The sequence below is a fragment of the Schistocerca americana genome, chromosome 5 (assembly GCF_021461395.2).
Source record: "Schistocerca americana isolate TAMUIC-IGC-003095 chromosome 5, iqSchAmer2.1, whole genome shotgun sequence".
NCBI lineage: Eukaryota > Metazoa > Arthropoda > Insecta > Orthoptera > Acrididae > Schistocerca > Schistocerca americana.
Genome location: NC_060123.1, coordinates 519,762,474 through 519,906,652, shown reverse-complemented (window position 1 = coordinate 519,906,652; position 144,179 = coordinate 519,762,474). Strand labels below are relative to the sequence as shown.

The 144,179-nt window shown below is 40.7% G+C and overlaps 1 protein-coding gene across 2 annotated transcripts; it reads right to left on the bottom strand.

The window, feature by feature from the left end:
- Positions 1-44,192: 44,192 nt before the first annotated feature.
- Positions 44,193-134,723, bottom strand: LOC124615875 (H/ACA ribonucleoprotein complex subunit 4). Of its 2 annotated transcripts, XM_047144041.1 has the most exons (13): positions 134,599-134,723; positions 133,975-134,117; positions 133,601-133,817; positions 117,230-117,345; positions 113,732-113,867; positions 101,230-101,343; positions 100,931-101,091; positions 89,675-89,795; positions 89,472-89,590; positions 86,276-86,379; positions 64,579-64,654; positions 56,739-56,912; positions 44,193-44,455 (listed from the first exon to the last, which is right to left on the bottom strand). In XM_047144041.1, exons 1-13 carry the CDS (start codon positions 134,609-134,611, stop codon positions 44,381-44,383), a joined length of 1,569 nt encoding a protein of 522 aa, XP_046999997.1. In that variant the 5' UTR covers positions 134,612-134,723; the 3' UTR covers positions 44,193-44,380. The 2 variants fall into 2 exon arrangements, with proteins under 2 accessions (XP_046999997.1, XP_046999996.1); XM_047144040.1 differs by lacking the exon at positions 134,599-134,723 and having other exon boundaries at positions 133,975-134,142.
- Positions 134,724-144,179: the final 9,456 nt, after the last annotated feature.

Genomic DNA, 144,179 nt, shown 5'->3' with positions numbered 1-144,179 from the left:
TCAACCTCCTGACCCCACCGACATCCCGCACCCCTACCTTCTACCTTCTTCCTAAAATCCACAAACCCAATCATCCCGGCCGCCCCATTGTAGCTGGTTACCAAGCCCCCACAGAACATATCTCTGCCTACGTAGATCAACACCTTCAACCCATTACATGCAGTCTCCCATCCTTCATCAAAGACACCAACCACTTCCTTGAACGCCTGGAATCCTTACCCAATCTGTCACCCCCAGAAACCATCCTTCTAACCATTGATGCCACGTCCTTATACACAAATATTCCGCACGTCCAGGGCCTCCCTGCGATGGAGCATTTCCTTTCACGCCGAACACCTGCCACCCTACCTAAAACCTCTTTCCTCATTACCTTAGCCAGCTTCATCCTGACCCACAACTTCTTCACTTTTGAAGGCCAGACATACCAACAATTAAAGGGAACAGCCATGGGTACCAGGATGGCCCCCTCGTACGCCAACCTATTCATGGGTCGCTTAGAGGAAGCCTTCTTGGTTACCCAAGTCTGCCAACCCAAAGTGTGGTACAAATTTATTGATGACATCTTCATGATCTGGACTCACAGTGAAGAAGAACTCCAGAATTTCCTCTCCAACCTCAACTCCTTTGGTTCCATCAGATTCACCTGGTCCTACTCCAAATCCCATGCCACTTTCCTTGACGTTGACCTCCACCTGTCCAATGGCCAACTTCACACGTCCGTCCACATCAAACCCACCAACAAGCAACAGTACCTCCATTATGACAGCTGCCACCCATTCCACATCAAACGGTCCCTTCCCTACAGCCTAGGTCTTCGTGGCAAACGAATCTGCTCCAGTCCGGAATCCCTGAATCATTACACCAACAACCTGACAACAGCTTTCGCATCCCGCAACTACCCTCCCGACCTGGTACAGAAGCAAATAACCAGAGCCATTTCCTCATCCCCTCAAACCCAGAATCCCCCACAGAAGAACCACAAAAGTGCCCCACTTGTGACAGGATACTTTCCCGGACTGGACCAGACTCTGAATGTGGCTCTCCAGCAGGGATACGACTTCCTCAAATCCTGCCCTGAAATGAGATCCATCCTTCATGAAATCCTCCCCACTCCGCCAAGAGTGTCTTTCCGCCGCCCACCTAACCTTCGTAACCTGTTAGTTCATCCCTATGAAATCCCCAAACCACCTTCCCTACCCTCTGGCTCCTACCCTTGTAACCGCCCCCGATGCAAAACCTGTCCCATGCACCCTCCCACCACCACCTACTCCAGTCCTGTAACCCGGAAGGTGTACACGATCTAAGGCAGAGCCACGTGTGAAAGCACCCACGTGATTTACCAACTGACCTGCCTACACTGTGATGCATTCTATGTGGGAATGACCAGCAACAAACTGTCCATTCGCATGAATGGACACAGGCAGACAGTGTTTGTTGGTAATGAGGATCACCCTGTGGCTAAACATGCCTTGGTGCACAGCCAACACATCCTGGCACAGTGTTACACCGTCCGGGTTATCTGGATACTTCCCACCAACACCAACCTATCCGAACTCCGGAGATGGGAACTTGCCCTTCAGTATATCCTCTCTTCTCATCATCTGCCAGGCCTCAATCTCCGCTAATTTCAAGTTGCCACCACTCACACCTCACCTGTCTTTCAACAACTTCTTTGCCTCTACACTTCTGCCTCAACTGACATCTCTGCCCAAACTCTTTGTCTTTTAAATATGTCTGCTTGTGTCTGTGTGTGTGGATGGATGTGTGCATGAGTGCGAGTGTATGCCTGTCCTTTTTTCCCCCTAAGGTGGGTCTTTCCGCTCCCGGGATTGGAATGACTCCTTGCCCTCTCCCTTGGGACCCACTTCCTTTCGTCTTCCCCTCTCCTTCCCTCTTTCCTGGTGGGGCGGCGGTTTGTTGCGAAAGCTTGAATTTTGTGTGTATGTTTGTGTTTGTTTGTGTGTCTATCAACCTGCCAGTGCTTTCGTTCGGTGAGTCGCCTCATCTTTGTTTTTATATATAATTTTTCCCACGTGGAATGTTTCCCTCTATTATATATATGCAGGTCGATAGACACACAAACAAACACAAACATACACACGAAATTCAAGCTTTCGCAACAAACTGTTGCCTCATCAGGAAAGAGGGAAGGAGAGGGAAAGACGAAAGGATGTGGGTTTTAAAGGAGAGGGTAAGGAGTCATTCCAATCCCGGGAGCAGAAAGACTTACCTCAGGGGGGAAAAAGGACAGGTATACACTTGCACACACACACACACATATCCATCCGCACATACACAGACACAAGCAGACATTTGTAAATGTCATATATTATCTCTGTTGCAATCATTTCACAGCTTTTTATATATATATATTGGCATGACTACCAACTAGGTGTCTACCAGGATGAATGGCCACTGTTAAACTGTGGCCAAGAGCTAAGTGGGCCACCCTTTGGCACAACATGCAACTGAACATAACATGCTTGATTTCAGTGGCTGCTTCACAACCAGGGCCATCTGGATCCTCCCCTAAATCCCCAGATTTTCTGAACTGCGCAGGTGGGAGTTACCCTTATAACAAATTCTCTGCTCCTGAAATTATGCTGGCCTCAATCTATGATAACCAACTGTCCTCCCCTCCCCCCCCCCCCCACCCCACCCTACAATTTCCTCACCCTCTGTCCTATAACATCGTCACAGTTCATATCTCCTCAACCTCACTGTGCACCACTCTCTGCCAGTGCACCTACCAGTCTTTTCCCCTCTCTGCTCCTCTCCTGTTTCACTGCATGGACAAGGAAGATGGGCTGCTGAACTGACAAAAAGGCAGTAGTAGCACGAAGGCTACCTAGTTGTCAAACTTGGCAACATAAGTGTAAGTTACAGTGGGCCTGTTATTTTGTTATTTTGCCTGGTTTGTTAAATAATGTTCTAGGTTAATGTAGTCTGTAATGTGTTAATGAATTGCTCAGATTTTGAAAAGGGATTATATTGTATGCTGTCTTCGCCGAGCCAGGAAGAGCTACCTGTTAATTGACAAAAGGCTAACTAGTTAACCTATTTCTTGCTTCACCTGCTAAGGAATCGTTTAATTTAAAAGAAAAAAAGGGTTGTAAGGTTGTCAGTTTTTCTGAGCCAGCTATTGGCAGAGGCTAATAATGACTAATTGTCAACTTTATTATTACCATTTCTGAAAACTAAGGGATACTTTCATTTTGGCTTTTAATTTTAAAATGGGAAAAGTTTGCCGTGAGGATGGCCAAGGTGCTGCATGAGGCTGCTTGAATTAACATCTTTCAATATTACCACTGTTTGTATGTCCTAGTATAGTGTAGTGGCCCAGAATAGGTAGGGACGTTATGAATTGTTAATAAATGGGAGTGACGGTTTATTTCCTTAAAGAATGAAATGTGCTGTAGTAATACCCAGTTGTGAAAGTGGAGATAAGCATGTGATCTCTAAATTATACAACCACTCCCCTTGTTACTGTAAATGTTTCTCTACTATGAAAGCATTATATGAACTCACATACTCAGTTTTGTGGAACTCAACCATGAAAATTGTCCTACCGTCATTCTCTAAGACCTTGTCATGGCTTTAAAAACCAGGGGTACTAAAATGTTATGTTGTTAAATACACTTTCCTTACCTAAATATTTCAGTGACATAAAACATAGGGTTACATTAACATATGATAAAATAGGACTAAACCAAAATTTGTAGTGGTGATGTTCTAAATATAGCATTTCACAAGGTTCAGTACTTAACCCATTCATGTTCTTGATGTACATAAATTATTTGCCACAGATGATTTCGCCTTGCACCCACCATCTGCTGCCTCTAAAAACCCAGTAAAAGACAGTATCATGCAGCATGAAAACTGATACTTGCAGCCATCCTTATGTGCCAGATGCTGAGGAGGCTGGAGTAGGAGGAGCAGTGTGTGGTGGCGGCGGGCATGAAGCAATTCTGACAGCGATGATCTGTCTCGTATGTGCGAATGATATGAGACGAGGAACAGTTGTAAATCTTGATCCCTGGTGTGTGCGGAGTGAAGTTAAGCCATCTGCTGCATGAAGGTTCTGGCAAAATGTTCCATTTGCTGTTCAACTGTGGATAGAATGGTGCACTAGTTAGATTCTGTATGCCATTGCATTCACAGAATGTTTCAAATTCATTTGATGTGAACTGAGGGCCATTGTCTGACACTATGACTTCAGGTAACATTTCAAGGCAAAAAATCAATGAAAACACCTGGATTGTGCTATGTGATGTTGTCAAGTTCATTGGCACAGTAAAAGAAACTTGCTATATGAGTCAGCCACAATCAATCAATGGGCGTTCCATAAAGGTCCCACAAAGTCTACGTGCACATGTTGCCATGGTGAATGTGACTTAGGCCAAGCAAAGAATTTTTTTGCTGGAGCAGACTGATTTTCCACACTGTGATGTCATCTGTTCTATTTGGGCGTCCATACCCTGCCAAGTACAATGTCAACATGCTAACTGTTGTACGAACAATACTCCAGTGTCCTTGGTAAGTAACTGCAATACTTTGTTTTGCTAAGCTTTAGGGATCAACACATTTGAATGTCCACTGTCATTTTGAAAAACAATTATACCTTTCTGTACAACAAGGCCATGCCAATGTGCAAAGCATTGTCACACTACAGAGTTCTTGATGCTACGCAAGGAATGAGGCCAAGATGTGCAAATGTAGGTGAGCAAAATGTTCAAATCTGTATCAGCTCCCTTGGCCTGTGCAATTTTCCTATAGTCCAGCAGAAAAAACTGACGCATCAATATGACAACAAGATGCAGCAGAAGAGTTAAAGTCTGTATCAGGACCAATTGGAAGACGTGAAAGTGCATCTGCATTACCATGTTGAGATGTCAGACGATGCACAATCCTGTACTAGTATTGAGACAACAACAGAGTCCATCATTGCAGTTTTTGGGCATTTTGTACAGGAACTGATTTTGTTAGATGAAACAAGGACAGCAAAGGTTTGTGATCCATTACTAAGTAGAATTTTCTGCTATACAAATAGTGGTGAAATTTGGTGACACCATACACAACAGCCAAAGTCTCTTTTTCAATTTGTGAATAGGTACACTCAACTTTGGACAACAGTTTTTATGCAAAAAGAATAGGTCTGTCTTTACTATCAATTCTGTGTGAAAGCACTGCACTGATTCCATAAGAGGAAATGTCAGCTTGCAATACAACTGGTTTGTCAGGATCAAAGTGAACTAAGCATCAATCACTGAGCAATGCATCTCTAATTTTTGATAAGCTACTTGGCATTCATCTGCCCAAATGAAGGAGACATTCTTACAATGCAAGCAATGCAATGGTGGTGCAATTTGTGTAGTATTCTGTATGAACTGAATATAGTAGTTTATTTTCCCCAAAACTGATTGCAATTCTATGATATTGCAAGGAACTGGCCAGTCTCGTAATGCTAACAGATGCGACTGAAGAAGATGTACACCTTGACTGTTTATGACATGATCAAGATACTGCAACTCCGATTTTTAAAAAATCACATTTCTCCAGCCTACAGTACTGCATCAGATAACACACAAAACAAAGCACATAAATTTGCAGCCTGTTCTTCATGTGTATGACCTGCTACCACAGTGTCATCCAAACAGTTTGAACAGTTTGGCACTTGAGCAGTCAGCTGTCCCAAATACCGTTGGAAAATGGAAGGTATAGAAGCACTGCCAAAAGGCAAATGCAAATATTTAAACAAGCCCAAATGAGTATTTATGACACACACTTTTTGAGATTCTTCACCATGCGGTGTTTGAAGATACCCATCACACAAATCAATGTTTGGACAGTAGTGCCCAGTGCCTGATTTGTCCATAAGATCCTCTGGGTATGGCAATGGATAAGTATCAATTACAGTTTGTGGGTTGACTGTAGACTTAAAGTCAACACAGAGGTGAATGCGACCTGAAGATTTGGGGAGCAGAAACAGTGGACTTGCCCACTGACTAGCTGATATGAGCACAAATTGGAGACACCATACACAACAGCCAAAGTCTCTTTTTCAGTTTGTGACTAGTAACACTCAGCTTTGGATGACACTTTTGATGTGAAGGGAATAGGTCTTTCCTTACCACCAATTCTGTGTGAAAGCACTGCACTGATTCCGTAAGAGGAAATGTCAACTTGCAATACAACTCCGTTATCTTTCAATTCTTTAAGTTCAGCTGCGACTTTGTCCTGTAAAGCAATTGGAACAGTTCTGGCCCAGAAAAATTTCAGCTGAGCATTGTCTTTTAGAGTAATATGGGCAACAAAATTTTTAGCTCTGCCTAAACCTTCAGGAAAGAGTTCTGGGAATTCTTTTAGCAAGCTGACTTTTGCATTGAATGCAGACACTGACAACACATTGTCCTGAATGTTAAAGCCAAACAAATCAAAGAATCAAGACCAAATATATTCTCACACTCATGTGATTGTAGCACTGTAAAAGTCACTGTTCACATGTGCGAGCGATACATGGCAGGCAAAGTGCATGTTCCGAGAACAGGAATGTTTCATCCATTATAAGCCATCAGTTGCATGCTAGTTTTAGACAGGCGTGGGGAGCCTAACAGTTCATACGTTTGACGATTTAGCAATGTGACAGAGGCACACGTGTCCAACTGAAATTTCGCAAGTTTCCCACAAATAAGTAAATGAACAAAAAGTTTGTTTGAGTGACATATCACTGTAGAAACTGCACACTTGCTAGTTTAGCTAATGGGCCATTTCAGACTGCGAATATACTGCCTATATTTTTGTGAGTGGACAAAATTCTTATGTTTATTCCATTGCAAACATATGGATTGCATATGTCCTTTCCTACAACAAGCGTAACACTGAGCTTGTCACGAGGGGCAGTCTTGGCGTTTGTGCCATGAGTAACACCCAGGGCAATACTTCACTCTGTTTGCCAGTGTAGCCACCTGTTTAGCAAATGGCTTACACAGCGTAGAAGATTGTTCACTTGACAGGGCTAGCGCACACTGCCAGTACAGAATGGCGCTATCGTGAACAAGGTACTCAACCCGACAAATAGATGGCTGCTCAGATGTGTGAGCCGACAAGGCACCAGAATCGTTCTGATCTAGCATTTCCAGTACCTGCTCAAATGATGGATCAGATTGTTTCAAAATTTGTTCTCTGAGTTTGACATCAGGCACATTTTACACGTCTGCATCACGCAACATAATATCTGAATATAAAGCATGACAGGCAAATTTGAATTTACATTTCCTCATCATACCCTGCAAATCTGTTACCCACTCATGATAAGTTTGTTCTGACCGTTTTTTGCAATTGAAGAATACCCAGCTGCTACCACATTCACTTGTTGGTCATAATACTTTGTTAGGGACTGTACAACTTGGTCGCATGACAATTCACTTTGAGTGGCGTTAGGATATAACTTCTGGTAGGTCTGAACACTGCATTTCCTTCTATTGATAAGAGATAGGGAAGTTTTACAGTACTTGGAACATTGAGGATGATGAGAAGGGATTCAAACAGGGACAACCACTTAAGCCAGTCTTCTTCTTGTTCACGAAACTTTCGAAAAGGTGGTATAGCAGCTGTAATAGGTGGTGCCTGTTCCACCAGGCGCGCAGTGTTGGTGAGCAGCTGCTGCACCGTGTTGAGCAGTGCTGATATTTGCTGCATCTAATGGTTGCAGCTGTGGTGCCTGAGTAGGGGGCAGGACAGGTGAGAGAGTCATGCTGGAAGACATAAATGTAACAAAAAGACAAAAATATGTACAAAGAGATTTTCTGCAATGCCCACTTGAAAACACTGATTAGCAAAAATGATAAGAAACTTTTAAATCAAAGCAATAAGTAAAGACAAGAGAGAATTAAGGTGCCTGCGAAAAAATTTTCGTGGCATTCAGCACTGGGTTCGGAGGAGACTCGTCGCCAGTTGTTGAGTCCTGCCCACTCATCTCGTATAGGGTGCCTAAGGGATGCTGTGTTCTCAGAATGCTATACAAAAATTCAAGCTAATAACATTAGTAGTTTTATTTCAATAAAGCAGATTGACAATATTTAACTTGTATTTACAAAGGTATCTCAAACGATGGGCTATATGCTATAAATTCAGAGTCCTTGGCTATATGCAATGTTCCTGCAAGTTGACATACATCACTAATACTGCTCCGTGAATACTGTCCACTAATGTCTACTAATGTTCTTATACTGAGTTGATCTGAGCGCCTGAGGCTGACAGGAGCGGTGCTTATATTCACTTCAGCTTGAGCGCGCTCCTGTTGTGGCACGGTCCCAATCTGCGCACCGTTCGCCGATTTCGTTTCACCACCTTCTCCGGTCTGGCATCCTTCTTCTTCATTCCAGCACTTGTGGTTATGCCAGAACAGTGTGTCTTGGCCTTGAGGCCAGAACAAGAAGATATCAATGAACCTGAATCAGACCAGGGGTTTTGGGAGGCTAGGAAGGTTTCCTCTAGATGGCTCATAAACAAGTTGGCATAGGAGCATTTCCATGTGGATGCCCATGTGGGTGTCCATGGCTGTGCCACAGCTCTGTATGATTTAAACAAAAAAAATAATTTTCATGTAGCCATTGCCTCCTCATCTAGAGCTCAGATTTGGATTATGTTCTCTGGAGCAAAGGTATACAAAAAGAAAAGCAGAAATCAAAAATACCTAACAATTCAAAAGCAATTTAAAAAAAATATAAACATGTTTGGCCACTCCTACACATTATCTGATAATGTATCTGATAATGTAGCTTCAACAACACTTGTTAGCTACATGGTAAGTAGCATTGTTCATCGTTTAGTGATGCAACCCAGTTTGGTCAGAAAATTGTAAGTCCTTAACAAAACGTAGTGGAAGTAGCATGGAAATGCAATAGGGCACACTACATCAGCCGCCATGAGCTGCTAGCCACCTGTGTGGTTACATGTGAGTGACAATAACAGACATGCCAGTGGATTTCACAGATAGGATAGCTGAGCTCAGCAGTAAATGGTGCTACACAATAACCATGTGGGAAATGGGAAGCTGTCAGCACACCAGGGTAAGTCTGTTGTTACAGTAACATGACTAGGTACCTGGCTTTAATGAAGGAAATGGGCATCAGAGGCATATAATTAAGTGTAGACACTGGGCAGAGAGATGAATGGGCTCCTCCAGCTGCAGCCATTGGTTTGAGACTGGCCTGTGCCTGCCACATACAGTACTTGGTGTCACAACCCATCAATCTGCCGTTCATGTCTGCTACCACTAACGTTAGTTCCAGTGGGACTTGGCACCACAGTGCTAGATGGCTGCCAACTTCTGTCCAAGAGCAGTTGTTTGTACCTCGCACACAGGAGACTCCACATGCCATCAGCATGGCCACATGAGAAGCACAACATGGCATACTGCTGATGCCAAGGGTCATGGCTTACAGTGGCTGCCAGACTCAGCGGCATGAGGTGCCAGCTCAGTAGCACCAAGTGGAAGCTGCCATTCATCAACCCCAGCCAGGGTCAATGAGGAGAGGCATGCCTGCCTCACTACACAACATATTGAGATCAATAAAAGTTCTTTGTAAATTTTAAAAGTGTTTGCACTGGGCCCCCTGCCACTGTCCCTACCTCTCTGACACTGCAGAATGGTGCCAGGAGAGCCGAAGTCACTGCAGTCGACAGCAGAGGGATGCTATCCCACAGTGCATCATCCAAGCCACAGCCTGCGGTATCATTGACAGGGTGAGTGAGAGTATTTTTGTTCTTGTGTGATGGTGGTGATAGTTATGGGGTCGAAGTTCAGAGGAGCCAGCTGACTTATCACAGTTTAAGGCGAATTCTAGAGATGAGTGTTTGGGGCCCATGCGTTGTACTCAGTGACCGAGTACTCTACCCCCGTAGGCTAATAGAGTACTCAGCGACTAACTGTTCTGTCTAATTAGTTTTGTTGTTTCTTTTTGTTTGTTTGAGTTGTGGAAATGAATAAGGTTGAGGAAGAGGCAAAGTCAGAGACACAAGGTGTTGCCAGTGAGGAGGTTTTGCGATCATTAGTGAATAAGATAGCCCATTTAAGAGCAGATAATGTAGTTGTAAATAATTTATTGGCTGAGAAGGAACAGAATTGTTGAGGTCTCAGGTTCTAGGGATGGATCAAGCTATTGCTAACCTTGTTTCTCTCTTCTCTATCAGGGTATCTGATTACGTGATAGTGTTTGTGGAAGATCTCAAGCAACTGGCTAACTTAGGAAGTTGGTCGGATAAGCGGTTACTGCAGATTGTAAGGTTATGCTTGATGGAGGAAGCAAAGTTGTTCATAAGGTGCATAGATGCATTATGCGAAGACTTTTGATCAACTGAGACAGAACAATGGTAGAGAAAGCAGAATAGTGCGCATTTTTTTCGTAAGCAGCTGGGTATTGTTTCCAGAAGACATGATGAGGCATCAGAGGATAATGCAGATGGGATTAGGAAGTTGGATGTTCAAACTTATGAATTAGCACAAAATGATAAGGTGAACAAGATGGTGCTGCAGGAGGCCGAGTAGGGCACTTGCTTTCCAGGCAGATTTGACTCCAGAGATGTTTAAGAGGGTGAGTACAGGGGTGCTTAAGTAGGTAGCATTAGCATATGAAAAAATTGATAGATCAACACAGGTGAGGGATTAGAGGCATGTATTCATTGATTGTGAAGTATTTTAATTGTGGATAAACATGAAATATGCAGAGGCAAGGCTACCAACCACAAAGGAGTGATGGATTTAATTGAGCTGGCCAACAATTTAATGGGAATGGGAATGGTATTGGGGAAGATGTAGGTCACTGACAAACATATAGGGGTGGTAATAGAGGTCGTCCAGGGGGAAGGAATGGTCCATTAAACTTAGGAAGAAACACCAAGGCCACAAACAGAAGTAGGCAGTTAAAATAAATTCAGCAAGAACGAATATAGAGGTGGAATGTGCCATAATAGATGTGATAGTTGGTAGGAAATATAGCTTTATTGGACACAGGGGAGCATGTGTCAGTCACCTCAAGATAGTTAGTGGGTAACAGGCATTAAGACCCACCACGTTATAATTTGAGAGGGGTAAAGGGTATTGATGCACAACCATTAGGGTCAGTAGTAATGAGTTTTTTGTTCAAGGCAACCAAGTTTAACCAGTGTGTGAAAGTGATGTCTCATGTAAATAAGGGCTATAGCATGATTCTAGGGTCGAACTTCCTGCTTCCAAATCATGCCATAATTGATTTTTGACAATGTGTAGAGGAACCTAGTGGGAAGACATTCTGGCTAGGGTAAACTGTTATCAATGCTAATCTGCCATGAGGAACAATCCAGTTAAACCATGAGCAACAACATTAAGGATTGATTCACATGACTGTGTTTTAGGAGGTACGACAAAGTCACTGTGGGTGACTGTGGAGCCTGAATTACCAGTTGATATTTTATATATAATAGAACCACTGGAGGGCAGTGAGATATTGGATGCAGCACTTTCTTTGGTGAAACATAGTGTTGTATGTGTATAAGAGAGGGACGGAGGCAAAGTAGTATCTGTAAACGTGGATAATTTTGGAGCCAATGTAGTTAAGTTATTAAATAAAACATTATTGGTTGCATTAGAGATTCTGAATGAGGAAGATTGCCACACAGGTGATGCTGGATATGAGGGGCACAAGATGCTGCTAGGACTGCACTTTATGAGAAACTGAACCATTCAAAGGGCACAGTGAGGGCACAGATGGAGGACCTGTTGCTAGAATTTCAGTATTTGTTTTTCCTGCAATGGCCTTTCTCAGCTATGACAGTAACAGAACACAGGATTCCAACAGGAAATGAAGCACTGGTGTTTCAGAGGCTGTACAGAGTTCCACAATTGCTGCAACTAGCTTTGCAGGAATTTAGAAATCAACAGTTTGCTGATGGAATTACAGAAGAGAGTACAGGGTTATTACAAATGAATGAAGCGATTTCACAGCTCTACAATAACTTTATTATTTGAGATACTTTCACAGTGCTTTGCACACACATACAAAAACTCAAAAAGTTTTTTTAGGCATTCACAAATGTTCGATATGTGCCCCTTTAGTGATTCGGCAGACATCAAGCCGATAATCAAGTTCCTCCCACACTCGGCGCAGCATGTCCCCATCAATGAGTTCGAAAGCATCGTTGATGCGAGCTCACAGTTCTGGCACGTTTCTTGGTAGAGGAGATTTAAACACTGAATCTTTCACGTAACCCAACAGAAAGAAATCGCACGGGGTTAAGTCGGGAGAGCGTGGAGGCCATGACATGAATTGCTGATCATGATCTCCACCACGACCGATCCATCGGTTTTCCAATCTCCTGTTTAAGAAATGCCGAACATCATGATGGAAGTGCGGTGGAGCACCATCCTGTTGAAAGATGAAGTCAGCGCTGTCGGTCTCCAGTTGTGGCATGAGCCAATTTTCCGCGGGCTACCCGTGAAACTTGCCCACACGCGTTCAACCATTTCTTCGCTCACTGCAGGCCGACCCGTTGATTTCCCCTTACAGAGGCATCCAGAAGCTTTAAACTGCGCATACCATCACTGAATGGAGTTAGCAGTTGGTGGATCTTTGTAAACTTCGTCCTGAAGTGTCGTTGCACTGTTATGACAGACTGATGTGAGTGCATTTCAAGCACGACATACGCTTTCTCGGCTCCTGTCGCCATTTTGGCTCACTGCGCTCTCGAGCGCTCTGACTGCAGAAACCTGAAGTGCAGCTTCAGCCGAACAAAACTTTATGAGTTTTTCTACGTATCTGTAGTGTGTCGTGACCATATGTCAATGAATGGAGCTACAGTGAATTTATGAAATCGCTTCAATCATTTGTAATAGCCCTGTATTAGTCCAAGGGGGCAAGAGTTATGACTGTGTCAAAGAAGTCTGTAGAATGCTCAAAGAAGTATTGGGTTTGTTGTGATTACCACCATTTGAACAGTAAGATTATGACAAATGCCTACTCAGTTCAAACATCACAGAGATGATAGATACCCTAGAGCAAATCCAGAACTTCTCAGTAATGGACTTAAGGAGTGGATACCATCAGTTACAAGTTACTCTGTTTACTCTGATAGATAGACCATAAATGGTACTGAGCACCTTTGGGACACTATCAATATGTAAGGGTGCTCTCTGGGTTGAAGAATGCACTGGCAACATTCCAACTGTTGCTGGATGGAGTGATGAAGGGACTCAAATCATGTCAATGTCTTGTATATCTTGATGACATATTTTTCTTTTCAAGAGATATGCAAGAACGAAGACAATGTCTGAGGGAAGTGTGAAAAAGTTAAGACCAGCTCATTTGACACTCTAGAACTAAACTGAATTCCGCCTGAACAGGCTATGAAGGGCCGATGGTACCAACTGGCTGCTGTGTCATCCTCAGCATACAGTCATCACTGGATACAGATAAGAAGGGAGCTTTTGGTCAGCATACCACTCTCCTGGCCATATGTCAGCTCACGAGATCAGAGCTGCTACTTCTCAACCAAGTAGCTCCTCATTTTGCCTCACAAGGCCTGAGAGCATCCTGCTTTCCAACAGCACTCAGCAGACTGCATGGTCACCCATCTAAGTGCTATTCCAGTCTGACAGTGCTTAACTTTGGTGAGTTGACGGGAACCAGTCTTACCACTGAAGCAAGGCTGTGGGCAATTTGAAACTTAGTATGGACAAATGTCACTTTGTGCATGATGGGGTTAACTATGTGAATCACATCATTTAGTAAGGATGGCATGAAGACTGATCTGACATTAATACAGCAAGAGCAAGAATTTCAGGTACCACAAACAACTAAGGAATTACAATCTTAACTCGCTCTCACAAATTATTATAGAAAATTCATGAAGGGGTTTGTATATATTGCCAGGCCACAAACCCAGTTGATGAAGCAGGGGGGTTAAGTTTGTATAGTGAGAATACTGCCATGAAGTATTTTTCGCATTTAAGAAACTGTTGACATTGAGTCTGGTTTTGTGTTTCCAGATTTTCAGGAGTTCTTATTATCATGTGATGCATCAAGTCAAGTTCTGGGGAGTGTTTTGAGCCAAGGGATTGATGGTCAAGAATATCCCATTACCTATGCATCAAGACAGTTGAACATGGCAAAGAAGAATTACTCTTCAATAGAGAGGGAAATGTTTAGCTTGACATATGGAGTGATGTGCTTCTGGTGCTACCTGTACATAAGGAAGTTCAAGACATCAACAGACCACACTGCTCCTAAGTGGTTAACTAAGTACGAAGGACCCATACAGTAAATTAGCAAGGTCAGCATTAAAACTCAGTGAATTTTAGTGTTGTACAAAGTAATCCATAAACCAGGAAACCAGCTTGGAAACATGGACAGGTTAAGCAGAAAAACAATGGTAATATAAGCACTAGGTCACAACCTTGTGGAATGGGAAGTAGTGCAGAATGCTGACAAAGAGTATAAGCAGTTTGGCAAGCAACATTGGTTTAGTGGTATGACAGAGTATTATATAGAGAGATAAAATTGGGACCATGAGAGGTGGTGCAGGCCAAGCTGAAACTAGAAGTGTTATGTGACATGCATGATCATATTTTATCAAGCCATGGCAAATGTCGTGTGATACATCAGAAAGTGACATAAAAGTATTGGTGGAAAGGTAGGAAAGAATATGTCAATCGATGCATCAGGAATTGTGTGGATTGTGCACAGTGAGTGGATTCAAGACAGAAACAGGTACTGTTACAGAAGCTGCCAGAAGCAATGAAACAGTTCGTTTTGTGGTGGTGGATGTGTTAAGCATTCAACCAAATACCAGCAGGTAATCATTTGGAGCTAGACATAATAGACCTTTTTTTTCTTTCATTACATCAAGACGGTGCCCATTCCAAACTGGCAGACAGTCATGGTCACCCAAGCATTCATGAAAGACACATGAAGTTTGTGTTGTCAGAGTTGATGGCCAAAGACTGGAGGACAAACTTAACGCTAGACCTGATGAAAGAGTTTCCTGGGAAACTAGCCTGGACCATTCTCAATTTGCATGACAGCAGCTGAGGAGTGGCAGATCATTGCAGAGCAACTGTTGCAGCATGTGGAACAGAACCAGGATGGTAGACTTCAAGTAATTATGACCTTGAGTGTCACAGTTCATAGCACCATTGTGACTGCTGTTTTGCTCTGCCTGGCTCGAACACATTGGAAATGTTGAAGGTCAACACAGAACCAATATAAGTTCCTGCAGACTTGATACTCTGAGCAAGAGATAAAAGATTTATGGAGTCTGGGTTTAACACAGGAATTTTTGTAGCTGTTAAGAACAGCTGACTTCATGTTGGGTATTAGGTTTATGGAATAAGGGTACAAATAATTAAAGTAAAGAATCAGGCTGGGATAACATCTGAGTGACCAGGTCTTCTCCATAGGGGTGGGCAGTGTAGTGCCACAACCTATTCATTGGTCATAGGATTATTAGTCTTTAACAAAAGTGACGAGATGGAACATGTAAGTGTCATAGAGCATTGCATTATCAGCCACAGTCAGTAGCTGCCAGTGTGCTAACATGTGGGCCGCAACAACAAACATGCCAGTGGGTTGTGCAGTGGTAAATGACACTGCACACCAAAGCAAGTCTCTTGTTATGGTAATGTGACTAGCCAATCGGTTTTAATAGAACAAATGGGTACTGGAGGCCTATAAGTAAGTCTGGCTTTTAAGGCAAGGATCGCTCATCTTTGCTGGAAGCCAGCAGAATCACTACCGCAACAGAGCTAAGTGACTGAGCTCTTCCAGCTGTAGCCATGGGTTCAAGATCAGGCTTCGTCTGCCAGCTACACTAAATCCTTCACAGATTTTGTGTTACCACCCTGACCATCTGCTGTTCTTGCCTGCTGCCACCAACACTGAGTTCCTAGTGTGGGACTTGGTGCCACAGCCCCAGTCACCGGCTGAATTCTGTCCAAGGGCAATGGGTTGTACCCTGCCCACAACAGACTCCATACACCATCACTGAATCTGCATGCAGTGGCCAGGGGCCATCTCCCGTGTGATATGCCACCGCAGCACAGCACAACAGTGCACTGACGTCAACGGTCATGGTCTACAGAGGCTGCTGGCCTGAGCAGCATGAGGTACCAGCTCAGTTGCCTCAGGTGGAAGCTGCTGCCCTTTCATGAGCCCCAGTGGGAGTCAAAGAGAGTTATGCCTGCTTCACTTGACAACGTATCAAGATCAACAAAAGTTCTTTGTAACTGTCAGCAAGGTTTGTACAAGGCCCTAAGGCCTGTCACTACCACACACTCATCCCCCAGTGTGCCCAGCATGCTACAGAAAGGTGTAATTCTTCAACTATAAACCTTCACAATAAGCAATAGTGTATTGTTAACAAGCCTCATTTATTACATTTGCAGGTAACTATTTTGTATGCAACATACCAATGTATTCAAGTATATGCTAATCTACCAATAAAATATGATAAACATCAACTGCTTAATACAACAAGAGGTTGTAGTTTACTCCAGAGTAGCGGATTTCCTGCCAATTTACAAGATTACATTTGGCTGGCATAGCCACAAATTGTGAGAAGCATAGTAATAGTTTATTGTAGTGTACAAAGTAAGTTCCTAAGAGTAACTTCTCTTTTATTGATATATTGCTTGACTTGTTTTATATCCCTGAAGGATGTGCATCTACATAGAATTTCCAGATTATGATGAATGCATGCAAAGCACTCGGAACTGAGTGTTTTGGTTAACATATCTGAGTGATGATGCCACCTCAGTTTCTCATCCATCTGGAGAACAAGCATTTTTATATGTGGAATTGTACTTATTGTATGTCCATTGATCTCTATTACCGGTATGTGTTGGCTGTGCACCAGTGGTAAGTCGGTTTCTATATTCACCTAGTTTAGTGTGGTATAAATGAGTTTCAGCCCTTTGTCAGTATGCTTCTATCATTCGTAAACATCAGATTTTGAAGAGTGTTCCAATGTCTGTGGCAAATAATTTATGTACGTCAAGAACATGAATGGGTTAGGTACTGAACCTTGTGGAATGCTATATTTAGAACATCTCCACTACAAATTTTGGTTTAGTCCTATTGTGTCATTTGTTAATATAACCTTATGTTTCCTGTCATCAAAATATTTAGATAAGGAAAGTGTATTTAACAACATAACATTTTAGTATCCCTGGTGGAATTTTACAAACTACACTTTCAAAGCTATGACAAGGTCTTAGAGAATGACAGGGCGGTAATTTTCATGGTTATTCTACAAAACTGAGTATGTGAGTCCATATAATGCTTTCTCAGTAGAGAAACCTTTACAGTAACAAGGGAAGTGGTTGTATAATTTCGAGATCACATGCTTATCTCCACTTTCACAACTGGGTATTACTACAGCACATTTCATTCTTTACGGAAATACACCATCACTTCCATTTATTAACAATGCGTAACATCCCAAACTATTATCGCCCACTACACATCAGGATGGATAAGAGAAATGGTGAGGGAGAGGGTAGATTTACACCAGGGCATACATACAGTGGTAGTAGTGGAAGATGTTTTTTTGAGCAGCCTTATACAGCACCTTGGCCATCCTCACAGCCATGCTCTGTGTTTGCAAATGCAGCTAACCACAGAATGTGCAGATGCCCCAATCCACTAGTGATGTCCGATGTCATGCATCGTGGGTGGCAGTTACTGCAATTCTGAGCAGTCCACCAGCAGATGACACCACGTGTGCTGCTAGCAGTGAAAAACATGTATGGCCTGTCCAGTTATTCTGGAGTCTTGCTGCCTACACACCCTCCCTCTTACTCACGGTCCCCATTTCATGGGTTTGGGTACAGTAGCAGACGCCAGATTCTGTTGCACAGCAGCAGTATCAACCCCCCTCCCCCCAAATCAGGGATCAAGGAAGCACACACCTCCTTCCCCTCCTTCCCCGTAGCCTGATTGTAGCCAGCTTGCAGCCCATCGGCCAAAGTATCTCAGAGTGTGGAAGCTGACCACACACTAGCTCCCCGCATCAGTGCAGTTTTCCAAGTCCTGCAGACACTATGCCACAGACAGTCTCTAGAACTCAATGAGTCAGTCAGCAGGCAGGTAGTTAGGTGATCTTCAAGCATGGGTTGTGATTTCTCTGAAACTCGAAAGCCCATTGTTCTCTCCAGTTCAGGAGCAGACAGAATGGCAACTGAATTCTTGAGCCCATAAGCTCAATTATTTATGACCTTACGGCTATACTTTTGACATACTCCTACTGGACAGGGATGAGAAGTTTGCTTCTCATTACTTGTCCTGTCAGCTTTTCCTAGCTCTGCCTGAGCACAGGTTGCTAGGCCCAGTTAAATTTGCAATGTGCAAGTTTCTTGATAGCATGCAAGGCTTGAGTTACAATACATTACTTCACTCTTAGTCACAGCTTTTCAGCCTATCCATACGCTCGACCACTGGCCAGTGTCACAAACTCACATCTACCTGGTGTGCTTAGCCATAATGTCAACAATACCATCCAGTGGCTTACTTGATTAGCACACTGGCTGGACTGGCCTCCACTGCCTAGCTGCAGTAGATATAAAACTTACAAAATTCGTAATTTACATGCCAAACTTTTCTGAGCCACAGCAAAGGTAACTTGAGAGACATAATCAAATCGGCATAAGATTTCAGTACTTTCATTGAAACAGTGTCGTAGCCAAAATATTTCCTGCTTTTCAGTGAATGAATGATATTTGTAGTCTTGCTAACAGGATAGGTGATCTGGCAAAACTGACATCTGCTGATGGAAGTAGATAATGCCTGTCTAAGTAAATCTAACAAATCTGCTCCTGTTTGTCCATTTCTCCTTGTTTTTGTTTTGTTTTTTTTTTGGTTTTTTTTTTCATACATTTTTTAATATTATTTTTTGCTGGAAACAATACAACCATCCAGGTACTATTAGGAAGAATAATTGAATTTAGTGGACAATTATTTAGATCCATCATTGTCTGCCTTGCTTCTACAGTCAACTGGCACTTTTATATTACCAGATTTATTTGTTTCATTCATAAGTGTGTTCCAAAACTACCTTTGTCTTATTTTTGGAATTTAAAATCTTTTTCCATTGTGCTTGATTGTTGCTATTTTGCTGAAATGGTGAAGAATTGTGCATACTGCTTGTAGAGCACATTTAAGTCTTTGTTACAGCTAGTCTTCTGCACTAAATAAATCTCTCTCCCAGGCACAAGAGATGCACAGGGGCACTTTCTCTCAGCTTGCTCTGTAATTGTCCTTAATATATTGTCGCACAAAACTCAATTCATTGTGTTCTAAGAATACTTTTGAAATAATTAAATTTACCATCTACTATGTCTCCTTGATGAACTGCTTCCCATTGCCTGTCCATAAATTCTCTCTCAATAGTAGATAAGAGTGGGAATTGTCAGATACCATATTGATTTTTGAAGTTTAACCTAATTAGGAGGTATTACTTTTTCTTTAAATTAACTTTGAAGGTCATGCATATTTTGTAAAGGATATTAGGCCATTCACACAATAAGTAATTGCCGTATAAATTGCCAGGACAAAATAGAAAGAGTACCAGAGAAGATAATGTCAGATACAAATATCATCCTCACATATGAAGTGCAAATGTGCACTTAAATTGTATTCATATCATAAATAAGTATTTACAATAATTTCTCTCAGTTTCTAACAGAAATAACACACAAGTTGTTGATTCTATGTATCTGCACAATCAGCATGGTACTAGTCTTCACAGATAGTACATTGCACCCACTGCTCAACTTCTACATTGTCAAAGAATTTTCCTAAGCAATATGCACTTGTTGCCTTTTGAGTTTGCTTGTCAGCATTATGGACATTAGATGACAAACTGCTGCTCACATTTATAGTTTTTTGATTTGTTTAGTGGTATTTTTGGGTATCTATTGTGAGTTCCCTTACTATCGGAATCCTCCAATTGCTGCTTGTAAGGGGACCATGTAATTAAAGCTGCTGAGTTTTTGGGTCTGCTGCGTCTGAATGCTGTATTTTTCAAATTAGGAACTGGTGATATTTCTTCAGGAGTGACATAACTTTTTGAAGTTGATGAAACTCCACTGGACTGTATTCAGAAGAATATGGTTGTTACAAGAAAACTGAGCTGACTGATGAATGGAACCAGATGTAGAGATATTCAAATTACCTGTTTTTTAGGGAGTGGTGGATAGTGGCATAGAGCCATTGCTGTTAAATGTTGTGGATGCAGGATCAGAATTTACAATTGAAGTGCTTCATGCAGTGAGCTGTAAAACTGGGATACTTTCTTCCTCTCCTTAAGCCACATCAAAATCAAAATCCTGCTAAATTATTGTTTACTGGTAACCTCATTGCCTTGAGTGCATTAAGAGCTATTGGAACTGCCTGAACCTTTAAATATGTTCTATCAAATGCCTCAGAAACCTCATAATATGTTACTACATGTTTATTTTGCAATTGTCAGTTCCTGATTTCCTCACTGGAGTAATGTCTTAAAAAATGGCCCATGAAGGTTCCACCAAGGGGTTGGAGCTTGTGATTAGTATTAATTTAGTTTTATTTATTTAGTCCTTCAAACCCTACATGTATAGAATATTATAAACATATTGGACACAGTTAGGTAAGAGGTGATAGGCAAATAATATTGAGATGATATTCCCAAGCTCTGTTGATCAGAAGAAGATTTCTTGTATGACTGAAGTGGCCATCCAAGATGGGAACTGGATCTACCTCCGAACATTTTGTAGTGGAAACAAAATGATCAAACAAGTCCAAGAAAGTTTTTTCCCTGAAATACCATAAGAGGAGGAATAAATGTTCCACTTGGACTCATTGACACTACAATCATAATTACGGAGCCCCTCTAAGCAGAAATCATTGACTGTATTTGTCTTTTATCTTTCAAAGCAAGGATTCTGGGCAGTTTGCTCTCGACTACAGGGCGCCCTTTTCATCCAAGTTAAATAAACATGACAGAGGGTAGTTTTGGGCTTCTAATGCTTCTTCATAGAGGTCAAAGAATTTCCCCACTCTTTCTCTATTGAAGCTCTTGACACTAGCAACAGATGTACCAGACAGAGTATGCAGCAATAAGTTCTGATTATGTCTCTGCATGAAACATCTGAACCAGTCTTTACCTGTGACTTTTTTCTCAATGGAAAATGAATTGGGAATATTATTCAGTCCACCACCTGATACATCATTCCTCGTGCAACCACAATATTTCTTCTCCACCATTAGCAAATATTCATCCATTTTTTTCTTCAATTTCATCTGGTAATATTGGTTTACATACAGGTTTAGACTTCACAGCTTCAGTGAGCTCAGAGTTCAATCATATATTATCAAAGAACATTGACCAAGGTGCATTGAATCTCTTGGAAGCTGCAAGATAGCCCATTCTTTTTTCCTGGACTGCAATATGATATTTATCATATTATAAGAAATCCACATTTTCAGGGTGCAATTTCTTTTTTTATTTGGATTCAGGCATCTACAAATATTGCAAGAAGAAATAATTTGTTGCCTTCAAATTTTTGAATGATTAAGCATATTTAATAATTAAGTAAATACTTTTATTTTGAAGACCCCTTTGAGCAAGACTTTTATATATTGTTACACTGTGAAATAAATTTTGTTACTTATTTTATCAATTATGTACAGTTTATTAAGGATTTATAGCAATATATGAAATTTGATTAGTTAAATTGATTGAAATAAACATGGATAAAAATGTTGTGAATCTCATTATTCATGGGTTTGAGCTAGCTTTTAAAAGCCATGCCATATTGAAATGCAGCAGCTAATGTTGGATACTATCCATCATTGCAGTAGGCTACTATCCGAGGTTAGCCAACTCCTCACAAACAGAATAACAAGCCATCTACCTGAAATACATGGTCTGCACCATTTCTACAGTTAGGGGATTAAGAAGCCCCATTCATGGTCTATCAAACAGTGCATTTTATTTTAGGTGATAACTTGTAACCAAAAATCATTTTACTTACCCTTCAAAGATTGTTACTTGCAAAGAAATAGAAAATACACTTTTCACACATAATGAAGTACTCAACAGTAATGGCTGCCCTTGCATATGTTTGCCTAGGTGTAGAGAACATAATTCATTACTCTCACACCAGGTGGCATCACTGGATGGACAATATACCAGCCATCAGGCAATATAAGATCTATCCAACAGTACCCCCCTTACTCTATGACTGGGACAGCATTTATGATTCTGAGGAATTGTACTTTTTCCTTTTTAGCTAAATTTGATTGTTGAGGATCTGTTATTGCTGCCATTTGACTGCCTTCGCCAGACAAACCTTTTATTTTGTGGTTCAGATTTATTTCATGAAAGACAGTTGACTTTATGAGGGACATTCAATAGGTATAGCATTACATTTTTTCTCAGCCAAATTTGTTTGCAAGAAATGTAGAATTTGTTGTGGGACATAGTGGAATAATCCCTCTTCAGCCACTACAGTTTCATGAAGTTCCACTAGGTGGTCGCACTATACATAGCCTTCAAAATGGCACCTGTAATGGAGGAGCATTCTTAGGTGAAAGCTGTCATTGAGTTTCTTTTGGTGGGAAACCAGAGCATTACAGATACTCCTAGATTCTTGCAGAATGTCTACAGATACCTGGCAGTGAACGAAAGCACAGTAAGTCGACAACTGGATGTCTGTTCGTAGTGCTGACACACTCATCTACCAGCTCACAAAACTTCAGAGGACTGTTCTTCCTCATCCACCCTACAGCCCAGATCTCGCACCTTCTGACTTCCATCTGTTTGGCCCAATGAAGGATGCAATCCATAGGAAGCAGTGTGGGGATGATAGGAATGATATTAATGAAACAAGACATTGACTCTGAAATCAACCAGTAGAGTGGCACCAGATGGACATACAGACCCTCCCAGTAAGGCTATTGCGTTGAATGGATATTATGTTGAAAAACAGGGTTTTGTAACCAAAAGAGTGGGGAATAATATAATGAATCATGAATGAAACCAATCTGCTTTCAGAAAAATGTGTTCCATTATTTACTGAATGCCCCTTACTGGAAATAATAATCAATCACTGTTGCTCTATGTCAACCTATTCTTGTTGGAAATGTTGCTTTGGGAAGCAAAACAAATCTGAGCATCAGTACACCATATGCTCTTGGTTAGTATCAAAGATAAAACTGATAGTGAAATCACCTCGTACAATTTCTCAGTTATTTCTTCCAAGTGTTACTGATACTCTCAAACTGCCTGATAAAATAAAAAATTCCTTTGGGGGAATCATACCCTGACAGAACCAGAATCTTGTATGTTTCCAAGTCTATTACCAAACCAAAAGTTCCAAAAATCTATCCAATGCAGTAACCTACTAATTTTGGTCCTTGCCCTGGGAATTTCACTTTTTTTGAATGTAACCACTACTCCTTTATTTATATTATGACTGCCGTAATGAATTTGTATCCAACTAGGTGCATATGTTTGAATTTCTGTGACTTTCAAATTATGTTGCATTGCCTGTAACATACCTGGAGAAATATTTTTAGATTTTTCAGTCTCCTGTAATAAGACAGAAAGTTCATTTTCCTTACTAAAGAAACTCATCATGTTTTGAAGAAAATTTTCAGAACTGTTTTGAACTTAACCCTTTGTGTAGGCCAAGCTACCACTTATTTTCACCCAAATTTCTGATACCGTGTGTCTATAGATAGTTGAGACTTGTTGTTTGATAACATTAAATCTTCATAAATACCTTGATAAAATATTGGAAATCACAAGGATTGGGAGACAGTGCTCATGCTACACTAAAACCTTTCAAAAATTAGTGGTTCATATAAATGAAATGAAATGAAATGAAATGAAATGAGCGAATGGCATTGTTAGCCAGGAGGTCCTGTTTGGGGAAGTCCGGCAGCCAAGTGCAAGTCTTACTCAGCTTGATGCCACATTGGGCAACTTGCGCACTGGTGATGAGGATGACATAATGATGAGGACAACACAACACGCAGTCCCAAGTGGAGAAAATCTCCAACCCAGCCGGGAATCAAATGTGGGCCCGCTTGCATGGGAAGCGAGCATGTTACCATCCAGCTAAGCTGTCAGACTGTGGTTCACATAATCTCACACCAGAAGCATTCAGTCATTTACTATGCTACATCTGGTGCAATTGTGTTGGACCAACACATCAGTTCATATTCATGTGTAATTGCCTCTTCCTACGGGCTAGCTCTTGAAGCTCTGCATTTACAAGTTTGACAGACCATTTTACCAAGTGATGGTCATATTGCACAATGAATGACTCAAATTCCACATTAGTATGTGGAGCATTCTCAGTAACGTGTCTGATATCATCCTCAAAAATGTATTATCCATTTCAAAAAGACTGACACTTGACTTTGAGTTCATATTCAGGGTACGTCACATGACGAACTGTGTGTTGTACCTTGCCAGAACTGTGATAATGTCTATATTTTAGTGTATGGATATTACATTTCAGTTGAAAAGGGGGTGACTTATATGGTAATATTAAACAGAAGGCATACTTTTTCAAATATTTTTTGGCCAATGTCAGCTCAAGTGTCACGGAAGCCTGACTGAAAGTAGGAGAAAAATCTTCCTTCCATTGTTTAAATATAGAACCCTTTTCCACTTGCAGATGGATTTCCATTGTTCTTTTACTAGTGTTTCATTGTTATAATGATAATACAAGATGCTGAAATTGAGCTTAAGGTTGAAGCTGTTGTGGTGGAGAGAGCACAGGTGTAAAGCTTGAAATTTTGACAGTTACATCATATGTTATTACCAATGAATAATTCCCCATCTGTCAGTTATAAGACTGTAGAGCAGTTGAGTTAGTAGTTGCAATCTATGTGAGGCTGTGGCAGAGCATAGTTGTCGTACCAGCATGTTGCCCCAGTTGTAACACGCAGTAAGCACCTATTCACTAGTGAAAAATGGCAACTTCGTAATTGCATTCCAATACAGCATTGCCACAATCAGTTGTTGTTGCCAGTGAAGGGCAATAAAATGGGAAATTGCAAGTGAGCACTTGACAAACAAGTAGCTCTCAATAAATGAACAATGCACATTTTAACTGTAAATGAAAGTCAATTAGCTTGAATAAATTTTGCAGGGAATTTTTGAATGCAACAAAATGTACCTTAATCAATGTCACTGATGGCTGAGGTCTCACTACTGCTTGCATTGTCAATGGTTTTATTGCTGTTTTTAAGACCATTGGCTTTCTGTGCATTCTTTTTTCAAGTTTGTGCTCTTAACTCACTGACACTTTGGAGAACTTTTTCCAGAGTGGAGGGACGCAATTGTAAAGTATCATTTCTCTCAAAATTTTTGTTCTTCTTTGTTACCTTATTCTTAAGAAAGGCCCAAATAAGTTCAATGGTGTTGAATACACACTGTTACAGGCAACAACACAATTTTAATTTCCTTGTCCATTGCACAATAAACTTTCTGAAAGATAGTCTTGTGGTCTGAAGCGTGGTCACGTGTTCCACTAGACTTGCTTCCGTACATTTCTCATATGATGTAGCATTAGATGGAAGCTCTATGTTACTGTTTTCCACACATTCAATAATAGCATCCTTCCTCCATTTCATAGATAGATTTTGTGGTATTGAATTTATCATCATGTAATATAGAGCCTGATCTATAACAGTCAAAGAGCTGTTTACTAATTTTTGAAAATGCTTTTAAATTGCTTTCATAGTGTGTGAAATACATATTGAAATGATAATGTGTACTCCTTTTCACTAATAAAAAGAAGCCAGTATTTTGCGTAACCCATCTTCATTTCCAATGTGGCACACAATAATCATTTATCCAGAACAAAACTGTGTTTGAATTCCATCTTTCCAGCCGTTCCACTCTTGAAGAGTTCCTCTGAGGTAACTGTATACATTTTCTGATGCATAAAGCATTTTTCATTCCTGCCATTTAAATTTTCTGGGATGATCTGCAGCACACCATCTCTCACCAGTGTAATAGAGTCCATCCAGTGTTCACAAGTGCCTTATTTTCCACAAGAACTCATCTCTTTTTTACTGTTGCTCACTTATTTCCCATCAGCACAGGCTTTTTGCTGAACTTTTTGTACGTGATGCCTAATTTCAAATAACACGCCAAGAGATATTTCACTCATTTCAGGAAAGTCTTCCATTTCAGTCTTCAACTTTTCCAATATGGCTGGTACAACTCTGTGAATGATGTTTGGTTTAACAGAAGTATAAGGCAACTAATTATATCAAGAGGACTGTCTCACAAGTCGGCTACACAACATCGAATGACAGCAAAATTGTTTCCCAACTGATAGGAAGCCCTGATACAAATATTGCAACAATGAACAATGAAATGGAAATACTCTCTAGAGGTTCAGCAACATAACATCCACAAGCCCACAGTTTATAAGGATTCAAAAGCAAGTGAATTAAACATTTGTGCATAAACACACAACAGCTGTGAAAGGCAACTGGAGATATCATATTTACAGCTTTGGTCTTGTTCATATGCATCACCAACAATGTAGGAAAAGACAGATTGCTACTTAACATAAAGAAGACATGTCAATTTGCAGTCAGGCACAGTTAAAAGACACTTACATGACGCTTTTGGCCACACCCTTCACTAAAGAGAGACATACACCATTTACAAACAAGCAGGCACACCTAATGCACACACGATTGCCAAATCCAGCATCTCAGGCTGGAATGCAACTATCACGTGGGATGCAAGCAGCCATCTGGAGGGGCCAGGGAAGGGAAAGGGATAGAGTAGTGTACAGGTTGGAAGAGAGATGAATGCTATCTGGTGGAGTGTACAGGAACTAGACTGCCAATAGGCACAGTGTCAGGAGGTTGTGGGGCAGTGAGGTGGGGAAAAAAGGAACAAAAAAGGAAAGGAATAGGGAGAGGGAGAGTTGGGGGATGCGTTGGGAGAGGGTTGCAAGCAAAGAGGTGGGAGATGAGAATGGGGAAGAGATGATAGGACAGATGGGGTGGAAACTGTTGGGTTGAGGATGTGTGGGACGGTATATTACCTTAGGTTGAGGCTGGTATAATTACTATCTGATTCAATATGTCACTTGGTTAAATCAATATCACAATAATAGACAATTTTCAACAAAATATGTCTACTGATTGTGATTTAGTAACTAACATTGCAGCAGAGAATGAGATTAGATTAAGTTACATTTGCTACAAAAGTAAAAAGGGAACAGAAATTTCAAAGTACAACAGTATTTGATACAGTTCCTCAGCATTGTTTCGTAAACAAAATATGCGTATGTAGAAGAATATCTGCAGAAAACATTAATATTAGGGTCAACATTTGTGAAATTCTAATTCCTCTCTCTCAAACCTCAGCCTAAGGGGAGAGAGGGAAAGTTTTAGTTTTAGCGAATCAAAATTTACGAAGTAAATAAGTATTTTTTATTTATCTTTAACCATTTTCCATGCAAAAATGAGAACACGGATTTTCTTGAATTACAGCACCAACTACTACGAATCAAAACAATGTTTAAGACAAAATGTACATAGTTTTTTATTTAGCATCTGATCCAGCAATAAAAAATGGGGATTCCCATTTGAAATTTTAAAGGTGCCGCCCACCCCACCCCACCCCACCCCCAGGGGGCTGCAGTGGCGCGCTAATTTTAGCACCAGCAGATGTCCCCCTCAAAAATAATCAACTTTGGATTCTACACATTTTTTCATGTGAAGCTTATTTTTCAAATTATAGTGGTTTGTCAACTTACAATTTACATCCTGTATATTGCAATAACTTTTTCTATGTACTGAATAGTATCAGAAAATTTTCTCAGTAAATTTCTGAATGTGAATCTATTTGTAGCAAAAGGATGACTGAGTTATGTAAAGGATCATAAGCATCATACTTCATTTTAAACTCTCATTGTTACATTACCTGCCACCTTCAAACTATTCTCACTCAAGATGTTATTGTGAGAGTAATGTAATATTAGTCTTGTGCAACCAAAAATACAAAATTGTCCCTATTCAGTCTTGATTATTTGCAGTGAAAATTGCTGAGTAATGCCTGCAGGATAAAAACAATCTTTTTGTTGTACCTGAAGCATCTGCTGGCATCTCATTGTTCCAGTATAACAGAGAGGATTAGTAGAAGGAAACATAATCTAAAGCAGATAGAATAGTAAATGATGAAGGATAGTTGTCCGCAGCTCGTGGTCGTGCGGTAGCGTTCTCGCTTCCCGCGCCCGGGTTCGGGTTCGATTCCCGGCGGGGTCAGGGATTTTCTCTGCCTCGTGATGACTGGGTGTTGTGTGATGTCCTTAGGTTAGTTAGGTTTAAGTAGTTCTAAGTTCTAGGGGACTGATGACCATAGATGTTAAGCCCCATAGTGCTCAGAGCCATTTGATGAAGGATAGTTATTCAGAAATCTAAATATGAAAGAATTTAACAATCATTTCAACCTTGCAGGCGACACTCTACAACATTCACACAGATTGTGAATCCCCTGAGGACTAATTGCACACAACTACAACCACCCCATCCCAGTGGCATTAAAAAGTGTATCACAAGAGGCATTTCTGGATACATCAGTCAACACATCCAAGGTGCTCAGGAATTCACATCACAAACATCTTGGACTTGTAGAGGGGAGTGGTTACATAATACTTTAAATAGGAATCCATGCCCGAAAACATACCATTTCTGCACTACAGCCTTTGAAAATATGTTTACTAGATAAGTATGCAACAGAATAGTCATGGCAGGGTTGGTTATGTCAGAAAGGCTGACATCATTTGACTTCTATCCTACCTCTATGGCCTGGTTCAAGCTTCATTCATTTGTTAATGAGTGTTAGAGCAGAATGGTTGAATACATGTTTGCAGAATACACCAGCACGATTCTTCGCCACAATTGTGCAACAGCTTTGAAAAAAGGTATCTTCACTGTCAGCAGGCATGTATGTGGTGTTCAAAAGAGATGCTGCACAGCCACATTGAAAGAAGCTGTACTCCATCATGTTGAAGAGAACTCGTCAACGAGTATGTCAGCCATTTCTTTGGCTATTAAAGAACGGAACTGTAAAACAAATGATGCACTGGGTCACACCTAAAAATTACTTAGAAGTGGTTGTGTTACCAACATGTTTTCAAATGATTGCAGATCGGATATGGTTTGTTTCCAGGCATGGGTTCCTGTTCAAAATATTATCTACTCACTCCCATCTACAAGTCCGACAAGCTTGTAATGGGAATTTCCAAAAACCTTGTATATCAGTTTGTGTAATGTAGGCACGAGGCCACCTACATTCCACTTCAAATTTGCTTTACATTTCTCTACAATTTTTGACAGATATTTGTAGCTATCATTTGTTGTAGCTTACTGTTTAAATGTAAATGTAAACACTTCAACAAATGTTACATTAAGTTATTAATATATAATCTTATGAAAACATTATACATGTTAGAAAAACAGGAATCAAATGCCACTAGACAGTGAAAATCCAAATAACCATTCTAAATTGACTAAAATCTATTGTGTAATCATTCCATCAGTTCAGTTGAAACTGCAAGCCAAAATTAAACAATGTCCGCCAAATAATCAATCGTGTCATATGATTAAAGAAGTGTGTCAACAGGTAACTTAATATTTTCCTGTTCATTTTGAACAACTAAATGCTCTTAACCCTTCTCCGAAGTTGCAGAAGTAGAACCTGACATTTCCATTACATCTAATTCTTTATTCTATTCTAATGCATTTGAACTGATTTCAGTGTCTGGGACTTATTTATGTACTTCAGTAAATTCTAGTACATTAAAACCTTTAGCCATCTTAAATCTTTATTCAGGTTTCCAGATTGTTCATTAACCTCAGTCTTCACTAAGTCACATTTTCTAACAGTTTCAGAGTGTAACTACTGTATTGAAATTGAAATTTCATCTAGTAATTTACCTGTTTTAATATTTATTTTGAATTTTTCTCGTTGCATCTCAACTATGTGCTCATCTAGTTTTTATTTCGCTACTTGCAATTCCCACTTTAAGTCATCACTCTGAGCCTTTATACTAGCATTAGTGGTATTCGACCTAACACTTTTTGTGCCTGTTTTCACATTTGACTTAGTTAACTGTTCAGTAAATGTTCTGAATATGTTTTTTAAACACTGCTCCATATGCATAGTCAGTCCAGGCTTACAATTCTAACCATATTCAGTTTAAAGCTAATGTTCTCCAGCTAACAATACAACTATACTGGAAAAAAGATCTTTTAAACACAAATACTTTTTAATTGACTAAAACACACACACATACACACACACACACACACACACAGTAAATGTCTGAAGATGGTCATGTAAGCTGAAAACCGGTTAACAATAAAAGTAATATTGTTGAACAAAGTCAAACTGGTGCTTTTCATTTACTATAATGATGTTCTAACCAAGAACCGATGGAAGATTCTGTTAACATTCAGTTTGACTTTAACACAGCTCGTCAGAGTTACTTGTGTTGGCTTGCAGCACCTAAGCGATGATGGGAAACCACATGAACTGGGTTGCTGTTGGCAGATGCACAGCTGACGTTGCTACCTTCTGCTGCTGTGGCTTAGTTTTGGACCTGAAGGAAACGTCATTGCCCTTAATAGAGTCGGATACCAATCTTATGAGTTCTAAATGCTAAAAATTCTTCGTAGTTGTAATAGTTGTTGATTAATTTGGTTATTGTTCATTGACAATTATTTCTTCTCAAATCTTATCTTCATAGATGTAACTTATTACTTATTTTGTTGTAACTTTCGGCTGTTGATGTACTTGCTAATGACAACAGCAAGAATCATAGGTAAATCTTCAACTGTATATCACGTTCTCCATATATTCCATTTAAAGTGGATCTTTCTTCTTAAGTTTCATTGATTTATAGCACATAATTAAGCCAGGTCCAGTTGCCATGGTGTCAGAATGCATTGTTCCCCTTTAACTATATGTGTGTACAAATTCAAATTTGTTATCATCTTGAAGCTCTGAATTGCTTCATCTATAATTAAATTTTCTTCTTAGACCATGATGGAACTGCTTGAGGGAGTTTGTTACTGCTGCAGTTTTGCTTGTGCTGAAATCTGATTAACATCAACCAATTCTTGACTTTCTACAGTGGAATAGTTCTTCTTTCAACAACTCCTTACATTGTACCACACTGTACAATATTACTTACCATATTAAAACATTTAGTAATCAGGCAAATACTTCGCATGTACAATTTCATATGGTACACCAGACTGTTGAAATTTTTTACAATTCTCTAGACGTCTTCTATTCCGTCGTAGTGTAATACTGCATTTTCATGGTGCACTCTTTACTCAGTTGCACATTACACTACTCCAGACCGGGACATCAGCTCATGGAGGTTGCACAAACCCCACACAGACATTGCATCTCATAGTAACACTGTAATCATTGTTCCAGCTTGAGGGTGCATGGCGTACATCCATATGTCACATTCAAAACCGTTTACAAAAGCCCACTAACACCTTTCTATGCTGGACTATCATATGACTTCAACTATTACAGCCATCAGTTGTTGGCTAGGTGTACGCAGGGTTACACATCACTGCCAGAGTGATATGTTGAAACACAAAGCTCTTGCAATAACTCAAATGTGGAAGAAAACAATGCCAGTTTGAGTATTATAATTTTTCTGAAACACAGACAGTAGTACTATAAACTATAGTTTACAATATCATGAAAAGGAAACTTGCTACTCACCGTACAGCAGAGATGGTGAGTCGCAGATAGGCACAACAAAAGACTCACAAATTGGAAATGTTCATAACTGGGGGAAAAGGGAAAGAGAGTAGCCATTTTGCTTCAGGGCACTTTCCTCTCCTGTGTTCCACCTGTGGTCTTGGGAGAGGAGTAAGTCTCATTTCACTTATACTTTTGCCATTCCTCATCTTTCTTCCTATGACATAAATGTCATTCATCTAAAATGGAGGAAATGCTTTTCTAATCGATGTGCGAAGCAGCTAATCCAGAAAGGATTGTGGACATAGGGCGATGAACGTTTGATCAACATCTGAGATTTGATGGAGATTTCGTAACAATAAATTTCAGCTGATTAACTACACACATCAAAAAAAGTTTTGCATCACCCTGGTTTCCAGAACTCCTGAAGGCAGACGTTGTCTATGGATATTGTCACAGACACAGTCCCTTTGACTGTGCGCAATAGGCTGCATGATACCCAAACTTCACTCCCAACATCCAAGGCAAGGTCCATCTTTCCAAACACAGCATGCAGCGCAGTAAAGCTGAGCCCCAACAACATGCCGAATGGACTACTCATGATTGGCATCACATTCTCTTCACCAATAAGGGTTGCATATGCCTTCAACCAGACAATCGTTGGAGACGTGTTTGGAGGCACCTCGGTCAGAATGAATGCCTTAGACCCACAGTCCAGCGAATGTGCAACAAGGTGGAGGTTCCCTGCTGTTTTGGGGTGGCATTACGTGTGGCCGATGTACGCCACTGGTGGTTAAGCAAGGCGCCGTAATGGCTGTATGATAGGTGAATGCCATCCTCCAACCGATAGTGCAATCATATTGGCAGCATTTTGGCGAGGCATTCATCTTCAAGGACGACAATTCAGCCCCCAATTGCACACATTTTGTGAATGATTTCCTTCAGGGTAATGACATCGCTTGACTAAAGTGGCCAGCATGTTCTCCAGACATGACCCCTATTGAACACGCCTGGGATAGATTAAAAAGGGCTGTTTACAGACGACGTGACCCACCAGCCACTCTCAGGGATCTACGCTGAATCACCATTGAGGAGAGGGACAATCTGGACCAACAATGCCTTAATGAACTTTCTCATATTGTGCCACAACGAATACAGGCATGCATCAATGCAAGAGGATATGCTACTGGGTTTTAGACGTACTGGTGTGTACAGCAATCTAGATGACCACCTCTGAAGGTCTCGCTGTATGGTGGTACAACATGCAATGTGTGGTTTTCCTGAGCAATAAAAAGGGTGAAAATGATGTTTTAGTTCATCTCTATTCCCATTTTCTGTACAGGTTCCGTAACTCAAGAAACCGAGCTGATGCAAAACTACTTTTTTATGGGTTTTGTGTGTGTGTGTGTGTGTGTGTGTGTAATGTCACACAGTATCAAATTTTGAGGTAACTACAAAAAATGGAAGAAAATTAAAAGAATGAACAAGCGTTGTATAAGACTCATTTCCGGCACAAATTCAGAAATGAGTATTACATTCAAGTGTTCTAAATGTTTGTCATATTGTGTTTTCTGACATGTTCGACACATGCAAGTATCCCCACATCTTTGGATATATGGAATGAAAATTAATCTAATCTAAACAAAAAACTATTTATTTGTTCATAGCGTATTATACACAGATATAATCAGAATAAAATCTAACAAATTTGTATATATGTATTATGTGTAATCTCCAAGTACTTATTTACAGAAGCTGCAAAACTCTGCAATCTTTTAGCTTCTTGTAAAAATTTGAAAAACTCTTACAGTCATAATCAAAATTGATTTCAATCATAACCTTGGATTTCATCAGTTTGCTGCTGTTTCTCTGAATACGCCACTTATTGTTTGTATGTGAAAAAATTCTTTTGAAGCCTTGTGAAATGTTCTCCTGTTGTACGAGTCAATTTAGAAATAAATAACATAAACAGCACATTTAAACGTGAATGTCTCTATAATCCTCTTTCCTGAGTCCTTGTTACTTCCTTGTGTTAGTTGTACCACAGCTGCTGATCAGTACCCAGCAAGCACATCTGTGGGTTGTCCGGACTGAGCGAGACACAAGTGGATGTTCTCCCTCTACACATTGTTATTCTTTCTCCACTCCTCACACTCCCTTACAACCAAACCATCTTCCTTCCATAGAAGCAAGTACCAAAAAGAGACATGTTGACAATAGTATCAGTTATTATACGAAAACTTTTCGAGATCCATCAGTCAGGGAACTTGAACAACTGATAGTACTTCATGGGTACAAATTTTTCACTAGTCATCAACAATATCTTGTAGAACAGGCTTCACAACAGGCAGTTGGTGGCTTCGTAGTTTATTCAGTCTGGCTGTGGCTGCTGTTAAGAATGGACACTCTACTGTTGCTTTCTGCCAAATGGAAGATGTGCAGGGTTGCTCAGTTTCTTAACTCAGAGAAGGTCCTCCCAGTTATTTCGTTCTCTGACAGCCATTTAATGGCGATATGATTAACCAGTGTATTGTTAGGAATTGGTATGTTCAGCTATAGAACCAGTGTGCATGAAAAGGACGGAAGGAGAAGATCTTCAATTGATGACACACTGTTGGAGAAAATTTAGGCTAAACTTCATGAAGACCGCTGTCCAACAGTCCAGGAACTTGCAATTTCGATTCCTGATGTCAGCAAACCAATGATCCAAACCATTTATACAAAAAAATAAATAAATAAATAAATAAATAAAAATTGGGATACAGGAAGGAATGCGCTCCCTGGGAGCCAAAAATTTTGACAAGAGGTCCACAAGAAAAATTGTGTGAATAGTGCTCAGAAATTTTTGGACCATTTTGAAAGGGCAGGAGATGAGATTTTGAACTGAATCATATATAGATGACGAAACATGTCTCAACTGACGAGGAAGTCCAGGAAGAATTGTCAAGCTAATTGCAGACCTCATTCCCAGACTCAAAAAGGATGGAGATTAAGTAGAAAAATAGAGCAGCAATGTATGAACGTCTTGTACAAACAAAATCTTCTCAATTGTTAAAATAAACAGGGTCTTTAATTTGTGGATAACCCTTGTAAATGACAGTTGTATAACACAACAATGCAAATTTCTGGATGGAAAAAACAGAAGACAAACAGCAAGAGTTCAACACCAAGTGTAAATACTATTTTGTTACATGTGTCTATGTGCCACACATCTGTTTGCTATAGGTGAACGGTTGCCTTTCCCTTATTTTATGCAAATCATATGGTTTGGTTTACGCATTTTTTTTATTTTTTTTTTTTAAAGTATAAGCATAGCTTAGTATAAGCAACCAAGCTCATGTATTACCTTAACTCAGCTGAAGATCAAGCTCACAGTATAACTGGCTAATATGTCCTCATGGTAGATTAGTTTCCATTATCGCTGCATTGAAGAAATGACAAATTGTGGGAAAGACATTTTAGGGTTTTGTCATACTTAATGTATCTACACATTTACATTAATTATAATTAATGACTATGAGAATGGATTAAATATGTGGCTATTTTGTAACAATGCTCAAGTGGGTTCCAGACGAAGTACAATACAGTAATTGAAAGGATAGTTCTGATATAGGTACTGCTGAATATTTATTCACCTCATTCCTCTAAACAGGGGAATATGTGGTGTACATTTCTTTTTGGCACAGTGGTGTGTAACCTTTTGTCTGTCTAGCCAACAAATGATGATCATCATAGTTGAAACAATATCATCGATAAACAGTGAATAGAAAGCTGTTTGTGTGTTTTTATTACCTCTTTTGCTTATGACACTTATACGACGACCGCAGTATTACCACTAATTGTGGGACTCGTGCGAGTGATTTTCGTGCCTCCGTGAGTCAGTGTCCCGGTTCAAGGTAGCGTAATGAGCCACCGGGTAAGTAGCCTACCAGAGACAGCCCAGTTGCAGACTAAACTGACCTACAACTGCTTCACAGTAAGCTGTTGGTCTTCACGGCACAAAGGCTCACATTATGCATGTTTAAACAAACAAAAGTTGGTTCCCGAAGCAGGCATTAAAGTTTGCGCCCGAAATGAAACTGTGTTAGAATTCTTTGTGGTCCATTGTATTTGGCCCTTGATTAGCATGCTTCCATCATCAGCAAATGTTACAGATACTGAACAGTCCTTTAAAGCAAATTAATTTTGGTCAAGAATAGTGGGACTGGCATTTTATATGCTCCATTGCGAGTTCAGTTTTATTCAGTTTGCCCACATATGATTCAGTTTTCTGTTAAGGATGTGTGATTCCATACATGAAAGAGATATACCACTGTATCATAATATTTTAGATTTTGAAGTAAAATTTTATTGTTCTTACAACCAAACACCTAGTAAAATAACAGAATATACAAAAAGAGTTGTTTTCTCATCTAGTTATGGGAGGAATTTACATAGCTTTGTCTGCAGGGAATCCTTTGCTGGAGGCAAACTGAAGCAGACAGTGAAATGCTGTGGAAGATTAAACAGTGTTCAACTGCACAGCCTTTTATCATTTTTTTTTTTTTTTTTTTTGGAAGACTGGAAAGAGTTTAATTAGAGGTGACTAGCTATCTTCAGTTTCTGGTATGGTGTCACAACAGGGTACTGGAGACAGAGAAAAAAACAACCCACAAGTCACTGACTGATCGCAGAGATAGCTCACATGTAGTCCTATCAAGTCAACTTAAGATTGAATATTCTGCCATTAATAACATCATAGCCAGCAAAATTACCACTTCCTACAAGTGATTCTTGTAACCACCTAAGGATTCGTATGTTTGATGCTAGAGGCAGTTAGTGCTGTACACAGTGTCTATTGGCGTGCATCTAATGAGTACGATCCAATCCAACATTTTGAAACCTCCTCTGAAATATTTTTATACAGAAAGAATACACCAAAAGAAACATCACGTCAAAATTTTAGCTGCTAAGAAACACTGCAACACACACCAAACGAGAAAGCGCTGGTAGATAGACACAATAAAAAACACAAATTTCAAGCTTTCGCAACCCACGGTTGCTTCTCAGGAAAGAGGGAAGGAGAGGGAAAGACGAAAGAATGTGGGTTTTAAGGGAGAGGGTAAGGAGTCATTCCAATTCCGAGAACGGAAAGACTTACCTTAGGGGGAAAAAAAGGACAGGCATGGACTCGCTCGCTCACTCGCTCGCTCAGACACACAGACACACACACACACACACACACACACACACACACACACACACACACACACAAGGGAAACATTCCATGTGGGAAAAATATATCTACAAACAAAGAAGATGTGACTTACCAAAAGAAAGCGCTGGCAGGTTGATAGACACACAAACAAACACAAACATACACACAAACTTCAAGCTTTCGCAACCAACAGTTGCTTCATCAGGAAAGAGGAAAGGAGAGGGAAAGACGAAAGAATGTGGGTTTTAAGGGAGAGGGTAAGGAGTCATTCCAATCCCGGGAGCGGGAAGACTTACCTTAGGGGGAAAAAAGGACGGGTATACACTCGCATACACACACATATCCATCCGCACATACACAGACACAATCAGACATTTGTAAAGGCAAAGAGTTTGGGGATTTCATAGGGATGAAAGCACCTTCCCTACCCTCTGGCTCCTACCCTTGTAACCGCCCCTGGTGTAAAACCTGTCCCATGCACCCTCCCACCACCACCTACTCCAGTCCTGTAACCCGGAAGGTGTACACGATCAAAGGCAGAGCCACGTGTGAAAGCACCCACGTGATTTACCAACTGACCTGCCTACACTGTGAAGCTTTCTATGTGGGAATGACCAGCAACAAACTGTCCATTTGCATGAATGGACACAGGCAGACAGTGTTTGTTGGTAATGAGGATCACCCTGTGGCTAAACATGCCTTGGTGCACAGCCAGCACATCTTGGCACAGTGTTACACCGTCCGGGTTATCTGGGTACTTCCCACTAACACCAACCTATCCGAACTCCGGAGATGGGAACTTGCCCTTCAGTATATCCTTTCTTCTCGTTACCCACCTGGCCTCAACGCTGCTAATTTCAAGTTGCCGCCGCTCATACCTCACCTGGCATTCAGCTTCATCTTTGCCGCTGTACTTCTGCCTCGACTGACATCTCTGCCCAAACTCTTTCCCTTCACAAATGTCTGCTTGTGTTTGTGTATGTGCGGATGGATGTGTGTGTATGCGAGTGTATACCTGTCCTTTTTTTTCCCCCAAAGGTAAGTCTTTCCGCTCCCAGGATTGGAATGACTCCTTACCGTCTCCCTTAAAACCCACATCCTTTCGTCTTTCCCTCTCCTTCCCACTTTCCTGATGAAGCAAACGTTGGTTGTGAAAGCTTGGATTTTGTGTGTGTGTGTTTGTTTGTGTGTCTATCAACCTGCCTGCACTTTCGTTTGGTAACAGCCCTTGTGAAAGATTTACTGTCCTACACCCGTACTCTCTGCTGGAAATATCACTTTGCCACGAAGAAAAATGATCCTAATCCTACTCTTAATGATCCAACTCCCCAAGACACCATCCAAATTGAACCCTGCCTGGAACAGTTCCGTCCTCCGTCACAGCGGGACCCACCTCCTCTTCCTCAAAATCACCCAAACTTTCCAGGAATTTCTGACTTCCAGCCTTGCCTCTCAATCCTTCTAAAAAACCTTAATCCTACTCCCAACATCACCACTGCTGAAGCCCAGGCTATCCGTGATCTGAAGGCTGACCGATCCATCGTCATTCTTCCGGCGGACAAGGGTTTCACGACTGTAGTACTTGATCATCCGGAGTATGTGGCTGAGGGACTGCGCCAGCTTTCAGACAACACTACTTACAAAGTTTGCCAAGGTAATCCCATTCCTGATGTCCAGGCGGAGCTTCAAGGAATCCTCAGAACCTTAGGCCCCCTACAAAACCTTTCACCTGACTCCATCAACCCCCTGACCCCACCAACACCCCGCATCCCTACCTTCTACCTTCTTCCTAAAATTCACAAACCCAATCATCCCGGCCGTCCCATTGTAGCTGGTTACCAAGCCCCCACAGAACGTATCTCTGCCTATGTAGGTCAACACCTTCAATCCATTACATGCAGTCTCCAATCCTTCATCAAAGACACCAACCACTTTCTCGAACGCCTGAAATCCTTACCCAGTCTGTTACCCCCAGAAACCATCCTTGTAACCATTGATGCCACTTCCTTATACACAAATATTCCGCACGTCCAGGGCCTCGCTGCGATGGAGCACTTCCTTTCACGCCGATCACCTGCCACCCTACCTAAAACCTGTTTCCTCATTACCTTAGCCAGCTTCATCCTGACCCACAACTTCTTCACTTTCGAAGGCCAGGCATACCAACAATTAAAGGGAACAGCCATGGGTGCCAGGATGACCCCCTCGTACGCCAACCTATTCATGGGTCGCTTAGAGGAAGCCTTCTTGGTTACCCAGGCCTGCCAACCCAAAGTTTGGTACAGATTTATTGATGACATCTTCATGATCTGGACTCACAGTGAAGAAGAACTCCAGAATTTCCTCTCCAACCTCAACTCCTTTGGTTCCATCAGTTTCACCTGGTCCTACTCCAAATTCCATGCCACTTTCCTTGACGTTTACCTCCACCTGTCCAATGGCCAGCTTCACACGTCCGTCCACATCAAACCCACCAACAAGCAACAGTACCTCCATTACGACAGCTGCCACCCATTCCACGTCAAAACGGTCCTTTCCCTACAGCCTAGGTCTTCGTGGCAAACGAATCTGCTCCAGTCCGGAATCCCTAAACCATTACACCAACAACCTGAAAACAGCTTTCACATCCCGCAACTACCCTCCCGACCTCGTACAGAAGCAAATAACCAGAGCCACTTCCTCATCTCCTCAAACCCAGAATCTCCCACAGAAGAACCCCAAAAGTGCCCCCACTTGTGACAGGATACTTTCCGGGACTGGATCCGACTCTGAATGTGGCTCTCCAGCAGGGATACGACTTCCTCAAATCCTGGCCTGAAATGAGATCCATCCTTCATGAAATCCTCCCCACTCCACCAAGAGTGTCTTTCCGCCGTCCACCTAACCTTCGTAATCTCTTAGTTCATCCCTATGAAATCCCCAAACCACCTTCCCTACCCTCTGGCTCCTACCCTTGTAACCGCCCCCGGCATAAAACCTGTGCCATGCACCCTCCAACCACCACCTACTTCAGTCCTGTAACCCGGAAGGTGTACACGATCAAAGGCAGAGCCACGTGTGAAAGCACCCACGTGATCTACCAACTGACCTGCCTACACTGTGACGCATTCTATGTGGGAATGACCAGCAACAAACTGTCCATTCGCATGAATGGACACAGGCAGACAGTGTTTGTTGGTAATGAGGATCACCCTGTGGCTAAACATGCCTTGGTGCACAGCCAGCACATCTTGGCACAGTGTTACACCGTCCAGGTTATCTGGATACTTCCCACTAACACCAACCTGTCAGAACTCCGGAGATGCGAACTTGCCCTTCAGTATATCCTCTCTTCTCGTTATCCGCCAGGCCTCAATCTCCGCTAATTTCTAATTTCAATTTGCCGCCGCTCATACCTCACCTGTCTTTCAACAACATCTTTGTCTCTGTACCTCTGCCTCGACTGACATCTCTGCCCAAACTCTTTGCCTTTACAAATGTCTGCTTGTGTCTGTGTATGTGCGGATGGATGTGTGTGTGTGTGCGCGCGAGTGTATAACTGTCCTTATTTCCCCCTAAGGTAAGTCTTTCCCGCTCCCGGGATTGGAATGACTCCTTACCCTCTCCCTTAAAACCCACATCCCTTCGCCTTTCCCTCTCCTTCCCTCTTCCCTGACGAAGCAACGGTTGGTTGCGAAAGCTTGAATTTTGTGTGTCTATTGACCTGCCAGCACTTTTGTTTGGTAAGTCACATCATAGATGATGTGACTTACCAAACGAAAGCGCTGGCAGGTCGATAGACACACAAACAAACACAAACATACACACAAAATTCAAGCTTTCGCAACAAACTGTTGCCTCATCAGGAAAGAGGGAAGGAGAGGGAAAGACGAAAGGATGTGGGTTTTAAGGGAGAGGGTAAGGAGTCATTCCAATCCCGGGAGCGGAAAGACTTACCTTAGGGGGGAAAAAAGGACGGGTATACACTCGCGCGCGCACGCACACGCACACGCACACACACACACACACACACACACACACACACACACACACATATCCATCCACACATATACAGACACAAGCAGACATATTTAAAGACAAAGAGTTTGCCCAAACTCTTTGCCTTTACAAATGTCTGCTTGTGTCTGTGTATGTGCGGATGGATATGTGTGTGTGTGTGTGCGCGCGAGTGTATACCTGTCCTTTTCCCCCCTAAGGTAAGTCTTTCCGCTCCCGGGATTGGAATGACTCCTTACCCTCTCCCTTAAAACCCACATCCTTTCGTCTTTCCCTCTCCTTCCCTCTTTCCTGACGAAGCAACCATTGGTTGCGAAAGCTAGTATTTTGTGTGTATGTGTGTGTGTGTGTGTGTGTGTGTGTGTGTGTGTGTGTGTGTGTGTATTTGTTTTTCTATCGACCTGCCAGCGCTTTCGTATGGTAAGTCACATCATATATATATATATATATATATATATATATATATATATATATATATATATATATGACAGAATAGATTTCGAAATGCAACAGTGACAAAGCGAAACAGTTCACTTTCTTTCCTTCGTTTAACCAAAAATTTTACAGCCTTATCTTGTTACTCAAAGCAACATAAGGTTAAAATTACCAAATTTGTAGCTCACCAGGCGGCTGGAGAAATGTACACCCCTACCTTAGTTGTAGCAGAGAGCATATGCGCAACACAGATTGCACTCAACCCCAGTTGTCATAACATCGGTAAACAGGTAACACGGTAAAACACATCCGTAATTTGTAAGCTGATTTTGTTTTCGTTGACAGCTTCTCTGTCACAATTGTACACAATTACTATTCACTAGGATTCTCAACTCATTTAATATCCATAATTATTAACAGTTCCCTTTGTTGTATTGCCGTTAACGGTGGAGATGAAACTGAATTTAATTTTCTTTGTTTCCTCTTTGTTTGTGCTCGCTATTAGCATCTGTGTGTGTGGGTTCCAGAGTTTCACATTAATGTGAAACCCAATATATTTTTCAGCTTTCAAAGATAAAATATGAACAACATGGTATGCTATCGAAATCATACATTTCTCCTGAGACCTATATACATGTTATTTATTAGTTAATATCTTGGAAATTTATTCCAATGATGTCAACATTTTATTAGGAATTGTGTAAGCACTAGAAGAAACTAGCAATAACTGACAATTCCATGAATTGCGGTTTGCACAATGACTGATGTGCTAATTAAAGTCCAGAACAAAAATACAATTACCTTCCAAGCTCAAAGAAACTTTTACAGTAATAGCTTTCAGTAACAATAAAAGGCTGTAAAATTTTTGGTTAAACGAAGGAAAGAAAGCACTTAAAGTGAACTGTTTCGCTTCATAAAATCTGAAAGTAAATTGTATAAATGGAAGAGATATTTACCTAAATGTAAAGTGGGCATCAAAATGAAACTTTGAAAAGAGTGAAAAAAACAACTATACAAAAGATTTAGAGCTTCCTGTCATAGTCAATACACTATTACAGAGAGAGATGTATGAGACTGTGCCGTCTGGTTAGACAGATTCAGGAAATCACACAGAAAAGGAAGTTGCAAAATTATTTACTTCAGGTTAACATCTACAAATGCCATTAATAGGTAATACTATAGAGAAATTTGTAGCAGACGAGATCCTGTTATCCCTTAAAAAGATAAGTATAAAGGCAGTCAGTCAATTTCGTGCAAGATCTATGTGCAAACTGCACTTGTAAATGATAAAAGAAGACAGAGCCGCTGTGCAGTCATTGAATGCTATGGCACATTAGTATACAACAATGCAAGTGGTAAGTATCAGTAGATTAAGGTTTCCACAACTTTATATCCGTTTTCATGAACCTCAAGGCAAATTAGGACCAAACATTAAAACAAGAACTGTTTGGTTGCAGAAGTCTTGTAATTGACACAGTACTAATAATTACAAAGAAGTGCCTGAATGCATTGATTTGTATCAGGTGTGCCTGATGTAAAGAAAATGCTTGTTTTTATCATCCAAAAGACACTTATCATTTTGGACAACTGCAGGGAACAAGGATCTGTGTCACTGTACGTAAAATATGCGTTATTCAAAAATTAGCATAAGAAATGTGTTACAGGGATTGCTATAAAATATTTCATGTCAATAAATTAAAGTCCCATTTAATGGCAGTCTTCTGTAATGTAATATCACACACTGCCTCTATTTTCTCATCGCTTGTGTAACAATCACACATCCAACAGCTTAGCTGTTGAGTTCATGCTGTTCAAAAAATTAATGATTTGAGACGTTTTTGGTACGATTTAAGCATTTCAAATTCAGCTGTGTGCTCTTTGGACATTACACAATGTTACTTGTCATCACTGTGTCTGCGTATTCACCGACTCGCTCAATATGCATTAACAGCTGTGCAAACCACTGCTGTAAGAGGTTCTCCATACAGCAAAAATAAGTAACTTCAACATTTTTTTTAAAAAAATGTACTTGCAGTGGGCCTTGGCAGTTAAAATTTTGGCAGTGCCTTACTTTCAGTGTTTCCTTCTTGTGAGAAAAGTTTCAGGGTAGGCTTCAACATGTCGGGTTGGACCATGCCCTTCCAAGGCATCATTACTTGGTTATTTGTTACCATATGCAATGTTTGCTGTGACATTTTTATAAATGGGTGGTCAATGATTTCACTGGATCGTTGTTTCTGCCACTTATATGATTTCAGCACTCAAAGTAACTGCAGTAACTATTTGTATTTGATTAAAGAGTAAAAATGCTCTAGATTGTATCTGTCTCTTTCTTCAACTAATTGATTTCTTGTAGGTAATTTTTTAATAGATCAGGATTTAGTAACAGTTGTAGTATTAAAGTTTTGACTGTTAAAGCCACACAAAAGTGACAATCAAAACTTAATTGTTGTTCACACCTATCATATGACAATGCTAGTCTTTTTAAGAATACAGAAGCAAACACTGTTGCAACCGCAGTCCTCCTTTCTCAGGTGTAAAGATTAGACTGCTGCCACTATGGCAGGAGCTTCACATCTCTTTTTGACAATATTTTCAAATTCAAGCACATTTAGTAACGCATAAATGGAAATTCAAAATACAGCAACAGTAAGTATATGAACTTATTACCAGTCAGTCATTTATAGTAATTATTTTTACATGGATAAGGTGAGGGGTTTGCACAGAAAAGATTTTATTTTTCTGCTGCACCTATGTGAAAGTTAAAAACAACAGATACAAATACATATATAAAAAATTTATTTGTACAAATAACAAATGACAGTGCCTGGGCTGCCATTTTTACTTTCACTGTCTTTAAAACCACCACGCCACATTTATTATCTGTTTAATTTAAACAGAATAATCACACAATATAGCAGTCCTAAATGAAAAACCTATTTCTCTTTCAAATGGCTCACTCCATAAATTTCACGCTGCCTCACCTTCTTCCTTCCTTTTTTCTTTATCTTTCTTCTTTTTTTTCTTTTTCTCCTTAGTAGGTTCCTGAAACAAAACACCATAAAGGACTTACACATTTGTATAATTAATGATATTTTTATAGTGTGTCCTCTTGTGGGTGTTAGATCAGCTTTTTAGACTGCTGAGCCCAAATCATTCGTACCTTAATAAAGATCTTCCACGTTTTTACAGCCAACGCTCCCAAATGCAATATTGTAGAGCACTGCCTCAGAAAAAGAGAACTAATAGTTATCATAAATTCATGGAAATTCAGAAATAATGGACATAAATACTTGATTTGGAGAAAAAAAGTTCAGTAACATATTTGGTAACCTGTTGGCAGCATTGCAACTAATACTGTAAGAATCTCATCTCGTGGAGTGAAAGTACCACTGGTAAGTGTGCTGATAAATAAGAATAGGATGCTTCACAATATTCTTTTCAACAATTACTTTATCTAAATAGTACAATAGCAGACAGTTACAGCATGTCACAGCAGCCTCTCTCGGGATATGTATAGTTTACACCTTGAGGAAAGCAACTGTAATACTCTTAGAAATCTGTCATTTGAGTATTAAAGCATTTTAAATCATGATGTAGCTATACAAACAAGGATTTTAATCCTTTCACCAGTCAGAAAATTCCATGTGCTTTCTTTAATGACAATATTCTAAACGACTCAAAAAAGAAACACTTCCCGACTGCTGACAACTAATTCATTTTTAAAAATGCAAGTTAACCTTGAGCCTACCAAGTGGGGAAAGTCAAGAACCGAATACTATATTTTTTCTTATTTTGACACGAAATCGGTGGTTGTACTTAATGACACTTTCTCTTATTTTCAGATACACTTGTTACCTCACGTCTCTTGTGTTGGTTACATAACTAAGAGATTAAGATGAGAACTTATTTTTCAGGATATGATTTGTCTTCATTCCACTGGTGTGCCTGATCTATGGAAAATGTCTGTCTTTGTCATCCCATAAACACTTTGCATATTTGTGACAAATGCAAGGGGCAAACAAGGAACTGTTTCATTGTTGGTAAAATACACATTATTGAAAAATTATCATAAGAACTGTGCCACAGGAATTGTTATAAAATATTTCATGTCACCAAATTAATTATGCCACTAACAAACATTTCAGTACCTTCAACACTGGCAGTATGACTAGTTGTTTTGTCCAACTTCGTTTAGTTTATTATTTGGCACTTATCTGAGACTTCAGAGTCTTCGTTGCAGCATGCCTGAATAAAATAATCTCCATTTTCAAATCACGTCAATTTGAATAAAATTCTCGAGCTTTTGAGGGCTCTCTCTGCCATCAGTAAAATCACTGACTGCCATTTTGGCATGGTTTTCCACTTATATAAGTGAAATTGCAGCCTCTAACACCAATCAGAGAGGGTAAAAACAACACATATGTGGAAAGTGAGTTTGGCAGCTCATAGCAGCTCCAGCCCACCAGGGACCAAGTGACATCAGGTGATGTGAGGGGCCGGAGCCACATTTGAAACTGCCATTTCTGCCTCTATACAAGCATCAAGCATCTGTCTTTGCTTCCTCTCGACATCCGAAGCTCACCCCCCACACCCTACGAACTGGATATCCCGGGGTCTCAGTTAAAATTGTTGCTTATTATTCATTTCCCAGTCGCGGAATATTCCAAAATGTTGACACATGAGCCAAAACTCCCATGTTTTCAAACTGCATTTGTGCCCATTTTCCAAACAGTGCTGGACATGGCCAACTTGTGCTCACTTTGTTTAATATGCTGCTTGTACTCGATACAACATTGTGCAACTGTGCAAACCTGTGATCTACATAGATGTTATCGCATTTGCAATGGACACCATATATATTAGACACACAAAGGACTGTGTCGTCTTTGACAGGGTGCAGACACTTCGTATCTTGGCGGCTGAACGGAACACCGGTCTAAATCCATGTCTCTGTAGCACACACCCTAACTTGATGCTCCTTCTCCAACATTATGGCAGGAAAGCAGCTGGCTTGGCCTCTTCTGCTGATTCATCTTTGGTGGCACCTGAAAGTGTTTGCAATGTCTCTCTTGTTATAACCATTCTCTCTGGATACACGTCTCAAGTGCTGCAATTCAGACTGTAGGTGATTGTCATCAGAAATAACTTTTGCTCCATGTATTAAGATGTTTAAGACCTCTTTCTTGTGTATGGGTTGGTGAAACCTATGGGTGTTGACGGATTGATTAGTGTGTGTCAGTTTCCTGTATACTGAATGACCAAGCCGGCCTCCTGCCTTTTGCAAACTAAAACATACAAGAACGGTAGCTTCCCATCCTTCTCCACCTTGATGGTAAATTTAATGTTGGAATGGACACTGTTAATGCAATCAATGAACTGCTGCAGTGAACTTTCACTGTGAGGCAATATCAGGATGGTGTCTTCAACATACCTTAGGAAGCAAGATGGACGCAATGCCGCAAAGTTCAGAGCAAACTCCTCAAAGTGCTCCATGCAGAAATTCACTACTGCCAGAGACAATGGTGATCCCATCGATCCCATCACTGTGCCATCCATCATTTCATAATATTCATTGCAATACAAGAAGTCTGTTGTCATTCAAATATGATGGAACAACTTGACACTTCCAGGTGGAAACTGTGGGGCCAAAATATCTAGTGTATCCTGAACTGGCACCCTTGTAAAAAGTGATAATGTCCAGGCTAACCATTACATCATTTTGGCCTATTTTCATTTTCTTGAGTATTTCAACATGGTGTTTATATTGTTTCAGTTTTGGCACTAATAATCCTGCAAAATGTTTTGCCAGTCTGTAGGTGGGCAAACTGATTGCACTAACAATGTGTGTAAGGGGGACATTTTCTTTGTGTATCTTCAGCAATAAATAAAGCCTGGGAGGTCTTGCAGTACAAGGCCTTAATTTCTTAACCACCTTTTCTGGTAACCCGCAGTCTTTTAATAACTTCACTGTCTTTCTGATGATGGCCTGTGTCGGACTGCGACTAAGCTTCCGGTTTAAGTCATCTAATAAATGTAGTACCTTCAGTGTTCAGAACCACGGTGTCATTTCCTTTGTCAGATGACAAGACAGTCAAGTTGTCATTCCCATGCAATAAGTGTAAGCCACATCATTCCTATTGGCTAATATTAGATTTCGGTGGCTTAGCTTTCATTAGTATACGGCTGGAGGTTAGTCTGACATCCTCAGCTGCAATCACAACCTATATGCAGAAAACCGCGGCAGCCCCAGCAATCATAGGTTTTACTCCTAACAACAATGGCAGAGACAGCCATCAAAAGCTCGGGAATTTTATTTCAATAGACGTGGTTTGAAAACTGAGAAGATTTTATTCACTGATCTGAGGTGTTAAAAGTGTTGTTTGTGTTACTGAAACAAAAATGTCATAAAGGTACCACAACATGTATGACCTAAATAACCCAGAGAACCTTAGTGAAGTAATTTCCATGACACAGAATGATAGTGATAGCGAAGAACTAAATAATAACATTGAATCAGAATCTTCAGGAAATGAGTATGTGTTAGAGGTAATAGAAGAAATAGCAGATGAAATAGGAAATAGTGTTGATGATGATGATGATAATATACCAAGTGATAAAAATCTTATAAGTAAAAATGGAAGATCTTGGTCGATAAATCCACGAAAAGCTACGCATCAATCAGTTCATAATAATATTGAAGTGCTTCCAGGAGTTACAGGAGCATCTAGTGGAGCTAAATCAGCAAGTGAAGCTTTCAAGTAGTTCTTTGACAACAGCATTTTAAGAACTCCTTGTGGACTTCACCAACAAAAAGGTATACAGGTATTATGAGGAATGAAATGCAAGATATCCAGAAAAAGAAGAAACAATGGTTGCCGAAAGATGTTGATGAAATGTACTCATATTTTGGAGTGCTGATAACTGCGCGTGTTCAGAAAATTAAACAGGAGTCTATAGAACTGTTGTGGATCACAGATGCTATGTACAAAGGAGACATTTTCCTTGCTTCAATGTCTCAAATTTGATTTCAGCAGTCGTCTATGTTCATCAGATTTGATGACATCACTACAAGAAACAAAAGGAGAAAAAATGATGAACGTGCTGCTATCTGAGACAATGTCAAATTGTTTGTCAACCAACTCAAGTCAAATTACAATCCTCATTCATATGTTTCAATACATAAACAATTTTTCTCTTTCTGAGGGTTATATGAAGTCGAAACTTACGTAGAGTGTGTAAGTATGGGCTTTTGTTGATGCTGAATCAAATTATGCACTGAGCTTGCAAGAGTACACTGGAAAAGAAGGGAGTGCTCAAGAAGAAAAAAAATAAATAAATAAAATAAATTAAGGACAAAGCATCAAGCTGGATCTAACTAGCTGTCCCAGAGCAGGTTACAGCATCACTACCAATTTTTTTTATGTATCTTCCAATTGCAATTTAATGTTGCAAGAGAATCAATGAGGAAGAATAAGCAAAAAATACCTGAAGCTTTGTTACCAAACCCTATAAAGAAAGTAATATCATCTGTCTTTTTCATCTTTTTTATAATGTGGTTACTTTGTTGTACATGTCCCAGTGCTTTGACTTTGTAGTACTGAGCATAACAACATAAATGTAGGAGGTGACACTGAAAGCTACAAATCAAACATAATTTTGCTTTATAGCACAATCAAAGAGGATGTAGATACAACGGACAAGATGTTAATGAATATTCTTTGAAAAGAACCACAAGAAGATGGCCTTACTTCTTATTTCTCAACATTGTCGACATAGGATATTTGAATGCTTATATGTTATGGAAAAAGAAAATCAAATTCTTCCATGAAGTTCTATGCAAGAGAGGAGAAATTTTCTGCTGAATGTTGGCAAGGATTTGAATAGCCCAGAGGACATACGAAGATGATAACTGTAATCAAAAAAGTCTTGTTCGAGAACCTGGGGTACGGGAAGACAATATAGTGAACCTCCCACTGAACTCCAGCTTTCAAAAAGACGCCGATGTCAGCTGAGTCCAAGAAAGTTTGACAGAAAGTTTAGTATATCCCGTGAGATATACAAAAAAGAACGTGCATAAAACATTCAAAAAAAATTACAAAAACTGCTTGTGTTCCATGCAGTGACAACAAAAAAGTAGACAAATGCTTGGTAAACCTTAAATTTTGTATTCACAGCCACAGCATTGTAGCCTTCATTAATTGTTTAAATGTGTAATATTAACAAAAAAAGTTCATGTTGCTTAAGTAAAGTTTTCTGTTACAGTTTGCAGTCATTTCTATTCAAAAATCACTATTATACTGATTAGAATCTAGCTGCACTAATTTTGTGATTTGAAGTTGTCACATTCACTGTCATCGAATTGTTGGAAAGATATGTTAGAAGCTAATTAATAAATTTTTATGTGCACTCAAAATATTTATTTTTATATTAACAAAAATTGTTAGGTATACCAGGGACCTGAATCATGTCCTGCTGAAATGAGGTCCATTCTATACAACAGGAGAAGGAAGCATCTGCCTCCTCCTCCCCCCCCCCCCCCCCTTCCAAAGAGGTTTGTCTTTTAATCGTTTAAAGACAACACAGAGTAAGCTAACTACTTGCTTCTGAAGCTGCTGTTTATTTAAGTCCTTACTATTGAAGAATCATCAGTTGTTAACACCAACCACGAGCCTGGAATTTTGTTGGGTAACACTTGCTACACAAACTACTGCAATTTGAGTAGTTTACAAAGCTGTGGAATTTTATCTTATCTTTTCTTCTGTCAAAAGCAAATCCATCCCCATAGTTCAATATATTCTACACTGGAAAATAACAGATGCAACACGTACAAGCATTTGAAAGATGCTATTTGTCTCTCACAGCTTGAAGAATTGGGTTTTGAATTTAGAACATGAGAAAAGCAAATTTCAATAACTATGGGATTATTTACTTTATTTCAGTAAGCAAGGAGGACAACTGATTTAGACCAGGACTATATTAGCTTGGAGATATTCAAAAGAAGAGCTCTGAAGCAGCTACAAAAATGAGATACAGCAGTATAGTTAAGACTATTAAAATGAACACAAATCAGTCAAAGAAAGAGTGGATAATGTGACAAGTGGCAGATAATTAAAATGTATGCTGAAACTACCACACAATTTGCACCAAGCAATTGTTGGTCTCTTCTCCAAGAAAGGGGTGACCTGGCTTCAAGCACATTCAAATTTCATCATCTCTCCTGATTAGTAATGAGGCAGTATTTCAAAGCTAGGCTACTAATCCCACAAACAGCCTGTAATTATTCTTACCACCCACCACACATCCTCTGTGACAACAAGCCTACAGCATAGAAACTGCACTTCATACCACCATGTCAACCACACAGGTCTTCTTGACAGTGCTCATTTGTCGAATATGAATGTAACTGGTGACTAGCAGCATGAGTACCAGTCTTTGCCTTGACAAATGTCTGCTTGTGTCTGTGTATGTGTATGTGCGGCTGGATATGGGTGTGTGTGCGCGAGTGTATACCTGTCCTTTTTTTCCCCCCCTAAGGTACGTCTTTCCGCTCCCGGGATTGGAATAACTCCTTACCCTCTCCCTTAAAACCCACATCCTTTCGTCTTTCCCTCTCCTTCCCTCTTTCCTGATGAAGCAACCGTTGGTTGCGAAAGCTTGAATTTTGTGTGTATGTTTGTGTTTGTTTGTGTGTCTATCGACCTGCCAGCGCTTTCGTTTGGTAAGTCACATCATCTTTGTTTTTAGATATATTTTACAAGCATAGTTAGACATAAAACAGTTGTGGATGTTATAGGTGTGTTTTTCTCTTGGACATATTGATTGAACTGCTCTAAGAATGTTCAAGAAGCTTAGACATGTGAGTGATGGACGGACTGCATTTTAGATGCTACATTGCTATCATGATTAAAATCTATTGACATAAATCCAAGGAAACAACAGACCCATTACCCTACTATTTGCAGGCAATTCATGAAAACCTACTTAAATGGTATGAAATGACACAGAATGCTACTGCTGAGGAAACAAAATATAATGGATCTGAAAACCTAACAGAAGCCTTTTATATTGAATCAAATGTACTTACGGCCTGCAACAGAAGTATTTAACAAGTCTCATTCTACGCATAGTCCATATCAATTCAGGCAGGCTAGGAAAAAATCTTACCTTCATAGTCTCGGACATTATCGAATTTAACATATGTTAAAATGAAGGACTAAGTAAGGAACACATTTTTTGTTTTCTCAAAAAAACACTGTTCCGAGATACAGCCCTCCAAAGATGACACTGCACATACCATTTTGAAGACGCAAATTTTGGAAAAAAATTTAAAATGCTGTATCTCTGGAACAATTCTAGATATTTTGTTGTTTTTTTTTTTTTTTTTTTTTTTTTTTTTTTTTTTTAAAGATAACTGCTTTATGATTACAAAGAAAACTTCCATTTGGATTTATCTGTCAAAACTCTTTTACTACAGTGTTCTGAACTTTCTTTACAATTTATAGGATTTTTTTTTTTTTTTTTTTTTTTCAAAAACACCAGGCCACAAAATTTTGATTTTTTCCTGTTGGTTAGTGCCATATAGTTCTACATTCTCTGAAAAGGAGAGCTTCCACTTTTAGATGGTACAGGTTTTATAAACAATTGCAATTTTTGCCATACATAAAACCTGTTTTATTACCACATTATTACATAACAGGCTCATAAAAATCAAAACCTAGCCTTCTTTAACATAATTTTAGTTTTGAAAGATGAGTAAGAGACTCACGTTTTAAGCATTTTAAATGGTTCCGAAATGTATGTGAAATATCCAAAGACTTAAAGGTTTCAATTTATACAACTTCTGTGGACTCTGTTTTGTACTGAAATTAGCCAGTCAATTAATTAAAAATGTGTTCCACTGCTTCAGTATCTCCCTTTGACGAGTGATGCCTTCCTAATGAACCAAAAGGAAGTGGAGCACTTACAATCTTCAAAACATTGTGAACAGGAAGTGAGCACTGATGGCATTGTTGCTGTCCTCTAGCTGATAACCTATATAAAGCAGCTGGTTCATGTGGTAGCATGAAGTTCACTACAATTTCGTTTAACTCATAACTGGTGTCTATTATCTCTGCCACCACTCACAGTCACACACACCACAAACATACCCCTTCTCAGGTTGTGAATATGAATATTATCCTGCTGTTTCTGAGGTGTTCGCCGAATGAATGAAATTTCTTCTTACATGCTCTTTAAAGTGCATGCATTATAAGTTCGTCAATCACTTTGAGTCCAAAAATGTGTCTTCTGAATTCCTTTCACAGGAGTAGTTTGTTTGGACCATTCTTTTTTCTACTCACAGAGTTCTTCGATTTCCTCTTTGGACAAAAGAATGAGGGCTGTGGATGTGTAAGATTTCACGACTCTCGTAGAATCCTCAGCATTCCGAATCACAGCTGTATTGATCTGGAAGGATTATGTTTTGTAGCATGGTACTTCAGCAAGCCTCCAACACCATCACAAGGCCCCTTCCCATGACCAGTACCACTGCATACCCGGTCAGTTGGCAGAAGTGATTTACTCAATTCAAACAGCTGGTAATAATTTTTAAAATGGCTAGGAGCACCATCAGAAATGATGATGATCTTGTCTGTGCCTGTTTAGAGTTGAAGAATTTTGCGCATTGCTAGTAAAGCATGTGCTGAGTCATGTCCTGTGTCCTCACTTATAACTGCACCACTTGTGGTCTTGTTTTGGAAATATGTCACTCCAGTAAAAAGTGAAACCTGGTCATTACTCCAATGATACCCTTGTACTTCTTTTGGGAGAATTACAGTTCAGTTCTCAGCAAAATCACAGTGAAGCACTAAACATAGCTCTTCAGCCTGTACACACCCTTTCACTTCTGCACTGTGTTGTTGCAATTTCTTCAGATGCTGGTGTGTTACTGCTTTCACTGACCATTTACCAAGTTCATCAATGAAACTGTCAAAGGCAACAGTTTTCCTAATTAGTTTATTTTGCTCTAATGTCGCATATGTAATTTCTGCAGAGTTATCTGCTACGTCTTCCAGGCCAAGTGTTTGTAAAGACAGTCCTCCCTTTCCAGGGCAGTCACCACATTCTTGAAACAAACAAGTCTCTCTCTTTATGTCCCAGACTACTAATGACTTCACATGCTCAACCAAGGTGTCATACGTCACATGTTCTGGTAAGTTCTTCAAAGTTACCACACAAAGTTCAAAATTCACACAGTTCACACCTAAACAGACATCTAAATGGGTGTGGAACTATCCACTCAGTTTGTAGTACATAAAATTTTGATCTTCCAAGATTTGAAGTTGTATAGTTGCTCTTATAAACTGCAGAAGTTTCTTTAATGCTGCGAGTCATGTACCTCTTCACATTCACAACTATTTTACCTTTAACTGTTACAGTTATAGTGTCTTTTTTGTTGTCACTCTGGTTAGAACAAACCCATTTATCTCAAGAGTTCTGCACTATCTGAACTTGAGATGCTTCTACAGCATGACCAAAATAGTGATCTGGTCTTCCAAAGACTCCTTTTACAGACCTCACATTTCTTGATTTGTCTACCATGTACTTTGATACTGATGGAACATGGTTCAAAAATGTTCTCTTTGAAAATGTCTCTAGAATAATAGTTAAAACTTGCATTTTTTCACTGCAGGATGCACAATATTCAACAGCTGAATTGATATTTATGAAAAATTCCTGGCAAGAGGTGCAAGAGTGCTTTGGTTCATTTTCTTCTGAAGATGGAATTTCTACTTTGAAGAGTGTGGTCAGTTTTGCTGTATTGTTCATCCATAGCTTTAGTAAGTTCTCTGCGCTTTCTTGATGCATAGAGCTTATGACTCTACTTCACTGACCACAGATTCTTAACAGGACTAACACCTACCTCTGTAGTAGGGTATTTAATTCTTCCTCTACTGATGCAAAATCTGTATCATTTACACCATCGGAGGCTTCACCTTGTTCAGATACTATCTGTATTTTTTTTTTTTTTTTTTTTGTATCACTCTTTTATGGATATGCAAATAGCACACTTCACTCTCCTGTGGCCACCGTCAGAAGACATTTACACCAGTCCTTTTCACGAAACACACTGCAACTGTATCAACCGGCAAATTCCTCGCGAAAACACAGAACTCACTGGATGGTCTAAGATTTCTTAGAATCAGCTTCAGTAAACAAATTAACACTAAACAACTACAATGCAGAAATCCGCAATGAACAACCATGACAAAGAAACTACAACAAAGTGTAAGAAATATCTGCAACAATGAACGTGAAAAGAAATAACTGCAACAAAGACAACAGAAATGAACACTGTAACAAAGAAATTAGTAAGAAAACTTCAGTGAAGACACATTACCCCTGAACGTTAAAAAAAAAAATGCTTTTTAAAAATAAAATCTGTCCAACTTAAAAGTGGAAACTCTCCTTTACATAGAATATAGTACTACATGGTACTAATCCACAGAAAAAAATCTAACTTTTCTGGATTGGCATTTTCAAAACAAAAATTTTTTCTGTAAATTATAAAAAAAATTCAAAAGGTGACAGTAAAAGAACTTTGTTTGACAGATATGTCCAAGCAGAGGATACCATTGTAATCATTAAGCAATTATCTTTATATATATAATTTAAAAAAAAATTTAAAAAAAAGAGAAGACGACATTATTCCTCTAATTCTTACAATTCTGCTCATCGTGCTGTTTACTACATTAACTAGAATTGTACTGTACCTTTACAACACCAAGCACATTTGTCAAATGAGGGACCTCAAATAATTACAAAAAAAGAAAACTGACACCTTTTTCCATTTTTCCTCCCCCCCCTATTCTTCTCCAAATACTACCTATAATCTAACTGGATGTACAGCCCTACAGCTTCTGTTAATCTTTTAACTGTTGAGGCATTCTCACATAGACGGAAGAGAAGTCAAACAATGGAAAATCCAGGATGGAATGTAACAACACGAGAGAAGGAAAGTTACCACTCACCATATAGCGGAGACGCTGAGCCGCGATAGGCACAATAAAAAGATTGACACAATCATAGCTTTCGGCCATTAATGCCTTTATCAGCAGTATACACACACACACACACACACACACACACACACACAAAAGCGCAACTTGCGCACACATCAGCAGTCTCAGAGAGCTGAAACTATACTCTGGAAGTGGCCCCTGCCCCCCTCCTTTTTTTTTTTTTTGTTACAACACCAGGCAAATTTGTCAAATTAGAGAGTTTCAGCTCTCTGAGACTGCAGATGTGTGCGCAAGTTGCGCTTGTGTGTGTGTGTGTGTGTGTGTGCGCACGCGTGTATGTAGGTGTGTCTACTGCTGACAAAGGCCTTAATGGCCGAAAGCTATGATTATGTGAATCTTTTTATTGTGTCTACCGCAGCTCAGCATCTCTGCTATATGGTGAGTATCAACTTTCCTTCTCTCGTATTGTTAGATGGAAGAGAAGCATAGACATGTAAATATACATGCAATATCATTAACAAGTAAGTACTCCATTACTTCTAATGATCGAGCTGGAGTGTAGTTTCACTTTAAACAGAATTATGAGGGATACCAATCTCAGTGTCACAACTATCTGATATGACATCACTTACACAATACCTAACAGAACTGATAATACACAGATGGGTCAAACCAATGACAGAGAAAATGCACACTGCATTTCTACCCAGACATCACGTGTCACTGAACTTGCCGAATGCATACTACCTGATAAATTTCCTGCATTCCAAAACCCACGGAAGGCCACAGCGGACATGCTACAGGGTCTTTCTGATCCATTTAGGACAGCGTTATTTTACTGTGGTACGTAAGACCCTCACCAAAATTCAAAAGTCATACTGTAATTGCTTTATTCTAGTATCAGGAAAGTGTTCTACCAGGCAGAAAGCAAATTTAAATTGGAAATATAATTTCTTTTTAGTGATTTGTGAGGCTTTGCAAGATATTGTAACAAATATGAATGAGGTGCACTGAAGTAACTCACGTAATTTACAAAACTGTTTCACATGGAGAAATGGGAATTATATACCACAGTGCAGATTACAATAGTTTCACAATTGCCATGCTCTATGTTACCTTTGTAGTGCAGGAAAGCTATGTCCTCTTGCATGTGTGTCTTGATATACGTGTGTTTTAACTGTGGCAAAAGACTGTCCCCAGAAACTTAGTGAGTTTTTATTCTTATCTACATTCCTGTTACTCAGTGTGGGAGAAGTGAACTGTCCAAATACATAATTACATTTCATTCTGCATGGTTCACAATTTTAGAATTACAAAATACTAACCTCTGTACTAGCCTCTAACCCTTCTGCAGCTTGTGCTGTTTCCTCTGCACTTTCTAGCTCCAGTTTGGGCTTCTTTTTCTTCTTCTTTTTCTTCTCTTTTTTTACTTTCTCAGTAGACGCTCCTGATTTATCTAGGTCACTCTGCAAACTCGAACTGCTTGTACTCAATGTTCGCTGCAAATAAAATGATGTAATTAGCCATTTAATATACCAGCATTATCTGATTTTGGTTCTATAGCATATTTAGTTAATCAATGTTTTAGTCTTCTGGATAATTCCTGTGCATATAAGTCATTGTACATTTAAGAGCAGCTAAACGCTACTTATGTATATACTGATGAAACATACTAAAGTAACATTTGGAACTACAGAGCACTATTTCATTACACCAACCCAGACTTTCAGGTGTATGGGCCCAGAGGAAGAGTAAACATGCCAACAATAGACTGAATATATAATGCCCAATGAATCATTACAATAGTTAGTTGGGCAGATTTTGCTTGAAGAAAGATGACGTAATGCAGTGCAAGACAAAGTTTCCATCAGACCTGTGAGATCAATCCCCTCTACAGGATCAGCGTCCAAGCTACACCTTTACACGATCACCATATGTTATTATGAAGCTTATTACATTATCTTTGTATTGTGAACAGCAACATCTTGTCATGTATACAATGTTTGTGTATTACTGTAGTCCGCAACTGATCAACTTTACAGGAAAGTACCTATTCCTCCACAAAGCAGAGTGAAATTGATGTCCAACATTCCAATGAATTATGTTCAGGTCTCTGTATGCTGTATTAGTGAAGTGACAAACATGAATGTTAATTGTTTTGATAGTGTACAAGTCACAGCTGAAATACACACAAGATTTTCATACAGTTAATACTGCTGTACTCTGAAGATCTAATATATCAGTCTGATGGTGCTGAATTGGGGAGAAAGGTAGCTACTCAGCTAAAGTTGTAACTCATCATTTCAGGTCATACCTGCGGGCCTGTTCAGTTCACTATTATAGACACCAGGTCTATTTTCCAGTATGCATGGAACATGAGCTATTCTCCAGAGGTGATGGGGGTCATTCTTTAAATAATCCTTAAAATGGGTTTTGGTTGAAGCCTACTATGCTAGTGAAGGGGTAGCGACTTTCTCATGATGGCATAGGGTGGAGACGCTTTGTGTGTGTGTGTGTGTGTGTGTGTGTGTGTGTGTGTGTGTGTGTGTGTGCGTGTTTTACTGAAACTAGCAAACAGACTTCATCAGAAAGCTTACCGTATTTACTCGAATCTAAACCGCACTTTTTTCTGGTTTTTGTAATGCAAAAAACCGCCTGCGGCTTAGAATCGAGTGCAAAGCAAGCGGAAGTTCTGAAAAATGTTGGTGTATGCCGCCACAACTAACTTCTGCCGTCGAATATATGTAGCGCTACACAGGCATGCTTTGTAGGCACAAAGATAAATACTGGCACCAAATCCTCTGCGTCAGTAAATAAATTTAAAAAAAGGTGGAAGACGAGCTTTTTTCTCCACCCCGAGTTTCGACCACTGCATTTTCATACATTATCCAATGAAGTAAATACAAATTCCGTATTGTTCATCTTCGAATGTAGCAGCACTTCAATGTACTACGTAAATCCGATGGCGACTGGCAAGACTGTTTGGGATGTGTGTCAATGTGGCCAACTTTACTCGTCAATATGGCCAACTCTACATTTTGAATTTTTTCCTACCCGTGAGAAGAGATGGTTGCTAATAGGAACTTTTATGAATTGTGAATCACATGCAGTATTCTCTTCGCCACAAGAATAATACGAATATAAACATTTTGCCATTATTGTTTTGTGTTTGCTGCTATCTCATTTAAATCCTGTGTGCCTAATAAACTACGAAACTAGAGTGAGGCAACAGCAAACGCGGAAGAATATACATATCATGTCATGTTTATATTTGTATTATTCTTATGCCTAATAGTGATACAGTCAGAAATGAAGCACAGCAATTGACTAGATCTAAGACCACTCTAATTTCTGTGCAGAATGTAATGTACTAAAGAGGCGCCTGCAAAGATTTTCAAATGGAGAAATTTTTGTTAAACTCTCGTTCAGCACATATTCTATCATACGCAGTCTGTTATTTGGTTCTTGTTGATCATTATCAAAGAAAGCAGCAGTGTAAGTAACAACAAATAGCAGTCTCTTGCCATTGTTTCGCTAATGAGACGATTCCTCTCTCTCTCTCTCTCTCTCTCTCTCTCTCTCTCTCTCATTTTTTTTAATTTAAAGTGGCGGTAGTGCGCACAAAAGCAAGCCATGCCGCGAGCGGCGACAGGCCGTAAACACGCACTATCGGAATGCGACAAACAATGCATGACACAGTACAGTAATGAATTTTCAGCTTAGAGTGACGCGAACACCTATAACATAGAAAACGGCGCTTATCAGATCAAAGAAAAATAAGCAATCGACTCAAACCAGACGAAGCACATGAAAAAGGAAGGGTACCCGTATAAATACGGACGGAGCGCCTGACGCATAGCAATGGCTACCTGGTAAAGCTTAACTGCTAAGCTTACGACTCGAACCAAACTACTGTAGCTGTATCGTCATTCATTTGACCTAAATTGTGTCTCATATTACAATGGACCAACTTTGTTTCGATTTGGAGATGCGGCCTAAACTTTCTCTCTCCCCTTGAATTTCGAGTCTCAAATTTCAGGTGCGGCTTAGAGTCAAGAAAATTTTTTTCCTTCATTTCAAGTCTCATTTTTCAGGTGTGGCTTAGATTCGAGTGCGGCTTAGATTCGAGTAAATACGGTAGTCTACTTTTATATGTGTGACTACCATTCAACATCTCTCGTGTGGTGAGTACCAATCAATCACAATTCATATTGTTATTAATCACACAATATTATTTCAAGTCCATTTGCAAGCACAAAGGCCTTGGAGAAGAAATTTATTTTGTAAACACTAGACGAAATGTTCAACTCAAAGTAGCAACTGAGACACAAAGTTGAATGACATTACAAACAGAACAGTAAAACCGTACTCGCCGTTGTAAGGAGATGTTGCTCCAAAAATATCGAAAAAGTCATGCGAAATATTTTTAAACATGGGTGGGAGAACAGAGATCTCTCACAGATTACATTATTTCCATCATTTTACAAAGTAGTCCATGACAGTCTGAAGTACAAAATTTTTACGTAATTAAAATTCAGTACATTTCTCTGAGTCAGACTTGCAAAGTCTTCCATTCCCTCATCTTCATTTTTAAACAAGTAATTGTGTCGTTTATTAATAGTATACTAAAGTGCATATTTCAAACAGCACATAGCTCCACATTTTTGCATAGAATATGCTATATTAGTTCAAATATTTGTTTGTGTTTTATTGTTATTTGTTTACGTGGCATGCAGTGGCAAGTTTGCCAGCTGACATATTTACAGCACAGAAAGTACAACATGGAGTTTCCAACACTGCACAGACACGGAAGGGGAGCCTCAAAGGAGGCAACAGTGGGGATCACATTACAAGATCGTATATTAAAAATACAATTCAGATAAAAAGGAGAAGCTATTAGTTTTGTTTTAACTGTACTCAGATATCCACACTTCAAGTACACTAGTAAATCCTCATGTAATAAATGCAATTGTTATACAATACAGTGGAAATTCATTGGAAATATTTCAACCTCTGTCTTCTTTCCGTAAAGAACAACCAATACACTGTCATTCTGGGATAACTAAGACAGTTTTGAGAGAGTTACGAGGGCCGTTCAGAAAGTAACCTCCGGTTGATTTAAAAAAATACACCAAGTTAAATAAAAATATTTTAATATATACATCTTACAACTACATCTTTGCACTATTTTTCTACATAGTCTCCATAGCGATTGAGGCACTTATCGTATCTCTTCACAAGCTTTGAAATTCCTTCTGCATAAAAATCACCCACTTGTGCCTGGAGCCAGCCTGTGACCGCATCTTTGAGCTCTTCGTCGTCATCAAACCGCTGTGACCCGAGCCATTTCTTCAAATGCATGAAGAGGTGATAATCACTTGGCGCCAGGTCTGGGCTGTAAGGTGGATGGTTGATAATGTCCCACTTGAAGGACTCAAGAAGGGCCGTTGTTCTGCGAGCAGAGTGAGGACGGGCGTTATCGTGCAAAAAAACGATACCGGAAGTCAGCGTACCACAGCGTTTGTTCTGTATAGCCCGTCGTAACTTTTTTATTGTTTCACAGTACACGTCTTGATTAATAGTCGTACCACATTCCATGAATTCAACCAACAACACCCCTTTGGCATCCCAAAACACCGTTGCCATCAGTTTTCTGGCAGAAAAATCTTACGAGGCTTTTCTTGGTTTGGTAGGCGAATTTGAATGTGCCCACATCTTTGATTGTTCTTTTGTCTCAGGGTTCACGTACTTAATCCAGGTTTCGTCACCGGTCACAATTCTGTTTAACAATGGTTCTCCTTCGTCCTCATAACGTGACAGAAAGTCTAATGCAGAGGCCATTCTTTGAGTTTTGTGGTGGTCGGTAAGAATTTTGGGCACCCATCGTGCACAGAACTTACGGTAACCCAATCTTGCTGTCACTATCTCGTACAAGAGAGTCTTAGAAATCTGTGGAAAACCAGTAGACAACTCCGACATTGAGAAACGTCGATTTTCACGAACTTTTGCATCAACTGTCTGAACGAGTTCGTCAGTCACCAATGATGGTCTACCACTAATCTCTTCATCATGAACGTTTTCTCGTCCACTTTTAAATAAACGTACCCATTCACGGACAACTCCTTCACTCATAACTCTTGGTCCGTACACGGCACAAAGCTCACGATGAATAGCTGCTGCAGAATATCCTTTGGCTGTAAAAAAACTTAAAAAACCTTATGACAGCACGCACTTCACATTTGGCGGGGTTTTCTATTGCAGCACACATTTCAAACTGCCACAAAAACTAAACTAGCGCAGGTACGACGTTCACTCGACCACGGCTTGATGCCGACTGACCTGTTGAGTGCGTGAACGCACAGATGGCGTCGCTACTCCCCCCACAACCCGCACTGTGACCAATCTGAGGTTACTTTCTGAACCGCCCTCGTACATAAAAGACTCTAATTTTCTGTGGTGTCACCAAGACAATGAATATTGATATAATGAAATTTTATGAGAGAAATTAAAGTGGTGTATTGACGTCTCATTCCCTCCTTAAAAGACTGAAGTCTTACCATCATCATAAAAAATATAACTTTAGATAACAGGACAAAAAATGTATTTCTGAAATTATCTTAAGTGTTTTTTGACATAACTAAGCCTGGCTCACAGTTACTCTGTATGTCTCTGCTTCCTTAGACCTATTTTGGCTGTACTTAGTACTTCTCGGAACCACTCAGTACAGAGCAGCATTTTGTGGAGCAGTGCAATACAGCACTGTTTCTTCAGACATATGGTGCAGTATTTTTCGATCAACATGATTCAACTTGGCAGAATCAAAGTGCCACTGATTTTTATGCCGCACTATTTGTTTGTGGTTTAAAGGAATTTGAAAGTGCAGTGGTTGTTGCAACAGTACATACTCAAAAAGATGTAATCCATCAACCTATTGTCACAAGGCTTTGAAAATTACAGACTCAATGTCCCCCCCCAAACAAACAACGAGAAATCTCAATGTCTATTAAGCAGTCAGTCACATAATGGCCAGGCACAGAAAATTTGCTGTGAGTGTGAGTGGCATTACAATACAAAGTATAAAGAATTTAAAGATTTAATTTGCAATGACAGAGAAAAGGAGTTGGCAGACCTAAAAGGACGCAATCCGATCCCAGTGTGAGAAACCCATACAAATATACAAATCACAGAGTTTTTGCTGTTTTTATTTGTACGTATTTGCTTGTAGAACTCCAACGTATTCACAGTCAGTTTCACTGTTTCTTGTTCTTAGCCAGTAACAAACTACACCAGGCCACCATTAAAAGCAAGCTACAGCATACTGCTTAAACTTTCCATATCAAATAAACTTTTCAGTTCATAAAAGAATGATTTACTGAGGCGGCAGAACTCGTGAAAAAATTTATGTACGTAAAAAAAATTGCTACTGTGAAAGCACAATGCCTGAAAAAGAATTCCACCCATTTCCCTAAGCTCTTTGCTCTTGAAGAAAGTGAATTCATTTTGGTTTTGAAAAATACGGGAACAGTTTTCAAAACTTTTCAGGACCCTGCCAACCTCACATCAGTTTTTGTGGTCTTTTGGAGATCGTTTGCAATTTTGACTGGAAGCACCCCTATGCATTTGCACATTGAACTGATCGACCTGCAGCATTCAGTTTAAAAAACAGGTTCTTTCACATTAAAACTGTCCTGGAGTTCTACATAGGTTTGTTTGGGAAAATTTTCCACGTCTGCATAATGAGGCTGCAAAAGTGGTCAATGATTGGATCAACATGTGTGTGACAGTTTTCTCAATAATTAAACAACATGGATCATGATTATAGAGGAACCTGAAAGATGATCTTTGGTTTGTGGGGTGCTCAACTGCGCAGGCATCAGAGCCCGAACGAAGTCCCAATTCTCTACGGACGAAGTCCCAATTCTCTACAAACGAAGTCCCAATTCTCTACAAACAAAGTCCCAATTCTCTACGAATGAAGTCCCAATTCTCTACGAATGAAGTCCCAATTCTCTACGAACGAAGTCCCAATTCTTTACGAAGTCCAATTCTTCACACTGCCCAATTCTTTCCACAGTCCAATCGAGTCACTGTCAAGAATGATGATGATGATGATGATGATGATGACAACACAAAAACCCAATCCCTGTACAGAGAAAACCCCCAACATTGCTGGGAATCAAGCCCAGGACCCCGTGATCCAGAGGCAGCGACACTAAACACTAGATCACAAGCTGCGAACACAACCTGAGAGAGGAAAATCTGTGAAACTGTCCACACCTATCTGTGTGCCAGATATAAATTATAGTATATCTTCAGTAACACAAAAATAAATAATGGTGAAATTTTGAGAGGTATATTGTTGAAAATTTTAGCCACTGCAATGTCAGTAGAGAAGTCGTAGATAATAAAATTTGTTTCTTTCACACGTAGTTAAAATCATTTATTCCGCCTTTAATAGCATGCTGTAGAAATTATTTGCTTTTGCCTCTATTTATATCTCAGCTTAAATGTTGCACGAATAAATTTTAATTTTTTTACGTATATTCTCTTGTACCAACCGCCAGTAACAGTACAATATTGCTCATCATGGTATGTTGTATATAGCTTCAGATTTTCGAATTTGCTAATACATCATAATAACAAACGTAGCCCCACACAATCTATTCAGTGTTCCATGAACAGTTGCTCTACCATCAAATGCAGCATGTTCGTAGTTAACCCTTCTTCACACTCAAACACCATAGTGAAGGGGGAAAGTGAGATATTTCCATATGTGTGCAGAGTTCTTGGCTATCCCTGTGCTACACAGAAACTGATACAGTGTGTCTCCCCCCTCCCCAAGTCCAACAGTAATCGTGTCTGCAGTACAGCTTATGACTGCATTAACAATATAAGCAGTCTGTCTACCACATTACATTTTACAGGAGGTACAAATTTGTTCTTGCTTTCCCCCTGCTACCCTATACTACATTCTTTTTCACAGGCCCCACAGAACGCCCATTTAATATTTAAATCTAAAAATATGTAAGTGTGTGCTTTAATGTGCTGTTGTCGTTCAGACAAGAAAGAACAGCACCACTTATTGTATTTAATTGTAATATTTCAGTATTCGTTTGTGGTAGCTGTAAATAACTAAAAGTAGAAAAAATTAATGACTTTCACTACCTTTCTTGTCTCCGTTGTTTCTTCAGGAACTTCAGATGGAGCCGCTGTTGCAATTTCACTCTCTGGTTTTGGAAGGCTGCAAAGTATTAGCAATGAAATAAAACATATGCTGCAAAACATCAAACAATACAAAATTGGAAATGGAGCTCCCTGGAGCTGACTAAGGTTGCAAGCTTTAACTTAAATAATAAAATCTGGTTTTAAAAATACTGTCTTGGTTAGTAATGGCATATTCACTAGTGGCAGAAAATCCCTGTAAAAGTTAAGTTTGGTAAGTATTGAGCACTGGCATCAGGAAGGTAGGAGACATGTTCTGGCAGAAGAGCTGGGAGGCTGGGTCAAGAGTCATGCTTGAATAGCTTAGTTGGTAAGAGCATTATCCAAAAAAGGCTGAGCTGCAGGTTCAAATTCTATACGGCGCAGTTTTAATCTGCCAAGAAGTTGCACAATACCACACACACTGCTACAGATTGGAACATTCATTCTGGATTTCTTATCATACACTCACTAATTTGCAAATTTTTGTCTTTGTTTACAGAAACCTCAACATTTTCAAAGAATACATAAGAATCATATGAATACATTTCTTGACATCAGAGTGACACAGAATGGAGGATGAACAGTTAATGAACGAATGCTGTTACACATACAATGAACAGATGTAATTGATAGCAATTTCAATATACAAGGACTCTTTGTGAGTGAGTATGAAGTTGCAATAGACAATGCCAGCCTCAAAATATCATCAAAACACACTAAACATTGTGTCAGATAAGTTGATAGTCAAACATATTCTGTTAACATGAATCCTTATGAAAGACGCTAGCACATGTAAATGACATAATACTCTACAATACACACATTCCAACAATCTGAAGGTAAAGCTACTGAAGTACATGAAAGTGTTGCTATAGACAATAGGAAAACCACTCGTGTCTTATCTGAATTTGACAGGCTGAAATATTTTTCTTCAGTCTGTTCCATATTTTGACCATGGCATATTCTCCTCTGTGTATCTTACACACAGCTGAAAGTAAGAACGAATGAGTTATTTGTGAACTGCAGGAATGTTGATAAGTCCAAGAACTAATGTTACTTATTTATGGTAGTAATTTCCACATGCTACTAGCAACAGGAATCTGACCAAAATCAGAAAAGAAGAGCACCAAATCTGAAGTTCCAATTGGAATCTGCACACTTTTGGAGCCAGCTGCTCCCTCCTCTGGCAGAAGCGTTGAAGGGGAAAATAAAGGGGTGAAGGAAAATAATTGGTGATGTTTAGAAAATGGGGAGAGTTCAGAAAAGTTGTCCAGAACCCTGGGTCAGGAGAGACTTACCAGATGGGATGAGAAGGAAAGTGATTGTTGGGGACTGCACCAGACGGTACTTTAAAACCTGAGAGCTTAAAGTTGGAAGACAGGGTAATATGCAAGAAAGAAATTACTGCTAAAACATTGAACACAAGTTAACAATAGTGGAAACCTAAATGCATCATATGCAATGGAGTTTGGGGGGGGGGGGGGGGGGGGGGAGGGGGGAGATAGCTGGGCTAGAAAACAAAAGATATAGAAAACTAAAAGGGGATGAAGAAAGGAATAGTTACTAAGAAGAAATGCTGAAACCGAAGAAATTAACAAAAATTACAGCCAAGTTGGTGGTGAGAACCAAGGACATGTAGTAATGTCAGCTCCCATCTGCAGAGTTCAGAGAAAAAGGTGTCTGGGGGAAGAATCCAGATGCCACGTGTGGTAATACAGGCACGGAGGTCACAACTGTCATGTTGTGCAGCATGTGTGTTGCCATTATACAGCCTTGGCCTATGTCCATTCATTCTAATTGATAACTTGGTGGAAGTCATTCCAATGTAAAAGGATGAGCAGTGTTTACATTACAGCTGGTTTATGACATTTGTTTTTTCACAGGTGGCTCTCCCTTTGATAGTATATGTTTTGCCAGTTAAAGGGCTGGTACAGGTGGTGGAAGATGCATAGGCAAGTATTACAATGCGAACAGTCTGAGGGATAGGAGTCATAGGGTAACGAAATGAGTGCAGAAGGAGTACAGGGTCTGACAAGGATGTTGCACAGATTGGGAGGTCAACAGAAAGCTACTCTATGTGTAGTGGCCAAAATGTCGGACAGAATGGATCTCATCTCAGGACACGATTTTAAAAAGTTGCAGCCTTGTAGAAGTAACTGCCAACTTCTGCTGCTGCTTGGTGTGTGTGTATATATATATATATATATATATATATATATATATATATATATATATATATATATATATAAAAAACAAAGATGAGGTGACTTACCGAACAAAAGCGCTGGCAGGTCGATAGACACACAAACAAACACAAACATACACACAAAATTCAAGCTTTCGCAACAAAGTGTTGCCTCATCAGGAAAGAGGGAAGGAGAGGGGAAGACGAAAGGAAGTGGGTTTTAAGGGAGAGGGTAAGGAGTCATTCCAATCCCGGGAGCGGAAAGACTTACCTTAGGGGGAAAAAAGGACAGGTATACACTCGCACACACGCACATATCCATCCACACATACAGACACAAGCAGACATATTTAATGTGTCTGTATGTGTGGATGGATATGTGCGTGTGTGCGAGTGTATACCTGTCCTTTTTTCCCCCTAAGGTAAGTCTTTCCGCTCCCGGGATTGGAATGACTCCTTACCCTCTCCCTTAAAACCCACTTCCTTTCGTCTTCCCCTCTCCTTCCCTCTTTCCTGATGAGGCAACAGTTTGTTGCGAAAGCTTGAATTTTGTGTGTATGTTTGTGTTTGTTTGTGTGTCTATCGACCTGCCAGCGCTTTTGTTCGGTAAGTCACCTCATCTTTGTTTTTTATATATAATTTTTCCCACGTGGAATGTTTCCTTCCATTATATATATATATATATATATATATATATTACAAGTCACCTACAAAATTCTCTCAACATGCCTGCTGAAAAGAACACAAGAGCAGCTGGAACGCCAAATTGGTGATTATCAAGCAGGCTTTCGCCCCGGTCGCTCATGCATAGAACAAATATTTAATTTAAAGACAATATTAAAACACAAAGCAATTAGAAATGCCCCCATAATTTGTACATTTGTAGATTTTAAGAAAGCCTATGACTCAATTGACCGGCAATCTTTGTTTAACATTTTAGAGGAACTTGGACTTGACTCCAAAACACTAAGGCTTATCAAAGAATCACTGACAGACACTGTATCTAAAGTTAAATTCAGGGGAGAAATCTCTGAACCTTTTCTCATAAAAACTGGAGTACGTCAAGGTGACGGGCTATCTCCACTTCTGTTTAATATAGTCCTGGATAAAGTCATTAAGGAATGGGAAAAAGAATTAAAAAATCAATCCTACTGGAAACCAATCCATCTTGGTAGAACCAAAGACAACGTGGAGATATCTTGTTTAGCATTCGCGGACGACTTGGCCATACTTGCAGATGATGAAGAAATCGCCACCAAACAAATAGAGATCCTTAAGGAATGCGCGGATAAAGTAGGTTTACAAATTTCGTTTCAAAAGACAGAATTTTTCTGTACGAAATTCCATATACACAGTTTGAACACAAAATATGGAAAAATAAATAGAGTAAAACATTTTAAATACCTAGGTGAAATTTTGGAGCCAACCGGAGGAGAGAAAGTTGCACAGAAGATCAGACAACAGAAAATGAAGAGAGCATATGGTATGACACATGAAATATACAATAAAAAATGCATCTCCTCGAACACAAAAATCAGACACTACTGCGCAGTAATTAAGCCAGCAGCACTATATGCTAGTGAAACGCTCACACTCCACACAAAATGTGATTTAGAAAAAATACTAAAAGAAGAACGCAAAATTATGAGAAAGATTTTAGGTCCAAAATTAACAGAAGAAGGATACCGGATACAATCAAGAAGAACCACAGAAACTATATCAAACCTGGCAGCAGACATAAGAAGGCGAAGATTAAAATTTTATGGACATGTCACTAGACTTCCCCCCCACACGACTCACCAACAGAATTCTCACTTACATAGAAAAAGTCAAATCAACAACACCATGGATTAGCCAAGTAAAATTAGATTTACAAAAAGCAAATATTGAACTTAAAGATGTCAAAGATAGAAAAACTTTTAGAAATAAGGTGGAAAAGTGGATTGTATTGTCGGAGAAGGAAGCACTAAAGAGACCAGGAACAAAATGGACAGAAGAAAGAAAAAGAAAACATGGAGAACGAATGAAAGAAGTATGGAAGAAACGACGTCAGAAAGCTTTGCGTGATCCTTCTGGGTCCATTCGCGATAAGTAAGTAAGTAAGTAAATATATATATATATATCTTTGCCTCTGCACTTCTGCCTCGACTGACATCTCTCCCCAAACTCTTTGTCTTTAAATGTGTCTGCTTGTGTCTGTATACGTGTGGATGGATATGTGTGTGTGTGCGCGCGCGCGCGAGTGTATACCCGTCCTTTTTTCCCCCTAAGGTAAGTCTTTCCGCTCCCGGGATTGGAATGACTCCTTACCCTCTCCCTTAAAACCCACATCCTTTCGTCTTTCCCTCTCCTTCCTTCTTTCCTGATGAGGCAACAGTTTGTTGCGAAAGCGTGAATTTTGTGCGTCTGTCGACCTGCCAGCACTTTCATTTGGTAAGTCACATCATCCTTGTTTATATATATATACACGAGGGTTATTCCAAAAGTAAGGTCCGATTGATTGCCAAATTGAAACCACAGTGAACATCAGAAATGTTTTACTTGTAACAATTAGCTACACCTTTCAGCTACTTCTCTACGTAGTCGCCGTTCTGACTTAGACTTTTGTCATAGCGTTGTACCAACTTTTCAATAGCCTCATCATAGAAGGCAGCCGCCAGTGCTTTCCGCCAATTCTCCACGCTGGCCTACACCTCGTTGTCTGTGTCAAAATGTTGTCTTCAAAGACAGCGGTTCATGTGACCAGAGATGAAACTCAGGGGGAGACAATTGCGGACTGTATTGTGGGTAATCTAACATTTCCATTTGAAAACGATGCAGGAGCATCTTCATTGCCCCTGCAGAATGCGGCTGAGAATTGTCGTGAAGACGAAACAGCACGACAGTTATGTAATGTTGGCTGCATAGCTTCAGGCGAAATTTCTCACCAGGCCCTCGTACTTGGCGGCAGACACTATTTTCTAGACATCTTTACGCACTCACTGCGAGCTCAGAAATGAGAAGAGCGACGTGATACTAACTGGGGTTATACTAGAGACACTACCCAACACATCTGTGCAAAGCTTTATCGGATTTTCATAGTCGTTTCCATTTCGCGACCGATCGGACCTTACTTTTGGAATAACTCTCGTATATATATATATATATATATATATATATACTTGCAATACTTTTGGAATAACCCTCGTATATATATATATATATATATATATATATATATATATATCTAAAAAGAAAGATGATGAAACTTACCAAACAAAAGCGCTGGCAGGTCGATAGATACACAAACAAACACAAACATACACACAAAATTCTAGCTTTCGCAACCAATGGTTGCCTCGTCAGGAAAGAGGGAAGGAGAAGGAAAGACAAAAGGATATGGGTTTTGAGGGAGAGGGTAAGGAGTCATTCCAATCCCGGGAGCGGAAAGACTTACCTTAGGGGGAAAAAAGGACAGGTATACACTCGCACACACACACATATCCATCCACACATACACACATGGTGTCTGTGTATGTGTGGATGGATATGTGTGTGTGTGCGAGTGTATACCTGTCCTTTTTTCCCCCTAAGGTAAGTCTTTCCGCTCCCGGGATTGGAATGACTCCTTACCCTCTCCCTTAAAACCCATATCCTTTTGTCTTTCCTTCTCCTTCCCTCTTTCCTGACGAGGCAACCATTGGTTGCGAAAGCTAGAATTTTGTGTGTATGTTTGTGTTTGTTTGTGTATCTATCGACCTGCCAGCGCTTTTGTTTGGTAAGTTTCATCATCTTTCTTTTTAGATATATTTTTCCCATGTGGAATGTTTCCCTCTATTATATATATATATATATATATATATATATATATATATATATATATATATATATCAAATGAAAGTGCTGGCAGGTCGACAGACACACAAACAAACACAAACACACACACACATAATTCAAGCTTTGGCAACAAACTGTTGCCTCATCAGGAAAGAGGGAAGGAGAGGGAAAGACGAAAGGATGTGGGTTTTAAGGGAGAGGGTAAGGAGTCATTCCAATCCCGGGAGCGGAAAGACTTACCTTAGGGGGAAAAAAGGACGGGTATACACTCGCGCGCGCGCGCACACACACACACACACACACACACACACACACACACACACAGATATCCATCCACACATATACAGACACAAGCAGACATATTTAAAGACAAAGAGTTTGGGCAGAGATGTCAGTCGAGGCAGAAGTGCAGAGGCAAAGATGTTGTTGAATGACAGATGAGGTATGAGTGGCGGCAACTTGAAATTAGCGGAGATTGAGGCCTGGTGGATAACGGGAAGAGAGGATATATTGAAGAGCAGGTTCCCATCTCCGGACTTCGGGTAGGTTGGTGTTGGTGGGAAGTATCCAGATAACCCGGACCGTGTAACACTGTGCCTAGATGTGCTGGCCGTGCACCAAGGCATGTTTAGCCACAGGGTGATCCTCATTACCAACAAACACTGTCTGCCTGTGTCCATTCATGCGAATGGACAGTTTGTTGCTGGTCATTCCCAAATAGAATGCGTCACAGTGTAGGCAGGTCAGTTGGTAGATCACGTGGGTGCTTTCACACGTGACTCTGCCTTTGATCGTGTACACCTTCCGGGTTACAGGACTGGAGTAGGTGGTGGTGGGAGGGTGCATGGGACAGGTTTTACACCGGGGGCGGTTACAAGGGTAGGAGCCAGAGGGTAGGGAAGGTGGTTTGGGGATTTCATAGGGATGAACTAAGAGGTTACGAAGGTTAGGTGGACGGCGGAAAGACACTCTTGGTGGAGTGGGGAGGATTTCATGAAGGATAAATCTCATTTCAGGGCAGGATTTGAGGAAGTCGTATCCCTGCTGGAGAGTCACATTCAGAATCTGATCCAGTCCCGGAAAGTATCCTGTCACAAGTGGGGCACTTTTGTGGTTCTTCTGTGGGAGGTTCTGGGTTTGAGAGGATGAGGAAGTGGCTCTGGTTATTTGCTTCTGTACCAGGTCAGGAGGGTAGTTGCGGGATGCGAAAGCTGTTGTCAGGTTGTTGGTGTAATGCTTCAGGGATTCCGGACTGGAGCAGATTCGTTTGCCACGAAGACATAGGCTGTAGGGAAGGGACCGTTTGATGTGGAATGGGTGGCAGCTGTCGTAATGGAGGTACCGTTGCTTGTTGGTGGGTTTGATGTGGACGGACGTGTGAAGCTGGCCATTGGTAACCAGCTACAATGGGGCGGCCGGGATGATTGGGTTTGTGAATTTTAGGAAGAAGGTAGAAGGTAGGGGTGCGGGGTGTCGGTGGGGTCAGGAGGTTGATGGAGTCAGGTGAAAGGTTTTGTAGGGGGCCTAAGGTTCTGAGGATTCCTTGAAGCTCCGCCTGGACATCAGGAATGGGATTACCTTGGCAAACTTTGTATGTGGTGTTGTCTGAAAGCTGAAGCAGTCCCTCAGCCACATACTCCCGACGATCAAGTACCACGGTCGTGGAACCCTTGTCTGCCGGAAGAATGACGATGGACCGGTCAGCCTTCAGATCACGGATAGCCTGGGCTTCAGCAGTGGTGATGTTGGGAGTAGGATTAAGGTTTTTTAAGAAGGAGTGAGAGGCAAGGCTGGAAGTCAGAAATTCCTGGAAGGTTTGGAGAGGGTGATTTTGAGGAAGAGGAGGTGGGTCCCGCTGTGACGGAGGACGGAACTGTTCCAGGCAGGGTTCAATTTGGATAGTGTCTTGGGGAGTTGGATCATTAGGGGTAGGATTAGGATCATTTTTCTTCGTGGCAAAGTGATACTTCCAGCAGAGAGTATGAGTGTAGGACAGTAAATCTTTGACGAGGGCTGTTTGGTTGAATCTGGGAGTGGGGCTGAAGGTGAGGCCTTTGGATAGGACAGAGGTTTCGGATTGGGAGAGAGGTTTGGAGGAAAGGTTAACTACTGAATTAGGGTGTTGTGGTGCCAGAGAGTGTTGATTGGAATTTTGAGGTTATGGAGGGAGTGGAGCTGGAAGTGGGAGACTGAGTAGATGGGAGAGACTGGGTTTGTGTGCAATGAGAGGAGGTTGAGGTTTGCTGGAAAGGTTGTGAAGGGTGAGTGAGTTTCCTTTGCTGGAGGTGGGAAACCAGGAGATTGGATAGTTTTTTGAGGTGTAGGGTGGCATGCTGTTCTAATTTGCGGTTGGCCTGTAGGAGGATGCTCTGAATAGCCGGTGTGCATGTGGGAGAGGAAAGTTTGAGGACTTTTATTAAGGATAGGAGTTGACGGGTGTGTTCATTGGCTGAGTTGATGTGTAGGTGAAGGATTAGGTGGGTGAGGGCAATGGATTGTTCAGTTTGGAACTGGTATAGGGACTGATGGAAAGAAGGGTTGCAACCAGAGATGGGAACTAAGTGTGATGCCTTTGGGGGTTATGCCAAATGTCAGACAAGCCTGGGAAAATAAAATATGTGAGCGTAATCTGGCTAGGGTGAAGGCATGTTTGCGGAGGGAATGTAAATAAAACTTAATGTGGTCGTTGTGGGGGTGTTGTGAGGGTGACATGGTATTAGAAGGTGGAAAGTGTAACATGAGGTTGAAATGAAAATGAAAGAAAAAAATATATGGGGAGAGATAAGGGTGAACTAGAAAGTAACTGCAGATCTGGTATGAAAAAAGGCATGTTGGTAACCAGCTACAATGGGGCGGCCGGGATGATTGGGTTTGTGAATTTTAGGAAGAAGGTAGAAGGTAGGGGTGCAGGGTGTCGGTGGGGTCAGGAGGTTGATGGAGTCAGGTGAAAGGTTTCGTAGGGGGCCTAAGGTTCTGAGGATTCCTTGAAGCTCGGCCTGGACATCAGGAATGGGATTACCTTGGCAAACTTTGTATGTGGTGTTGTCTGAAAGCTGACGCAGTCCCTCAGCCACATACAGAACGTATCTCTGCCTACGTAGATCAACACGATCAACACCTTCAACCCATTACGTGCAGTCTCCCATCCTTCATCAAAGACACCAACCACTTTCTCGATCGCCTGGAATCCTTACCCAATCCATTACCCCCAGAAACCATCCTTGTAACCATTGATGCCACTTACTTATACACAAATATCCCGCACGTCCAGGGCCTCGCTGCGATGGAGCACTTCCTTTCACGCCGATCACCTGCCACCCTACCTAAAACCTCTTTCCTCATTACCTTAGCCAGCTTCATCCTAACCCACAACTTCTTCACTTTTGAAGGCCAGATATACCAACAATTAAAGGGAACAGCCATGGGTACCAGGATGGCCCCTTCGTACGCCAACCTATTCATGGGTCGCTTAGAGGAAGCCTTCTTGGTTACCCAGGCCTGCCAACCCAAAGTTTGGTACAGATTTATTGATGACATCTTCATGATCTGGACTCACAGTGAAGAAGAACTCCAGAATTTCCTCTCCAACCTCAACTCCTTTGGTTCCATCAGATTCACCTGGTCCTACTCCACATCCCATGCCACTTTCCTTGATGTTGACCTCCACCTTTCCAATGGCCAGCTTCACACGTCCGTCCACATCAAACCCACCAACAAGCAACAGTACCTCCATTACGACAGCTGCCACCCATTCCACATCAAACGGTCCCTTCCCTACAGCCTAGGTCTTCGTGGCAAACGAATCTGCTCCAGTCCAGAATCCCTGAACCATTACACCAACAACCTGACAACAGCCTTTGCACCCCGCAACTACCCTCCCGACCTGGTACAGAAGCAAATAACCAGAGCCACTTCCTCATCCTCTCAAACCCAGAACCTCCCACAGAAGAACCACAAAAGTGCCCCACTTGTGACAGGATACTTTCCGGGACTGGATCAGATTCTGAATGTGACTCTCCAGCAGGGATACGACTTCCTCAAATCCTGCCCTGAAATGAGATCTATCCTTCATGAAATCCTCCAAACTCCACCAAGACTGTCTTTCCACCGTCCACCTAACCTACGTAACCTCTTAGTTCATCACTATGAAATCCCCAAACCACCTTCCCTACCCTCTGGCTCCTACCCTTGTAACCGCCCCCAGTGTAAAACCTGTCCCATGCACCCTCCCACCACCACCTACTCCAGTCCTGTAACCCGGAAGGTGTACACGATCAAAGGCAGAGCCACGTGTGAAAGCACCCACGTGATCTACCAACTGACCTGCCTACACTGTGACGCATTCTATGTGGGAATGACCAGCAACAAACTGTCCATTCGCATGAATGGACACAGGCAGACAGTGTTTGTTGGTAATGAGGATCACCCTGTGGCTAAACATGCCTTGGTGCACGGCCAGCACATCTAGGCACAGTGTTACACGGTCCGGGTTATCTGGATACTTCCCACCAACACCAACCTACCCGAACTCCGGAGATGGGAACTTGCTCTTCAATATATCCTCTCTTCCCGTTATCCACCAGGCCTCAATCTCCGCTAATTTCAAGTTGCCGCCACTCATACCTCATCTGTCATTCAACAACATCTTTGCCTCTGCACTTCTGCCTCGACTGACATCTCTGCCCAAACTCTTTGTCTTTAAATATGTCTGCTTGTGTCTGTATATGTGTGGATGGATATGTGTGTGTGTGCGCGCGAGTGTATACCCGTCATTTTTTCCCCCTAAGGTAAGTCTTTCCACTCCCGGGATTGGAATGACTCCTTACCCTCTCCCTTAAAACCCACATCCTTTCGTCTTTCCCTCTCCTTCCCTCTTTCCTGATGAGGCAACATCCAATTACATTTATATTTTCAATAACTGGTTGCTTTTGTTGATATATTAAGTTCCAAGTGGGTTTATATCGCAATGATGGGTTGGATGCCACATGCAACAATATTATTTATTGCAATAAATAACTACATTATATCTATTGACATCATTACAGATTCAGAATACAAAATAGCCTAGGTGATGGCATCATCAAAGGTGGGTCAAATCGATTGCCTCTATAGGCTACCGGCCTCTAGAGGTTTAGTGCCACAGGGTTTCAGAAGGAAACTGGAAAATACTGTGGCTAAATTTCCTGCTCACATTACTAGAGCATGGTGACATTTTAATTTTACTATTACTGAACGAGAAGATTGTGAGGGTAAAACAGCCACTAGGGACTATCATTTGAGAGTGTGTTGTAAACTTTAAAAATTATTGTCTTGAGCAATTAGAAATCTATCAGGGGAAAAACTTAAGTATATCAATAAGTAACAGGCCCAATTTTTTTCATTTAATTAATGCAGAGGAGGGAATAAGTGACAATAAGGTCCTTGTCAGATGAGCGACTACTAATGTTACGAGGGATATAGAAAGTTGATACAAATGCAAAAATAGCTACAGCGCAGATTTCTGCAAAGCTGACACCTCATTGACAGACAAAAGCTGAATGAAACCAAAATGAATACAAGGTAAGCAATGTGATAAAATGTTACATCTACACCCAAGTAAAACTTTATCTGCCACTTTGATGGAAAATATTGAATTTCAATCATACATGAAATTAGTCAAAAGATTAAAATCAACTATACAGTAACCCAGACCCTGAAACAGAGGATAATGTAGAGAAAGCAGACGTACTGGATTATATTTCCCAAAAATGTTTCACAATAGATGATCCAAATACTCCTCCTCCTGATACAAGTTAAACACCACATGGATATAGTGAGATGTTATAGAAGAATAGGAAAGCAACAAAAATCATTTAGCAAAGGATACATTTCTGAGGTGTCTATAGAATACTAATGCCTTGCCTACACTGCAACTGCAGTTTGACATAGCAGCCCAGTCAATGACAGTTGAACAGGTTTTGTACAGCAGTAACAGGGCATATCAAACAAAATACTAAAACCTCCACTGGTGGGGTGTCAGCCTGGAGGTGGAGCAAGGGGAGGGGGAGGGGGCATTTAAAGATCACTTAAGTTTTTCTTCAATAACTAAAACTGCGATTTCTAGTGAAAACGTTTTTTCAGTACAAAATTAAACTACATTAAATTTTCTACAAAAAAGGTCCTATTCATTTTTCTCTAGGAGTAATAGTTTTGGTGTTGCTGAGCATGGAAAATTCACAGATTATTAAAAATAATGTATTAACATTATAAAATTAATAATGCTTACTGTTAAATGAAGTGGGTTAAGAACAAATATTAAATTGTTACCATATCTAAGTGTAATAGAGCCACATTAAAAGAGAAATAGTGTTCTGCGGGTGTAAGAAGGTGGAGATCTCAATGGTAAAAACATGGAAGAATGTAGGTCACCGGATTGTGGTCATGCACTTCCATTTTCCATAGGTCAGCAAAATTAAGGTGAGCAGGTGATACCATGCTCTATCTACACCACTACATCGCAAGAAGCAACCACATGGTGTTTCATGGAGATATGCAGAGTTTTCTATTGTGCTTTGTCAATCACTGGTGACACAATGCACAAACATGCCAGAGGGTGTTTATTTTCTGAACACTACATGGAATACAAAAGATTATTTCAACAATAACAGAAATCGCTGGATGAAGCAGTATGTGAAATAAGGGAAAAGTAACCACTCACCAATAATGGGTCAATGCACGAAGCACAGAAACACATAGCAGAAAACAGTATTCACACTAGAATTTCAGCATTAGCTCTTTTTAAGGGACAGTGCAGACGTGTGCTCGCACACACGAAACCAGTCTCTGGCTGCGAAGGCCAGACTGTGAGCACATCGCATGAAATGAGAAGCAATCTGGGTGGTTGGGATAAGGAGGAGGTTGGGCAGGAAGGGGGAGGGTTGGCAGGTTAGGGGCGGGATTTTTTTTTTTGTTGTTTTAGGGCGCACAACTACAATGGTCATTAGCGCCCAGACTAAGCTAGGAAGTTGATAAAACGAAGAACGCGAGCAGCTGCTCCTAGGTCATCTGCTAAAATGGCATCCAGAGTACATTGCAGGTCAAGATCAAGACGCAGTGTAGTAAAATCCGGACAGGACGTTAAAATGTGGCGGACCGTCAGCAATTGCGCACATGGGCAGAAGGGCGCCGGCGCAGCCGTCAGCAGATGGCGATGGCTGAACCGGCAGTGTCCAATTTGTAACCGGGCCAAAACGACCTCCTCCCGCCGAGAAGGGCGTGAGGAGGACGTCCAAGCCACGGGAAGAGGTTTCAAGGCCCGAAGCTTGTTGTCCGTAAGTGCAGCCCAATCGGCATGCCACAGCGATAAAATGCGCCGACAAATGACCCTGCTACAATCTGATGAAGGGACACAACAAGAAGCCGTCCGAGGCTGGAGAACCGCAGCCTTGGCCGCGGCATCTGCAGCTTCGTTCCCAGGGATACCGACATGGCCAGGAACCCACATAAAGCTAACCGGAGAACCGTTGTCCACCAGCTGCTGAAGAGTGCGTTGGATACGGTGCACGAAAGGGTGATACGGATCACTGAGGCTCTGGATGGCGCTCAGGGAATCGGAGCAGATGACATAAGCAGAATGCCGGTGGCGGCAGATGTAAAGAACAGCCTGGTAGAGGGCAAAGAGCTCAGCTGTGAAGACCGAACAATGGCCATGGAGCTGGTATTTGAAACTTTGTGCCCTGACAATAAAAGAACACCCGACCCCGTCATTGGTCTTAGAGCCATCTGTATAAAGGAAGATCATATTAATGAACTTCTAATGAAGTTCGACAAACCGGGAGCGGTATACCGAACCAGGGGTAACCTCCTTTGGGAGCGAGCTGAGGTCAAGGTGAACGTGAACCTGAGCCTGGAGCCAAGGCGGCGTGTGGCTCTCGCCCACTCTAAAGGTTGCAGGGAGTGAAAAATCAAGGTGTTGAAGGAGGCGACGAAAGCAAACTCCAGGGGGTAGCTGGGCAGAGACATACAACTCGTATTGACGGTCGAGAGAGTTGTCAAAAAAGGAATGATAAGACGGGTGGTCGGGCATTGACAGTAGCCGACAGGCATACCGACAAAGCAGTATATCGCGCCGGTAGGTGAGTGGCAATTCACCGGCTTCAGCATGAAGACTTTCGACGGGACTAGTATAAAACACTCCAATCGCAATACGTAAACCCCGATATTGTATGGAGTTGAGGCGGCGTAAGATGGTCGGCCATGCAGAGGAGTATACGAAGCTACCATAATCCAGCTTGGAGCGGACGATCGACCGATACAGGCAAAGTAGGACGGTTCGATCCGCTCCCCACGACATACCACTGAGAACACGGAGGACATTTAGAGAACAGGTACAACGGGCAGCCAAATATGACTCATGTGGAGACCAGCTAAGTTTCCTGTCAAATGTAAGACCTACTAAAAATTTTGTTGTCTCCACGAATGGGAGAGCAACGGGACCAGTCGTAAGGACGGTGGGAGAAACTCTTTGTAGCGCCAGAAGTTAAAACAGACCATCTTCTCGGCAGAAAAACGGAAGCCATTGGCGACAGTCCAGGAGTAAAGACGGTCAAGAGAACGCTGAAGACAGCGCTCCAGAAAACACGTCGCTGCGCACTGCAATAGGTGGTAAAATCGTCCACGAAAAGGGAGCCTGATACATCAGCTGGGAGGCAATCCATTATTGAATTGATCGCTATGGCGAAGAGAGCGACGCTCAAATCTGAGCCTTGTGGCACCCCATTCTCCTGGCGAAAGGTGTCTGACAGGGCAGAACCCACACGTACCCTGAACTGTCGATCCATTAAAAATGAACGAATAAAAAGAGGGAGGCGACCGCGAAAGCCCCATGTATGCATGGTGCGGAGAATGTCCACCCTCCAATAGGTGTCGTAAGCCTTCTCCAAATCAAAGAACACAGCCGCGGTCGGGCGCTTCAGCAAGAAGTTATTCATAATGAAGGTCGACAAGGTAACCAGATGGTCAACAGCAGAGCGACGCCTACAAAATCCGAATTGTACATTGGTAAGTAGGCGTCGAGATTCGAGCAGCCAAACCAAACGAGAGTTAACCATTCGCTCCATCACCTTACAGACACAGTTGGTAAGCGAGATGGGTCGATAACTGGAAGGCAAGTGCTTGTCCTTCCCCGGCTTAGGAATCGGTACAACAATAGACTCGTGCCAGCATGCGGGAACATGTCCCTCAATCCAGATGCGATTATAAGTACGAAGAAGGAAACCTTTACCCGCAGGAGAAAGGTTCTTCAGCATCTGAATATGAATAGAATCAGGCCCTGGAGCGGAGGACCGTGACCGGGCAAGTGCATTTTCGAGTTCCCGGATGGTGAATGGGGCATTATAACTTTCACGAGTCGAGGAGCGGAAGTTAGGTGGCCTAGCCTCCTCTGCCTGTTTTCGGGGGAGGAAGGCAGGATGGTAATGAGCGGAGCTCGAAAGCTCTGCGAAAAAGCGGCCGAAGGCATTGGAGACATCCTCAGGGGCCACAAGGACGTCATTCGCGACCGTCAAGCCAGAAACTGGTGAGTGGACCTTAGTGCCAGATAGCCGGCGCAGGCTACCCCAGACAACAGAAGAAGGAGTAAAACTGTTGAAGGTGCTTGTGAAAGCAGCCCAGCTGGCTTTCTTGCTTTCTTTAATAACACGACGACGCTGCGCACGTAATCGTTTATAATTGATACAATTCACCACTGTAGGATGGCGTTTAAAGGTGCGTAAAGCACGTCGACGAGCACGTAAAGCGCCTCTACATGCTGCGGTCCACCAGGGGACCAGTACACGACATGGAGAAGAAGTAGTGTGAGGGATGGAATATTCATCAGCAGCAGTGAGAATGACTTCCGTGAGATGTGCGACCTGACTATAGCAGCTTGTGAAGGTTTGATCCTAAAAGGTCGCCCTGGAAGAGAAGAGCCCCCAGTCTGCTTTGGAGATGTTGCAACTAGTTGAGCACGGAGAGTGGGTATGATGCAGGAGATGGATAACACATGGGAAGTGGTCGCTCGAATTTGTATCAGAAAGTGCATACCACTCAAACCGGCGTCCAAGTTGGGTAGTACATATAGAGACGTCTAAATGGGAATAGGTGTGAGATGTGTCCGAAAGAAAAGTAGGGGCGCCAGTACCGAGGCAGACAAGATTGAGCTGGTTGAAAAGGTCTGCTAACAGGGAGCCCCTCGGGCAGGATGCTGGAGAGCCCCAAAGGGGATGGTGGGCATTGAAGACTCCAGTTAACAAAAATGGTGCAGGTAGCTGAGCAATAATTTGCATCATGTCTGCCCTGGTAATGGCAGAGGACGATGGGGTGTAAACGGTACAAATGGAAAATGTAAAAGTGGGGAGAGTAATTCGGACGGCAACTGCCTGCAGGCCGGTGTGTAATGTGATGGGATCGTAGTAAATATCATCCCGGACAAGCAACATAACCCCTCCACGAGCCGGAATACCTGCCACAGGGGATAGGTCAAAACGCACAGAGGTGTAGTGTGCCAAGGCAATTTGATCGCATGGACGTAGCTTCGTTTCCTGGAGGGCTACGACGAGCGGACGGTGCAAGCGGAGCAGCAACTTTAAGTCCTCTCGGTCGGAGCGAATGCTGCGAATGTTCCAGTGAATAAGTGCCATCGTGAGAAGAAAAGGAAGATGAAAGAAGGGGTCACCTCGAAGGCCACTGAGGGCCTGACTTCGAGCGAGCACTGTCGCCGCTATCAGTAGGCGGACAGTCATCGTCCATTGGTTCTATAGGTTCATCGGCCATCTTGTTAAGATGGCCGGGAGGGGGAGCTTCCTCTGCAGGTGAACGGCCAGATGTTCGGCTACCAGCGGTGCGGCCAGGCGAAATGGATGACGGCCTGGGGTGGCAACCGCTGGGTGGTGCAGGAGAAGAAATGCGCCATGGAGGAGGAGGAGAACTGTGCTTCCTATGAGCCTTCTTGGAAGATCGTTTAGTGGAAGTACTGGTCGATGGCTGGGAGTTCGAGGTACGTAGGAAGTCTGCATGGGACGATTCCTTCTTGAAGGCCCACGCATCTGACTTCTGGGTCTTCGTCTTGGCAGAAGCTGATGAAGGATCTCGTGTCTGAGGGGTGACGGGAGGAAGAGGAGACGTTGACTGCGCGATCTTAGCACTGGCCAAACGGAAGACCGTAGTGCTGAAGATCAGATCGCATGTCTGCATCGCCACCTCCTGGTAGTCCGAGGAGAGGCGAGGACAGTACTGTATTTCCCCGCTGGGAGCAGCGTGGGCTTCCTACTAGCAAATAGCTTGCAAGCAGCCGAGGTGGACACTTTCTCTTTGACCCGAATTTCTTGGATACAGTGTTCTTCCTTGTAGATGGGACAGTCGCGGGAGGACGCTGCATGGTCACCCTGACAGTTCACACAACGGGGAGACGGAGGTGGACAGTCACCCTCATGGGCATCCCTGCCACAAGTGACACATTTAGCCGCATTGGAACAAGACTGGCGAGTGTGATTAAAACACTGACACTGGTAGCAGCGCGTAGGTGTCGGGACATAGGGGCGAACAGAAATAACCTCGTAGCCCGCTTTGATGCGCGACGGCAGCTGAACACTATCAAAGGTCAAGAAAAGTGTCCGGGTCGGTACAAGGTCATTGTTGACCTTTTCCATGACCCTATGGACAGCCGTCACACCCTGCTCAGCGAGGAAAGACTGAATCTCCTCGTCAGTCAATCCGTCGAGTGATCTAGTATATACCACTCCACGAGACGAATTCAAAGTGCGGTGAGCCTCCACCCGGACAGGGAACATATACAGGAGTGTGGCCCGAAGCAGTTTCTGTGCCTGAAAGGCGCCCTCAGTTTCTAGTAACAAGGTACCGTTACGCAACCTGGTATAAGACTTGACAGATCCGGCTATGGCATCTACGCCCTTCTGGATAACGAAAGGGTTGACAGAGGAAAAATCCTTTCTGTCCCCATATCGAGAAACTACGAGGAACTGTGGGGCAGGCGGTAGTACTTTTGTCACTGGTGGCTGATCAAGTTTCCGTTTGTGGGCAGAAGTCGAGAGAGGAGAAGAGAAATCCATTGCGGAGGAATCCCCCATGATTGCCAGCGTCTCCGATGGCGTGCTCCTTCTTTATGGGGACCCTCTCAGAGGGCACTCCCGCCTTAGGTGAATGTTTACACCTCAGGTCACACCTCCCAAGAAACAGACGGAGGGACCAATCGGCATGGTCAGAAGGTATCAGCTCAGGCAATCACCCCTCCCTGGGCCTGGCCTTTACCAGGGGTACGTGCGTGCCTTACTTGTCTACCCAGGGTGGGGAATTACGTTACCCCGTCACCGGCTACGCGTGCGAACGCGTGGGTCGGCCTTCAGGCGCGCACAGGGACGAAGGAAGAAGAGGAAAAAGAAGAGAGAGGGGGAGAGAGGACAGACTGTCTCAAACACCAAGGTGGAGACCAGAGAAGGCAAGGAGAAGAAGGCAAGGGAAAGAGTAAGTAAGACAGTGAGATGGAGAAGAAGAAAGAAAGGAACCAACCAAAGGAAGGAAGAAACGAGAAGAAGTGAAAAACCAAAATGACCGCAAATATAGGTCGTGGGACCGTCCGTCTCCGGACGCAGGCGCTAACTACCCCCTTGACGGGAGGGACTCCTTATAGTCGCCTCTTACGACAGGCAGGAATACCTCGGGCCTACTCTAACCCCCGGACCCGCAGGGGGGAGGTTAGGGGTGGGGGATGGTAAAGTGCTGTTTGTGGGAGAATACAGGAATGGGGTGGAGAGAGGGTAGAGCAGCTAGGCGCAGTCAGGAAGTTAGGCAGAGGGCACAGGGAGGGGGGGGGGGGCAGTGGAGAAGGAGGGAATTAAAAGGACTTAGTGCGCTGATGGAATACAGGGCTGCATAGTGGCAGAGTGGCAACAGGGAAGAGAATAATGGGTGTAGGATAATAACTAACGAAGGTTGACGCCAGGAGGGTTACGCGATGTAGTATATACTGCAGGGACAATTCCCATCTGCGCAATTCAGAAAAGCTGGAGTTGATAGGAAGAATCCAGACTGCACAGGCTGTGAAGCAGTCACTGAAATGAAGGTTGTGTTGGGCAGTGTCTCAGCAACAGGGTGGTCCAGCTGTTTCTTGGCCACAATTTGTTGGTGGCTATTCAAGCGGACAGACAGCTTGTTGGTTGTCATGCTCACGTGAAACACAGCACAATTGTTCCAGCTTAGCTTGTAGATCACATGACTGGTTTCGCAAGTAGCCCTGCCACTGATAGGACAGGAGATGCTTGTGACCAGATTGGTGTAGGTGTTGGTGGGAGGATGTGTGGGACAGGTCTAGCATCTAAATCTATCACAGGGATATGAGCCATGAGGCAAGGGGTTGGGAGCAGGTGTGGTGTAGGGATGGACAAGGAGTGGGCAAAGGAATATCACTGTGGGATGGGTGGAAAGGATTGTTGGTAGGACATTCCTCGTTTCAGGACATAAGACAGGTAGTCAAAATGCTGGCAGAGAATGTAATTCTACTGCGCAAGTCTGGGTGGTACTGAGGAGTCACAAGGGGAATGATCCTTTGTGGCCGGATAGTGGGAGGTGACTGGAGAGATAAGCCACAGGATTTCTGTTTGTGTACAAGGGTGGAAGGGGGGGGGGGGGAGGGTGATTAAGAGTCCTTGAAGGCCTCGGTATATATTGAGAGGGACTGCTAGTCTCTACAGATGCAACGACCATGGGTGGCTAAGCTGTATGGAACGATCTTCTTGGTATGGAATGGGTGGCAGCTGTCAAAATGGAGGTATAGCTGGTGGATGGTAGGTTTGATATGGATGGAGGCACTACTGTAGCCATCACTGAGGTGGAGATCAACATCAAGGAAGACTGCTTGTTAGGTCGAAGAGGACAGGTGAGTGAATGGGGGAGAAGGTGTTGAGGTTCTGGACAAATGTGGATAGAGTGCCCTCAACCTCAATCCAGATCATGAAGATTTCATCAATGAACATGAATCAGATGAAATATTTTGGGCTCTAGATGGTTAGATAGGATTCCTCTAGCTGGCCCATGAATAGTTGTCTGTCCGCATGAATGGCTACCTACAGACTGAAGCCAAGTAACAGTCAGACCACTAAACACCGAGTACGCTCCCCAAGGTAACAGTCTCCATTTTAATGACTGTTGCACAGCCTGTGCCATATGGATCCTTTGTACCAACACTGACTTTTCTGAATTGCAAAGGTAGGAACTCTCCCTGCAGTATATCATGCGTTCCCTGGCCTCAACCTTCATCTGTCATTGTCCTACATCCACCTATCCCCTTCCCTGTTCGCATTCTGCCACTAAACAGCCCTGTATTCCACCAACACACTCACAGTCTTTTTACTTCTCTACTTTTCCACTGCCTCTCCCCCTCTGCTCCCCTGCTTTCCATCCGCCCTCCCAGCTGAATCTAGTTGCCCTACCCTCTCTTCATCTCGTCCCAGTATGTTCCCACAAACAGCACTTCACCCTCCCCCTCACCACCAGAGCCGCCTCCTCACGTCTACCACCACCAGGACTATTTCTCCCATTGTGCACCGCTGCTCGCAGTCTGGCCTCGACAGTGAGAGACTGGTCGTGTGCTAGTGTGTGTGTGTGTGTGTGTGTGTGTGTGTGTGTGTGTGTGTGTGTGTGTGTGTGTGTGGAGGGGGGGGGTCTATTTTTGACAAAGGCCTTGTTGGCTGAAAGCTTATTGTGTGACAGTATTTCTGTTGTGCCTATCTGCGACTCAGCATCTCAGCTATGTAGTGAGTAGCAATCTATCCTTGTCATAGTATTGTCATTATTAGTGATAATCTGCAATTTTTCAATGCCGTACAACACAGAAGCTAGTATTTCTAGACAAAAAAGAATAAGATGTTTTTCATAGGAAATGTACTGTAGTTTAATTTTGTACTGACAAACATTTTTGCTATAATTTTCGAGTTATTCAAGAAAAACATAAAAAGTGAGCTTTGAACACCTCCCCTCCCCCCCCCCCTCCCCCCCCTCCTGCCTCCATGCTCACACCCTCTGCCTTTCATCCTCCACCAGCACAACCTTATATCTCTGCATCCAGTCCCCATCATGTCACTGCTTGCTACCACAGCAGCACATCTTCCCCCCACACAATGCCTCCTAGTTACCACAACCACCCACCTTGGGTTACTGCAGCTGCTGCTTGGCACCGGTACAACCCACAGTCGGCTCCAAGCAGCAATAGACGGTAGCCGTGTGTGTGTGTGTGTGTGTGTGTGTGTGTGTGTGTGTGTGTGTGGTTTTCCTTCTGCTTCTGGAGGAGGACTTTGTGTGAAAGGTGAAACCAATTTATCCCTTTCATAGTTACGAGAAACAAAAATTATGTAGGCCACTGTCTGCCTTTATGTTTTCCATTTGTCTTGAGAAAACCCTGGAAAACAACGTAATCAGAATTGCTAATCTGAACTGAAACTTAGCAGTTCCTGAATAAGCGTAGTTGCTCATTAAGCTTTATCATCAGCTTTACATTAAATTGACTTCATATTTCTTTTCAATTAAAATATTTAATATATTTTAAATCACCTACCATAAACCTGTTCACTAGACATCTGAAAAAAAAGGGAGGAAGCAATATTTTACCTTACAATCTCTTGTCCTCACCTGTAATCTTCATACTCATTTAGCCATTCACCAGGAGTTTTATCATTGGGCTTTCCATATTTGTCCAGAAGACCTTGCTTAATCATGTTCTTCTTCAGTGATGCCTACAACCAGGAAAACAAAGGCTAATTACTACAGAGAGAACCAGTGATAAATGTCAAATAATTCACTTATTTACTATTTCAATACAACAACATTAGAAAAAGTGCTGAAAATCAATTCGTCAATACAAGTAACAATTCTGGATGCACTAAATCCCAGTCAGACTGAATTTGATCAAAATTCAATTTTGTTGCAGCTGGCCTATGCTGGGTCATCGCTGCCATGAAAAAGAGCTGAGACTTACATTGTAGTAAGACGATCAGTTTCCACTCTGCTGTCTTCTTGTGAACACTATTCTGTTATGTTTATTATTTCATTTCATTATTTCTCTCATAAATCAGTACTCCTTGTGGATGAGACACAATCAGCTTTTAGTTTGAGTAAATATTTTGCAGAGTATCAAATTATGATGTACTGTATTACAGTTTTGCATGCTGTGTTTAGAAAATTACTGTGCACTGGATTACAGATTTAGATTACGTCGGAAGTTCAAAACAAAGTTGGCAGAATGTTTTTTTCATATTTACATGACTGTTTTTAAATTTGTTCTACTGTTGCACAACATTTAACTGTTTCATTCTGCTGATGAAAGCCACATAATTTATTCATAAACTATGGCACTTTCCACAAAGGAACACTTCTTATTTTTGAACATATATTTCAACAAGGTGACAAATACAAAGATTTAGTGCAGGAAGCATCTGATGAATAATTCCCAGAAAGAGCCGTACATCATTGTAAAGCGGTTTGTCGACTTTGAGAAATTTCGAGGGGCAGGCTCAGTGTTAGCTGCCAAATGAACCAGAAGACAACCTAAACTAAACAGAATGGTTGGATATTTCTGACTACACAGCAGAGCCCAGCAAAATAATTGCTAAACTTGGCAAAAGAAAATGTTATTGGGCTTTAAATCACACAGGGTGGTTAGGTAAACAATGAAATTGCTCCCGAATTAAGAGACAGCAGTGTATGAATTGAAAGATGCGGATTGTAAAAAATCAAATCAGTACTGCAAATGGTCACATTTTACTGAGTAGAATACCATTTATATTCTTGATGTCACCTTCTATACAGATGACACCATGGTCCATCTTTCTAGCCACGTTATTAACACACAATTCTGGTCACATGAGATTCCTTGAGTTGTGTTTGAAACGTCACTGCATGATCAGAGAACTGGAATCTGGGTATCAATATCCAGTGGGCACACTATTAGACTTTTTTTAAAAACAAATCCATGAACAGAAAATAGAAACTCCATCCGTAAGGCACCCCACCACAGTATATAATTTCTACAGAAGGTATCTGACCAAGTGAGTGCAGCCAAAAGTCACTAGGCAACTACAATATATACTGTTTACGATAAATCCAGACTTTTTACACAACAATAATCCATTACTTCCCCTTATTTTTAATTTACATACAAAATAAGCACTTATTTTGTTCGTGAATAAATTTTAAAGGCTTTAAATATTCTGCTCAAAAAAATTATGGGGGACAACATTTTAAACACCTGCATTACATTTCAAGAACGTTTGGAGTGAAACAGATTTTTGATCTGGAAAGTAAAACCTTTAACAAAAATGTACAGATCCTGTTCTCCTCTCATCACACATTTTGATGCTATGACCAGAAATTCATCAGAATGTCATAATCCAAAGTGGAAACTTCTTCACTTAAGTCACATGATGTGCAAAAAGAAAAATTTGCATATCTGCCAGACCCTTTACGTGCCTGTATTACTGCCTCATATCTTCGAGGCATGCTCCTGGCATGTATGCAAACACATTCTTGTGAACTTTTTCCTTTCTCCTCAATAAAGACCTCTGCGACTTGTTCAAGAGTCTGAGGCGCCATAGGACAGGCTCCAAGTCATCTGTCCGGGTTATCACATAGATGCTCAATAGGACTGAGGTCAGGAGTCAGAGTGGGTCAGTCTCACATTTGAATCGAGAGGTCCTGTAACGCTACCACGTTGGCTGCTGCTGAATGCACTCTCACACTGTCTTGTTGCTGGGTGAACTGGTGACCCAGCACAACTATATTGTGCATACCATAAGCCAGTACACTCTTGTTGATGTACCTTTAAGTGTAACGTCGGTCTATGAATATCTGACGGTCTGATCGACCATCAATAGTGACACCAACCCAGCCACGACAAAACGACAGCCAAACCTGTACATTTTCTGGACCACTCCATTGTCACATTTATAGTGACAACAACATACATGTACACACCCATCACACTGTGTCAGATGAACATGAGACTCATCTTTAAACAATACATTGTGCCAATGCCCACATTTCTCAGCAAATCGAAGTCTATCTTTCACATGCCGAGCAGTTAATTGAGGGATGTGAGGAAGTCGTCTTGGTCTTAAAGCAGTGTCTCCGAGTCTGTTGTGTGTTGTCTGACCACTGACACTACAACCAGCTGCTGCTCTTCGATCTTTTTTGTTGGTCCCTGGCAGTTGCAATGTGCCAGCAGAGGTAACAATTACCTACATAACTGTCATCTCTAGGATATTTTCCATTTTCTTACTTGCCCTGGCTGTCTTATATATGTACCAGTTTCATGAAATCATTTCTGATCCTCCCGACAACAGAGAAAGCTACATTAAGCTCTGCAGACACTGCACAAATAGGCCAATCTTCCTGCAGCAATGTCACTGCCCAAACACATTCTGTCTCAGTCAGATGCCTGACGCTGACTGATGAAATGTACACAAAGACTGCAGAGACACACTCACTACTTACATTCATTAGGTGGCAGAGACACTGCTCATCCATTTCACTCTTAGGCGCAGCATGATACTTTTGAATACCACCAATAAGACATGGCTTTCAAATGTATTGCGGAGGATTAGTCTCATTACTAAAACACTTCGGAAGACAAAGAGTAACAGTATGTATATTAATCACAGACTACATACATGGTATATTATCAAATTCTTGTCCCTCTAATTGTTTTGAGCAGTGATATGTGTGTCCCTTGTCATAAATATAAACAAAAATTAGAGAGGTCTAGAACCTTCTACCACAAAATACATCTGTAGGACACCAGGCAGGTATAGTTAATGGAACTAATCTATACCTTAGGTCCCAGACCCCACTTCCTGGGGTATGTGTCCCGATCCATGATAACACGTTTTATCTTGGCAACAACGCCGTGGTCACAACTTGCAATAGTAGCAGTAGTCATTAGAGCAATGCCTGAAAAAACAAAACTCCACACTTAATTAGAGTAATCTACAAAAAGAAACAACAAGTTTTCTGATTGGAAGTGATAACTCTCACCCAGCGCAATAGCTTCTCCCTTTGTTGTAACAATAACAACTTCCATGTTAAGCTCAATGCCATCTTCATAACGGAGAACTCCAGGAAGCATTATTTTAGCACCATAGCAAACAGCATTCACCTGTAAAAAATAGATAGGAGAAATCAGGAATACGAATAGAAACCATCTGTTTGCAGACTTATGATTTCACTGTACTACTATATAAAGGGTGCATATTTGATGGAATCAGCCATTTATTTCACAAGATTAAATTAAGAATCCGCTTTAGAGTGGAGAATACGACTGGATGGAAGGATGGTTGGTTGGATGGATGGGGGCCAAACAGTGAGGTCATCAGTCCCATGATCTAAGATGCCAGAAATCAAGGGAGGAACGACACAAACAGCAGTCCAGTTACGGGGAAGGGATAATGGGCAAACATGGGGGAAAATGGACATCATGGCAGCAAAAAGAGGAAAGAAGAGGAATGGGGTTGGTGTGAGCGAGAACCGTTCAATGAAGCACAAGGCCTAACAGACTGCCATCAACTCCACAGTAAACCACATACATGTGGCAGGCAAGAGATGGTGTTCCATGCCAAGAGAAGACATATCCCACATTGATCGGTAGATTTAGAGCCATCAGTGTAAGAAACAATGACATCCCGAAACACACAGAAGAGTGTTTGGAACAAACAATGGAACACCATTGGAGCATTGGAGGCTTTCGGACCCCAGGCTAAGAAATTTACTAAAAGGGGATGGTCAGTAGAGAATATGGGGAAGAGGACTAGGAGCGGAGATGGAAGTCACGGCGGAGAGAAGTGAGACAAAGCCCAGTCAGTAAACCGATCCGAGGGCAGGCAGCAGGCTGGTGACAGCCCGAAGCCAAGAAAAGAACAGAATAGGACAGGTGTGTAGGGGAAGAGGGGACAGTGATGGCATAGGAAACCAGGAGCTGGGACCATGAAATCAGTCGCACGATCTGAGGCGCCTTGTCACAATTCACATGGCTGTACGTCGGGAAGACGTGCCCGAAATGTAAGCACTGAAAGCACCAAACACACCTCATGGGTGGCAGGATGCATGCCATCACATCACATCACATCACATCACACTGATAACACACAACCTCGTCCTAGGGAAGGTACCTCCCTCAAAAGCCAGAAAAAATAGCCCAGTATCGGCATGATTTCCCTTACGACCCTTCAGCACATGCCAAACAAAATGAAAACCCCATCGCTCCAGATTGATCCAGAGTTTCTCATTGTTTGAAGGACGAGATCCCTATGTAAAATGACTCCTTCAACCATATTCAAAGACTGGTGAGGTGTAATGGACACCAGGACATCGCCAAGATGATCACAAGCACGAAGGGCTGCAGATTGGGCGGCAGAAGTAGTTTTAATCACCAGTAAACCCGCCAGCATCATACTGAAAGACTCCACGCTGCCAAACTTGTCTTGATAGTTTCCACAGGAAACAAAAGATTTGTGGCGATGAATGTATCACTGTCGGTCTTAGTACAGACCAGGTAGCGGGCAATGTGTTTCACCCTAAGCCGGCAAGCCTGGCCCTCTTCCCTGAGAGCAGCCATGGAAGGAAAGGCCGTAAGGTCGTAAGCATTCAATGATCCATTACCAACCACAGAGATGGCCAGATTTTTGGAACTTTATACGTTTCATATCCAAAGAATCTGCTCTGATACCGTCCACTCAGATCAAGGGCCTCTTCCCATTGGCGTCACCAGACACAGGGAGAGCCGTCTGGCATAGTGGCCATTGCCTGGAGTTCCAATGGTCCAGAATGACAAGCAACCTCTGCTATGCGTATCTGGAGGGGCAACAGCTCAGCTATCAGTAGTGTGATCCCTGTGTTGTCAGGAGGGCTCAGCCAGATATGTACACAACAACCACACCACACAAACTGGCTAAACGCACTGATGACCTAGCGGACTGGAGGGGGGCTGTGGCGGGAAAGGAAGAGAGGAGACAAATCCATGCCATAGACACTAGGGAGGAAGTTCTTCCTAGAAGTCGAGGTCAATCCACAAAGTGGGACCAAAAATGCCAAAAAGGAAGGATGAAACAGAAAAGGCAAGGGGAACAAAACCACAAGGAATACAAGAAATGGGTGGATAGTCAGGCCAACTTAAGTAAGAACAAGAAGAGAGGGGAAGGAGGAGGCAGTGGGGAAGGAGCAAGGATGAGGAGGGAAGGGCACGGGGAACGAAGTGCAGACCAGAAAGCTCTGGGCCCCATGGGCACCACACATGAATCTCACAAAAGAGCCATGAGCCCCGGGGGAGGGGAATACGACAGTATTTATAATCAGGTGTCAGACTTCAGAGCATCAACTGTGATCAAGTGTGTGTGGGACAGATTGAAAGCAAAGATTCAGGAAACATACTTATTTGAGTGAAATAATCACTCATCTTTTGGTCTCACCCAAGACAACAAAAACAGACTGCAGGAGACATTAAGAATCACCTTATTGTCCGACATGAAGCAAATAAAATGAGATTACTTGGTGTTATGGGGAAAGAGAAATACACAGACACATTTATTTACATACAGGTATTACTCTTAATTAATTGAAGGAATTGAGGAATAGGAGATTCATAAAAGATTTTAAAAATTAGCAGCCAAGATACACAGTGGGGAGACAGTTTGTGATTACTATTCAGTCACATTTGGTGTTATTATATAAATTTTGAACTACTAATTTAGCTTGAAAGTATTAAACCAAGAGGCGGCTTTATGTTCAAATGACCAGTTACTTTGGATTCTGTGTAAATTATATTTCAGGTGCCTATTATGAATTACATTAACAATTATAGCCCACTTTTCATGCACATAACACTGATTCTGGTAACTATTAGTGCCAATTGTTGGCACTCAACAACAACGGTTAATGAACGGGTCAGTAATGCATAATATTTAGATTTTATATAACCCATTTCATATTTTACTGCATTATATTGCTTAAGTAACCTGCATCACTGCAGCTCAGATTTCAATTGGATATTTGTGCTGATACTGACAGATGGATATGATTGCTTACTTTTTAAAAATGCACCTTAGTTGCAAATAACCCCAAGTAATTGAACAGGTCGCTGAACAGGTTGCAAGCAGGAATGGTCAATATTCAGGGACATGACAGGAATGATCATTCGAAGCAAAAAAGTTTAGTAAACATGTGTTCTAAAATGCACACCTCAAGAGCTCTGTTCAGTAGATCTGGCACATACTGCACTCACAATTGCTAAATTGCAAAACGTGAAACATTTTGACTCCACCATCCACTTGTTTCCAGAAGACTTTAGTGTTTATGATATATGATGCTGGTACAGTGAGGCAAGTTGTTACTGGTTGACTGCGTGAGACGTATCAACTTACATCATAGAGCACTACATGGCATAGATTCAGTACAACTGGTCTTGTGCTGAAATTAGCATGAACTGTTGGTTCTATCTGTTTAAGTTAATGTGTTCAAGGAGGTGTATTTCTTCTTTGAACCTAAATGGAGGGCAGTTTAGAATGAAATACCAAGAATATCTCTCTGCACTGAAATGATCTACACTCTTGGCATTATGGCTGAATCTTGTAGCCACCAGCATGAGAAAGCCACTTTCACTGCAAATTATCCATCATGGTGCCCTCACTGACTGGAGGATGTCACCATGGGCACCACCCTGCCACACCAACAGCTGCTTGAAGTCCCCTTGCACCAAACATGACTAACACATACTCCTCTGAGTGCAAGGGGAACTTTCAGCATCTACAGTGCACTGCTTGCACTTTAAGGGAGGGGATAGTGGGCAGGCAGATACAGGGTGTATACGGAGACAAGGAAAAAAAATTCCCGGATTTCTCCCGGATATCTCGTTTGAAAAATATGCTTTTTCCCAGGCAAAAATACACGTTTTCTGTGCTAAGTGATAGTACAGTGTGTAAACTTTTAGATGGCAGACCTTTCCCTAATCCTGAATCGGTAGAAGTCAGTAAACGTCGGGAGGCTTCGGTAGGCACGCAGTTTCGACTGCTGCCAACATTACGTAGCTGACTGTGTTGTACAAGGTAGCCATTGTCGCCTGCTTCGTTATTGTTTTGCGCTGTACTGTTCTGCGTGTTTTTATTGTGCAGTGTGCTAAACATTATCGAAATGAGTGAAGAGGCAGTTTCTGGCCCATCTCGAAAGTCACCAACAACCCCTACCGGTAGGCCTACGGTTAGAAGGAAACTAGTATTACGTAGCGATGCTCGCAAAATTATATTGCGTGTGATTGAATGCTGCAAATGGGAATATTTTAATGTACACGACGATTTCAGTTTCGTTTACGAACAACATTTAAAGCGAGTTTTACTTCCAAGCCTTTCGTCTGCTTTCGTGTAAGCATGACGCGCAATTTGTAGTGCCGGCACTGCAACTGGTAGGCGTGCCTTGTCCCCCCAACGGCTCCTCTCCCCTCCCCTCGCCAGCCAATGCTTGCTTCCTCCTCTCCCCGCACTCCCCTCACAACTCTGCCATCTTACAGTTAACACACTGTAGGTTTTCCATAGATTTTCCTTCAGAACTGTAAAACTTATCAATCCTTTTAATGGTTAACGTTTTATACAATCGCGTAGAACTTCCCGGAAAAAAATAGAAAAGACGAGGGAGAGAAGTTTTGGGGAGACTTTTAATGGGGAAAAAAAGAAAAAGGAGAGAAGATTTGAAAAGACCTTTGATTTGCAGCAACATATACGCTGCATATTTTCGTATTACGAAAGTATAAATTCGAATTGCACCTAACACAGCGCGTTAGTTTCCGGAGCATTGAAACCAAGGTTGAGATGTCCTTTTGTAAGCAAGTCATAGCTCAAGCCACGAGATCTCGCCAGCCGATGACAGCAGCTATTCAGAGCATAGGACACGTATTATAGTCAGCCAAAAGCAAGATCACTGGTTACATAGCGCGAACATACAAGAGGAAAAGTTAACGGTTTACATTAATGTACACAGTACCGTATCTCTACAAGAAAAGCTAAGCTTTCACATATAATATTGGTCTCTAAGATTAACACTCTACAACAGAAGCTAAGCTTTCACATGTAATATTGATCTTTTTTTGCATGTGTTATACTTTAAGATACATCACACAAATGTGCCAGTAAATTTAAAATTATGACGTAAATGTCTCGTGGCTCGATATTCTTGTGAGCGGATGGTCCTCAAACTGTTCAGTTTCGAATGCTCTGTGATTGAGATATCCATCCCACTTTCGCATACGTAACATAATTCATCTTGCATAAAATGAAATTTACTTTGCAAGTAACGCTTTCTAACCACCGTTCGCAATACTATCCGGAGACTGTTAGAAATAGGTTCGATTACCAGTTGCCAGAGAGCGCCAGAAAACAGGCACTATTGTGCGTGTGCAACTGCAGTGGTGTAGGAAGCCCATGTTCTTGCGTATAAAGCACCAAGAGAGCTTACATTACACCATAAAAGAAACAGGGCAACAGAGGATACTCCAAAGAACATCGGAATTTCGTAAACCATACTAAAATGCATAATTCAGTTTGAAGTGCAAATTGGCTTTTTCCAGATTCACTATGAAGTAGGTCCCATCTGATATTAAACATTTCAGTGTGGTTTTTGGGATGTAAATTTTCTTGGAGTACGGGTACTCTACGATCTCATTTTTGGTTCTTTATTATGGCATTATGCCATACATGGCAGAAGATGATAACGTGCACTTGAAATTCAGCGAACAGTTGGAACAAGCCAATACTGTAGAATGAGACACTTCGTTTCAAATAAAATGATTGCCGCAGCGGAAAGATTAATCAAGCCAAATTTCATTAGCAAACTTGCAAAAATAACTTCAATGTTCTGCAAGGCGATTAATGCTTGACTGCTACTAACTTGGAAATAAAATAAAATCAGAAAACTGAAATTAAAAATATTTTTTTGCCCTCCGTAATTATGTGAATGTATTTTAATTCACTTGATAGATCCCGGCCACAGAAATCCGTTTTGTTTTCATTTGACGGGGGAGCTGTACGCGAAGAGGAGCAGCGAAATCACTTAACGTAAACACGGGTCACGTGGAGGTTAACCCCCTCCCCACTACAACTCAGACTACTCTGTGCAAGCGCGAATCTGGCAGCTAGGGCACGCGAGAAAAATTTTTCTCGTTTGCATCTGGCTGCTTGTAGCTACTACCGATACAGCTAAAAGCCAAACTTCAAGTAGCGGGAAGCGGGAGAAGGTACTGCTTATACGCGAGTCAAATGCGCATGCGCAACAGACCGCTAGCAATTGGTCAAACGAACCTAAGGTGAACAGTTATGACGTCATGCTCTCAGCAAGCAGTTTATTGTTACGAAGAATTACAGTCTGCGCCATACAGCCTTTGACATATTTTTGCTATTTGCAGACGCTTGTGCGTGCACGGTGTTTTGTTACAAATTGAACATTTCCTTTGCCACTTAAGTTTTATTTTTTCCCCGTCTCGTTTATATTTTATTGCTGCAGTACCATTCTCCAGTAGCAGGATACAATAACATTCTTTACTAGAGAATCAGTTCTGCAGTCAAAATTACAAAAATTTAACTGAAAGCTAAAACAATGAAAAATTCCCGGAATTCTGAAAAATTCCTGGGTTTTTCCCGGTTTTCTCCCGGGTGAAAAAATTCCCGGGTTTTTACCAAATTTCCCGGTTGTCCCAGGTCATATACACCCTGAGATAGGTCTGTGACCTGAAGACACAACACCCTCCGCACTCCAAACCCTCACTAATTGGCTATCATATTGAATCTGAGCACCTAATTAGATCCATTCACACAACCAGTGGTTAAGATAGCATTGCCCAGTGGGCAGAACATGCACCACATTGGGCTGTTGTGTTGCCGGTGAAAGCCTTTGACTTCATGCCTCTTCAGCGTTCAGCATGAGTGCGTGTTCCTTTCTGAAGAAGGCTTTGGCTGAAAGCTCAAATGTGTAACGGTGTTCTGTTGTGCCTGTCTGCAACTCAACGTGTCTCTCTCTCTCTCTCTCTCTCTCTCTCTCACACACACACACACACACACACACACACACTCACTCACTCTGCAATACAAGTGTTTCATTTCTTTTATTCATGAAGCCTCTTCAATGGCCCGTAATATTTGTTTTAAGTATCTATATTGAGAAGGAAAGTTGCTACTCACCTTACAGCAGAGATGCTGAGTCACTGATAATCACAACAAAAAGACTATCACAAATAAAGCTTTCGGACATTAAGGCCTTTGTCAACAATAGACAACAAAAACAAACACACACACACACACACACACACACACACAAAAACTGCAGTCTCAGTCAACTGAAACCAAACTGCCACACATGTTGTTACATTCCATCTTGGATTTTCCATTGTTGGTTTTTCTGTATATAATGCATTCCATAGCAGTTACAAATATATTACTACATTATGTTCCCTCTTGTTTGTCATGTTAGAAACAACTTTTCCAGCCGAACTTATATGATTAGAATTATATATTAATACCTTCACCTGCTGACGGGGACAGGTGAAAATGTGTGCCCTGACCAGGACTCGAACCTGGGATCTCCTGCTTACATGGCAGATGCTCTCATCCATCTGAGCCACAGAGGGCACAGAGGATAGCGCAACTGCAGGGACTATCTTGCGCACGCCTCCCGTGAGACCCACATTCTCACCTTATATGACCATACACTACATTCGTAGTGTCCCTACTCTACTAATTTATATGACGTTAAATTATCATTTGGTCTTTCTTACATTTTCTGATGATGTTAATCCAGAGTGTTTCATTCTGGAGATGTATTCACTCAATCCACACACTCCAAATGGCTATTTTTTCAGTGGGTTCTTAACCACTTTTATTTCAACACTTCACCACTTCATTTCAGCAACTTATCATTGTGTACTGAATGTGTGTGTTTACAGTGCGTAGAGTTACCAACTGCCATTGTGTGTTTATCCTTCATCTTTTATTTTTATTCTGGTATCTAGGTGTAGTTCAATATTTGTTCATTTACTCTGTGTGTGTGTGTGTGTGTGTGTGTGTGTGTGTGTGTGTGAGAGAGAGAGAGAGAGAGAGAGAGAGAGAGAGAGAGAGAGAGAGAGAGAGAGCGGTGGATAAACGGATTGGCTTTTTTTAACTTTTTTAACCTCGTGTAACTTGCGCTGCAAAACTTATTTCTAACATGAAAAACAAGAGAATAGCAAGACAAAATACAATGTAGCGTTTGTAACTAGTGAAGAATACATTTATTATATACACATTACAGGACACTGCATATGCTTCACAAATAAAAGAAGTGATACACATGTGGCAAAGAACATACTGCCTTTCATTTAGCTGGAAATGATGGCATACATATTCATGAATATTATTAAGCAACTAAGAAATCATGTAAATGGGATGAAATGACAAAGTTAATATGTATTAACGTGGCTAAATTGTTTGTGGTAATTTTCTTATTGGCAATTTCAGGAGGTTTACTACCATCAAAACTTTCTAAATGTGATAATGGAATGTCCTTGGCAGAATATATATGATGGCAGGACTGATAGTAATAGTTGAGGTGCTGAGGCATTGACAGACACAAACAACAAAGAGCATTCCTGGTTTTCAGGCAAATATTTCTTCTTCTTGCCAAGTGATAATAGTAACACAAACAGTTGCTAGCCAGTATAAATGGTGCCACCTTGGATGTGATTATTGGCTGTGTATGCTGTGTGTACTTTTTATTATACCCTTTTAATATTTGGCTTGATGGTGAATCTAGCATGCATATCACATATTCTCAACCAAAACCAAATAAGTATTTATTATGGATAAATGTTTATACTGCTTTGCCAGACCCAATTTTCAAATTCACTTGAAAATGACCTGGATGTGAAGGCTGAAAACAGTCATGAACATAAGTAAATATCATATTAGCAAAAGGAGTGGCAATTAATTACTCAATTAATAAATTAATTAATTTTACTTCACGTCAAGAGCACAATATGACATGTCCAGAAGCCAAGTGTCATTCCCCTGAGGATCGTATTTACTTTTATTTTTTCTATGTATCAAATTTACTTCTCTACCTATTAAAAAACCAGCCTCCTGCAACACAGGAAAGGATAGATTTGTAAATGTACGAGGAATAAATGGAATGGTTTCATTTATAAATTACATCATTTATAAATTACATGATACATTTGCAATCTTTTTTTTATTAACAGCCAGATTTCCAAAATAACAAATTGAAGTAACGAACCACTGAGTAGGCAGATCTCCCAACTTATTTTTTTAAACAACTTATTAACACTTTTCCCCCCAAATGCACAGAGGGTAAAATTAGTCTCCAATGTAATGCATTATTGTTCCAAAAGTAGTTTTATGTTACACACAGCATAGAAAACCAGTGTTTTCTTTCTTTTTCAATATTTTTAATCTGGAACCCAGCATTTTAATAAAAATGACATTAATTTTTAGTTGTTGTCTGAATACTATTAACTTTTTGGTTAAAGGCAAAATCTAGGTGTCCAGATGCACATTTTCTTTTCCTATTTCTGAATTTCAATAATGACAGAAAAGTTTTATCTGTCCTGCTTGGTTTCTATGGCATTCTTATGTTTTTACAGAGGTTCTGCTGAGTGTGTGCACTTATAACAGATTAAGTAGTACACTACCTGTTTCTTTAACAGATATACGCACAATGTATAACGTACACTACTGGAGATTAAAATTGCTACACCAAGAAGAAATGCAGATGATAATGGGTATTCATTGGATAAATATATTATACTAGAACTGATATGTGATTACATTTTCATGCAATTTGGATGCATAGATCCTGAGAAATCAATACCCAGAACAACCATTTCTGGCCGTAATAATGGCCTCGATACATCTGGGCATTGAGTCAAACAGAGCTTGGATGGAGTGTACAGGTACAGCTGCCCATGCAGCTTCAACACGATTCCACAGTTCATCAAAAGTAGTGACTGGCGTATCGTGACGAGCCAGTTGCTCGGCTACCATTGACCAGACATTTTCAATTGGTGAGAGATCTGGAGAATGTGCTGGACAGGGCAGCAGTCTGACATTTTCTGTATCCAGAAAGGCCCGTACAGGACTTGCAACATGCGGTCATGCATTATCCTGCTAAAATGTAGGGTTTCGCAGGGATCAAATGAAGGGTAGAGCCACAGGTCCTAACACATCTGAAATGTAACGTCCACTGTTCAAAGTGATGTTTTGTCATTCGCGCACCCAGGTTCGTCGTTGAGTACACCATCGCAGGCGCTCCGGTCTGTGATGCAGCGTCAAGGTAAATCACACCTATGGTCTCCGAGCTGATAGTCCATGCTGCTGCAAATGTCGTCGAACTGTTCGTGCAGATGGCTGTTGTCTTGAAAATGTTCCCATCTGTCGACTCGGGGATCAAGACGTGGCTGCATGATCCGTTACGGCCATGCGGATAAGATGCCTGTCATCTCGACTGCTAGTGATACAAGGCCATTGGGATTCAGCACGGCATTCTGTATTACCCTCCTGAACCCACCGATTCCATATTCTGCTAACAGTCATTGGAACTCGACCAACACGAACAGCAATGTCGCGATACGATAAACCGCAATCGCGAAAGGCTACAATCCGACCTTTATCAAAGTCGCAAACGTGATGGTACGCCATTCTCCTCCTTACACAAGGCATCACAACAACGTTTCACCAGGCAACGCCGGTCGACTGCTGTTTGTGTATGAGAAATCGGTTGGAAACTTTCCTCATGTCAGCACGTTGTGGGTGTCGCCACCGGCGCCAACCTTGAGTGAATGCTCTGAAAAGCTGATCATTTGCATATCACAGTATCTTCTTCCTGTCGGTTAAATTTCGCATCTGTAGCACATTATCTTCATGGTGTAGCAATTTTAATGCCAGTGGTGTAGCAGCAAAGACACACACAAACATTTATTTCGAAGTAATTCTTAGTTTTGTGTTTTTTATGTGTGTATCATTACACCTATGTCTGTTAATAATGTCTGTATATATCCTTTTCATAGGTATGCAGTGAGCAAAACAGAAGAATTACGGAATGAATGATGCTTCTGAATGGATCACAACTACAACAAACAACATGTAACTACATTGGTTTGGGAGGGCTTTATATTTTTCATTAATTTATGACCTCTTCAAAATGTATTTAGACCTGCTTGCCAACATATCAAATTTATTGCAAACCACAAACAAAAAAACATAGGCCACTTACTGCACTGTCCTTCATAATTATCCTCTTATGTGACGTCAGAAGTTCTTCTAGTGGTCGAACAACTCTACGTAAATATGATTCATCTTTATGGTTCTCATACAACCACTGTGCATCCATGACGTCATGAAGAGTAACCATTCCCTTTTTCTCACTCTGAATTCCTATAACAAATTTACGATATACTTAAATATAAAGTTCCCTCCTTTGTAAACAAACTGGTAAATGTTACTTTCAAAAATAAGAATCTGATGTCACAGGAAAACAAGAAATTACAGGTCAGTTAAAATTGTATTTCTTACCTGATCTGTTTCTCCTCAGTTCCAACATTTGGCCACCCACCCCCAACATCAGCCCTAGGTGAACACACAATGTACGGACGTATGTTCCAGCCTCACAACTGACCCAGAAAATTCCTGAAATAGCAAACAGAAGGTCAAATTTAGAAATATTTACACTTTAGAGCCCAAAAGTAGCTACAAGAACAGAAACTCTTGTGTCCCTTGGAATTCTGAATGAAAAAGTAGCTCTGTTGCTATGGTGCAGTTTTGTTCATTATATTATCAGGCACATCTCATGGAAGCATAATACAGTTGTTTCGATGGAATTTCTGAAGCCAGGATGAATTAAAAACAAACAGGTGACAAATGTATTTTAGATATGTTGCAGACCATATCTACAAACAATAACTGAAGCTAAGTGCAATCCAATTGTCCAACAAGGGACACACATATCACTATCACCTTGCTCAGAGCTGATGCTAAAGACCTGTTATCAAAAACACTGTCATCAGGAAGATTTTAATTCCAGATCACACTGCCAAACTCACTTTTATTACTTGATACACTCAGATTTATTTTAAACATTCTTTCACAAAATAGAGACTTTTTAAGCACCGTAACACACAACTTGGATACTATGAAGTTTTAAAAGAACTTTGCTAGAAATCTGAACCTAAAACTTTGAAAACCTAATTGTTTTGCATACACAAAACGATGTTGGGGTATGGGTTGAGGTAACGGTTTACAAGAAATCTTCAACCTTCAGTTTTTTAAACTCTTCAAATGAGCAAAAATACATTTCAAGTTCTAAAAACCTTAGAGTGAGAATACAAAGAAAGAATCCTGAATCCCCATGTGGAACATTGCAGTTCTGCTCACATGAAGGTGCACTCAGATGAGACTGGCTGCCAGTCCACGCAGCAGAATCAGTACAAGTAGCATGCCACACACAACTTGGCTGGTCTGCTATCTTTCTCAGAAGACTGAACTGTGTATATTTTCGTTCATGATCTTAATTATTGCAGTATTTCAATACCATATTTTAAACTATAAGGTGCACTTTTTTCTTAAAAAAATTGCCTCCAAAATTCAGGTATGTCTTATACTCGAAATTAACATAAAAATCTTGTGTGTTTCTTTTACAATTTCCGCCAGTCTTAAAAGTGCCACAGGAAACCTATCTCTGTCTGGTAACATTGGATTCAACAGGCAGCAGCAGTGCACCAATACAACAAACATGAGTTGTGGGGTATTCAGAAGCGTGCTAAGACTGTCTTTCTTCCGCCCCATCATCACAAACCCAGAACACTGTGTGCTCTATGATGCATCATTGCAGTCCATGGTTCCATGAACTTTAATTGAAAGCTATTTGTTATCAACAACAGTACAATATTTTTGTTAGTAGCTACAGAAAAAATTAAAAGGTATTCACAAGGTATTTAGAAGATCCAAAGAAGAGCGGCGCGTTTCGTCACTGGGTTATTTGGTAACCGTGATAGCGTTACGGAGATGTTTAATAAACTCAAGTGGCAGACTCTGCAAGAGAGGCGCTCTGCATCGCGGTGTAGCTTGCTCGCCAGGTTTCGAGAGGGTGCGTTTCTGGATGAGGTATCGAATATATTGCTTCCCCCTACTTATACTTCCCGAGGAGATCACGAATGTAAAATTAGAGAGATTAGAGCGCGCACGGAGGCTTTCAGACAGTCGTTCTTCCCGCGAACCATACGCGACTGGAACAGGAAAGGGAGGTAATGACAGTGGCACGTAAAGTGCCCTCCGCCACACACCGTTGGGTGGCTTGCGGAGTATCAATGTAGATGTAGATGTAGATGTAGAAGATGCAGGCTATAAATTGAAAGTAATAGCATATTCAGAATAACAAGGAAGCAGAGTAGGTGAGTGACATTTTGGCCCTCCACCAACAGATTAGTAAAGAAGAAATGAAAAAAATGAGGAAGACTAAATGTGCAAGTAAAGGACTGAGCGAAAAATGGACAAAACTAGAAGATGACGTGTTAAGACGGATTAAATGACACCGTCAAAATGGTATTGGAATTAAAACAAAGATAAATTCAAACACATGCTCGGAAGCTAGCACTACGTGGAACTTAGTCTAGACTAAGGGTGGAGTTGGTTGGTGCTAGGTTTATTTAGTGTTATGGACTTAGCATGTGAACCAAAACCAAAATATCTCAGAAAATGTCACAATATTATGAAAAGAAGACACTAACTTTCCGTCGCTTTATTATTCAACATTGAAAGAAAACCAGTGTGGAAGTAGGCCAAATAGTGAATAGGGACAAAGCCCCTCCGACATTTGATGTGGTGGGTAACAGAACTATTGCCATGAAAGGTGTTAAAACTGCAACTATAAAAACAAGTGGACAAGAAAAAGTGCACTACACTGTTGTCCTTTCATGTAGTGCTGATGGTACTAAATCCAATAACTGTTTTCAAAGGCAAAACAATGCCGAAACCTTCTGAAATACCACCAGGTGGTGGTGTTCACGTACATTACAAGGGTGGAATGGACGAAGATGGTATAAAATTTTGGATTAACCGTGTGTGGGAGGGAAAGCCCAATTTAGTAGTCATTTGAAAAACTTTGTGAAAGAGAAACTGAGACAGGGAAATTAAGAGCTTGCTGTTGTTCCAGGAGGACTTGCTTCTTCATAACTGCAACCTCTTGATGTCTTAATAAAGAAACCATTTAAAGTGAATAAGAAAGAGGAATGGAACAAATGGATGAAACCCAACATAAATTCATCCCAAAGGTAGCTTTAAAGTGACCTACCATCAAACAAGTGTGTCAGTGGATAAAACAGTCTTGGTCTAGAGTGAGAGAAGACATAATTGTTACATCTTTCAAGAAGTGTGGCTTATGTAACATTCTCGATGGCAGTGAAGGCCATCTTAAATATGTGAAGACAATAATGATGCCAATGGAGGAGGAGGAGGAGGAGGAGGAGGAGGAGGAGGAGGAAGAAAAAGAAGAAGAATGTTCAGATCACAATTTTCAGGAATTTTAAAGGTCAGTTTGGTTGCATGAAGTAAGAATCTCCTTTAGTCTGGCTTTGCAATCTAATAATAAAAATGGTAAGATTTCTTTTTAAAAAATAATAAAGCTTAAAAATTAAGGTGCATCTTGTAGTCCGTGGTGTCTTATAGTCGATAAAATATGATAACCTACCATACAAAACAGCATAAGTTTGCAGTGAAAACAACGAACTTACATTTGATGGTAGTTAGGTCATACCCTGCAGCTTACAAAACGAGGCAAAATCTTGAATTTTTCTTTAAACTTGGCAGGAGACATCTCAAACCAGAGAAAATTGACTGTATGTAGTGCACTCACTTCTGCCTGTGTGCCCCACAATAGTGACAGTAAATTATTCCTAAAGTCCATCACATATCATAAAGTTCAAAACACTTGAAACCACTTTTTGGCACATGGTGGCATGTAAAAATGGAGTATTTTGTCATATGGTCAATACGTGAATTTTTGTTAAATATTGGATTACAGAAGTTAACTATACATTTTTCTATGGAAAATTTAATTTTTAGGGGCCATCAATAGTTGGAGAAAGGAAAATTTAGATGGGTTTGCAACAACGTAACAAATTTATTTCTATACCGCAATTGCGCTTTTCACAAGCTATTAGCGTATCTTGTCCTTAGCTGCCTTCTAACAACAGACGTGTTTCAGGATTCCCTCCCAATTGCAACTGCAACTGTGGGTGTAAACTAGGTGCATAAGAGAGTATTTCTCACCATTTATTTTGAATATGCCTCCCCTATGTCATGTCCAAGGAAGGGAGAGTCCTGGGATCTTATCTCTCTGCAGTGAAATGGTCTATGCTCTCTCACAAGATGGTAGGATCTTGCAGCCACCAGCATGAAAAAGTTGATCTCTTTTCACTGCAAATTATTGATCGTGGCACACTCACCCTCACTGACTGGAGGATGTCCCCAAGGGCACCACTCTGCTACAAACACACATGCTCAAAGTCCCCTTGCACCAAACATGACTAACTCTTCCTCCTCCAATTTCATGAGGAGTTTTCAGCTCTGGCACCTACAGTGCACTCCTTGCAATGTTAAGGGAGGGGGTGGTGGGCAGGTAGATATGACTGCGACCTGAAGAACACCCTCCCCACATGCTAACCCACAAATAACAGGCTATCATGTTAGAATTTGGCCACCTAATTTGATCTGCTCACACGAGTGGTTAAGATTGGGTTGCCCAGTGGCTGGAACATGCACCACATTGAGCAACCTTCCCTGCTTGGCCTGTATTATTGTATAATTTTGAGAGACTGGAAGTCAAACCCAAATGTTGGGATCAAATGAAAATTAGTCAAAATGTGTGGGTAAAAGTAAGTCTGGAAAAAGTAAAGTAAGCAACCATAGCCTGGTTGTCAACAAGGAAGCAGTCTAACGGACGAAGTTAGAGAAAAGGAACATTCGGCAAGCAGGCTTGCAGTACATGAGAGGAAGCCATACTGCTATGGCTCAGGGGGCACCATGCTTGCCACAACACATACACAGTCACAAGAAATAGAGAGGTCCATGGAGGAGGGCATGGGGGGAGAGGGCATGTTTTGCCAGTGCAAGCCTTTCAACGTGATGCTCCTTTAGCATATTGCACAAAAAACTGCACAATTCATTTTATCAAGCAATTCCTTATTTGGTCATACACACACACACACACACACACACACACACACACACACACACACAACTTACACAAATGATCTCGTTGACACAAAATATAATTTTTTCCTTGTGCATTATGGTGTGTTGCACACCAACAGGCTACATACATAGAATAATCAGCAAATATGAGGTAAAACCTCAATATATGACAGTCAACGACAGCATTGCCCAAGAAGTTAAATGCCTATTGGCATTCCTACAAGAACTTCTTAAGGAATGTGATGTGTTGCGGTGCTTCCATTTCTGTGGCTCTCTTGGTCACTGTACACATATTGTCACTAACACAGCAGAAATTCTGGAGTACTTCTTCACTGTGAGTCCAGATCATGAAGATGTCATCAATAAATCTGTACCAAACTTTGGGTTGGCAGGCCTGGGTAACCAAGAAGGCTTCCTCTAAGCGACCCATGAATAGGTTGGCGTACGAGGGGGACATCCTGGTACCCATGGCTGTTCCCTTTAATTGTTGGTATGTCTGGTCTTCAAAAGTGAAGAAGTTGTGGGTCAGGATGAAGCTGGCTAAGGTAATGAGGAAAGAGGTTTTAGGTAGGGTGGCAGGTGATCGGCGTGAAAGGAAGTGCTCCATCGCATCGTGCCCTGGACGTGCGGAATATTTGTGTATAAGTAAGTGGCATCAATGGTTACAAGGATGGTTTCCGGAGGTAACGGATTGGGTAAGGATTCCAGGCATTCGAGAAAGTGGTTGGTGTCTTTGATGAAGGATGCTAGACTGCATGTAATGGGTTGAAGGTGTTGATCTACGTAGGCAGAGATACGTTCTGTGGGGGCTTGGTAACCAGCTACAATGGGGTGGCCGGGATGATTGGGTTTGTGAATTTTAGGAAGAAGGTAAAAGGCAGGGGTGTGGGGTGTCGGTGGGGTCAGGAGGTTGATGGAGTCAGGTGAAAGGTTTTGTAGGGGGCCTAAGGTTCTGAGGATTCCTTGAAGCTCCGCCTGGACCTCAGGAATGGGATTACCTTGGCAAACTTTGTATGTGGTGTTGTCTGAAAGCTGGCGCAGTCCCTCAGCCACATACTCCCGACGATCAAGTACCACGGTCGTGGAACCCTTGTCTGCCGGAAGAATGACGATGGACCGGTCAGCCTTCAGATCACAGATAGCCTGGGCTTCAGCAGTGGTGATGTTGGGAGTAGGATTAAGGTTTTTTAAGAAGGATTGAGAGGCAAGGCTGGAAGTCAGAAATTCCTGGAAGGTTTGGAGAGGGTGATTTTGAGGAAGAGGAGGTGGGTCCCGCTGTGACGGAGGACGGAACTGTTCCAGGCAGGGTTCGATATTGATAGTGTATTGGGGAGCTGGATCTCCCCATTATCCTCCAGGCCTCAATCTCCGCTAATTTCAAGTTGCCGCCACTCATACCTCACCTGTTATTCAACAACATCTTTGCCTCTGCGCTTCCGCCTCGACTGACATCTCTGCCCAAACTCTTTGCCTCTGTATATGTCTGCTTGTGTCTGTATATGTGTGGATGGATATGTGTGTGTGTGTGTGCGCGTGAGTGTATACCCGTCCTTTTTTCCCCCCTAAGGTAAGTCTTTCCGCTCCCGGGATTGGAATGACTCCTTACCCTCCCCCTTAAAACCCAAATCCTTTCATCTTTCCCTCTCCTTCCCTCTTTCCTGACGAGGCAACCGTTGGTTGCCAAAGCTAGAATTTTGTGTGTATGTTTGTGCTTGTTTGTGTGTCTATCGACGTGCCAGCGCTTTCGTTTGGTAAGTAACATCATCTTTGTTTTTAGATATATTTTTTCCCACGTGGAATGTTTCCCTCTATTATATTCATATCATTAACTGGAACCCAACAATTACGTTTGTTATTGTCACTGTTGCATTTCGAAATCTTTTCTGTCGTCTTATTTTCTCTTTTTGTTTTTGCCAGTAGTTTCACTTTGTATTCACCTTCTCCTTTTTACCGTAATCTACTATACAATTTTATCCCACCTATATATACTCAATAATACGTCACCCACTTCCAAACCATAACCAAAAAAAATTTGTTTTTCCGCTTTCAACACTACCGCTGCTATAAAATCCACCGTTTCTAGTCCACAAACAGTTCCTTTCACCTATTAAACAACCATTTCGTCTAGTTCTGATAACTTTCGCTTTATTTCCATTTCCGTTTTTCGCACATCACTGATAATTTTTAGCCGCTTCCCACAGGTTTTAATGTCATTATTTCTTCGCCAGACAATTGTTAGCCCCATTTTCATAATCTGCCACCACAAAACCACTCCTTTTAATACATTTACACGTAGTTTTTTCCAAATTTTCCCAAATTTCTCCATCCTTTAACGTGTTTTGGCGGCAACACAACCACCTAACCTTTGTGCACATCGTTGTCTACCAACCCAAGTTCACCACAGGATCAACATAGCCCAGCTTTAACCAACACTTTTCCGCCTTTTTTCACAACAGATCTCCAGTTACTTTCTCCTGTTATTTTCATTTTCATGTCAACCTCATGTTACACTTTCCACCTTCTAATACCATGTCATCCTCACAACACCCCCACAACGACCCCATTAAGTTTTATTTACATTCCCTCCACAAACATGCCTTCACCCTAGCCAGATTAAGCTCGCATATTTTATTTTCTCAGGCTTGTCTGACATTTGGCATTACCCCCAAAGGCCTCACACTTAGTTCCCATCTCTGCCTGCAACCCTTATTTCCATCAGTCCCTATACCAGTTCCAAACTGAACAATCCATTGTCCTCACCCACCTAATCCTTCACCTACACATCAACTCAGCCAATGAACACACCCGTCAACTCCTATCCTTAATAAAAGTCCTCAATCTTTCCTCTCCCACATCCACACCGGCTGTTCAGAGCATCCTCCTACACGCCAACCGCAAATTAGAACAGGATGCCACCCTTCACCTCAAAAAACTATCCAATCTCCTGGTTTCCCACCTCCGGAAAGGCAACTCACTCACCCTTCACAACCTTTCCAGCAAACCTCAACCTCCTCTCATTGCACACAAACCCAGTCTCTCCCATCTACTCAGTCTCCCACTTCCAGCTCCACTCCCTCCAAAACCTCAAAATTATAATCAACACAATCCGGTACCACAACACACTAATTCAGTAGTTAACCTTTCCTCAAAAACCTCTCTCCCAATCCGAAACCTCTGTCCTATCCAAAGGCCTCACCTTCAGCCCCACTCCCAGATTCAACCAAACAGCCCTCGTCAAAGATTTACTGTCCTACACTCGTACTCTCTGCTGGAAGTATCACTTTGCCACGAAGAAAAATGATCCTAATCCTACCCCTAATGATCCAACTCCCCAAGACACTATCCAAATAGAACCCTGCCTGGAACAGTTCCATCCTCCGTCACAGCGGGACCCACCTCCTCTTCCTCAAAACCACCTTCTCCAAACCTTCCAGGAATTTCTGACTTCCAGCCTTGCCCCTCAATCCTTCTTAAAAAACCTTAATCCTACTCCCAACATCACCACTGCTGAAGCCCAGGCTATCCGTGATCTGAAGGCTGACCGGTCCATCGTCATTCTTCCTGCGGACAAGGGTTCCACGACCATGGTACTTGATCGTCGGGAGTATGTGGCTGAGGGACTGCGCCAGCTTTCAGACAACACCATATACAAAGTTTGCCAAGGTAATCCCATTCCTGATGTCCAGGTGGAGCGTCAAGGAATCCTCAGAACCTTAGGCCCCCTACAAAACCTTTCACCTGACTCCAATCAACCTCCTGACCCCACCGACACCCCGCACCCCTACCTTCTTCCTAAAATTCACAAACCCAATCATCCCGGCCGCCCCATTGTAGCTGGTTACCAATTGCCAGCTTCACACGTCCGTCCACATCAAACCCACCAACAAGCAACAGTACCTCCATTACGACAGCTGCCACCCATTCCACATCAAACAGTCCCTTCCCTACAGCCTAGGTCTTCGTGGCAAACGAATCTGCTCCAGTCCAGAATCCCTGAACCATTACACCAACAACCTGACAACAGCCTTTGCACCCCGCAACTACCCTCCCGACCTGGTACAGAAGCAAATAACCAGAGCCACTTCCTCATCCTCTCAAACCCAGAACCTCCCACAGAAGAACCACAAAAGTGCCCCACTTGTGACAGGATACTTTCCGGGACTGGATCAGACTCTGAATGTGGCTCTCCAGCAGGGATACGACTTCCTCAAATCCTGCCCTGAAATGAGATCCATCCTTCATGAAATCCTCCACACTCCACCAAGAGTGTCTTTCCGCCGTCCACCTAACCTTCGTAACCTCTTAGTTCATCCCTATGAAATCCCCAACCACCTTCCCTACCCTCTGGCTCCTACCCTTGTAACCGCCCCCGGTGTAAAACCTATCCCATGCACCCTTCCATCACCACCTACTCCAGTCCTGTAACCCGGAAGGTATACACGATCAAAGGCAAAGCAACATGTGAAAGCACCCAAGTGATCTACCAACTGACCTGCCTACACTGTCACGCATTCTATGTGGAAATGCCCAGCAACAAACTGTCCATTCGCATGAATGGACACAGGCAGACAGTGTTTGTTGGTAATGAGGATCACCCTGTGGCTAAACATGCCTCGGTGCACGGCCAGCACATCTTGGCACAGTGTTACACCATCCGGGTTATCTGGATACTTCCCACTAACACCAACCTATCCGAACTCCGGAGATGGGAACTTGCTCTTCAATATATCCTCTCTTCCCATTATCCTCCAGGCATCAATCTCCGCTAATTTCAAGTTGCCGCCACTCATACCTCACCTGTCATTCAACAACATCTTTACCTCTGCACTTCCGCCTCGACTGACATCTCTGCCCTAAACTCTTTGCCTTTACAAATGTCTGCTTGTGTCTGTGTATGTGCGGATGGATATGTGTGTGTGTGTGTGTGTGTGTGTGTGTGTGCGCGCGCGAGGCAAAGAGTTTGGGCAAACCCTTTGTCTTTAAATATATCTGCTTGTGTCTGTATATATGTGTGTGTGTGTGTGTGTGTGTGTGTTTGTGTGTGTGTGTTTGTGTGTGCGCGCGCGAGAGTGTATACCTGTCCTTTTTTCCCCCTAAGGTAAGTCTTTCCGCTCCCGGGATTGGAATGACTCCTTACCCTCTCCCTTAAAACCCACATCCTTTCGTCTTTCCCTCTCCTTCCCTCTTTCCTGATGAGGCACCAGTTTGTTGCGAAAGCTTGAATTTTGTGTGTATGTTTGTGTTTGTTTGTGTGTCTATCAACATGCCAGCGCTTTCGTTTGGTAAGTCACATCATCTTTGTTTTTAGATATATTTTTCCCCACGTGGAATGTTTCCCTCTATTATACAAGGCTATTACAAATGATTGAAGCAATTTATATAAATTCACTGTAGCTCCATTCATTGACATATGGTCACGACACACTACAGATACCTAGAAAAACTCATAAAGTTTTGTTCGGCTGAAGCCGCACTTCAGGTTTCTGCTGCCAGAGCGCTCGAGAGCACAGTGAGACAAAATGGCGACAGGAGCCGAGAAAGCGTATGTCGTGCTTGGAATGCACTCAAATCAGTCAGTCATAACAGTGCAACGACACTTCAGGACAAAGTTCAGCAAAGATCCACCAACTGCTAACTCCATTCGGCAATGGTACGCGCAGTTTAAAGCTTCTGGATGCCTCTGTAAGGGGAAATCAACAGGTCGGCTTGCAGTGAGCGAAGAAACGGTTGAACGCGTGCGGGTAAGTTTCACGCGTAGCACGTGGAAGTCGACAAATAAGCAAGCAGGGAGCTAAACATACCATAGCCGACGGTTTGGAAAATCTTACGGAAAAGGCTAAAGCAGAAGCCTTACCGTTTACAATTGCTACAAGCCCTGACACCCGATGACAAAGTCAAACGCTTTGAATTTTCGGCGCGGTTGCAACAGCTCATGGAAGAGGATGCGTTCAGTGCGAAACTTGTTTTCAGTGATGAAGCAACATTTTTTTCTTAATGGTGAAGTGAACAGACACAATGTGCGAATCTGGGCGGTAGAGAATCCTCACGCATTCGTGCAGCAAAGTCGCAATTCACCAAAAGTTAACATGTTTTGTGCAATCTCACAGTTTAAAGTTTACAGCCCCTTTTTCTTCTGCGAAAAAAACGTTACAGGACACATGTTTCTGGACATGCTGGAAAATTGGCTCATGCCACAACTGGAGACCGACAGCGCCGACTTCATCTTTCAACAGGATGGTGCTCCACCGCACTTCCATCATGATGTTCGGCATTTCTTAAACAGGAGATTGGAAAACCGATGGATCGGTCGTGGTGGAGATCGTGATCAGCAATTCATGTCGTGGCTTCCACACTCTCCTGACTTAACCCCATGCGATTTCTTTTGTGGGGTTATGTGAAAGATTCAGTGTTTAAACCTCCTCTACCAAGAAACGTGCCAGAACTGCGAGCTCGCATCAACGATGCTTTCAAACTCATTGATGGGGACATGCTGCGCCGAGTGTGGCAGGAACTTGTTTATCGGCTTGATGTCTGCCAAATCACTAAAGGGGCACATATCGAACATTTGTGAATGCCTAAAAAAACTTTGAGTTTTTGTATGTGTGTGCAAAGCACTGTGAAAACATCTCAAATAATAAAGTTATTGTAGAGCTGTGAAATCGCTTTAATCATTTGTAATAACTCTGTATATATTATTAGGCCTGTGAAAGGAGTTCTCTGCACCACAACACCCACAAATGCATGTCACATGTACGTCACTATAATAGTAGCAAATTCCTGCATGCAGTGCACCAAGGTGCTGAAGGATTCACCTCAGATGCTCAAACATTACCACAGCTCATGGCAGCAGCCTGCAGCCACGGCCAATACAGCATCCAGCATTTTACAGGTAGTGGCCAATTCTCCTTGTATGCATACACAACAGGCAAGGACCATAGAACTTCCCAAGAAATCACTGGATTCAATCTAATTTGTTCTGCGATGCTGCTTTTGGTTTGTACTACACTCCAAAGAAAGCTCACACAATCCCAACACACTACTGTTCACACTAAAACTTTTTCTCAATTAGTGCACACTAGTGAAGACAGTAAAAACACACGACAAATTTCATTTCTTTGCAGAAGTATGTGAGAACAAACATGAAACTAAACCTTGTACAGAAATAGAACTACTTCTGTTCCTGGCATGCCCATTTGGTTTCTCAGTGATGGCTACATGTAAAATGTACTGAATATAGTTTGACATGCCATCACTTTCTCCAGTGCGAGTAACATTTTCAACAGCTAAAATGCCTCTGCGAACTGTTACTGTTCCTTATATCCTCACAATTACTGCAGAATCATCATTCTAAAGTATCTGAATGAGAGAAGCAGGATGACCAAATGCCACACTTCTTTTAATGTGAAAAGCGCTACATGTGGAGGGTTTTCACAACACTGCAGTTATTTCCAGCACCATCTGTGTTACCAATATATACCAAAGTCAGTAGACAACACAGAAAAATGTACTGTTTACATAAGCCTAAAGCCATGCAGACCTAAGTCAAACAGCAAAATCATTAACGAAGTAAAGAACAAACTCCCAAATAAAGAGTAACTAAAGAATACACTGCTACAGAGTAACTCTGTCCCAACAAGAAGCATACCAAACTGAAATGCATTCTATAATAATGACACTCACTAAACAAGTAACAACCAAGCACAAAATTAAGTTGCTTTCATTTCACTCCAAGATACACTGACACCCTCTTTACAAATTATCTATGCTGCCACCTCCAAACTACCACCTGAATCACTACTTCCATGACAATTCTTTCTGAATGACATACCCATATTGCTTTCTTCATCGTACTCCAGAAGTTTACTATCATATATTGTTCTGACCCTCAATTGTCTTTTCACTGCAGATATCAATGGGGGTCTCTGGAATAATGCACCACGAAGTTTCTCCAACGTCTGGCTGACCTGTAAAAATTGATAGTTTTGTAGTACCAAATGGAAAAAAATATGATCAACTAACTATTTCACCGTATAACCAAAAAAATTAAGATATGCTGTTTCATTCCCTCACAAAATGTGAGGTGACAATGCTTATGTGGATTTTTATTAATGCAGAACTTCAGAACCACAATCTACAGCATGAACTTCAGAATTTGCTTATATCCAACAAGTAAAAAATTGCTCTCTTTTAGACAGCATTGTGGTGAGGGTGGGGGAGAAGGATGACAACTAACACACACACAAAAACAAAATAAATTTAGCCATTTTCTCATAAATTACTGAAAATTGTGAAAAGTAACAAAAAATGAAACACAATCAACAGCAACAACAATACTGTAAGTCAGACTGTTCCAGCTTGCTTGCATGCAGCATGCACAAGGCTGGGTCCCAAGCCTTATTTAGCTGGAAAGTAATGTGTTTACAAGATAATAATGAAGTCTGATCTCTATTGTTTAATAAGCGACTACCTCAGATTATTTATCCTATTATTATGACCCAGTGCGCTGTCATAATTCACAGTATGTCACTTAAACTGACAGTGCTTGCAAGACTTGTTGTTGGTTGTCCTTTACATATGTGGCACTTACCCTCTGTACTATTTGGGTAGTCTGGGCTATGTATATTTTCCCAATCTGGCACAGGACACTGCAAATTCCTGACTTCCAGAGTCCTATATCGCCCTTAATCGAAATCACCAACGCTTTCATTTTACATTGTGGCAAAACATGCACTTCACGTATTTCCAATGTAGTCTTACAGTTTTCACCGATGTATTCACAACGTAAGTCTGCCTCCAGAGCTAAGTGGTCAGCGTAGATGGCTGCCATGAAAAGGACCCAGATTTGGCTCCCAGTATTGCCAAGGATTTTTTCTTGTTAGGGGGACTGATACGGGATGCAATCAGCCTTGTGATGCCAACTGGGGAGCTACTTGATCAAATATAGTGGTTCCATAGTCTGGAAATTCTGCAAAATGGTCCCCCATACCACGTTCACATGACACTGCATGGCAGAGGATGATATAGCGGCTGACAGACATCTCTTAGACCGTAACAGTCTGGTGAGGCGTTCATTGCCAACACAAGGGATATATACTTTTATAGAACGTATCTCCTCTTAATCTGTCAAGTACTGGCCTAAGCATCTTTGTCTTTATAAAATGCTGAATCTGGCAGTTGTAGCAACTTTTGTTACAGAAAAACCATATGTATTTGCTGCAACTCAACCATTAAACTCTCTTGGTTTGAGAGTTTCTGAGTCCTGTGAACTAATATGTTTAGGACACATACTTATTGAAAGATGGCTTCACAGCTATAAGCAAGCGAGTGCAAGTTGATGGAATATTAATTTTATTCTGTTAAAATACTAGTAAATTCACATTTGATAGTCATGTCTGTCAAAACACTGAGCACAATGAATTCAGTTCTACCAGAGGCATCTTACAATGAGATGTCAGCCCTTACTATCCACCAATTTCTGCAAGCTTGTGCACACTAATCTGGGACCACACTAAATTAATTTCTGTAAAAAAGGATTTTTGTCACCACGCATCTATTTCTAAGAGAAAAAGAAAAAAAGAAGGTCAAAGTTTATGACTCCATATGAGTTTTGGATTCGATGGAATCATTAGAATCCTTTCAATATCAAGCCTGCAATTTAAATGGTTCTGAAGAAAAAAGGGAATAATTAGTGATACTCACCAATTTATGAAGTTTCAAAATTCTGATGGGTGATAGGACCAGTAACTTGGGCTATTAAAATCTTTATTTTCCTTCAATAACCATCACAGTTGTGATAGTAAGTCACTACTTTGTCGCTACTAGTTTCAGAAAATCACATCTATTTTTCAAATAGTGACCTTAGGCGGAAGTACAATCATATTGCTCCCACCAACGTATACATGAATAATCAAATATGCACTACTGCTCACTATTAATCATTAAACAGATACAACGTGACAAGTCTCTTACGAGCATACAATGTCAATTTCTTCCAATTTGACAAAGAAAAGGCGTCTGAAACTGGATTAACAGTATCAGCAAATTCATCTCTTGATATTGTCCTACATGACATTTATTATGTTGTAGTGAGCTTCCATTACATGTTACCTATAGGAGCAGTAGCTTAAATGGCTCTCGGCACTATGGGACTTAACATCTGAGGTCATCAGTCTCTATAGGAGCAGTATTTACAATTATAGGTGGTGTCATTTAATGACAAGACATTATTGCCCACACGGATATGATTATTATCGCGACTGTGACAGACCCTGAAGTAAAATAAAGATTCTCACCAATTGTTCGTATACTTAGAAAGATAAGTCCCTCAAACTGGGGTGGTGATCAAGTGATACAAGGCCTTCTTTAAAGTAATAGTCAATTCACACTTCATACAATACTTTTTTTAAACATAAAGATACAAACCCTTTTATGAGGGTTAGCCAACGTTTCAATTATCACCTTGTCACTCAATATCTCATCTTCACAGTGAGTTGATATTCCAACATGGACTTTCCATTGTTTGAAAGTTAAGTAATTATTTTTTTAATTTGTTTGCAGGTATATGTCACCAATCCTGGTACACACGGAAAACACCATACCACAGCGATATAGCATGCCACTTGGAGAACTAGGCCAACATGATGCTGCCCACTGATGAAGTTGAGTGTCATACAGAAATTCATTTACGGCACCAGCTGAAATGTTACAGCTGTGTCAGGCCAATCCCCATATCTTCAGCCATCCTTATTTTTGATGACTTTAATAATTCCATCTGATCCTGCGTGATAACTCTGATTTTCAAAAACTGAACTTTAATGGCATAAACCCTGTCACAGTAGTTACTTTCGGCTGTTACAGGCAAGTAGTTCACCAAAATCCTAAAGTTGCAGGGCCTAACCTCTCCTTCCTAGCCGCAAAAGAGCGCAAGGACAGTAGCCATGTATTAACACACATGACATGGACAAATTTAATAATTTGAAATAATACCTGAACACTTCGGAATGTTCTTCCTTAGCTGAAGACTGTCCTACAAGGCACAGTATATTTGTGCAGTAGTGCAACTTTTAAGAACTGTATCACACTTTATTGTGCTTGGGAAATGTTACCTCCAACTAACTGCAATGCTTCCATGTATTAGTACAAGAAAGCACCTTGCAGTTTCTGTTTCGTAACAGTGGAAAGGGTCTCTCTCTTACGTTGAGAAATGTGTGTACAGGTTTCAGTTACAGTCTACGTATGTGAAACTGTTGGTTGACAACACCCTTTTTACAAAATGGTTTATAGACAACAAAAACGACATTCCACACATTTCAACTATGCAGCTTACCTTTTGAGCACTCTCTACTGCAGAATGCAACTTGAATATGCATATGTACTCTTTCCCAGCATTTTGCTGTGATTTTACAAGTCGCGTAGCTCTATCTATGCATACTATTAAACAACCTGTAAGCAAACAAACAACATTTTTTTTATAAAGCATGCTAATTTTACAGTAGTGCCTATGTTAACATATTTAATGGCTGTTTTCTTTTATGAAGGCACAATAAACATTTTTATGTTACGACACATTATGCGCAGATTTAGTTAGACTCCTTCTTCAATATTTATAGCAAGATACACACAGAAATGGAAACATTAACTTGTGCAAGCTAATTAGTAGTTCTCAGTTTACTGAATGCACTGAGATGGGTAAAGGGCATATGCTATCTTAAAATATCTTCACTGCTATTGTCAAATAAATAGCTTATCTGTAACACTAGTTGCTGGTTCCAGAGGGATCAATCACAGGTTGTGAAGCTATAAGACTCCATAATTGGGAAGTTTCTTACATATTCACTCTAACGTTGTAACAGCTAGTCTTTCTAAGCTGCAAGAAGCATCTGGCATAAGCAAGTTAACGTATCGGAGCCTGACAGAAGCATCCGGATAAAACAAGTTACCAATTATCACATTATACACCAATTAAAATTGCTTTGTGATTGATATTTCGGGGAGTCATGTGGTAGGGGCCAGGTCCCAGCAAACTGCAGCCATTTCTTTGCCTCCACACACTCGCTGTGTTGTGTATTATACAGATACAAACCTTGTAAGGTGATGCTTCCAGTAGGGGTTATTAGGGGCCAGGTAGTGACGACCCCAAATACAGAAGGGGAGGGGAAAAAATCATCAAATATACAGTGATTTTTTCACGTTCTGTTGTGTCACTATAAAAATATCTCTATGTAAATGAGGAAAAACTGTATCTGCTGCTGAAGTTAGCACTTAGGTAAACATTCTAGTGTCTGCATAAAACTATTGAATTTCTGTAGCACTTGTCGATATCAAAAATTTAAGCCAAGCTTCAGTATCAGTTATGGACATTGCCTTATGTCATTTGAATATCCTTGATAAGGAGCCTACAGTACCTTCCCGAAAAGCAGACATTATCAGCCATCTACAACAAAACATTCCCATACCAAAAGACTGTAGAAAGGGTGATAAACTAGCAAAAACTATGGCTCTACGGTTCTCAGATTGCCATCAAATCACTGTCATTTCAATTCCATTGAACTCATATCAGCTCAAGTTAAGGGTTACGTGGCATGGAACACCAAAACTGTATGCTCACAGAAGTGTAATGACTAACAAAGAATGCTATAAACCAAACTTTATTGTCAGATGGTAGAATTAATATGTGGTGGAAAATAATATTGAACAACTTATTATTTCATTCAACTCTAACAGCACTTCTAGAGACCACACAGGCAATAGTGAAAGTTATTCACATATAACTACATTGTATCCATTTCGCCATTTATTTAGATAATTTGTTACGTTCAGATGTGTCTAAGGGAATGCTCATCTTATTGCTGTTATTTGTCTATAACATGTGACTGAGATATCTTGTGCATCGTCATACCTACAGTTCCCACCACAGTCCTCTCTATTACCTGCAAAGACATTGGCAACAATCGAAAAGTAGATGACTTTTTTCTGTTTTCGTGCATCCACAACTATTGACTGTACTAGCATGTGGAATGTTGTGCATGTGACTGCAATTCTGCTCCCCACCAGTGCTATCTGTCAATCACCAATTAATTTTAATCAGAGTATAGTGACTTCAAAAGTAACAATGGCTGTTGTTTAACAGCAGTTCACCTGAAAAAAATTACAGTCCCAGCAGTCACAGAAAAAATATTGAAACAACATTACGATGCATTCTTCAAAAGCCAACTACTCTCAGCAATAATGGCAAAAGCACCTCCCATATTTATTATTTTATTGTTTTCACACATTAAACTTAATTTTTAACACCCTCATGAAAATTGTTCACATCCAACACATGCCACCAAGTACACGCTACGGGGAGGGGGGGGGGGGGGGGGGGGCACGAAGGCATTATCAAAATGGGAAGGCATTATCCAAATGGGACGGAAATCAGTAGATGTGATGTACATGTACTGAACACCAATGATCACAATTTCAGAAAATTTGTGATGATTCATTCCAGAGAAAGTTTTACAAACTGACCAAGCCATATACATGCTGGTTCTCTTCTAGCCCTTATGCAAGACGTTATTCAGCTTGGCATCAACTAATGGAGTTGTTGGATCTCCTCTTGACGGTAATCATGTCAAATTCTATCCAATTGGCACGTTATATCATCAAAATTCCAAGCTGGTTGGAGGACCCTGACCATAATGCTCCAAACATTCTTGTTGATGAACAGATTCAACTACCTTCCTGGCCAAGGTAGAGTTTGGCAAGCACGAAGACAAGCAGTAGAAATTTCGATGTGTGCAGACAGGCTTTATCATGCTGAAATGTAAGCCCAGGATGGCTTGCTGTGAAGGCCAATAAAACACAGAATATCGTCAATGTACCACTGTGTTGTAAAGGTGCCACAACAGCCAAAGAGGTCCTGCTGTGAAAAGGAAAGGTGTCCCGGATTATCACGCCTGGTTGTTGGGCCATGTGGCGAGCGACAGCCTGGTTATATCCCACACGGTACGAGGCATCTCCAGACATATCTCTGTCCTGGGATCTTATTGAATGGAATAGGACTGTCTTCAGCGACTAGTCCCACTTCAAACTGAGGCCCAATGACCAGCAAAGATGTGTCTGGAGACACCTCAGGCGGTGATGGGGTACCAAGCTGACTGTTGCCTGCCATACGGCCCAACAACCGGGAGTGGTAGGCTGGTGTACCATTTCATTTGATAGCAAGACCCCTTTGGTTGTCACCCGTGGCAGCCTTACAGTACAGGGGTACACTGATGATATTCTACACCCCATTTTGTTGCCCTACATGGCAAACCTTCCCGGGCTTACACTTCAGCAAGATAACATCCACCTGCACACAGTGAGACTTTCTATTGCTTGTCAAACCCTACCTTGGACAGCAACATCGCTGGATCTATTCTTAATTGAGAATATTTGGAGCATTTTGGGCAGGGCCCTCCAACTGGCTTGGAATCTGGCGATGTGACTGAACAGCATTCGGCACAATATCCCCCAGGGCATGCAACAGCTATCAGACAATGCCAAGTCGAATAACTGCTTGGGTAACAGCCAGATGTGGCCCAATGTACTACTGACTTGTGAGTTTGTAAAGCTCTTTCTCTTGAATAAACCATCCAATTTTTCTGAAATTGTAATCATTTGTTTGTCTGTGCCTGTATATCACATCTATTGATTTCTGTCCAATTTGGATAATTCCTTTGTGGTGTGTCATCCTTTTTTTTTTTTTAATGAGTGTATTATACTTTACCGACTGCAAAAGTGGATTGATTTTCATAGGCGTATGACAAAGAGGACTGGTTTTGACCCAACTAATGAGCAGAATAGCAGGAGACCAGTTCTAACTGTAGTTGACTTTCCCATGTGGCTCCTGTCAAACAAATTTCTTTTTTCTGCATATTCACAAGGTAAATGGAATGGACAAGAATGTTGGCATGAAGTTATCCAGAAAAAACACGTCAGTAACCAGATAATACTCTGAAGAATCAATATCAATATAAGTTCCATGTTCCGGTCCTAGCTTGGCCAATTGGAACCAACAGCCCACAGTGTCATCCTTTGCCAATGGTACCATTGGACGCATTAAGGAGGGGCATGTGCCCAGCACACCACTCCTCCGGTCATTGGCAGGTTTCTTATACTTGTAATGGTTACTTGTCTGCCGAGTAGCTCCTCAGTAGGTCTCACGAAGCTGAGTGCACCCAGTATCATTATCAACATACAGTCATCATTTTTTACTTTTTGAAAACTATACTGATTCATCACTAGCTGCTACAAAAATACCTAAACTGAACATCAGAATCTGATACATAACATCAACATATTGACTGTCAATAACTATATAAAACAACAAACCACTGTACTAACCCAACATGTCACAGCTGCCGTCTGAAGAAAGGTGGCAGAATTTTTTTTTATGTTTATAGGCCTAATTTTCTCAAGAAAATAAAGTTTTTAAATATCAATTATTTTTGCATAATTTTTCCAATTCTCATTAGTGATCATTATTTAGGATACAATCCTTCAGATATTGTTAATTTTGATTAGGCCATTAATAAATGCTGCTACAATTGTTATTTCCTCAATTTTGAGACCAATGAGATGAATAGTCGCTCATTATTCATACCTTTTTGAAACTGTACAGTCAATATATGACTGTTATCACATCTACTTGACAATAAATATTTCATAAATGTTCACTTGCTACACAATGTCCTCTTAATATACATGCTGACAAAAAAAAGTGAATCATCTGAAAAGGACTAAAGGAAAAAAACTTCATGGCTTGAGAGGGAATTTGATGCCATTTCAGCGATTAAAAATTAAGTCAAATTTACAAACTTTTTTGGGAGTATGAAGTCACATACCAGTACAGTGTTTCATCCCCACTGGCCTGGATGCATGAACTGATTCATTGGGAACGCTGTCAAGGCAGTTTTATCCTCTCTGAGGCAAACTTGCCCCAACAGGTCCTTGACATTCTGGGTACTGGCACGGAGACAGAACCGACATCTGAGCAAGGACCACACTCATTCTAGTGAGGACAGGTTTGGGAATTTCACTGGCCACAGCACCTCATCAAGCAGACAGTTCACAGAGGCATATACCACGTGTGGATGAACACTGTCATGTTGAAAACTGGCACCACAATGCTGTCACAAGAGAGGTAGCATGTGAAGGCATCATGTGTTTAATGTACAACTGTGCTGTCAAAAGTTCACTCAATCACTACCAGCTGTAACCTGAAGTCATACCCGATGGACCCCTACCGTATTTACTCGAATCTAAGCCGCACTTTTTTTCCGGTTTTTGTAATCCAAAAAAGCGCCTGCGGCTTAGAATCGAGTGCAAAGCAAGCGGAAGTTCAGAAAAATGTTGGTAGGTGCCGCCACAACTAACTTCTGCCGTCGAATATATGTAGCGCTACACAGGCATGCTTTGTGGGCACAAAAATAAATACTTGCGCCAAAACCTCTGCATCAGTAAATAAATTTTTAAAAAAAGGTAGAAGACGAGCTTTTTTTTTTCTCCGCCCCGAGTTTCGACCACTGCATTTTCATACATTATCCAACGAAGTAAATACAAATTCCGTATTGTTCATCTTCGAATGTAGCAGAACTTCAATGTACTACGAAAATCCGACTGGCAAGACTGTTAGGGATGTTTGTCAATATGGCCAACTCTACGTTCCGAGTTTTTTCCTACCTGTGAGAAGAGATGGTTGCTAATAGGAACCTGATGAAATGTGAATCACATGCAGTATTCTCTTCACCATAAGAATAATACGAATATAAACATTTTGCCATGTATTCTTTCGTGTTTGCTGCTATCTCATTTAAATCCTGTCTGCCTAATAAACTACGAAACTAGAGTGAGACAACAGCAAACGCGGAAGAATATACGTATCGTGTCTTGTTTATATTCGTATTATTCTTATGCCGAATAGTGATACAGTCAGAAATGAAGCACGGCAACTGACTAGATTTTAAATGTAAGACGACAAATTTCTGTGTAGAATTTGATGTACTAAAGAAGCGGCCGCAAAGATTTTCAAACGGAGAAAAATTTTCGCTAAACTCTCGTTCAGAACATGTTCTATTATACGCAGTCTATAATTTGGTTCTTGTTGATCAATATCAAATAAAGCAGCAGTGTAAGTAACAACAAATAGCAGTCTCTTGCCATTGTTTCGCTAATGAGACGATTCCTCTTTTTTTTTTTTAAGCGGCGGTAGCACAAAAGCAAGTCATGCCGCAAGCGGCGACAGGCCGTAAACACGCACTATCAAAATGCGACAAACAATGCATGACACAGTACAGTAATGCATTTTCAGCTTAGAGTCACGTAAACACCTATAACAAAGAAAACGGCACTTATCAGATCAAAGCAAAATAAGTAATCGATTCAAACCAGACGATGCACGTGAAAAAGGAAGGGTACCCGTATAAGTGCGGACTGAGCGCCTGACGCATAACAATGGCTACCTGGTAAAGCTTAATTGCTAAGCTTACGACTCGAACCAAACTACTGTAGCTGTATCATCTTTCATTCGACCTAAATTGTGTCTCATATTACAATGGACCAACTTTGTTTCGATTTGGAGGTGCGGCCTAAAACTTTTCTCACCCCTTGAATTCCGAGTCTCAAATTTCAGGTGCGGCTTAGATTCAGGACCTTTTTTTCCCTTTATTTCGAGTCTCATTTTTCAGGTGTGGCTTAGATTCGAGTGCGGCTTAGATTCGAGTAAATACGGTACACAATGACGTCAAGATTAACACTAATGCCTTTCTCCAAAACAATGAGATTTCATTCAAGGCCACTGCCATACTTGCCAATAATGGTCTTCAGGGATAGCCAGAACCATAATACATCACTGGACATGATGCAACACAATTCTGCATCTACATGTATATTCTGCAAACCACCGTGAGGTGCCTTCATCAGTAGTCCAAGCTTCCCGGCCACTGCACCACTCCAAACGCAGCTGTTTGTGTCATGGTATTAACAGCAGCCCATTCACAGGACTGTAACTGCCAAGTCCGACTGCTGCTAGTCTCTGACCAATGATGTGGGGTGACGGAATGTTACAGTGAGTCCATTACTTGCTCTTGAATGGCAAATCCAGATGTGTGTTACAATGTGCTTGATGCATGGAACAGCAATCCTCCTTTAAAGTGGTCACATGTGCTTGACTAGAACCTTGACAATGGGTACGTCTGTCCTCATACTCCCATACATTTCAACACAGGACCACTTGTCACATTTGAATGCCCCACAAATCTTGATATTGCACAATTCAACCAGTGAGTCAAACAGAGACCCACAATAAGGACTTCAAGCTCTTTCAGTTGCTGATAATGTCTCACATGTGTGCACATCACCTCTGCGTACTTCGCTCTAATCACTCAACACCTGATCAAGTTCTAGCCCACTTGTATACTCTAACAGGAGTGGTAACAACAATAAATACAAGCAACAATAATGCACACTGGTGTACATTCTACCTGTCTTACAGAATTGCAATTCTAGTCACTTACACACCCACCAATGTCAATGTCATATATGTGTTAAAAGAAGTTATTCTGATTTCCACATGCTTCAATTCTCCCCTCCCCATCAGCCAGCACCTTCACAGTTCATAAATATTCAAAGAAAGTCAGTTTTCTGCAATACAATGAGCTGTTAATAAACAAACCTCTCTTGTAACCAGTTATCAAGTTTTACAATCATAAGGCAATACAAATATATTTTATTGCATTCTGCATAGTACTATAGGTGAGTGATCAATAATGGAAACAACGTTATGAGACGTCATTATAAAAAGTGGATCACCATCTCCACTAGTCCTATATATAGAGGCATGAGAATGTGGATAGCCGCAGCAATCGTCACCTCGCAGACAAAAGTGTGAGCTGTTGCAGATATGTGCGTACATACACAATAATTATTTCTTTGTAGTTAAAAATTCAAGGGCAATATAATTATTAAACACTTTTTATAAAATTGTGTTACCTGTGGTAAGTGAATGAGAGGCACATTTCAAAATATTTTGGACAAGATAGGCATGTTTTAATTTTCAAGAAACTAGCATACGAAGTGAAAGGTAATTATATATACTTCCCAAATATAACAAAATTAACTGCCAGAAATTCATGTACGAAGACTGGTGTAACAGTAAATAAGAAAAATGTAAAATTGCTGTTTGGCACATGACAATTTTTTCTCCTTCCCACATCAGGGGGAAAGGATTTTCAAAAGCTGGTGCCATTGATAGTTCCACACAGCATCCATGAATCTTACATGTCAACACCAACCAAATTATTCAAAATGGGTGACAATACTGTTTGGACACGTGGTTCTGGTCACATGTTTATAATCTAAGTTAATTTTTCCATGCTTGAGCTGTGAAGCAATGCCTTCTGGATTGAGAATTTCCATGCTCTAATTTCATCACAAGTGAGTCTACAGGAATAATTAATTCTCATCTAATTATGTTTGTTTCTGAAATATGAGGTGGAGCATTCTATAAATTTCATTTTGTTAGGCGTATGACAAGCCTGTTCTTCCTCCAAAATATTGACCAAGTCTAGTGGCCATATGTCATGCACCTGGGAATGTAAACTGGCAAAATTGGAGGAAGAAGCTAGCTTGTGTAGACAAAAAACATTGTAAAGTGAAGCAGTAAGAGAGAGACAGAGAGTGTCACCAAAAGATGAAAAGTAGTGCGACAGTGGCAGGAAAAGAAGAGGTGCAAACGAGGCACAGAAAGGAAACTTTAACAGCAACAGTGAGAAAACTTCCAAAGCAGGAACAAGACACAAATGTTCATAAAATTTCTCTACAATAAGTGCGAGAAGCAAACTGTAGAGCAGGTAGTCATGCTAAAGCATATTTATGCCAATCATAAAAAGACAAAGTACGGATTAAAAATAAATAAAGATAAGAGTGAAGTAATGGTATTTGGAAGATAGAAAGGGATCAATGGAAATATTACCTTGAATGGAGAACCCCCTCAATGTGGTAGAAAGTTTCACTTATTTAGGGAGTGAAATATCTAGGGATGGAAGAATAACCAATGAAATTAATAGGAGGTTACAGATGGGAGGCAATTTCTACCAAACAATAAAACACCTGATTTGGAATAAGAAAGTTTCAGAAAAAGCAAAACTCCTTATGTACAAGAATTATTACTTCCCTATTGTCACCTATGGTGGAGAAACATGGACAATGACAGAAAGGGACTGGAGCAGACTGCAAGCAGGGGAAATGAAATTTCTCAGAGCAGTTACGGGAAAAACATGAATGGACAGAGTAAGGAATGTAGAGATTAGAAAGGACCTTAAATAAGAAAGTATGAGAGGGGGGAAAAAAAAAAAAAAAAAAAAAAAAAAAAAAAGAGATTAAGATGGTATGGGCATGTTAAGAGGGCACATGGGCAGACACTTCCCAAAATTAGGGAAGAACTAAAGATGGATGGAAAAAGACCTAGAGGGCACCCAAGAACACGGTGGAAAACGGGAGTGAGAATATCTGCGGAAAGGACAGGTGTAACCTGGCAGCAAGTGGATGAAGAAAAGTGGTGAGAGGACCGAGTCAAATGGAGAGGACACATCAGCACCAAGACCCAGCAGTAGCTGGAGCGGGATCCAGACATAGGTAGATAAAAAGACAAGAGTTGTTGGTGACACATCGTGCAAGAAGAGTTCCGATAATATTGTGCAAGATGACCTGTGATGTGATTAATAATAATAATTTTTTTAGTCTCAAATAGGCTTACGTGTTATCTCAGTTGTTATGCCAAATGTAGGTGAAAACTGAGGAGACTGATTTTGTTAAAAACTAAGGGTGCCATCTTTGTATAGCCAGGTAACAAGGATTATGCTGTCATAGTGTCTGTTTTATATGAACCAACTTTTTTTTTTTGCTCTTGAGTTTTCTGGATACAATGCATGTTAAGTGGTTGGTTTAAGTATACTGTCGTATTGTTTGATAGTTAATGTCTGTTTATGATTGCAGCCTTATTTTCATCATTTAGTGAAGTGTATCATCATGGGGTTTCCTGGTAAATTCATAGAATAAATAAACCTTTAGTCATGTTTTAAGGTGTTCTTGTGGTATATTTCAGTCATTTTTAAAGCTCTATGTAATTAAATTTCATGTACAAAGTGTCACATACCTTACAGTCACATGCCTAACATGCACTAGCATCTATAACAATATACAGCAAGTAGCAGAAATGTAGGAAAAGTCTCATTACCATACACTCATAATGAAAGGTTCTGGCTATCATAACATATTATACATCAAATATGTAAAACTTCAGGTTTTCTCAAATTTCTAAAATGATCTTTTCCTTGTCTATTCTCTGTCACATGCCTAACATATACAAACTAATTTATTTTATAAACAAAAATAAAATTCTCACTTGTCATTGGTGGTTATCCTAACTGTTTTAATTATTATGATTATTTATAAGTTAGAAAGTGCATCACAACTATTAACTACCAGGAGAGTAGTAAGCTTAACTTTTAAAAGTCACATGCCTAATGAAAAAATTACTGTGAAATTCCCTAAGATAGCAATGATAAGAAGAGTGATGTACACAGAGTAACAAATTCTTATCAAACTGCCACAGTCTTTTTTTATGACCTACAGAAGTTGATGAAAAGGGGGAATGTCACATGATACAACAGAAAACTAGAGATGTTGTAAGCCACTTAACTTTCAGTGGTTCGATGCTCCAGCAATTTCATGCGAGACACATCGACACAAGTGACTTTAATGTTGGCAAACGAGTTGGAAGATGTAATAAGCTTTGTGACACCTTTTATAAATGCCTCACTACAGATATTTTTGGTATTTTTATTACTCTCAACATGAAATTTTGACTTAAAATTTGTGAAATATTATGAAACTAAACAATGATGATCTGTCAAATGGCTACTCAAACTTTTAAAATGCATGATAGTAATAAAAGGCTATTATTCTTAAAAAGGCTGTTCCAGCCTGTGGAACATTGTTACTCCCTGAGAACAATTTAGTGTCCAGGCACACTGGGAGCACTGCTGCTTGCTGAAAAACAACCTAATGTACCAGCACAGCAGAGTCCTGAGAACTGTTGGCTGCATCTTACATGATCACCAATCTTATACTCCTAGCATCCACACCACACAACTTCAGACACACTGCATCGAGCACTCCAGAGAGCTCCTGCCCCATGGCACTCGCTGCCACTGCCAGGAACTCCGCCACCTTGAGAAATCCATTTCCAAACACAACTCTGGAAAGTAACAGGACTTTGCTGACATGATTGATAAGGCAGATATGGAACTCACAGATGCAAATAAAGGGTCTTGTGAATAAGGTGCAGATAGAATTTTTTGTATCTGCGCAGATCTCTACTTACATGCATCTATATCTGGATAAGAACAACAAAATGATTTACATCTAGCTGTTTACAAGGCTGCTACTGTAGTGAAAGGCAATCAGAGAATGCACTTGGTCACACCTTCTGTTCCATTCAGAGTTATCAAATTTCTCTTTGCTACTGCTACTATAGCCAGTTGCAGATAAAGCTTGCAGCTGGTAACCTTAATAGTTATGACTATTTTGCTGTGTGCTGTCTCTCTGTGCAGCAAGTTTATTTTACGCTAGAGAATGTCTGAAACTTGCAGCAGACGTGTAGAATAGTGTGGTTGCTGAACAGAAAGTTCAGTGATCTGCATGTTTTGCAAGGGCAGGCACAGGAGTTTGTGTGCTCAGCGTGTGAGTATTTCGATATGGAGAGAGAGAGAGAGAGAGAGAGAGAGAACGATACAACTACTGCCAGTAATGAAGGTAGCCTAAAGAACTGCAGACACTTTGAAGACACACAGAAACGTTGTCATCAATGTTTGTAAGGAAAAATACAGCACAGAGAAGAGAGAGCCTCGTTAAATAAGTAACGGACACCTAGTATGGGCTGGTATTCAAAAGAAAAGGTACGAAATAATAGTGTTGGTATAATTGAAGTCTCATTCAAAATTAATCACCAGAGGCCTGAGCACAAGTATCCCACTGTTTCATGAGCCATGACATTCCCTGTTTCCAGAATTCCTGAGCCTATGACAGAAGCTAGTACAAGCTGAAGCACTACCCTTTGAGATGTAATTTTAGTGAACAGATGCACGGGAGTTGCAGGGTAACATGTCTAGGCTGCAGAGTGGATGCTGAACTTGCTCCCACTTTATTCTAGCCATCACACTTTTGCAACCTTTTGACGTGTGGACATGCACTATTATGGAGCAGAATCACTCCCACCATGAGCAGCCCGAGCCACCTCACAGAATAAATCACTGTTAATAGTTTTTCCTTATCAAGGAAATTGATGAGTATCACAGCTTGGACATAAAATAAGACAGTGATTATCACTTGCCAGGGCACAGCTTTGAAACTTTTCATGCTTACATGACAATACTATGTTTACATCCCTAGACGTCTCACTATGTTATCCCAAAGCGACATACACAAATTCAACTTGTTTGGTTGTTATGACTTTTCGTGCCTTTTCATTTGACTACTCTTTACACAAAGGACGATTTACAGAAGGCAGAGCAGGTCTATTAGCAGAAGCAGTGGCACAAATGACACCAAAAAATTGGAGTAATGTTGTACATTAAATAGAAATGGTTATTAAAGAACCATGGAAGAGTGAAGATACTGCAGAAAGTAATGTTGAAAATATAATATCATTTGAGCAAATCCAATGACACTTCCACAGGCCACAGCACAGGTAACATCAGTGTTGACGAAGAAAGTGCCTGTGAACTAAGTGCCATTTCCTTTTGCATGATTAATATTTATTACAGTATTTTGTTTTTCCCATTTCTGCAACAAATCTTATCTTGTTATAAAGGAGAACCCCTATGCACAAATGTGATATACTACATGCTCATTACAGTGTTTGGTAAGTACTTAAGCTGTTTATATTATTTTGATATTATGAGTTATTGTATTTACATGAATGATTCAGCTACATTTCAGCAGCCCTTTCATAATGAATATGTCAACCAAATGTCATTCATTTTGACAATTGTAAGACAATATGTTCCCTGTTCAAGGTTGCCACAAGTTTCCCCAAGTGAAAGTCCCTGGTTTCCAGACAAGTCTTAGCATTTTTCCCTGACAACTCTTGAGATCCCAAGGGTAAGCAGAGGCATAAGCTGACAAACACAATGTAAGGACTTCCACATTTCTCTGCCATGTGAGCAAAAATTTTAAGTACTAACATCACCATCTTTCGTAATGGACTCTTTTTAGATGGAGAAAGCAAGCCAAATGTTGTGTGTGTTTTAAGACCCTGTTGTCATTTTATTTCAATAGAAAAAAACCTTTGGTGACAAAAATACGCACTTCCTTGGAGCCGCAAGACACATTTAAAATACCTCAATAAAAATAGGCCTCTTGAAAGAGGTGTAAAAGCCGGGGAAGAGTCGTGTAAACCAATCGCCAATAAAATGTTGGTTCTACTGTGTTCATCATTGTCAGTTATTACCCATTGTGTTATGTCTATTCATTTACAGGTGTTGTGTGATTTTTCTTTCAAGAAATATATGAGAGCATAACGTACAAACTGCCAGCCACTGCCAAAATTTTCCTCTTCTTATCGTCCAAACTTTCTCATATATAAACCACTTTTGAAGTCTCAAAATGTACTAGAATAAATAAAAGTCTATCACATGCTGCACTGTGCAATGTACTTGCAGTGAGACAGTTGCAATTCCAGAAATGCATCGCCCGTGACCGCTGGCCTGCCGAGGAGCACCACAGTCCTGGGACCATAGATTATCAATAAAATCTGCTGCATTATGCCACACACAAACAGACTCAGCCTGTAGGCAGATCGGTTGGACTAGATCTGACAGGCAGGGCCTACAGCTTCACATTGGCAGGCCTGATCTGTTAGAAGCACCCACAGAAATGGCCTGCTGTTTCCGATCGTCTTGGAAGTCCTCTCATGTGGCCAGCTATTCACATGTCACAGACACTGCTGATGAAATGAGACTGCAGTGATAAATCCATGCAGCACATAACTTGTGCAAATACTACCAAAATCAATATAGGGTGTACATAAAGTCCAGGAGCACTTTCAATTATTTATTGCACAAGAACCAAACACTGTACAGATATCATACACATGTAATTTTGAAGAGCAACCCTGCAAGTTTTTTTTTCCGTGTATACCACCACACCGTAGTTTGGTAAGTTGCCTGTAGTCAGCACTAGACGAAAACATGGTGAGTTCAGGTGTGAAGCGAGTTTCCTGTGTGTTGGAGTTCAACAAAAATAAGTGTGCTATAGCTGTTCAACGGATGTTTAGAACCAAGTTTGGTAAGAAGCCACCAACAAGGAAGGCCATTTACCACTGGCACAGCAAATTCTTTATGACAGGTTGCTGTGCCCGGCAAAGAAAAGCGGACGTCCCAGTGTAAGTGAAGTGAATGTAAGAGCGCTTACGAGAGACATTCATAATAAGTCCAAAGAAGTCGGTGTGTCGTGCATCCTGTAAACTCAAAATGGCTCCAATGAGTGTGGAAAGTCTTGCAACAGAAGCTGTCTATGAAACCATTCAAATTGGAGCTAGTGCAGAAGCTCAATGACGACAACAAAGACAAGTATTTTGAGTTTTGTTTACAGTTGCAACAACTGAATGAGGGTGGGGATGGCATTGTTGATCGCTTAATTTTTATTGACGAAGCAACACTAATGGGAAAGTAAACAGGAATAATTGTCGACTCTGGGGTACAAAACATCCACATGAATGCACTGAATTTGAGCACGATTCCCCAAGGTAAATGTTTTTGGTGTCTTATCACGTCGAAAACTGTATGAGCCATTCTTCTTCGCTGAGAGCACTGTCACTGGATATTCCTACTTGGGCGCGTCGGGGCAATGGCTGATGCCTCAAATGCAATTGGACACACTATTTATCTTTCAGCAGGATGGGGCTCCACCCCATTTTCATTGTGAAGTTCGTGGGTACCTGAACACGGACTGCCGCATCAATGGATTGGCTGTGCTACAGATGGGGACAGCTGTTTGTTAAAATGGCCTCCCCAATCACCAGATATCACTCCGTGTCACTTTTTTCTATGGAGACACAAAGATCTGAGGTACGTACCGCCTCTACCACGCAGTGTTGTAGAGCTCCAGGAGAGAATACAGGAAGTGACTGCCACAGCTGATGATGCCATGCTGGGACAGGTATGGCAAGAATTCGTTTATCATACTGACAACTGCCAGGTCACTCATGGTTTGCATATCATATGTTTGTAAAAAAAAAACTGTCAGAGTTTCTCTCCAAAATGCTATATGTACGACATCTGTACAATGTTTAGTTCTTGAGCAATAAATAATTGAAAGTGCTCCCGTACTTTGTGTACACCCTGCAGTGACGAGGATAGGTAGCAACTCACCGTAAAGATGATCACTGAGCCACAGACAGGCATGTAGAAAAAACAATCACACTCTCACAATTAAATTTTCGGTCACAGCCTCTGTCAGAATACAAGAGTGCACACACATTCACACAATGACTCAGACACAACTCATGCACACATGAAAACCATCTCCAGCCACTGCGCCAACAATCTCTGAGAATCCAAACAAACCACTCCCCATCCCTCCCTGCCTCTCATTCGCAGCTGCTAGGCTGGTGGCAAGAAGTAGTGGCAGAATGGGGAGAAGCAGTAAGAATGAGGGTGTAGGGAAGCAGCGCATGTACTCAGCTGTGCCTGGTCAGCGACGATTCATGACATCTCAGTAAACAAACCATTTCACCTACAGAGACAAAAGTGAGATTTTTCCGTTTTTTTCCCTCAAAGTTCCCTGATATTATTATAATTCTGTAAAGTGACCTAAATACTGCACATTAAGTGCAGCAAGATTTTTGTTTTTCATGGCAGTGACACATAATGGCCTCTTATAATTTTATTTTCATTGGGACCACAGCACTAACAGTGATACATAGGTTACATTAAAGATTTTGATGTTGCCTGATGAGCAAAATGACACACTGGTAATAAATAAAAGTATGTATATTAACAGCTCATAATTTTTACATAAAAATTACACTTTAAATATCCTCATTTTTTATTTGTTTTTTGTTTTAGAAATTAATTTACTGGTTGCTGCATTAGCCCACAATTATGAGAAAATGAAAAAATATCTTCTCATGTGTGTACTTAGGCCTACTGATTCTTAACTGAAAAAGCAATAACACTGACCTATGAAATATCCTCTTTGAAATCAAATCAAACTTCACAGATTGCAGACAATTTACATACTACAGAAATCAGCTACAGTTCATGATGGGCCGCCCACATGCAGATGTTGGAAATGTCTAAAATAGTATGATTAAAAGCAAATGTATTATTAATAAAAACTGAAGTAAGTAAAAATGATTAGTTGATCCTAAAGCCCACTCACCTACAACTGTATTTTGTTTTAAATTTAAACAATTTGAATAAGTATCCCATTGATGGTACGATAAGTTAAATTTATCATACTCTAAGAAACCTAACTTTATCTCACACCCTTCTGTTTCAACTTTCTCGTAATTCTTCAAACAATACTTTCAGTTGCAGTGTAATGAGCAAACAGCCAAATTATTTCTAATTCATCAATTCAATAATTTAACTAAAATTGGCATTGTACTTACCTGTAACTTTTGGATCCAATGTTCCAGAATGACCAGTTTTTTCCACCTTGAGAATTCTTTTAATCCATGCAACTACTTCATGGGAGCTTGGATTGGCTGGCTTATCAACGTTAATGAATCCATACTTTATGTAATCCTTTATGCTCCTTTGAAGAGGAGAACATCCAAATGGTAACGGGGTAAAGTGGTTCGTGCGAACATTTAATTTGTCAAAGTTCTGAAAATAAAAGAATTAGCTCTTACTGACGACACCAAGATGCACAATCTTGTCGAATATTTTCAACATCTAATAGTAATTACTTGATGCGAAGTAGTACTCAGTACTAGCAACATTGTTTATACACAATTCACCCAAGATTAAACAAAAAATACACCTTTAACAAAAGTGGCCATTCAGATGTGTCTAGCTTGGCTACTTTGTCTGAAGACTGTAAATGAAACGATTCTTCATGCTGAATATCTGCAACTGACTTCTCCCTCTTTTTTTTCCTACTTTTCTTCTCCCCAAGCACAGGTTCTGTTAACATGAGAGCATCAAACATAAATTACACACTCACATAAAGTACTATACAATATAAAGAAATTGAATACGTTAACCTGCGTGTACAATGTAAGTACTTGTAAGTAAAATTAATATACGACGTTTACCACATGATAACAGTATGAACAGGTCTTTCGCATGTGTAGGAATCGCACGTTCTCACAGAATGTAAACAAAAACCGGCGAACACAAACACAAACGAAAGCAACACAAATACCGATCTAGCAATGTATAATTTAGAAAATATATCAAGACTGACATCAGCTTTCGACATATCCACTTATTTCATTAACTTATACAACTTTTAAAACGAGTAAAACATAAGACCTCCTGGGTGAAGTTACAACTAACTTAACCTATTATCTGTGAATTACAATCCTAACAAAATATTCTTCACATATCTACAACAAAAACATAATTGTAAACTAAATGGAGTTGCAATGAACATCCTTCATACCTGTTTCTTCCATGTTTTCAACACACGTGGTCTACAGGCGCCACTAAATTCAACTTTGGATACATTTGGCAACGTCGGCACCTTCGTTTGATCACAACCAGAGCACGCGGCAACGTAAATCTAAGTACCACCAACTGCTGGAACTGGGAAGGAAATCGATTTCACGATACAAATAAAAAGATTCCTTAAAGGAACATTTATTTTTCTAAACATGTATAACACATTTTAGGAGTTAAATATTTTATTACTTGGCTTGAGAATAACAAAAGCATTATGTATACGTGGAAGAACCCTGGGGACACCGAGAGATCTCGAAACTAGATTTTACACAATAAAACATTCCCTGGCATGGATGGGGATTTGTTGCTTATGAACTGCATATTAAAACTGTAAAATGCAGAAATGTAAGAAATTAAGGAGATGGAGCATGGCTAAACTTAAAAAAGCACTGTTTATTGAAAGTTTCCAAGGGAGCAGTCTGTAGAAATAAGAGCTGTAACATAAGATACTGAATTACGTTGTCGAAAGGGAGACAACATGAAAAAATTCAGTGGGTGTAGCAGCGAAAGGGGAATACAAATGTCTCATAAATGAGATCCACAGCAAGTGCAAATGGCCAAGGAGGAATAGTTATGGAAGAAATGCAAGTATGTTGAAACTTGCAAGACTATGAGAAAATAGATAACACCTATAAGAAAATTGAAGAGGTCTTGGCATAAAATAGCAGCACATGTAGGATATCAAAAGTTTGGAGGCAGGCCAGTACTTTCAAAAGAAGGGAAAGCTGGAAAGTGGAAGGAATATGTTGCAGTGTTATGCGAGAGAAAAACATTTTAAGGCAGTATTGTAGAAGATAACTTAAGGAAGTAAAGGAACCACAGGAAGGAGACACCATACAGCAATAATAATGTGACATAACACACAAACATGTAAGTTGAAAGAATCTGGGGTAAGCAACAGTCTTCCAGAATTATTCAGATGATTAGGGGAAAGTACCATAATCTGGGTTGAAGTGATACGATGGGGTAAACTGAGACAAAATGCAACATTCGTTGTAATATGTCAGTGTATTAGCAACTCAAAGTAAATGTTGGCAACAATTATGTTTCTCTGACCATCAAGATCTGTTCTAAAGCCTGCAACAGTCAACTGTTTTTTCTCACCAATTTTTTGCTCAGCTGTATTGTTTACTTTGACAGGTTATGTTATGCTTTTTTTAAGGTACTGGCAACTTTACTCAACAAACACAAATCCTACATTTGAATAAAGCTGAATTTCTCGTAAAAGATAAGGAATACATCTAAGATCATTAACTTGCTATTGTTATTACATATTTAAAAAAGATTTTCTAAAAAATAAAAAATAAAAAAATTGTCTTGCCCGGGGTCAAGTGGTACATGTATCACTTGACCCCATTGAATGTAAATTCTATGCAATTCATATTTTTTCATTTTTTAGGCTAGAAAATGATGCCTAGGTTTTACAAGAGGCCCCGTGGGACAAAATCAGTACAATGCTGATGATTTAGATGAAGCTGTGAATGATGTAAAGAAAGGAAAATTAACTTTGCATGCTGCTTCAGAAACGTATAACACAGACAAGATGAAGATATATCGAAAATGCAAAAACATCCATCAAAAGTCTCACAGTGGGCAGAAAACTTTGAGTTCTGTGGAAGAGTATATTTTGAATGATAGGTCCTATTAATTTGCTGCACTATAGTACAGTACAGCACATACAGTACCGGTTTCATTCCAAGTTATTAACAATTACTGTAGATAATCACAGTACCACTACCAGTGCCAGCGTTGTAGATACCATCTTTAGGCAGAACCCATCTAGGCCAAGTATAATATACTATTATTAAATTATCTAATAAGACAAACATACCACGTTATTTAAACATTTTTCATTTTCAGATAAAATTATTCTTCTCAGAGAATGAGGTTTTCCATTAACATACATGGATTTGCATGTTGTTCTTAAAGTATATTTGGGCAAACAAGGCAGGACTGTAACGAAGTTCGAAAATAATCTACCAGGTGAAGACTGGGTCATTTCCTTTCTGACGAGACACAAAGAGCAGCTTAGCTCAAGAATGAGACTAAATATCAAAAGGGCCAGAGTGGACACTTCTACAAAAACAATGAATGATTATTTTGACAATCTTGAAGAAACACTTAGTGGCGTAGAGTCTTGCAGTATCGTAAACTATGATGAGACAAATTTCACAGATGATACTTGAAACAAAAAAATTATTTCTAGAAGGGGTCAAAAGCACCCTGAAAAAGTAAATGACTTCGCAAAATCAGCAACAAGCTTGATCTTTGCTTGCAATGGTGATAGTACATTGCTAACAATTTATGTTGTTTACAAAGTTGAAAATCTGTATGACTCATGGCGCATTGGAGAGCCTAAGGGCACGCGTTATGGGTGTACAAAGAGTGGCTGGTTTGACCGAAAACATTTTGAGGACTGGTATTTTACAATAGCTTTGCCTTACCTGCAGAAACAGCCCCAACTAAGATTTTTCATTGGTCACAATTTGTCAAGCCATTTTTGTGAAGCTGTTTTGACATCTTATGGAGGTGATGGGATCACATTTACGATGAAACACTCGACTCACTTGGCCCAGCCTCTAGATGTGACCTTTTTTGAAAAGTAAGTGAAGGTCACTCCTCCAAATATGGAGAAATGAGGGTAACCGAGTCTCTCTGACGAAGATACATTTTCCACCTATGTTGAATAAACTCACTGAAGAGCTGAATAAAAATTGTGGAGACAACATTAGAAGTGGTTTAAGAAAAATGGGCATTGTTCCATTAGATCGTCAGGAAATACTGAAGCTTTTTTTTTTCAAAGAAAATTCTGCACTGGCTGTATGAATGATTTTTATTTAATCTGCGACTGGTATCGTACCACTTATCGGTGCACCCTCAGAATTGGGGGATTGAATAGTTTGTATGAGCTCTTCTTGTATTATTTTTTGTACAGATTGCCTGAGGATGTACCACTAAATGGTGCAAAACTGGCCGCAGATTTAATAAAAATCATTCATACAGCTAGTGAGTAATTTTCTTTGAAAAAATGTCATAGTTTGGCTGTGGTTGCCCACCCTACAATACAACATGTTAAATACTGAATCTGCTGCCTAACACATGAGTGGATGCAAATCTTACTGGTATTGAAGAAAAAAAACCAAGGCCGAGAACCAGGCGGACGGAAAAGCTCCAGATTGAACCTGGAAGAAGTGTCAAGAACATTAGAAAAGATGAACCAGAATCAGAAGAAGAGATGGTGACGCTTCAGGACAGCAATGACGAAATGAGGGATACTATATGGCTGCCCCAGAAGAAAGTTAGAAAGAAACTGAAGTAGTTGAGCCAACCAGAGAAGTTGATTACATGACTCACACTGTAGCAAACTTTTTGCTTGTGAAACTAAAAGACCAAATAACAAAAAAGGACAAGTTGTGCTGCTCGCAAGTCAGAAACCAACAGTGGTAGTAATAGGATTATACAAGTAAGTTTTCTAAAACAGTATAGATGTCATAGAGACACTTTTGTATGGTAAGAAGTCAAGTATCGTATACCATAATTTTTATGTGGATAAATAGTTTTTTTTAAATCATACTATGTGTTTCAGTTTACCCCAGCACTGTTAGAACATGATACAGCAGCCACTCCATCCCCTTACCTGGGGTGAAGTGATACAAGGGGTTGTATAAAAAAATAATAGATAAAGAAAATAAGAAAATTAAAAAGGATTATGTTGACAGATATCTTAACATAGATCTAATCAGCCATTGGTTTAAATAGATTATTAAAAATTTTATATGTGTTAATATGTTTTTAATTTGCAAACTGTATCACTTCACCCCATTTTACAGTACTGTGGCTCCTCTATTACACCCAGCACACAAGACACTTAGGCAGATGAGATGCCATTAAACTAGAAGCAGAAAAATTCCAATTCTAAAAAAGGTAGGTGCCGATAGGTGTGTATATTTATTTATTTTGTAGTGGGCCTGAGACATCCTATCCAGATAGAGGTCATTAATAACAGAAAATTACGTGTATATAATAACATCAGTGCAATTTACCCTTCATGTAAAGGAATGCACAAATTACAGGTTCATATATTATTGCATGTGACCAATATAAGTGTTTCCCTGTTAGTTCCTAGCTGAGGTCTTATTGCTGTTGTTAGGTTGAGATGACTAAATTTGTTGATAAATAACATTATATAAATCTTTGCTTATGTTGCACATTAAGTAAGTATTTTGTTCTTGGCGTGGTAGCAAATGGGTGTGATTCTGCCAAACACTGATTTGATCAACTGTTTAGGTGTGTAATTTAATAAAGTTATCTAGGAAATGACAAATTCAATCAGACAACTTGTGATGTTACATCACATCATTGTGGACAGTTAATAAAGCCATTGCACGTCTTTACAAGTATACAAGAAGACAACAAAGAGGGAAAGTATTTCGGTTGGCACATGCGGACAAGGAGAAACATCATAACTGAATAAAAATAATAAATCAAAAAATTAACTTGTAGAGAGAAATGGGCAGCAAGACATATTCACACAAAAGCTATATTGGTATGTGAGGCAGTTTATGATGTGGTAAGTGGTATTTTCATCAAACCACAACTAAATTCTGAAGATTACGTTGAAAAATTAGCTAACTGGATGAATGCAAATCACAAGGCAAAGAAAGGTTTCGTTTTGTCATTAGATATAAAACAGTAACTTTGATTTGCCACATGTGGAAATGCAATATATATATATATATATATATATATATATATATATATATATATATAAGCATTTTTCTGTAATGTATGAGAGTTTTGCACTTCTTGTGGTGCATGTACACAAGTCAGCTCTGCCTATTGGTTTATTTAGGGTAGGAATCTTTGTATTCCTGTTCGATTTAAAGAAACTTATGCTGCAACAAGGCAATATTTTCTGCACATTTATAATCACAGATATTGTGCAACTTTCCCTATGTGTATATATATATATATATATATATATATATATATATATATATATATATATATATATACACATAGGGAAAGTTGCACAATATCTGTGATTGTAAATGTGCAGAAAATATTGCCTTGTTGCAGCATAAGTTTCTTTAAATCGAACAGGAATACAAAGATTCCTACCCTAAATAAACCAATAGGCAGAGCTGACTTGTGTACATGCACCACAAGAAGTGCAAAACTCTCATACATTACAGAAAAATGCTTAAATTACGAGTTGTACATATAAGGAACAGATGATACAAATCTAGCAACTGCAATGTTTTCAGAATCCAAGAGATGATATCAGCACAGCTAAAAGGCCAAAATTCAAGCAAACATGATGTGAAGAAGTGGTAAAAATGGACATATTTCGAAAGATTCCAAAGCAGTTTTAGTGTGCTTTAAATGCAAACATGAAGGTCATCTATCCGAGAACCGTCCTAGTCATGGTGGATCAGCAGTTCAATGCAATCATGCTGATTCTACGATGTTACCAGCTATGAATATATCATCAGCAGTAGTTCCAGGGAAAACTATGTTCGAGAAATCTGATATACCTGAAACCTTAAATATATCAGTGTGTGACGAATGGTGCAGTGATAATGGTGCTACACATCAAGTAATGGACCTTTAAGCTCGGTATGTTTCGAACGATCCTTTTTATATGCCAAAGTAACTGGGGAGTCCTAAGAATAATGTGCATATCAAAGCATTTGGAAGTGACCATACTAATGTTGAAATGCCTGATGGAAAAATTTGGACTAGACAATTCTTTCAATATGTGTGGTACTTTGTAGATGGTGCTTGTAAATTATGTACTGTTACAAAGGCTGGAGACAAACACACTCATCAAAATATCAAAGGTTATGGCAAAGTATGGCTATTTTATTGAAACAACATACCAATTGCTGTTGCTTTATCTGATAACAAGAATGAACTAAGTCGTTTGGTAGTGAAGGTCATTCAGCAAGAAAGTCTGTTGTATAGGAAGCTAGTGATAATCTTCAAAGGTGGCATGAAAGACTTGCTCAGGAGAGTAAACGTCATGCACAGCCATTCTTGACAGGACATGGTATCGATGTAATGCTGATGGCGAATTTTGTAAAGATTGTTTGCTAGGTAAACAAAGTACCTAGTTCCTGGCAACGAAGTCGATAAATCAAGTGGCTCAGCAGAATTAGTCATTGCTTATCTCTCTGGTCCAGTGGAAGAAAAGAATTTAACTTGCTATCGGTGTTTTCTTGTTTTGAAGGATGATTTTGCTGGTTTCAGAGTGACGCATGTTTTATGACAAAAAGGTGAAGTTTAACAGAAGTAGCCAGTATTTCTTGAGGTGATGAAAACACGAGCTCAACTAAATATTAAAGAACTGTGAACTGATGGTGACAAGGTGTTTCATAACTGTGATGTAAAAAGATATGTTGGGTCAGTTAGAATGAAACATTCTCTGACCACACAATATACACCACAGATAAATAAAGTTACTGAATATGAGAACGGGATTATATGTGAGGTGGTATGTTTGTGGCTTCAGTCATCTGGGCATATGCCAAACACATTGTGTGGTGAAGCTGTACTTGATACAACTCACACTCTGAAAGGAACTGGACCAAAAAGATTTACATAGAAAATACCAATAGAATTACTGAGAAGAATACTCACTTTGGTCATCTGAAAGTATTTGGGAAAAATGTTTTGTCTGGATTTCAGCACAGAAATGGAAGAAGTTCGATGACAAACCTTTGAAAGGTTGCATACTTGGCAATGACAACTGTGGCTATCATGTATTCCTTCCAGACAGGTATTCAGTTACTATTAGCCAAGATGTAAAATTCAAGAATGGAACATTACAACCAGCACTGATGAGTGATAATAACAAGTTAGTTGATGTCTCGACTGTGGATGATTTTAAAAATGCAACACCATGTAATTTAAATGATGTGAAAACCTCACAAGAAAGTGCTGAATCATCACAATCAAAGCGAAGCTACTGAAGATGAAAATCAGATCTCTTTAAATGGAGCTGAAAATATAGATGGACATTGAGTACTGAGCAATACAGAAATGATTACCCAAATGAACCTGAGCAACTAAAGGTGATGATGCTGCTGGAAGTTTCAGAGAACTATGATGAAATGGTGAAATCTTAAGATAGTGGAAAGCTGGTATGGATGAACAGATGCACTCACATCAAACGTTTTGTACTTGGAAATCAGTTTATTTGCCAGTCAGAAGAATAGCTATTGGCAATCACTGGGAGTCTGCAACAAAATTGAATAATAACAATGATATCATCTGCTACAATGCAATATTAGTTGTAGAATAATTTAGTGAGAGACCAGGAGTTGATGTCATAAGATCTGAAACAATGAGAACTCTTTTGTGTGTTGCAGTTCAACACAATTGGAGGATTAAACAATTTCATGTGAAATCATCATGCCTGAAAGGCACGTCAACAGAAGAAATTTACGTGTAATATTCACAGGGTTTTGATGATGCTACAGGTCGTCTTTTCGGATTGTCGCAAAGCTTGTATGGATTGAAGTGAGCAGCAAAATCTGGATATGAATGCTGAAAGAGTGCCTTAAGAAATAAAATTCACAGGAGATCAGTGCTGATTCATATATGAACTTTAATGAGCATTGGACCCTTTTATTTCATGTCGATGATGGATTGTTAATGGGATTTGATGGAATGGTTCATAGTTACGAAACTAATTACAGGAAGACTTTGATATTGTGTTAAGTAAAGTGGATTACTATCTTCGTCTCCAAATCCAAAGATTTGAAAATTGTGTAAAGATTAATAAGACTGCATGTGTAAAAAGAGTGTTGGCAAGGTATGGTATGACTGATGAAAATTCAATATCATTACTGACTGAACCTGGATGTGTACTTGGTGATTCACCACCACCTTGCGACAGTGACACTTACTGAGTGATTATTGGTAGTCTCACATATTTAACGTTGGGAACACAAATCTAACATACATTGCCAATTTTGCTTCATGAGCACAACATTCACCTGCTGAAGCCCACCTTCAGTTGGTTAAAATGAATGATTCACTATCTAAAAGGCAAAATTGAAGATGGAATTCAGTTCAGAGAATTAACAGATTCTGTTATAGAAGCTTTTAGTGACGCTGCTCATGCAGGTGAAAAGTTTGCTACAAGTTCTACAAGCGGAGTTTTAATTAAGTATTGAGCTGGACCAGTAATATGAAAAAGCAAATTTCAAAAATGTGTTACACAGTTATCAATGGAAGCTGAATTTATTGCTGCAAGTAAGGCAAGCAAATCATTAGTGTAGCTGGATCATTTATTGAAGAACATTACAATTATTGAAGAAAGTTCAATTACTAAAGTATGCAGTGATAATGAATGCAGTATTATATACATAAAAGGAACAGGGCTCTACAAAAGCTCTAAACATATTAAAACATGTTATCAGTATATACAGTACTCATGCCAGTGAGAAGAAGATAAATGTAAAATACGTTTCAGTAAAAGATCAAGCAACAGATATTTTTACTAATTGTCTACCTGTGAAGATGTTATTGAGAATAAAAACATTGATTGAAATGACTATGTTAAACCTTTGAGTCAATAATAAAATACGAACCCTGCTGCAGAGTGTAAAGGGAAGTCTAAATTACATTTTCACATCGTAATATATATGTAATGATATCAGTGTTGCTAAGTAAGTTCTTAGAGGAGTTGCTGTTGATCTTATTATGTTGCTATGAGTAACATGCTGTTATACAACAATGAAGGATATTTGTCAGGTCTTTTACTTCTGACAACACATATGACTGCTATAACATGACTAGTAATTGTAAATTGTACATTATGCTGCTCCTGTACATTGTGTGAGAAATTCATTTACAGAGTAAAAAATTTGGTCCATTAAAAGTGATTTCAGATTTTTGAACAGCTTTTCTTTCTTTACCAATGTAATGTTGTTAGGATAGTGACTGTATAATTTTGTTCCATTATGAAGGATACTTTTTTCGTAATCAGATCTTCTGGCACCCCAGACATGAATTTATTGTCATTTTTTACTCCTGACAACACATATACTGCTATAACATGACTAGTAATTGTAAATTGTACATTATGGTACTTATCTACATTGTGTGAGAAATTCATTTACAGAGTAAAAAATTTGGTCCATTAAAAGTGATTTCAGCTTTTTGAACAGCTTTTCTTTCTTTATCAATGTGATGTTGTTAGGATGGTGACTGTATAAATTTGTTCCATTATGAAGGATACTTTTCTCATAATCAGATCTTCTGGCACCCCAGACATGAATTTATTGTCATTTTTTCTTGCATGATTGCATGTAGAGCTATTTTGCTAACATACATTGCAGATTCTGTTAACCAAAGTATACCAGGTGTCTCTCCTATTGGTTGTCAGGCGCATTTTCTCTGTTGTTTCGGTAGATATTTGAGATTTCGTTATTGCAATGTGTAGCTCGTGTCAGCCAAAAAGACAAGTACTGCTTCTCACTGCTTTTTACCACACCCAGCATCGACGGAAAG

Bases quoted from the DNA above. Each gene is read 5' to 3' on its own strand.
- LOC124615875 (XM_047144040.1), bottom strand. From the start codon at position 134,142: ATGTTTGATGCTCTCATGTTAACAGAACCTGTGCTTGGGGAGAAGAAA. The intron at 113,868-117,229 runs GTAAGCTGCATA...CAATTTTTACAG, and splicing joins CAGTAGAGAGTGCTCAAAAG to GTCAGCCAGACGTTGGAGAA. The intron at 56,913-64,578 runs GTAGTGAAAGTC...TTTTATTTGCAG, and splicing joins AAACAACGGAGACAAGAAAG to CGAACATTGAGTACAAGCAG.